At 39.6% G+C, this 135,257-nt stretch overlaps 23 protein-coding genes and 2 pseudogenes across 27 annotated transcripts in view; 16 read left to right on the forward strand and 9 right to left on the reverse strand.

Moving 5' to 3' along the window:
- The window catches only part of LOC141836220 (NADH dehydrogenase [ubiquinone] iron-sulfur protein 1, mitochondrial-like), an 8,190-nt gene extending 6,610 nt beyond the window's left edge, over window positions 1–1,580 (reverse strand). Inside the window, exons 1-3 of the mRNA XM_074723663.1 lie at window positions 1,110–1,580; window positions 783–1,029; window positions 188–482 (exon numbers count right to left, since the gene is read on the reverse strand). Coding sequence (XP_074579764.1) covers window positions 188–482; window positions 783–1,029; window positions 1,110–1,524 — 957 coding nt within the window. The 5' untranslated portion in view covers window positions 1,525–1,580. The remainder of the gene's footprint in view (window positions 1–187; window positions 483–782; window positions 1,030–1,109) is intronic.
- Window positions 1,581–5,934: 4,354 nt separating this feature from the next.
- On the forward strand, window positions 5,935–10,021 carry LOC141836200 (transmembrane 9 superfamily member 3-like). The gene is made up of 7 exons (XM_074723635.1): window positions 5,935–6,117; window positions 6,587–6,627; window positions 6,717–7,302; window positions 7,977–8,114; window positions 8,241–8,397; window positions 8,514–8,998; window positions 9,476–10,021. Exons 1-7 carry the CDS (start codon window positions 5,954–5,956, stop codon window positions 9,693–9,695), a joined length of 1,791 nt encoding a protein of 596 aa, XP_074579736.1. The 5' UTR covers window positions 5,935–5,953; the 3' UTR covers window positions 9,696–10,021.
- A 3,822-nt stretch (window positions 10,022–13,843) lies between these two features.
- LOC141836360 (purple acid phosphatase 17-like) lies at window positions 13,844–15,120 on the forward strand. Its single transcript, XM_074723829.1, has 5 exons — window positions 13,844–14,014; window positions 14,094–14,486; window positions 14,551–14,679; window positions 14,750–14,817; window positions 14,910–15,120. Exons 1-5 carry the CDS (start codon window positions 13,844–13,846, stop codon window positions 15,118–15,120), a joined length of 972 nt encoding a protein of 323 aa, XP_074579930.1.
- Window positions 15,121–15,418: 298 nt separating this feature from the next.
- Window positions 15,419–17,661, reverse strand: LOC141836557 (pentatricopeptide repeat-containing protein At4g37170). Its single transcript, XM_074724067.1, has one exon. The coding sequence runs from the start codon at window positions 17,659–17,661 to the stop codon at window positions 15,658–15,660; it is 2,004 nt and encodes a 667-aa protein (XP_074580168.1). The 3' UTR covers window positions 15,419–15,657.
- Window positions 17,662–18,406: 745 nt separating this feature from the next.
- LOC141836124 (uncharacterized) lies at window positions 18,407–20,118 on the forward strand. The gene has a single exon (XM_074723536.1). The coding sequence runs from the start codon at window positions 18,908–18,910 to the stop codon at window positions 19,913–19,915; it is 1,008 nt and encodes a 335-aa protein (XP_074579637.1). The 5' UTR covers window positions 18,407–18,907; the 3' UTR covers window positions 19,916–20,118.
- Window positions 20,119–24,547: 4,429 nt separating this feature from the next.
- Window positions 24,548–25,272, forward strand: LOC141835596 (F-box/kelch-repeat protein SKIP11-like; annotated as a pseudogene).
- A 3,747-nt stretch (window positions 25,273–29,019) lies between these two features.
- LOC141836660 (transcription factor ILI3-like) lies at window positions 29,020–29,711 on the forward strand. Its single transcript, XM_074724169.1, has 2 exons — window positions 29,020–29,190; window positions 29,286–29,711. The coding sequence occupies exons 1-2, from the start codon at window positions 29,089–29,091 to the stop codon at window positions 29,439–29,441; spliced, it is 258 nt and encodes an 85-aa protein (XP_074580270.1). The 5' UTR covers window positions 29,020–29,088; the 3' UTR covers window positions 29,442–29,711.
- A 2,015-nt stretch (window positions 29,712–31,726) lies between these two features.
- On the forward strand, window positions 31,727–35,157 carry LOC141836659 (transmembrane emp24 domain-containing protein p24delta9-like). Its single transcript, XM_074724168.1, has 4 exons — window positions 31,727–32,079; window positions 32,185–32,394; window positions 34,575–34,651; window positions 34,774–35,157. Exons 1-4 carry the CDS (start codon window positions 31,834–31,836, stop codon window positions 34,916–34,918), a joined length of 678 nt encoding a protein of 225 aa, XP_074580269.1. The 5' UTR covers window positions 31,727–31,833; the 3' UTR covers window positions 34,919–35,157.
- Window positions 35,158–35,866: 709 nt separating this feature from the next.
- LOC141836661 (uncharacterized) lies at window positions 35,867–36,892 on the forward strand. Its single transcript, XM_074724170.1, has 3 exons — window positions 35,867–36,191; window positions 36,273–36,338; window positions 36,406–36,892. The coding sequence occupies exons 1-3, from the start codon at window positions 35,891–35,893 to the stop codon at window positions 36,810–36,812; spliced, it is 774 nt and encodes a 257-aa protein (XP_074580271.1). The 5' UTR covers window positions 35,867–35,890; the 3' UTR covers window positions 36,813–36,892.
- Window positions 36,893–37,796: 904 nt separating this feature from the next.
- Window positions 37,797–44,394, forward strand: LOC141836658 (26S proteasome regulatory subunit 7A). Its single transcript, XM_074724167.1, has 10 exons — window positions 37,797–37,926; window positions 38,596–38,677; window positions 41,055–41,146; window positions 41,878–41,955; window positions 42,056–42,117; window positions 42,255–42,399; window positions 42,604–42,822; window positions 42,929–43,110; window positions 43,620–43,795; window positions 44,036–44,394. Exons 1-10 carry the CDS (start codon window positions 37,843–37,845, stop codon window positions 44,191–44,193), a joined length of 1,278 nt encoding a protein of 425 aa, XP_074580268.1. The 5' UTR covers window positions 37,797–37,842; the 3' UTR covers window positions 44,194–44,394.
- Window positions 44,395–46,906: 2,512 nt separating this feature from the next.
- LOC141836129 (uncharacterized) lies at window positions 46,907–50,714 on the reverse strand (annotated as a pseudogene).
- A 368-nt stretch (window positions 50,715–51,082) lies between these two features.
- Window positions 51,083–51,796, reverse strand: LOC141835692 (NDR1/HIN1-like protein 13). Its single transcript, XM_074723066.1, has one exon. It carries the CDS (start codon window positions 51,794–51,796, stop codon window positions 51,083–51,085), a length of 714 nt encoding a protein of 237 aa, XP_074579167.1.
- A 638-nt stretch (window positions 51,797–52,434) lies between these two features.
- LOC141836419 (copper-transporting ATPase PAA1, chloroplastic-like) lies at window positions 52,435–54,198 on the reverse strand. Its single transcript, XM_074723906.1, has 4 exons — window positions 53,768–54,198; window positions 53,630–53,683; window positions 53,284–53,437; window positions 52,435–52,691 (listed from the first exon to the last, which is right to left on the reverse strand). Exons 1-4 carry the CDS (start codon window positions 54,191–54,193, stop codon window positions 52,663–52,665), a joined length of 663 nt encoding a protein of 220 aa, XP_074580007.1. The 5' UTR covers window positions 54,194–54,198; the 3' UTR covers window positions 52,435–52,662.
- Window positions 54,199–55,110: 912 nt separating this feature from the next.
- LOC141836434 (polyadenylate-binding protein 3-like) lies at window positions 55,111–58,265 on the reverse strand. 2 transcript variants are annotated; one of them, XM_074723922.1, is made up of 6 exons: window positions 58,111–58,265; window positions 57,940–58,042; window positions 57,543–57,613; window positions 55,651–55,842; window positions 55,445–55,572; window positions 55,111–55,353 (listed from the first exon to the last, which is right to left on the reverse strand). In XM_074723922.1, exons 1-6 carry the CDS (start codon window positions 58,210–58,212, stop codon window positions 55,308–55,310), a joined length of 642 nt encoding a protein of 213 aa, XP_074580023.1. In that variant the 5' UTR covers window positions 58,213–58,265; the 3' UTR covers window positions 55,111–55,307. The 2 variants fall into 2 exon arrangements, with proteins under 2 accessions (XP_074580023.1, XP_074580024.1); XM_074723923.1 differs by lacking the exons at window positions 57,543–57,613; window positions 57,940–58,042; window positions 58,111–58,265 and adding an exon at window positions 56,201–57,093.
- A 221-nt stretch (window positions 58,266–58,486) lies between these two features.
- On the forward strand, window positions 58,487–67,843 carry LOC141835980 (lysine-specific demethylase JMJ21). The gene is made up of 16 exons (XM_074723397.1): window positions 58,487–58,664; window positions 59,102–59,209; window positions 59,351–59,403; window positions 59,506–59,648; window positions 60,462–60,659; window positions 60,739–60,938; window positions 62,716–62,815; window positions 62,895–63,485; window positions 63,636–63,758; window positions 63,978–64,058; window positions 64,143–64,450; window positions 64,546–64,779; window positions 66,016–66,100; window positions 66,195–66,417; window positions 66,891–67,071; window positions 67,563–67,843. Exons 1-16 carry the CDS (start codon window positions 58,531–58,533, stop codon window positions 67,699–67,701), a joined length of 2,901 nt encoding a protein of 966 aa, XP_074579498.1. The 5' UTR covers window positions 58,487–58,530; the 3' UTR covers window positions 67,702–67,843.
- Window positions 67,844–69,176: 1,333 nt separating this feature from the next.
- On the forward strand, window positions 69,177–71,889 carry LOC141835502 (serine/threonine-protein kinase SAPK2). The gene is made up of 10 exons (XM_074722920.1): window positions 69,177–69,261; window positions 69,341–69,465; window positions 69,673–69,747; window positions 70,030–70,131; window positions 70,225–70,278; window positions 70,363–70,455; window positions 70,533–70,625; window positions 70,709–70,813; window positions 71,183–71,281; window positions 71,400–71,889. Exons 2-10 carry the CDS (start codon window positions 69,346–69,348, stop codon window positions 71,688–71,690), a joined length of 1,032 nt encoding a protein of 343 aa, XP_074579021.1. The 5' UTR covers window positions 69,177–69,261; window positions 69,341–69,345; the 3' UTR covers window positions 71,691–71,889.
- A 1,563-nt stretch (window positions 71,890–73,452) lies between these two features.
- Window positions 73,453–76,222, forward strand: LOC141835890 (small ribosomal subunit protein eS6-like). Its single transcript, XM_074723281.1, has 6 exons — window positions 73,453–73,528; window positions 73,656–73,720; window positions 74,685–74,742; window positions 74,840–74,948; window positions 75,208–75,480; window positions 75,782–76,222. The coding sequence occupies exons 1-6, from the start codon at window positions 73,523–73,525 to the stop codon at window positions 76,018–76,020; spliced, it is 750 nt and encodes a 249-aa protein (XP_074579382.1). The 5' UTR covers window positions 73,453–73,522; the 3' UTR covers window positions 76,021–76,222.
- A 79-nt stretch (window positions 76,223–76,301) lies between these two features.
- Window positions 76,302–77,364, forward strand: LOC141835889 (uncharacterized). The gene has a single exon (XM_074723279.1). The coding sequence runs from the start codon at window positions 76,309–76,311 to the stop codon at window positions 77,224–77,226; it is 918 nt and encodes a 305-aa protein (XP_074579380.1). The 5' UTR covers window positions 76,302–76,308; the 3' UTR covers window positions 77,227–77,364.
- A 1,667-nt stretch (window positions 77,365–79,031) lies between these two features.
- On the forward strand, window positions 79,032–88,625 carry LOC141836334 (CDPK-related kinase 5-like). 2 transcript variants are annotated; one of them, XR_012602445.1, is made up of 13 exons: window positions 79,032–79,705; window positions 81,797–81,927; window positions 83,665–83,706; window positions 83,791–83,899; window positions 84,822–84,900; window positions 85,029–85,325; window positions 86,149–86,261; window positions 86,479–86,586; window positions 86,727–86,789; window positions 86,869–87,036; window positions 88,042–88,193; window positions 88,285–88,445; window positions 88,564–88,591. XR_012602445.1 is itself a non-coding variant. In XM_074723801.1 (12 exons), exons 1-11 carry the CDS (start codon window positions 79,139–79,141, stop codon window positions 88,189–88,191), a joined length of 1,827 nt encoding a protein of 608 aa, XP_074579902.1. In that variant the 5' UTR covers window positions 79,032–79,138; the 3' UTR covers window positions 88,192–88,193; window positions 88,285–88,625. The 2 variants fall into 2 exon arrangements, 1 of the variants encoding a protein (XP_074579902.1); XM_074723801.1 differs by having other exon boundaries at window positions 88,285–88,625.
- A 2,403-nt stretch (window positions 88,626–91,028) lies between these two features.
- LOC141836335 (uncharacterized) lies at window positions 91,029–93,074 on the forward strand. Its single transcript, XM_074723802.1, has 2 exons — window positions 91,029–92,157; window positions 92,231–93,074. The coding sequence occupies exons 1-2, from the start codon at window positions 91,040–91,042 to the stop codon at window positions 92,874–92,876; spliced, it is 1,764 nt and encodes a 587-aa protein (XP_074579903.1). The 5' UTR covers window positions 91,029–91,039; the 3' UTR covers window positions 92,877–93,074.
- A 2,053-nt stretch (window positions 93,075–95,127) lies between these two features.
- On the reverse strand, window positions 95,128–97,622 carry LOC141835597 (putative glutamine amidotransferase GAT1_2.1). The gene is made up of 4 exons (XM_074722986.1): window positions 97,517–97,622; window positions 96,704–97,437; window positions 95,897–96,103; window positions 95,128–95,477 (listed from the first exon to the last, which is right to left on the reverse strand). Exons 1-4 carry the CDS (start codon window positions 97,620–97,622, stop codon window positions 95,241–95,243), a joined length of 1,284 nt encoding a protein of 427 aa, XP_074579087.1. The 3' UTR covers window positions 95,128–95,240.
- Window positions 97,623–99,213: 1,591 nt separating this feature from the next.
- On the reverse strand, window positions 99,214–115,238 carry LOC141835957 (chromatin modification-related protein EAF1 B-like). 3 transcript variants are annotated; one of them, XM_074723368.1, is made up of 23 exons: window positions 114,824–115,238; window positions 111,898–112,091; window positions 111,763–111,817; window positions 111,571–111,668; window positions 110,032–111,466; window positions 109,833–109,952; window positions 109,387–109,638; window positions 108,975–109,127; window positions 107,411–107,491; window positions 107,184–107,244; window positions 106,518–107,104; window positions 106,377–106,439; window positions 106,026–106,077; window positions 105,742–105,935; window positions 105,367–105,420; window positions 105,185–105,265; window positions 104,651–104,788; window positions 104,451–104,567; window positions 104,065–104,165; window positions 103,728–103,946; window positions 103,235–103,622; window positions 100,552–102,001; window positions 99,214–99,506 (listed from the first exon to the last, which is right to left on the reverse strand). In XM_074723368.1, the coding sequence occupies exons 2-22, from the start codon at window positions 111,984–111,986 to the stop codon at window positions 100,619–100,621; spliced, it is 5,721 nt and encodes a 1,906-aa protein (XP_074579469.1). In that variant the 5' UTR covers window positions 111,987–112,091; window positions 114,824–115,238; the 3' UTR covers window positions 99,214–99,506; window positions 100,552–100,618. The 3 variants fall into 3 exon arrangements, with proteins under 3 accessions (XP_074579469.1, XP_074579470.1, XP_074579468.1); XM_074723369.1 differs by having other exon boundaries at window positions 104,065–104,153; window positions 105,185–105,277; XM_074723367.1 differs by having other exon boundaries at window positions 105,185–105,277.
- Window positions 115,239–123,744: 8,506 nt separating this feature from the next.
- Window positions 123,745–124,834, forward strand: LOC141836621 (putative GPI-anchored protein At4g28100). Its single transcript, XM_074724125.1, has 2 exons — window positions 123,745–124,408; window positions 124,506–124,834. Exons 1-2 carry the CDS (start codon window positions 123,758–123,760, stop codon window positions 124,821–124,823), a joined length of 969 nt encoding a protein of 322 aa, XP_074580226.1. The 5' UTR covers window positions 123,745–123,757; the 3' UTR covers window positions 124,824–124,834.
- A 4,768-nt stretch (window positions 124,835–129,602) lies between these two features.
- Window positions 129,603–131,426, forward strand: LOC141836435 (alpha-1,3-arabinosyltransferase XAT3-like). Its single transcript, XM_074723924.1, has 3 exons — window positions 129,603–129,755; window positions 129,872–129,958; window positions 130,039–131,426. The coding sequence occupies exons 1-3, from the start codon at window positions 129,620–129,622 to the stop codon at window positions 131,289–131,291; spliced, it is 1,476 nt and encodes a 491-aa protein (XP_074580025.1). The 5' UTR covers window positions 129,603–129,619; the 3' UTR covers window positions 131,292–131,426.
- A 3,623-nt stretch (window positions 131,427–135,049) lies between these two features.
- The window catches only part of LOC141836164 (protein Dr1 homolog), a 5,181-nt gene continuing 4,973 nt past the window's right edge, over window positions 135,050–135,257 (reverse strand). Inside the window, exon 5 of the mRNA XM_074723587.1 lies at window positions 135,050–135,257. This exon is cut by the window's right edge and continues 182 nt beyond it. The gene's annotated coding sequence lies outside the window, so the exon portion shown is untranslated.

The following is a 135,257-nucleotide window of genomic DNA, read 5'->3' on the forward strand; positions in this document are numbered from 1 at the left end:
ATCATCATCCTTACTAGATGTGAACTAATATTAGGAATAACTTTTTACAATAAAGAACTTTCTAGGTTATCAGGTTAAGAAAGTGGATATAGTTACAACATCAAAACTTAGAAAATTGTATTGTACTGCTATGTAAATAAGAGACTCAGCAGAATAAACATATGAAGTTAAGAGAGAAATAGAGAACCTCATTCAGGCGTGGAACAATTCGCATAACTTCTGGACCTCTACTATCAATTCTTATGTTTGACCCAACAGCATCAGTAACATCGATAGTCTCTGTACCCTTTAATTCCCAGTTTCTAGCTTTAAAAGCAAAAGGTTTAGAAGTCAGAGCTCCAACAGGGCAGATATCTATCACATTGCCTGAAAGCTCGCTTGTCATGAGTTTCTCGACATAAGTCCCAATTTCCTCTCCACTACCACGACCTAACATTCCCAGGTCCTGAACACCAGCCACCTCAGTAGCAAATCTCACGCATCTGTCACACTCACACAAAGCAGACATATCATACAATTTACATAGCTTACCAAAATAAATATAAAAGCAAAATGATTTAGCAACAATGTAGCTTTTCATAATTCAAATTCTTCTACGTTTATTAGGGCAAATTGAACACAAGGAAGGCATGTACTATGACAAAATACTGCATATAGAGATATTGAAGTTCTGTCCCTGGAACCCTATTAACTAAACTAAAATTAGAAAGTTATTTGGTAATTTCCACGTATTCCAGCTAAATCCATCTCAAGCAAATAAAGTTATTTTGAAAAAGAACTACCTTGTGCATTGGATGCATCGGGTCATCACTGTCTTTACAAGCGGCCCTAGATTCTTATCAACTACGGACCTCTTCATCTCTGTGAATCGTCCACGGTCCGCTCCGAAAGCCATCGATTGATCCTGCAGGTCACACTCACCTCCCTGATCGCAGATCGGGCAGTCCAGTGGGTGGTTCATCAAGAGGAATTCCATCACTCCTTCTCTAGCCTTCTTTGCCACCGGCGTGTTAGTCTTAATCTTCATCCCTACGACCCCACAAGAACATCAACAGATGAGATCAACCGATCGGCGACGAGTAAAAGGTAACTTCTGGATCCAAACCGACCTGGGAGGGCGGGCATGGCGCAAGAGGCGACGGGCTTCGGGGACTTCTCAACCTCAACGAGGCACATGCGGCAGTTGCCCGCGATGGAGAGTCGGCTGTGGTAGCAAAACCTAGGGATGTCGACGCCCGCGACCTCGCAGGCTTGGAGGACGGTCATCCCCTTGGGGATCTTGACGGGGTACCCGTCGACGAAGACTTCCATGGCGTCTTCGGGGTTGTCGAGGTGGAACCTGGCGCCGCCGACGGGGGCCCGAGGCGGCAGATCAGCCGGGTCGTAGGTGGAGACTGCGGCAGATTCCGGCTTCCGGAGGGCGGCGGAGGAGGAGATCCGTCGCAGGGCGGTAGGGTTAGGGTGAGAGAAGTGGGATCGGAGCAAAGGATGCGAGCGGCGGAGGGCGTGTAACAGGAAACCCATCTCTCCCTTCGATCGATCGATCGATTTCGAGCGGCGGCGACGAGAAGACGAAGGGGGCGAGGATGCCTCAGTCGTGTGCTCCGCGGTGGAAAAAATCTCAAATAGCATCCTATTATTTTTTATTTACAGTTTTCTCCTCAAACTTTATATTTTACCCAAATGATGCCCCAGCGACTGTAAAACCCCACAAATACCTAGGCAAGAATAAAAAGATGCCCCTAATAATCATAAAATGGCATTTTTTAAAATAAAAAAGTATACTATATTTTTTATATCAAATATAACTATGAAAAAATAATTTAATTTAGTAAAAAAATTATATAGAGAATAATTTTATATAATTTTTTAAAACTTAATTAAATTTTATCAAAATTATTTTAACATAATAAAATGTATCATAAAATTTTATAGTAATCACTCATGGACTAATATAATTATAATTATAATTAATCAATATTACAATAATTTTACGATGAATTTGATTATGTTGAAATGATTTTGATAAATTTAAATAATTTTAATGATAAATAATTTTAATTTAAAAATTTTTTATATAAAGAGATTTTTAATCAAATTAAATTTATTATGTCTAAAATGATAGAGTATTTTGATTTTTTAATAATTTAAATATTTAATTGTATAATATTTTTTGGATGATATTTGAATCGTCGGAGCTCGTTCTGATCATCACACCGTAACTCCGCGGGCGATTCTCTGATTCTCCATTGACAACAAAAAGAGAGAAAAAGAAAGAAATTGACGAATCAAAACCAAATTATTAATCGTAGGATTACACAAAACCGTTCGTTCAACACCTTAAACGAAACTGATCGATCGACTACTCCAAAGCATAGATAGGACTCAACGCCGATCGACGACTACCTCAATGAAACTGGACTCTTTTTCTGAAGTGCCCTTGTGCAGTGTGATTCCCGGCGATGCTCCGATCGTCGTCTTCCTCCTCCCTCTCGAGCTGCGGAGAACACACGAGGCAGCACAGGAGGGCCCTCGCGAGAGGCGAGCCCAGGCACAGATCATCCGCCCACCTCAGAAACTTGTCCATCATCATCATCATCACAGAAATGCTCGAAAGGTGAGCAAATTAAATTCTTTTACTTGGAAATTAATGGTTCCAGTAGAGTTGGACGCAATATATATAGAACTGATGGTGAAGCGACAAGTCAAAGAGTTGATGGCAAACTTTAGTTGACAAGGTTTACCACTATGACATAATCTTTCTTGTCATTTTGTCGAGCACAGCACATGATTCTTTTACTTGGAGCCGAAGCTTGAGTTCAACTTTTGAAAATGTTATCATTTCAGTCAAAGCTTCGTGTTCTTGACTTTTACTTACTTGGAGCCGAAGCTTGAGTTCAACTTTTGGAAATGTTATCGTTTCAGTCAAAGCTTCGTGTCCTCGTTATAACCATGCATTTTTAAGATAGTGCAGTTTGTTTGTTATAGTTGGAAATTATTTTGAGATGGAATAAAAGGGTTTTGTAAACCCTGATCCTAATTCCTCGTTCCTCATCTCTATCCTGCGCTACTCTGCAGTGTCTATCAGCAAGCTTAGAGTCGGCGGCCAAGTCTGCGCTGCTTCGGCGATGTATGGTTATTTCCTCGAGCGGGTGGACCAAAGGTTCCAACTCGAGGAGGCCATCGGGATCCTTCCTCCTTCTGAGCAAGCAATGGCGGATGACCGAAAACCGCCCGTTCAACCAGAGTCGGCGGCGGCGGTGCGGCGACGCATCCAAGGACGAGCTCATCGAGATTAGTTTTGCAGGTCAGAGGAGGTTTATCCGGCCGCGATTATTAGGAACCGTCGATCGTTGATTCACTATTCGGTTCATATTATTATTATTATTATTATTATTTAAAAATTATGAATTTATAAAAAAACCGGATATATATATATAATTAATTTTATAGATTTAAAGATAGTTTTTAATATATATATATATATATATACATTTATTATTCAATAAATTATATTTTTTATAAAAATTATTACACAAGTTAAATAACTTTTATCAAATAAGTTATTAATTTTTTATAAATTCAATATTAAATGAATAAAATAAGATATTAAATAAATAAGAGTTTTAAATAAGATTAATAAATTTAATAATTTAAATGTAAAATAATCTCAGGTTAACTAATTCAAGATGAATATATTGAATAGATTGTAAATTACAAATTTTCGAAATTTCAAAAATAAAAAATTAATTTAAATAGATAGATATAATAGTTTCATATTAAATAAATATGTTTGAAAAATAATTTAACTAGAAGAGTAGAATAAATTAATTATAAACTATATTATTAATAATATTTAAATATTACAAATATATTAAATAAAAAAATTGTTGAACTAGTTGATCTGATTACGAGTAGGAGTGATTACGATAATGCATATGGGTGAGTAAAAGTTCGTATAAATCGAATAAATTGATTGAATCAATAAAACAATTATTTTTTAATTTAATTAATTTAATTTTAAAATTTTTTATTCAATGATACCGAATAAATTAAATTAATTAAAATAAAAAATAATCAATAAATTTATAAATAAATAAATTCTTAATTAATTAATAAATCTCTTAAAATATTTAAAATTTTAATTATTTTAATTATTTCAATTTTTTATTTAATAGATCGATTCGATTTATTCAATTTTTATTTGAAAATTCGATCAATTTGATTAATTTTTAAAAAATTAATTTAATTTTATTTTAATTAATTTAGTTTGATTTATAAGTTTAATTTAATTTTAATTGAATACTCAAACTCAAACTTAGATAATTAAGTAATTGGTAATCAAGTCGGGTCCAATTCAGATCCAATCCGTGAGCAGGTCTAAGGAGGTTTCTTTCGGAGGTTGTAACGTTCTTTCCTTTGGTACGTTGAAAGTCATGTGGAGATCATTTTGTAAGTTCCTATAATATTTAATTAATGTAGATTCCAAATATCATTTTATAAGTTCCTATAATATTTAATTAATTATCCCTCCGTTACGATGCTGTAGTAAGTAAAGCTGAGTGATCAATATTTTTTTAATAAAACTATGAGTTTTAAAGTCAGATTAATTAAATTAACTGAAATAATCAAAATTTTTAATACAAAATTAAAGTTTTAAAATAATCAAATTAAATTTTTAATTTTGATTAATTAATTTCATTTAATATAACTTTTCCTTACATCTAATGGTAAGAGATAAGATTGATTCTTATGCAATGAGAGTTTAAATCTCACATTAAATATTTTTGAACGTCGATAAAGTTCAAACCACTATTGATGTTGGATTATTATTCTGGGACACACATACACTTTTCGAATTTACCGAATGATCAGTCTATCAAACCATTCGCTAATGATGATTGTATATATATAATCGATAGATGTTTATCGTCTCACTTAGAAATGTTCTTTAGATTTTAGTAAGGTTGTGTGTGTTTGGTTTTGATGTTAAACAGTGATCCGAAGATGAGGTGAGAAGTTACATCCACCCACTTGATTTCTACACATAGCATTTGAAGATTTGAAGTTTTTATCGAAATTAATCTTTCATTTGTAATCTTATTTTTTTAATACAATATTATTTTCTTCATGAATAAAATATGAGTGTAATGTCACTGTTATTTTATGGCTGTCCTTGATAATGAGTGCTATTAAATATGAAAATCAACTTTTAATCTTTTAAATATCAAACTCCTTTAAGTTTACTTTTCCAAAAACACAAATAATAACAAAATGATTGTTATTGGAAGAATTAAAGTTTTTTATTGTGATTGTTCTTTCCTTTTAAAAAATAAGAAGGATTCAAAGTTTGTCATTTATTAATTGTTGAAAAAGTTTGAAATAAGCAAATTGTCAAGGTTTCATGGTAAGATTGAATTTTTATTACTAAAAAAATAAAAAATAAACCAAATAACACATAACTAAAATGTGTAAAAGTGACGTATGTGCAATTTAAATTAAACATAAAATTACAAAATTGATTTTAAAATAAACTTTTTAGTTGTGGTATAAATTATAAATTATTTGACACAAATTGCAACAAATCAAAATACAAAAGTATTCATTAAATATCTATTTTTAAAATTTAACAGTGGATTAAATTTTAGTTTATTATGGATCTCATGCTATGTCTATTATCAAATTTTAGTTTAAAATTCTCTAAAATTATTTAGTTTTATTTTAATTTTGTTTATGAACACCTTGTTTGGTGCACTCCATGATTCGTATCGTAACGATCCACCAACCCAACTCAATTTGATCCCAACCCTCCGTTCGCTGGTCTTTCGTATTTCAAACGACTATTTTAAAATCTCCATTGGACTCGATCCGACTCCGGGATCCCCATTCCTATAAAATCGCATCGTTCGATACTCTCCGAGAGGGAGGAGATCTCAGAGATTTCGATCGATCGATGGAAATGAGGAAGCCGTCGATGGATCTCGCCGCCGGGGTGGTCGCGCTTCTTCTGTGCTTCGGCGTCGCCGGAGTCGCGTCGGACGCCTCCAATCACCGGTACAAGAAGGGCGACCACGTCCCTCTCTACGTCAACAAAGTTGGCCCTTTCCACAACCCCAGGTGAGTCCTCGCCTTCGTCTCCTCGGATCTGACACCCTCGTCTCCTGATCCGGTGCATCCGCGCGTTCGAGTTTGATTTGGAAGGTCGCAGCAATGTTGGGTTTTCTTTTCTAGATGAGATCTGTTTGAAAATTATGACCGCTCTATTTCAGTTAAAGTTTCCTATGGATTATTCCATTCCTCCAGTGAATGAACTTGTGAAAAATAATTTACTCCTTGTGATCATTTGTTGATAGATTTTCCATATTTGTGTTTGTAAATTGGAAGTCAAAAGGGCGACTCTGAAAGTAACTATGGCAAACCATATCAGGGTTTCAATTAAATTACGCGTTATATATTCGATACTGAATGGATTTCATCTTCCACTATTTTTTTGTTTTAATTTTGGTCGATTTGATTCTTTTTGCTGCAAACTTTTATCCTTGGATTACGCCTTTCTTACTCCTTTTACATGTTTACACTTGCGCAGCGAGACGTATCGCTATTTTGATCTACCATTTTGCACCCCAGGTTCGTCTGTAGTCCATGGTCTGTGTTCACCATCAATTCGTTGCTTCTCTTTTGATTAATTTGAGGATCTATTTTGGTGTTGGTATCAGAGCATGTGACTGAGAAAAAAGAAGCACTTGGAGAAGTTCTGAATGGGGACCGTTTGGTAGATGCCCCATACAAGCTTGACTTCCTTACAGATCAGGAGTCTGAATTGCTTTGCAAGAAAAATCTCTCAAAAGCAGATGTTGCCAAGTTCAGAAGTGCAGTCTCCAAGGACTACTACTTCCAGATGTACTATGATGATCTTCCTCTTTGGGGATTCATCGGAAAAGTTGACAAGGAAGGTAAAGACGTTGAGGAGTACAAGTACTTCCTCTACCAGCGCTTCCACTTTGATGTTGTGTACAACAAAGACAGGGTGATTGAGATTACTGTCCACACCGATCCCAATATGCTGTTGGATGTGACAGATGATAAGGATATTGAAGTGGAATTTGTGTATTCTGTTAAGTGGAAGGAGACCTCCACCATATCATTTGAAAAGAGGATGGAGAAGTATTCCCAGACTTCTTCACTACCTCATCATCTGGAGATCCATTGGTTCTCCATTATAAATTCTTGTGTTACAGTTCTTCTCTTGACTGGATTCCTTGCTACGATCCTCATGCGAGTGCTTAAAAATGACTTTGTCAAGTATGAACCTTGCACATTATTGTCTTTTTATTCTACCGTTCATTTATTACTCCATAATTAGTAGTTGAATTTTAATGTTCAAGAATAAATTGCAAACAGTAATAACTAAGAGTTTATTAGCTGTCATCAATTTTACTGAAGAATTATTGATGTTTACACTTAGTTGCAGCATTTTTTGTATCTGAGATCCTCATAATGCCATCATTTATTTGTTCAACTTAATTTGCATTATACAACAACAACAACCAAGCCTTTATCTTACTAAGTGGGGTCAACTAAATAGATCCTCCTACACCATTGTTAATTTGCATTATCTTTTTTAACTTGAAGCATGCCAATTGTGTGTTACTTTTAACTGTTTCCATTTTATTAAGATTATAAATATATAAATTAACCTTAACACTACTTTAGCACATATATAATATCACATATCAAGAAGAAAAAAGTCTGGGAGTGGAGATGGAAGTTTGTTCTAAATCATTAAAGTATACATTATTGTTTTGGTTTAGCCCTTCTTGACTGCATGAAGGCACTTGCCTAAACAAAGAACTGTTTTACTTGTCAGACTTGGGGCTTTGCTTCTGTATATGTGGTCCTGGGTCTCCTGGCCTATGGCCTTACCCTTTCCTCAAAAGAATCCTAGTGCTACATTTACCTCTTTACTTTTATTCTAGGTATGCACATGATGAAGAGTCTGCTGATGATGAAGAAGAGACTGGTTGGAAATATATCCATGGTGATGTCTTTAGGTTCCCAAAGTACAAGTCTCTGCTGGCTGCTTCTCTTGGTTCTGGCACACAGTTGTTTACTCTGTGAGTATCTAGTAAAAGCTTATATTTAAATCAATTTGTGAAGAGAAAAAACATCTGTTTCTCTCAATCTATAGAACTTATTTTTAATCTCAGCTAACCTTAACCCTCTTTTTGCATGCATGGCAGCACAATTTTCATTTTTATTCTTGCACTTGTTGGGGTTTTCTACCCATATAATCGCGGGGCTCTTTTTACTGCACTTGTGATCATTTATGCACTTACCTCCGGCATTGCTGGATATGCTGCTACCTCTTTTTATTGTCAGCTAGAAGGGACAAACTGGGTATGCATTTTTATCTTCGGCATCCACTGATTCTTATATTTTAACTCTTCATAAAAACTTAACATTTAATAAAACCTTTTCTAAAAGAATGTAACCTCTTTCTTATTGATTGGCAGGTGAGGAATTTGCTATTGACAGGATGCCTTTTCTGTGGGCCTCTATTTCTCACATTTTGCTTTCTTAATACTGTTGCGATCATATACAGTGCCACTGCAGCATTACCATTTGGAACTATTGTTGTTATCGTCCTCATTTGGACACTGGTGACCTCTCCGCTACTTGTCTTGGGTGGAATTGCTGGTAAAAACAGCAAAACAGAGTTTCAAGCACCTGTTCGCACAACAAAATATCCTAGAGAGATTCCAGAGTTGCCATGGTATCGGCATACTGCTCCACAAATGATAATGGCTGGCTTTCTTCCTTTCAGTGCAATCTATATCGAGCTTTACTACATATTTGCAAGTGTATGGGGGCACAGAATATATACTATATATAGCATTCTTTTCATCGTCTTCATCATCCTCATTATCGTCACCGCATTTATTACCGTTGCACTGACCTACTTCCAACTGGCTGCAGAAGATCACGAATGGTGGTGGAGGTAATGCAGATGTTTTATTCATTTAACACTTATGCATATGATATCGTTCAAATTCTTTTTTTCTAGTTGCTCATGCATGCACAGGCATGTAAATGTTAAGTTTATCGACTGTTTAGACCTTCCTAGCATTAACATTAACTCACTTCCTTGGCTACTACATGCATATCAGAAGGCATGTTTTTGTGGTTACTTGTAATTCCGCTGATAATTCGTTTACCGTTTTCCACAAGTTGGGTTTACATTGTAAAATAGTGTCTTCGAGGCTTAGATTTTGCTTCGAATGTTCTTGTTCTGTTGCAAGACTTCTGAGAGTCCAGAAACTGTATTTTTACCATTCAGTAAACTAGTTTCATCTTTTGGTTTTCTAGCATACATGTTCACATTTCAATTTGTTTCCGGTGAGGCGCACAAAATTGGCCACCAATGTACCATTCTTCTTCCAGTAGCTTTGATCTGAATCTGCTTTGTCTGATCCAGGTCTTTCCTATGCGGAGGATCGACCGGCCTCTTCGTCTACGGATACTGTTGGTACTACTACTATGCCCGGTCCGACATGTCAGGCTTCATGCAGACCTCCTTCTTCTTCGGTTACATGGCTTGCATCTGCTACGGCTTCTTCTTGATGCTCGGCACGGTTGGCTTCCGCGCTGCTCTGCTCTTCGTCCGCCACATATACCGCTCCATCAAGTGCGAGTAGATTACAGATCACTGAGTTGTATCAGCCTCGACGGTTTCCTTTCAAGGAAAGAAAGATTCATGCCATCTATTGACTGCTTGCTTCACTCATTCTACATGGGAATTGTAGTGGTAGACCATCTTCCACATGTATTTTTGTTGATGTTTGTAAGGCCCCTCCCTATATTACGTGCATTCTTCAGATTCTTAAAACAGATTTTACAATCGCACTAAGAACTCTTTTTTGTTTTTGTTTTTGTTTTTGCAATACATGTTGTACTTCATAGCATAATAGCTAATAAACAATATCATGTTCATGTAAGTGCCCCCAAGAAAATGTTATTTTGTTTACTTGTCACACAAAAAATATCAGCAATCAATCAGTATTAAACTCAAGTTGAACTTACTTTTCGTAGGAGAGGGGAGGAATAGAAAAAGGAATGTTTTAAACTATTTAAATATTTGTTTTGAATAATAAAAAATTAAACTCTGTTGATGCTCGAGCTAAATAAATACAATGTATGAGACATAATCAAAGTTCAAGCTTTTAAGCATAGTAAAAACTACATTATTGAGAAACAATGACTGCATTAGATTATGTCTAACAGAATTATCAAATCGCCAAATGAGCATTTTTTTAAAAAAAAATCAATATCCCTTAAAAAAAAATCAAAAGGGTGCTTTATTTTTTCAAGAAGCTACGAGTAGTTAAGTAATTGATATAATATTAAAATTTAATTATTTTATTTTAATTAAAATTATTATATATAAAATATTAGTCAAAATTATTTAAACTTCATTAAAATTATTTTATATCGGTCAAAATTACTTTAAACTTTATTAAAATCACTTTAGTAGCAATTACACAATTATATAGATAAATTTTAAATTCTAAACTCTAAAATTTAAATCATAAACATTATTATATCAAAATACTTTTTTTATCAACTTAATCAAAATTATTTAAACTTCATCAAAATTATTTTAAATTGATTAATAATACTTTAAAATAATTGTAGAAACTACTAAGTAGCTGCTACAATATTATAATGATATTGTATTAACTATTACATATTATAGTAGTTATCGAGTAATTGTTATATATTGAAGTAGTTATTCGTAACTGCTATAATAACACTAAAAATAAGTATATTTAAAAAAACTATACATCCTTTCAATTTTTTTTAAAAAGATAAATTGAAGGCTGTTTTAATTTGGAGTATGATTGAATTAGTTATTACAAACAGATTTACTGAAGTAAATAAGGGTCAAATTTCGATGAAACTCGACCAATGCCCGCTCCTGTAGTGACTAACTATAGTTTTTTGATTTAACTTCTTTTTCTTCTGGTAATGGAATAGATCATATGTGGTCGTTGGCAATGGCGGATCCAGGGGGGGCGAGGGGGGCTCAAGCCCCCCTGACATACCCAAATACAAGGCGAGGCTGAGGGTCGTAGTTCAGAGGGAGGGAGGAAGACGTCCTCCCAGCATCGCTGAGGCTCGTAGTCGGACTTCGGAGGGAGGACTTCTCAGGCGGACGGTCGGCGGACGATTTCTGAGGGCGGACGGTCGGCGCTAGAAGGGGTTTCTGTAGCTTCTGAGGTTTTCTCGGGACTTCTCAGGCGGACGGTCGGCGCTAGAAGGGCCTCCAGCCAAGCAAGGTGGCTACGGCGGCAAGCGGTGTGTGGCGACAGAGGAAGAAGAAGAAGAGAAGGGGAAGCGGCGTGGTGAACAGAGAGGAGAGGTGGGGTTTGGTTCGTGAGGGGAGGAGAGGAGGAAGGGTACGGCGGCGTGGCTCCTCCCGCGGCGGTCGGTGCCGGGCAGAGGGGGAAAATCGCCGGGTCGGCGACGAAGGAAGGAGGGAGAGGGGTGGCTCGAAGGGGATCGCGTGAGGAGCCAATTGAACAGGAAATACTAGTGTGCTATAGTAATAAACAGTAATAAGACGGTTTAGTGCTAATCGGCGCCAATAAATTAGGTTTACTGGACTAAACTAATTTAAAAGTTAGGATTTATTATAACGATTGAATTAGTTACTATAGCAAATCGAGTTAAATCTTGATTCGCTTGGTTTACTAACCAAACGACCTTCGATTTGACTCAAACCAATTTTGTTGGATTCGTCTTCGCAAGACGAATTTTTTTATCCATTTTATTTTATCAACATCTCTTCCAGTAAGAACCAAACCAACTTGGTTCAATCTTGGTTCGTTTGGTTCACTAACCAAACGATCTCCAATTTGGCCTAAACTAGTTTCGTTTGATTCGTCTTCGCGAGACGAATCTTTCCATCCCATTTATTTATCATAATCTTAACCTAATTCTAGGTCCAACCTAGTTAACCTAAATGATTTTTCTAATTTAGATTTCAACCCTCCTAAACACTTAACCTAATAAATCGACAATAAAATACTACTTCTGAAAACTACAACTACGCGATAAATTCAACGATAAATTCAACAGACACCGCAAAAATGGACACACATGCAACGATAAATCCAACCTAAATTCACGAATGCAACGAAAAGTCAAAAGAAATGAACCTAGGCTCGGACTCGTGGGTTATGGGTCCACCACGTTTCCGCTACGCCACTCTGATACCACTAAATTGGGATCAGATAGGCTACAATGCAACGAAAATCCGACAACTCTACATGGACCGTAATACTAAGCTCTGATACCATTTAATTGGTATCAGATAAATTTGAAAATACTTCAACCACAATAAAAGAACTAAAAGGACTTCGAGTTCAATGATAGGTAACTTCATCTGTACTCACTGATCACGATCAATTTAGAGAGAAGCCTGAAGTGTTATACTACTAAAGATTGAATTGCTGACCACTGTATATTTGATTTTTAGGTTTCAAGAGCTTGGTTTTGAGAAGGGGTGGGGTGACACAGCTAAACGTGTACTCAAAAGTTGTTTGTACGTAATTTGGTAGTAGTTTGAGTGTAAAAAAATAATTATTTATTGGTATGTACATAATTTTATATTTTTATTATTATCGTTATTAATTATATTTTTATTTTATATATATATTTATTATATATTAAAAAAATTGAGCCCTGGTTGAAAAACTATTCTGGATCCGTCATTGGCCGTTGGGGTGACGGATTCTATGTTTTTTTTATTGAAGTAGTAAAATACTCGACTTACTAATTAAGAGAATTAAAGTTTAAATATTAATAAGGATAAATATTTTAGAGGTAAAATTTATCGGGAACTAGAATGGTAGTCTATCTATGAGCTAGGGCGGTAAACTATCTATTATATATAAAAAATTACTTCTTGAAAGAGAAACGGATAGATATGCTTTATTATTATTATTTTTTAAAAAATATCTTGTACCGTTGAATCAAATAATATTTTTTAAAAAAGAGAAAATAATAGAAATATTTTTAATGCCAAATAATAGTTAGCTAGAAAAAATGAAAAGACCATCTAATATTTTCATTATCATTAGAGCACCTCATTTTGAAAGAAAAAATATATTAAAAATGACTCTCTCTATATCGAAAATTATCTCAACATTTTTATAATAGATTTGACTAAAATTATTTAAATATTGGTTAAAATATCTCTAATTTAATTAGAACTGTCCAATTTGATCAAACCTAGTCAAATATTATTGAAACATGTTTTTATCAAATTACCATTCCAACAATAGGAAATAATTTTGATTAAAATTATTTAGAACAATTTTAACCCAAACTATTTTAATTGAATTGTTTTGATCAAAATTATTATAATAATATTAAACAAAACATATATTTGAAATATAGAATGCTCTTCTATATATATATAATATCTTAAATGAGATGTTTTTGAGGATGTTTTTGAGATGTATCAGATTAGAATATAAGATCATTTTTGTAATTAATGTTTCTCTTTTCACAAATGTTCTATAAACAGAGAGGTTGACCACCATTGTTCTATTTAGTATATATATATCCTCTGTTTGACTTTTTTGTAAGGTCAAAAATTTACAAAACTTTGACTGGATATCGTTGCCTTTGACTATATATTAGAAAATGTTCCCTCTCCTTCTTCTTTCATCCTAATAAACATAATAATTCCTTTGCAAGGGAATTGTTAACCAAACATTCAATCCTTTTCTTTTATTTTCTTTTCATCCATTGCTCCTCCCTCTCTTCTTCGGGAGTCATGGCCGCCCTCGCGCATAGATTCGTGGCTCTCCTCCTCCTCCTCCTCCCTTGCTCCGGCGAACTTCCACGGTTCGAGCATCCAATCAAGCCGGACGGCTCACTCAGCCTTTTGGTCGTCGGAGATTGGGGGAGAAGAGGGGAGTTCAATCAATCTCTAGTCGCAATTCAGGTATCGTTCTCAATCCTTCAAGACTTTATTTGCTTGCTTAATTCTCATTTTTCAGATGTGTATATATAAATTAATGTAGATGGGAAGAATCGGAGAGGAGCTGGATATTGATTTCGTCATCTCCACCGGCGATAATTTCTACACCAACGGCCTCACCGGCGTCGACGACAAGAACTTCGAGGAGTCATTCTCCGACATCTACACGGCGAAGAGTCTGCAAAAGCAATGGTACAGTGTTCTGGGCAACCATGACTACAGGGGCGATGCTTTGGCACAGCTGAGTCCGGTTCTCCGATCGATCGACAGTCGATGGCTTTGCCTGAGATCCTTCATCCTCAATGCAGAGATTGTGGAGTTCTTCCTGATAGACACATCTCCGTTTGTGAAATCTTACTGGACTGATCCCGCGGGTGTTCACTACGATTGGAGGGGAGTCGCGCCGCGAGAGCTGTACACCGCGAGCCTCTTGAAGGTATGCTCGAACATCGATGTTCTTGAGTGATAGATACTTAACCAACTCTGATTGTTGCAATCAGGATTTGGATACAGCACTGAGAGAATCCACAGCAGCATGGAAGATTGTCGTTGGTCACCATACTTTGAGGAGTGTCAGCGAGCACAGGGACACAGTGGATCTTCTGAATCCACTGCTTCCAATCCTCATGGTAATCCAATCCAACTCTTTGCTGATTCTATTACCTCTCAGTTCTGATCTTGATCCTGCTAAACTGTCAGGCAAATGGTGTTGATTTATATGTCAATGGGCATGATCATTGCCTGGAGCACATCAGCAGCAATGACAGGTTTAAGTCTGCAACTCCATTAATAGTAATGCAAGCACAGATAATTGATTTGGTCTGGTTAGTGGTGATTGATATCCCTTGTTGATTGGCAGTCCAATTCAGTATTTGACGAGTGGAGGAGGGTCAAAGGCATGGAGAGGAGTCTTCTTTCCGACCTCTGACAAGCTTCAGTTCTTCCATGATGGACAAGGGTTCATGTCGCTGGAGATCAGGAGAACGGCCATTGATATAAAGTTTTATGGCGTGCATGGTCAAGTTCTTCACAAATGGAGCGTGAGCAAGGAGCTGCACCCTGCGGCATGAACTTTAATGGAGAAAGACTGAGAAACTTGTATGTATGGTAGTGGAAAATTAGCAAATTTTATCATTGATCTTTAATTTGTCCTGGTATGAATTAGCTTAAGCTTCATGTGTTTGAAGTGAAGAAGAAATACATTCTATCTATTTTTGAACTAAAAGGTTTTTTCAGGTTGTTCGATTTCATGTTTTGGTATAAAAACTTCACAAAATCCTGATGAGATTCCAAGTGTTATTACCCTCACCATGAAGCCCAAAAATGAAACAAGCTTTTATATATTTGTAGTTAGTTCTTGTTCACCCACAACCCACCTCCTTCCGTCTAGAATTGCCATCGTTGCGCCGTCGCACCGCCGGCGGCTGTAGCCACCAACGCACAGAGGTTATTGACCGCCCCACTTCCGCCTATTACAACACTGCTGTCATTTACCTGCTGATCATGTTCGTAAACAACAGAATATTTGTGGAGATTTCCAGCTAAATTGGAGAAAGTGCATTGTGCATTTGTAAGAACTGGCGAGCTTATTAAGTTAAATGGCTCAATCACCAGTAATCTCTGCAGGAACACATCCCTCCCTTGAAGTGATGAAACCTACTCGAGTCCCTTACTATGATCATTCTTCGACTAATCTGAGAGATAAACTTGATAGCAGTATGGCAATCTCCACAAATTCGCAGATTCTTAAAAACTTTGATAGGTGTATCCTGTGGAGTAGCAATGATCCCAAACACAACTGCAAGCCTTTCACTATGGTAGGCTAAGCTCTCTTCCTTCTGTTCATCTTCCACATCATGCAGAACATAATCTGTGTCCGGGACATATCCTTCCTCCTTCATTTTCTTATTGAACTTCTCCAATTGCAAATAGATATCCTCTGTCCTAGGGTGTGACTTATCTCCCACCAAGAACACATGAAATTTTCTCTTAACCTCAATCCAACTTGATGCAGGCTTCTTGATCACTCCTAACTGGTCCATTGTCTTTCTGACTTTCTCCACTTCATCCCACAGGCCAGCAGCTGCATAGATGTTAGCTAAAGTTACATAACTCGCTGCATTCTCAGGTTCTAAGTCAAACAAAGCTTCAGCAGCTCTTTTTCCCAATCTAAGATTCTTATGAAGCCTACAACCACCGAGCAACGAGGCCCAGAGGAATTTATCAGGCTTCATTGGCATCTTCTCTATAATCTCCTCAGCTTCCTCAAATTGACCAGCCCGGCTGAGAAGATCAACAACACAAGCATAATGATCTGAAGTGTGCTCCAGTGAGTGCTCATCTTTTATGGAATGAAATATTCTTAGACCTTTATCGAGGAATCCTGCATGAGCACAAGCTGAAAGTACTCCAATGAATACTACTTGGTCTGGTTTGGTACCTGATTGTAACAATGAATCAAAGAATCCAATTGCCTCCTCTGAATGGCCATTTTGAGCACATCCACAAATTATCGAAGTCCATGAGACCAAATCTGGCCGAGACATCCCTTTGAAGACGACACCGGCCTTTTCGATATTTCCACATTTTGAGTACATGTGCACAAGAGCACTCACCGAGAATGACAATGGATCATATCCAATCCTTGTCATGTACCCATGGACCTGCCTTCCTAAGCCTTCCATGGCTAAATGCGAACAAGCATCCAAAACTCCTGCAAAAGTGAACTCATTTGGCTGGACGCCTGATCTTAACATCTGCGAAAACAGAGCAAACCCCTCCATCCTCTGTCCGCTATCGAAGTACCTCCCAATCATAGCTGTCCAAGAAACAACATCCTTATCAGTAATTCGATCGAACACATGTCGTGCATCATTAATACATCCACATTTGGCGTACATATCCGAAAGTGCACTCCAGACGACAGCGTCCGAGTCGAAGCCCATTCGAACTATGTGGCAATGTATCTCCTTTCCATGCCGGAGGCAAGGGACAGCAGTGGCAGCAGCAATGGCGCTGGAAGCTGTGAATCTGTTACTAAAGATCGCGCCTTTTCCGTTACTTGCCCTCTGCATACGGCGGTAGAAGTCGAGTGCCTCCCCCGGGAGGCCACGCCTAGAGTGAGCGGAAATAATGGTGCTCCAAGAAAAGTGATCCCTCTCTGGCATTCGATCAAAAAGCCTCTTTGCCTCATCGAGGTCCCCGGCGAAGGAATACCCGGCGATAAGAGTGTTCCAGGAGCAGACGTCCCTATGGGGCAATGAGTCGAACAGGAGGCGCGCATCGGGCAGGGCGCCAGACTTGGCGAGCAGGTCGAGAAGGCTGTTGGCGAGGACGACGGGGAGGGAGACGCCGGAGGAAATAGCGGCGGAGGCGATGCGTCGGGCGGAGGAGGCGAGGTCGAGGGGACGGGGGGCGTTGGAGGGTAGGCGGCGCTGGCAGGAGAGGAGATCGATGGCTTCGGAGAAGCGGCCTCGGTCGCAGAGGAGAGTGATCCGATCCTGCGCGGGAGAGAGGGAGAAAGAGGGCGGAGGTCGGGAGCGAGAAGGCAAAGCGACGGCGGCGGCTGCGGCGGCGGAGACGGAGAAGATGCGGAGAGGAGGGGGCTTCATGCAGGGCGGTGGACGGTGGACTGTGAAAACTGGAAGGAATAAAAGATGATCTGGACCGTTAATATTGTGCGGCCCCTATTTATGGATTTTTTTAATTATTATTTTGAACAACCTCACCTTGCAAATAATGAAGCATTTAAAAAAATTTTTAAAAAAAACATATTTAAAAATAATTTTAACTATTTTTTATCGTTTTAATTTTTAATATTTTTTTTTAAAAAATAGATAAACCAATAGAACTCTTAAATTATGAGAATACAACCAAACTCGTCTCCTTTCTATGGACTATGTTTTGTCACATTACGTTGCACTAGTTTATCTATATATAAACATGCACAGCAAATATCATCCAAATAAATGCAAAATTAACGTCACAAAACCAAGATAATCTAAAAAAATAAGGAAAAATTTGCCCAATTTATCGAATCGAAACATATTTGTTCTTCATAATTCGACCAAATTAATTTTGTCCTATTTTTGGGTTCCACCGTTAATTGGGGAGAGCTTTCGTCACCCACCGTATGGGAATTCTATGGGCTCACTCCTTTGGCGTCCCTGGGGACCACAAAATCCGACGGCCCCCGCTTCCACTTGGCAGCCCACCGAATCGCAAAGCAGCAGCGCCGGGGACAAACAAGATCTTATTCTGCAGCGTACCAAATCCGTACGCCCTCGATGGCTCCAATCACCATGCTGGTAAACTGTGGGTACCAATCTGCAAAGTTTCAGAGATTCTTCAAGCGGAAAGTGTGTTCACCGGCAGATGCCGGTGGCTAGTCGTCGGAGGCGATAACGCAGGACACGTCAGCTCGGTCTGCCGGTGAACTAAACTTGGCAGCACCTATCAGCTACTGGCTAACCAGACAGCGACGCATGTCCCAGGGATTCGCGGTTCAGATGCTCTATAAATATATGCAATAAAGCCCCCTGAAAATCCAATAACCAGTTCTGACGCCACTAGTGTTATCTGCCGGGAGCGAGGCACCGTGTCTTCCCTCTCTTCTCTTCTTCTTCGTCGTCGTCGATTGTTCGCCCCAATTGTGGATCTGGTTCTCCGCGTAGTTCCTGTCCGGTGAGATTACCGAGCTGAGGAGAAACTTCGCTGCTTGTACTTCTCCTTCTTTTACCTTTTTCCCGTGATTAGGTTTGCAGTTGTTGCTTGATACAGTGTGGACAGATTAGAAGTAGGGTTTGTGGGGATGGAGGAGAGGTTGAGAGTTTGAGAGAGAGAGAGAGAGGAAGCGAGATGAGCTATATGACCGCCACAGAGGCGGAGGAGGAGGAGGAGAAGGCGTCGGCGACGGCATCGGGAGAGATCCACTTGCCGGCGGAGGTGGACTGGGAGATGCTCGACAAGTGGCGGTTCTTCGTCCTTGGCGCTGGACTGTTCTCCGGTGTGTCTGCGGCTCTGTACCCCGCGGTGGTGGTTAAGACGCGGATCCAGGTTGCGCAGCCGCCGCCGCCGTGCCTCCGCGCGATGGCCTCCATTCTCCGCCACGAGGGGGCCCGTGGGTTCTACCGTGGCTTTGCCACCTCCCTCGCGGGTACCGTGCCCGCGCGGGCGCTTTACATGGGCGCGCTTGAGGCCACAAAGAGCGCTGTTGGCACCGCCACCCTCCGCTTCGGGGTCCCGGAGCCTGCTGCTACAGCTGCCGCTTCCGCCGCTGCCGGACTCAGCGCGGCCATCGCAGCCCAGTTCGTATGGACGCCGATCGATGTGATCAGCCAACGCCTCATGGTGCAGAGCTCCGCTGCCGCTGCCAAGTACCGCGGCGGCGTAGACGCCTTCAGGAAGATCCTTTACTCCGATGGCCTCCGAGGACTCTACCGAGGGTTCGGGATGTCGATCCTCACCTACGCGCCATCGAATGCCGTTTGGTGGGCCTCGTACTACCTTTCTCAAAAGCTAATCTGGAGCGGCGTCGGCTACCGCATGACCGAAGGCGGCTGTGAGCTGAGGCCGGGATACGGCACGGTGATGGCGGTCCAAGGACTGAGCGCGGCGGTGGCAGGCGGAGCGTCGGCGGTGGTGACGATGCCGCTCGACACCATCAAGACAAGGATGCAGGTGTTGGATGGCGAAGGTGAGAGAATGACGATCGGGCGAACTGTGAGGAGCCTTCTCAGAGAAGGAGGTTGGGGAGCTTGCTACCGAGGCCTGGGTCCGAGGTGGGTTTCCATGTCATTATCTGCCACCACCATGATCACCACCTATGAGTTCTTGAAGAGGCTTTCAGCCAAAGATCCCCGTTAAGGTACTTGGAACTGAAATCACCTTTCCTGTCACCTTCCTTCTTCTTAGTTTCTTTTCCATGTATATACTTAGTAGCATAAGATTTCACAGTTGTTTTAGGTAGGAGGGGCAAGGGAGTTCTTCTTGAATCATGTTGTTACTAATGAAATACTTTGATCTAATCTAATCCAACTATGGATAGAGTTTTGCATCCAATTTAACAAGTGGATTCAGATTGAAGTGAAATGGATAGAACTGATAGATTGAAGTTTCTAAGACAACTTCTCTAGTGCTTGTGCTTCTTAATGGCTGAAAGAATCATAGTGATTTGGATATCTTATATCATTGTGGGACCTTATGTGTTCGCATCAAACTATTGCCCACTCATTCTGGATTAGGTTTATATGGGAACCTTGTCTTGAAGTTATGTTGTTGTTCCTTATCATATGGATAACTTATAATACTTCTCATCAGGCAACTGGTGATTTTTTAATCCGAATCTTTAGCTATTTTAGAGAGTGGGCGTTCATCTTGTTCTTATTGAATTCTGAACATCATAAGTGGTTCCAGATGAAATCAGATAGATGATTTTGGTGGATGTTTGGCTATCACTTATCTGTTTATCTTTTGCTTCTGCATTCCATCCATGCTCTTTGATCTGAAGGAGGAGTAGCTATTCCTTGTCAAATCTAATTGGGAAAAAAAAAATTATTCTGTGAGCTTTTCCTAATTTATTAAAGCATGAACAAGGGTTAGTTTGTGGGTGGTTGATAATGGGTAATGAAAGAGATGTGTACCAGAAAAGAACATCACCCATCTGTCTCCATTATTATCACCTTTGTCCTGTATAGCTGACGATATTCTTCCAAGAATAAAATTTGTAAATGATCAAAAAAGGATTTCCAAGAACATGTATTATCAACCTTAGCCCTAAATATGAGAAAATAATTATCAAGAAAATAAGAACAGATAAGATAAAATATTGCCTGATGAACACTATCAGCATGCTCAAATAGCAAATTCTGTGGGAAAAGTGACACACAGAAGCCCTCAGATCTCATAGCTTTTAGCAATCATCGAGGACTAGTTTTTGGCATCTCATGTTGGTCGCCTTCACATGCATTAAAAGTGAGGACGTAAGAAGTAGTTGATGGAGGAAGAAGAGGAGGAAGAGGTGGTGGTGGCGGCGGTAACGGAGGTTACGATGAGAATGGAGGCGATAGAACAGCATGGGTCGGTTAACAACATTGGATAGCCATAACTGCCTCTAAATTCATATGTTTTTTCCATCATCGGGCTTCGACGACAAATGTGTCAGATCTAAAGCATTCAAAGAAAATCGGAGCGACAATAGCTAGAACACGGCAAAGGAAACGATTAATTTCAATGAAAACCTGTTTTCATCAAGTAACGAAGATCAACAAACACAGACTTACGCTGTGTTCATAGAGAGGATGTGAGCAGAAGCAATTGTCGAGACACCCGATGAAAAATTAGGGTTTGTCCGATGTTCCATTCGCTCGAAAGATCGCTTTTGGCAGGGAATACTCTACGAAAATGCACGTACAAGAGCATGACACCGATACATGACCTCCTGCCTCGCATTGTATTAGGGAAAAACAAAGTTTGCATCAAACAATCGAAGCCGGCGAAGAAGGAAAAATGGGAAAAGAAGAAAATTTCTCGACGGATTCAACCAAATAAACAAATTCACGGGAAGAAAAAACTCATTAAACTCGACAGAGAAAGAGACGAACTTGTGAGGATGAGGAACCAGAACAGGAACACTGTGCATCGCGGCCGCCATCTCAAAACCCTACTTTTCGCCTTTCGGAACGGAACGGCTCGGACGCCGGGAATTATATAGCGAAGAGGTGCTACCCCAAAATAACGGTTCGTAGATGGAGGAATAGCGCCCGTTATATAGCATAAAACAGCCATTCAAATCTCCAGGAAGGGGCGAACGATCTCTAATGGCGTCGGAGGCTGCAATCAAGCCAACATCGGGGATGCTCGCCGACTGCTTGACGAAACGCCTCCATCAGACTTTAGAACACGCAACGGGAGAACCAGGCGCTGCACATCCGACCACGAGCAGCGTGCTTCACTGCCACTTTTCAAAAGGGTGCGTGGTGCCTGGCTGAGGCCTGACGACTCTTGCCCTCGCCGCTACCTTGATCTCTGCGGTGGCTGTAGCAGCGTTTCTTGATACAGAATCTGTTGATGTTTTCCGATCCTTACCACAAATCGGAACCCTACTTCGGAATTTGATTTCAGTTCCCCCCTCTATCCTCTTCTTTAGATCTCCCCAGGTCTCAGGATGAGCAATCTGAGGGCGATCTGACGCCCCCTACGCGGCCGCCATCACTTCGATCTACTGCTACAGGAAGAAGACCTAGAATTCTTACCCGCCTCCCGGAATCCTAATCTCCGGATCCCGTCACCTGTCATGCCTGATCAACTGAAATTCCAATTGGAAATCGGGAAAAACACCATATGAAACTCTCGGTAATTCTCTCAAATATGGTTTTTTTTTTTGTGCTCAATTGGAATTTCACTAGATTGTGCTCAATTGGAACACCATAGGTTTGTTTTCTTGAACAAATCCATAGGTTTAGTGCTGGAAAGGATGCTGATGAAATATTTTATTTGGTGATTTCCCAACATCTCTATTTGGTGATTTCCCAACATCTATTGATGAAAATCTATAGACTTTGTTAAGATTTTCTCTATTATAGTAAATCTGCCTCATAGTAACTAATTTAACTATGCCCCAGGGGCCAGCAACACTGAGGGAGCTCCAACACCTGATTAAGCACAAAATCATCTCATTAATTAGTTCCACAAAATAAATAATAATTAGTACTAATAAGTAATAACCATTTCCTTAATGGATTAAACTAAGCTAAACTAGCTTTGGAACTTGATCCTTAATTAATGTGCTCGAGAGCTCACCTAGAATAATCACAAGTGATTAAGATAATCTCTAGTGATTATCCAACTCCATTAATTGCTCTACAAGTAACCATGGATTATAGATTTGCATGTGAACTTTTTTTAATTTTTTTTTTGTGTTCCAAGAGAAACTTTTGACTAAATCAACCATAAACTACATTATCTTTCCTTTGAGTTCTACCTATGCTTTGCTTCACTTGCCCAACTCAACAACCCACCACTCATGATTTGTTTAATTAGTTCATATTAATTAACTAGATGATGGCCTTTTTCTTTTATCATGATCTTGGCATTCCCTTTAATTAACATCTCTTCTTGATATTGTGGAAGTTGTTTCGGTTGGGAAGTGGATGTGGATCCTCACAATCAACTTAATTGTAATTGAATTAATTATATTGTCATGCTTTGCGTTCATTGTATAGTTAATTAGGTCACTAACGTAATGTTGTAACATCTACCTGCTGGCTGCTATAACATATAGTAGCTAGTTCTTAACTTCTACAATAATGTTATTAGAGTGATAATATAGTTAAAATAATATTTTAATGGACAAAACAAACTAAGAGGACTCCATGACATCTGTTATATTTTAAATGAGTATTATCTTATCACGATTGATTGTAGCAGCTGTTACAACGCATAATAACTGATTGCTAATTTCTATAATACAGTTTCATTATTGTATGTTAATTTTATTTATTAAAAAATAATAACTTGATTAAAATAATATTTTAATAAATAAAATAAACTAAGGAGACTTCATGACTCCCATTATATTTCAAATAAATATGATCTAATTATGATCGACGGTGTAAATATTAACAGGTAGCTACTACAACATGTAACAATTGGTTGTTAGCTTTTATAACAATATCATTATCTTATCGAATGTTGATTTTACTTATTGGAGAGTGACAATTTTATTAAAATAATATTTTAATAAATAAAATAAATTAAAAAAAATTATAATATCTATTATATTTTAAATAAATATTATTTGATCATTGATAATATAAAAATTAGCATAAAAAAATTTGAAGTGATATGAATATGAACATGTGTACTTTTTTATGATATAAATATGAAGCAAACACCTCCGGTGGCTTCCGGTGAGCGTTAGAAGCCGGAGAGTGTAGAAGACGACGGGGCTGCTGGCTCTATCTGGCGGCGAAAGAAACGGCTGGGGCGCAAGATGGAAGACTTCTTGGCTCTCCGGTCGCGACCGATCGTACGTTTTCGTGTTGCTCTTCGTTCTGGTGTTGGGGATCCCGAGTTTTTGATCTGAAAGGAAGGGGCGAAAAGACCTAGTTTTGGGCAAGGATCTGTCGTTCATTTCCGTATACGCGACTCCTCCTTTTGCCATTCCAGTTCCTCCAACTCTGCTTTCGCCGAGTATCATCAAAGCTCGGTGAGTGCTATTATGGCCAGTGATTTTGCCTCTTCGCGATGTCTGATGGCGTACATCAAATCAATTTGATTCAGTAAGAAGGTTGCGGTTTTCTTCTTCCAGGTCAATGATTTAACGCTTCTGGTTGTGGACCATCTGGGAATTGGGATGATGCCAAAGATTCGATTTTGATCGAGTTCCACCAATTCGACACGCGTTCGGGACATGTAATCGCTGACCCTGGATCTCATTTCATTCTAATCCGTAGTATGATTTTATTGTTCCAAGAACAATTCGGGAAGATTTATTAAGAGAGGAAAGAGGAGATTAGGCAATAGCATTTGTAAAACTAGGTCTCGGAAAATATGTTGAAAGACAAATCAGAGCTGATCTCATTTGTGCTAAGCGATCCTTCGGGGCAAGGATCGCGTTGGGATTGCATCGATTTCGGTTTCCTTGAGTCCTCAAGCAGCAGGAAACGCCCACCAGATGGTGATAACAATGAGGAGGAGGAGGAGGAAGGAGGAAGGAGAACAAGCAGGAGATGATGTTCAGTGCCGAATCAGGAAGAAGCAACAGCAGCATCCTGATACTCCTGATATCCAAGATGTCCAGCACAAATTCAACCTACTCGGAAATGAAGCAGCTGCCAATGATTCAAGCATGTTCATCAGCCTTCTCGGAAAGGACATGACAATTAACTGTCTCCTTCGTCTTTCCCGATCCTATTATGCTACTGTGGCATCCCTCAATACTCTCTATAGGCTTCGCCGCCAGAGGGGTGTCATCGAGCATTGGATCTATTTCTCCTGCAGCTAGCCTCACTGATTGGGAGGCATATGATCCCTACCGAGGGTTGTGGTCTCGTCTTCCTCTGCCTCCTACCGGAAGCTTCATGTTCGGCGACATGGAGTCCCTCGCCGTGGGCACTGATCTCCTTGTCTTTGGGAAAGCCATGACTTCTCACATTGTGATTAGATACAGCATTTTAACAAACTTGGACATGTTAGTGAGAGCTCTAGAGCCAATCATATGATGATTGTTGTATGAACTCATTGTATCATATTTCTATATTTTTATAAAGGCATTTCTTTATGGTTATTATACTTACTTGTATTGGTGCTAAATAACTAAGTATAATAACGCCCTTGAGTAGATGGTTCGTATCTATATCAATCGATTGGTTGAATCGATAGTGAGATGATATAGATAACACTACTTTTAATGATTCCTAGTCAAGTATTAACATTCAGGGACAATGTTAATGCGATGAGATTAGCATGTAGATCAACTCGATGACTTGATCTCACAAGTCATGGATATGAAATATCAAGTTGACACATGAGTATGCATTGGAGAATGTATACTGAATGACCCGCCATGAGAAAGTATCATGGATCGTTATATGAGTGTCATATACTTTCTTATGTGGCTATTAAGATGACTATTAATCCTTGGACCTGAAGTCACCATGGTTCCCAACAAAAGGAGTTGCATATTTTGGCTTCGTCAAACGTCACCCGTAAATGGGTGGACTATAAAGACGATTATTGGGTTTATAACAAATTATGTGGAGAGATGTGAGTGATGTAGATGTGATCTATCCCTCCTATATAACGAGAGTGATATCATAGTTCTTGATAAAGTAAGACCACTAAGTGCATGTCATGCCCAAATGAGTCAATATGAGATATTGAGCTCATTTGATTGGAGTGAGTCTACTTGGAGTTCAAGACATAGATTGATTAGAGGATGACACGGTCTATGCCTCGGTTTGATCAATCATGATATCATGGATAGAAGGACATAGTCACATATTGTGAGAGTCACAATGGTGATGTTGGATCTCAACATTCTTGTAACTTGGGTAGCAATGATGTGTTGCTAGATACCGCTCATTGTTTATGTTTCTAAATTGGTTTAGAAGCATTGCCAATGTTACAAGAACAAATAGGGTCACACACAAAGGGCAATTAGATGGAGATTAGGTTCATTTGATGAACCAAGAGGATTAGATTCATGTGATGAATCAAATTGGATTAAGTGTAATCCAAACTAGACTTGTTGAATTGATTTGATCAACTTTGGGAGATTAGGAAATCAAGTTTGACTTGACTTGAGAAGGAAGACTTAATGGTCAAGTTTGACTTGACTTGATGGTCAAGTTTGACTTGACTTTATGCCACGTCATGGTCAAGTTTGACTTGACTTTATGTCATGTCATGGTCAAGGTTGACTTGACTTATGTCACCTCATGGTCAATGTTTGACTTGACCAAATGACTTCAAGGTGAGATGACATAAATGATGGCCAATGATGGTGCTCCACATCATCAAGCATGTCACCTCATGGGGGTTTAATTTACAAATAGGTTGTAACTCATGACATTAATGGAGTTTTTGTAACTTTCATTTCCTTGTAATGTGGCCGACCACATTAGTATGGATGAATGCAATTCATTTTGCCATTCAAGTGTGTTGAAGCCTTCTTCTTCCTCAAGCTTCCTTCTCCTCTCCCTCTCCTCATCCTTGCCGAAATTCTAAAGGGTGCTAGCACACTTAAGAATTTTGGTTCTCCACTCCTTGTGTCCGTGTGGATATCGATAGAGGAGTGTACGCTTGACACTCTAGGAGATCCGACATCTTTTGGACGAGCGAGATAAGCGAAGAGCTACGCATCAAAGGTAACGCTCTTATCATGTAGATCTAAAGTAGATCTAGGTTAGAAAATAAATATGTGAAATTTTATTCTTTTAAATTTCGCATGGATCCAGTGGCTTAGCATTTCGGGGTTTCCGCAATGCAAAATCGATTTTTGCGGTCCGAAAAAGCTAACAGGACATTGTCTCGAATAACGTTGATACTGCTGATGTTACTCCATGATCTCCAAACTTCATCGAACTCATGATTACTTGGATGATCCAATAAAATTGTTGTCAGTTCTTAAATTTGAGTTGCTGTCTCACAACATTATTGTAGTTTGTGGAAAGCAGTAAGATCAACTCATCCAAAGTATGTCGTCAGAGTTCCTTTGAGCTACCTTCTTTGTGCCAACGGACCGGGAATTGTCCTCCGACTCCGGCAAAGGTTGAAGAAAGGATGGCAATGTAGGTATCGAACTATAAAAGTAGAAGCCTCCAAGTAAAAACCTCCAAGTAAACAGGGGGAGTTCTACTGTGTTATATAATATAATTAATAGAATACAGACTGAGTAAATATTAAATAAGGTGGCATGGGCGATCACTAAGCACGGTCGCCTGTGGACTCCACGCACCAACAGCAGCAACTGTGGAACTGCTGTCGCAGACGTACTCGATCCTCGTCGATGGATCCTCTTTTGCAATCATGAACCAATGATGCCTCCTTCGTCGTCATCATCATCATCTTCTCCCATTTATTTATCACAGCGATAAAATTTCTGAAAAACTGTGCTGCGTCCATGTAATTCAAGGAAGAAGAGACAAGATTCGAGTCTCTCAAATCTCGCTCGCTGTCTAGAAGAAGACGACGACGACGACGACGACGCCGCTCGCATCTTTCACCTGAAGAAAGAGGCAGCATGCGAATTAAAAGCCCCCATGTGACTGCGGGTGAAGAAATTAAATCGTCGAAGCAGGCAAGCCACGCACCGTGTTGCAGCTCTCACTCTCCCTCTCTCCGACGTTCCCATCAGCCCACAACGCCTTGTCTCCCCTCCCGTCGGCCCCGCCACCCCCTCCCCCTGCAACTCCCACTGCACACACCTTCAATTTAATTAATTAATTCCATTTCTTTTCTTTTCTTTTCTTTTTTTTTTAATAATAATAATAATAATAATAATCCTATACCTATCGTAACTACCTTAACCACCTTACTCTTCCACTTCCCTTTCGCATTTAAACTAGTAAAAATGAATTAATTTAATTATATTAATTATGAAAACGAGATACTCATGTTCTTTGAACTTATCCAAAAGGAAATCACATGGACTCTAGGAAATGAGTAAAAGTAGGATGCTTTGTAAATTGATCGATATGGTACGACTAATACAAATGTTTGTTTTAGTCGATCGTGACTAGTTGCTCCTTCACCATTTTAAATGTCCCCCACCTTTTGGTCTGTACCTACTGTTCGAGTCTACTTCGCGGTTGGATCGATCGAGCCGACACGCCGCGCACGGGCCCGGTTAAGTTAGAGAGGCCTATCACAAGGATAGACAACCACCCGTGTCAATGCTTGAGGAAACAGATTCACATGAGCCATGCATAGTCGGGCGGCTACACTAGAAGCCCTACATCGTCTCCTTTCACGTCTCAATCCCCGCAATCCCGGTACCTTAACCTCCGCAACCAACAAATTAGGATCATGCTCGTGAGAATCTTTCTTCTAAATTTTACCTACAAAATTAATCAGATCGTAAAAGTTGAATATCTAAATTCACAGGACCTACGAAAACTCAAAGAGGAGACAGAGACTAGGAACAAGGCAAGGTGGTGTCCTATACTTTGAGCAGAAGGGACACAAGGCATCTTTCTGGTACAGAGTAAAATGGCTAAAACAATAAATGAGAATGCTAATTAAGTTTAGGGTTAAAAAGTATCTATATGATGAGAGTCAGCTGGGGCCCACTGAGGGCCCATGGGCCATGGCCATTCCTAGAGAGGGAAGACATGTGGGTCCCACTTCGAGTAGTCAGAAATTATATATGACGGTGTTCCCCTCGTGAATAAATCACTCCTCCTCCTCCTTCTTCTTCTTCTTCTTCTTCTTCTTCTTCTTCTTCTTCTTCCCACACTCACTGTCTCACTTCATCGAGAACGAGAGCACCATATATCAAACTGAAGAATCAGTTCTGCTGAGCTTCTCGTCGGATCATGTCGGGAAGAGGCAGGAGGATCACCGACGAGGAGATAAACGAGCTCATCTCGAAGCTCCAGTCGCTGCTCCCCGAGTCCCGGCGCCGGAATGCAGGCAGAGTAAGTCATCAAAACTCCGGCCACAATCTTCCATGCATCTTTCTAATTAAGCGATTAATTAATTGCCTTCCGCTGATCTTTCTCTCGACCTACAGATGTCGGCGTCCAAGTTGCTCAAGGAGACGTGCAGCTACATCAAGAGCTTGCACCGGGAGGTCGACGACCTCAGCGACCGGCTCGCCGGCCTGATGACCACCATGGACAGCAACAGCCCTCAGGCCGAGATCATCAGGGGACTGCTCAGGTCCTAATTAGTCTCTGTCATTAGGAACCACAGTAGCTAGAGCCTTAATTATGATTACTATACTCCCTACGTCATATGCATGCCCTACTAGTTTAATGATCAGGAGAGATCTGATCAGGATCTTTTATTTAATTTATGTGTATGTGTTATCGATTTCGATCTGCAGCTAGCTTTTAATTATGAGATCTGAGGGTTCTAAGTTTTTCCAGCAACAGCTGCTTGTTTGTGCGAGTGTGTGAGTTTCTTCTTCTTGCTTGTAGAACAATGCAGTAATTCATACAGAAGGTGATTACAGATTAACTGTTTTTGAGCTGAGATTGAGGGCGAAAAGAGTTTTGATATGATTTAAACATGCATGGGAGATTGTTATTATTATTATTTTGTCGATCTTAAAATGAGTTCATGCAAACTCAAACTTTGGTGTAAGTTTTCTCGTTTGTTCTGATGAACTTTTAATAGCTTAAAACTCTTACATAACCGAAAAACAAGAGAAGAACTCAGAGAAAAAAAAAAAGATTTAAAAAAATTGTAGTATATATTCTCAAAATGTCTCTTCAAGTGAGGACACTGTTTGTGTGTTAGTGAAACAATGCTGAATAATATTTGATTGATCGATAAGTTGATAATGAAAAATATTATTATTTTTTAAAATAGCTGTTCATTGTGTAAATTCTTGGTATAGATTTCTATAATTCTATTGCAGATCATACTCAATATACTGTGGAATTAATAATTAAGATTATTTTAATTATGTATGATGTTATAGTGCATTCAGACACACGGTTTGTTTAAACGAGAATTCTAGAAAGAGAAAAAAATATATATGTAATGAAATGAATTAAAGAAAGAGTAAGGGTATCATATAATTTAATGATATGGAATATGTCATAAAGTACGTATTTAATGAGGAAGTGTACGTGCATGGATGCATCCATGTCGATGCTGCTGCTGCAAACTGATTTTTATACTTCTCCAAATTTAAAACTTCATGTAAAAAATAATTAAACTTACTATTTTGGCTAGATATTACGGATGATCAAGTCATCAATAATGAATGAACAATATGTGTGTAACTTTTTGATGGAATTTGACGGAGAAAATAGAGGGTTTGAAAGATACTTTAGAATCTAAAAGATTAGAATAGTTCCGACAAATCACTCCGACACTCAAGTTAGAATTGATTCAAAGGGAGGAAATTACAGTCGAAAGAAGAAAAAACAGAGTCTATGAGATTTCAGAGAGGGAACCCTATCTGTTGAGGAGTTTATATGCTCGTTTGAAAGATATCTCTGTGTTGACCCAAAGTGGAGTCGACGGTCGAGTATGAGGAGACTGATTTGACACTTGCTAACATTAAGCGCAAATATGAGGCATCTAGGGGATCGGATCTAATAATCTTGTAATCGCACTGATTATATTGTATCACTGAATATTCTCGCTTCCTTTTAATGTTATGTGAAGATATGAGCTAGGGTGCTAGGGGATAAGGTTTAACAACCTAGTACTCGCATCTCTTTTATACATTGTTGCATATTTCGGGAGTCTATGTAGCCTCCGAATCATACAAAAATGCTAGGAGACTAAGTTGCTGAGATGTTGAAATGTTGGATTGATGTTGAGTGATCGAGAGACTTTGATGAGTGATTGAAATACTGAGATGTTGAGTGGTCGAGAGGGTTGAATGACTGAGTGATCGAGTTGTGAGTGGTTGAGACGGCTAAATGGTCGAGTGATCAAGTTGTCGAGTAGCCGAGAGGACTTAGCTGTCAAGTGGCTGAGCTATACCAAGTGGACGAGAGGACTGAATGATCCAATGATCGAGCTACCGAATGGCCGAGAGGGCTAATTAAGTGGACGAGTCTCAAAATGATAGTCTAGTTTATGTTAATTATTTAACTTTTACCTAGATACATCAATTGATCTCTTGACTACCAATGCTATGTAAGATTAGTCATAATCCGTCGCATCACTTACTTCAAATGCATAAATTCATATGTAAGGGTTTAACAAAATCGCTCTTATCTGCTCAAAGATAAAATAATATCATATAAATCGCCCTTAATTAAAAAATATAAACAGCTAGTAATAATAACCGATGTATATAAATTATGTTCTACATTTATCTAATAAATATTTAAATTATTAAAATAATAATAATAATTCATGGATGGAAATGGATTTAAATTTGTGTAGATTTTAAAAATACGATGACTTGGAGGGTCGGCATGTAATTTTCCCTCATTAATTAATTCATTAAGTAAATCGTCTGTTTCGATTAGTCGGTCCCCTTCAGCCGCCGGTGTTTCCGCATCCGTCGATCCCTGCGACCAGCCCTTGCGGTCTCCGTCGTGTTCCTCTTCGATCTCACCGGAAAAGGCGAAGAGGCAAAAAAAAGCGAGATGGGAGAGAGAGCGAGACGGGGAAGGAGATGCTCCGCCGGCCTTTGCGCTTCCGCGCTCGCCCTCGCGATAGCGTCTCTCCTCCTCGGGCGGCCCGCCTGCGCGCTGCGGTTCGAGCTCGAATCGGGCCACACCAAGTGCGTCTCCGAAGACATCAAGCTCCATGCCATGGCAGTTGGCAAGTACTCCGTCGTTAACCCCTCCGAGTCCACCCCTCTCCCCGAGTCCCACAAAATTACCGTCAGGGTAACGGCCCTCTCGACTTCAATTGATCTCTTGTTCTGGATCGGCTTGCTCTGAGGGCCTTCGGTGTGTTTAATCGATCGATCTGTTGATTGCGTGTGCTGATAGGTCACTTCGCCTTACGGCAATAGCATCCACTATCAGGATCAGGTGGAATCGGGCAATTTTGCCTTCACCGCGAACGAGGAAGGCGACTACTTGGCGTGTTTGTGGGCGCCCTATCACAAGCCGGCTGTTTCCATGGCGGTGGAGTTCGAGTGGAGGACAGGCCTCGCCGCCAAGGACTGGACCAACGTTGCCAAGAAGGGGCAGATCGAAGTAATTTACTATTTTTCTCGAACCTTGATTTTCTTTGAAAAATCCTTCTTTTTTTTTTACCTTAGATTCGCTACTGTTGATTGTTCCATAGCACGACAAAATTTTGGACAGAAAAGACCTTTGCTATCTTAAATTGATGTAGGTCTCTTTTGAAAATTCTGTTGCATACTGTTGTCAACTAATGGATGATGAACCAAGCTTCTAAAACAAGCATCTGGATGCTTCGTGCATTTAGATCATAACATAGTTTGCATGCTGTATCTGAAAATATAATCTAAGTGATTATATAACAGTAAACAATCTGTAGTTTGCATATACCACATGTTATAAAATGAAATGTTAATAAGGCCTATGTTTGTAACACTCATTGACAAAATAAAACATGTAGCACTCATGCTAAAGCGTCATATTTGATTTGTGGTAATCTTCTTTGAGATGCATAATCATTTTTAAATTTTGCTATCATCAAAATTCTCTGTCCCTTTATTTGTATCAAGTTGTGATTCACAATGTTTATCATGAGAAACAAGTGAATGTAGACCTTCCTGATTGAGACAACTCACTAGATGCTAGAATTTCTGTAGTTCAGTCATTGAATTGTTGACCTTCTATTCTAAACCATCAAATAATCCTTCCATTCTTTGTTTACACAAAGTACCATTTTAGCCAAGAGATCTCTTTGCTTATCATTTGTGTGGATGATACGTTATATAAAATCTACTGCATTAGTCATCTTCTTTGTGTCTTGTTTGTTCTTAAAGACATTAAGTTAGGTTGAACAGGTGTCAGTCCAGTGCACTAAAATGAAAGTAATATCGCTGCATAAGCTAGTGCAGTGTGGCAAAGGTTTTTTTTAGGGTGGAGACAATATTCTTTCTTCTTTTGCGTGTCTGTACAAGTACATCTTAAAAAAAAGGAAAAAAAAATCCTCCATAAACGTTGCTATATAAGAGTTCATGTTGAATATAATATTTTTTATAATGAAAAAAGATGATTGGCCCCATAGATATATCTTATATACAGCTATCTTCATTCTTAATCTCATGACAATTTCATCTTTTTATTGTTTTCCAGTACAAGGAATCGGTTCATTTGGTTGGTGCGTTTTAAATCCCTTGACATGGAAATTGGTAGAAATTTTGAAAGCCTTGTTTTGATACACCTCTTCAACGGGAATTGATGTTAGATTAATTTTGTTGTGTCGAGTCATAGTAAAACTTTTTTTTAAAAAAAAAACAATATTTTTACTGATGTAGAATTATTTATACATTTAAAAATCAATTCCTACAATTTAAGAAGTTGCAACTTTTGTTTATTTTAACATTGATTTGTTTGGCAAATGAGTCGGGCCCTGATCCTTTTTTATAATCATGAGTCTTTTGGATATTGTCTTTGTAATTTGCATTTTAGATTATCTTGTATTATAAGTTCTATTTAACATCATCAGTCCTAACTATATTCTCCAAGTGATGGAATTTATGTGTGGGAAACAAATAGCCCATGACGGCGATGGTGGGGTTGCTTATAATCTCATATCCATAGATTTATACATCATTTTTAAAAATAACGTTGCTAATTATTTGTCAAGAAATTATTATTTTGTTAATAATTATTAGAGAAGTAGTTGCAATTTTTTAATTAACTTTACACTATTCTAATGCCCATATCAACAAATAAGCTTTAGAAGGTAGCTTTGTTATGTGAAACTAGATAATTTCGGTATGACTTGCATCATGGCTTCATTAATTAGACTAATAATCAGGAAATTTTCTAGGAACATAATCATGAGCGAATCAGTGATGACACCTTCAGATTCCTTTAATCAGGCATAGGGATTCTTCTATTGATATGTCTGCATATTCTGCAGGACATTTGGAGACTATTCATGAATTTTTCATGGATGCTGATTCATGTGGGGTACATTGCCTGTCAATCTACATTCTTACTACCTTTTAACTAAGGAACTACAATCTACTTTGCCTTTTAATTGTTTGGATAAACTGTTTTTCTAGAATTATTTGTCAGTCAGGCCTAGAAATTAATTCCCCCATTTTGTACACAAACGATGATACATGTAGTTAGTTCATAAAAATTGTTCCTGCTGATGGAAGTGATTGTTCTCTTTTTGTTTGCGGGAGTTAATTCATGCTATTGATTATATTTTTTTTGGGGTTTTGCAGGGCATGGAAGTGGAATTGAAGAAACTGGAAGATACTGTGAAGTCCATCCACGATGAAATGTTTTATCTTCGAGAAAGGTACAAATTTATTCTGAGTTAAGGCTAGTGACGACCTATTTACACTTTTTCATTGTGAATGAGTAAACTAAGTAACTGTCATGCCAAGAATTATGACTCAAACTATTCGATTTGATGATCAGGGAGGAGCAAATGCAAGATATGAACAGATCCACCAACTCTAGGATGGCTTGGCTTAGCTTCCTTTCACTTGCTGTGTGTGCTTCGGTTGCAGGCTTGCAGTTATGGCATCTGAAGACATTTTTCGAGAGAAAGAAACTGCTCTAATGACTGATCTTACTACTGACGTTTATTCATACTCATATTGTATTCATGATGATTAAAAACGCAGCTACGTAGTTCTTCCTTGATCCTTAGGGAGTCGTCGATATCTTTATCGAAGTCATTTCATGTTATTGAAATTTAGATGTTGTCAAGCTTCACCATGTGCTGCATGCATCAGTCCGTTTTGAATTTATGATTTTATTTTCAAGGATATTTGCAAATCATTTTCTTTAGATATGCAATCGTCCTTGCTCAAGCATTACACTTGGAATCAGTTCTACTACGTCGAGCTGTTCAATGATCCGCCGCCGTCTGCTCCGGAGAGAGAGAGTTACCAAACAAGATCAGAACACCTACAGTCCAAAATTCTCGAAAGATTGTTATACTTTACAGAGATTGCCCCTTGCAGCTATTTTGTACGGGGATGATGATCCATTTTGGTGTCAATTCAAGATTCATAGACTATGCCGGCCGGCCAAAACTAAGTATTGTGATGGATGCTCCAGAGAACTTATGCAAGGTTTTGGATATCTACGACCAAGTTGCTCAAGTATCATCCCAGAATTCTGGAAGCAACTCTGAATGGCGACCTGTGCTAAAGAGGCTTGGCCACTCAAATACATTCGCTATTCGTCTGCAGTAAGTTTCCTGCAATTCATTATCTTATATCTTTATCCTTAACACCTCTACATAAATTGTTGAATAGATTTTCACTGAGAGGTTACGTGCTTTCATATTCAACACCTTAATGAACTATGGATTATAATTAGCAAAGGATGTTCATGGATGACTAAGCTGCTGTTCAATGCGCTGGCATCGATCTCGGACACGCGCCGCCGCTCCGAGACAATGTCGGACACATGGCGTGCGCCACCGCCCAAGTGCATGCACTTTGTCCTCCTTAAATCCGGACTCGTCTCTGTTGGATGAGCGTCCAGCAGGAAACTCGATACGACCGGCCGATTTCTCGACGACATGCATCCTCGAACCTCGTCGCTGCTTTTTCCGCTGCTCTTGCTCCTTGTGGCGGCGGAAATTCCTGCGCCGGCCGTGGCGACGGCGTCAAAAGTGACAACCGAGGATGAGACGGAGCAGGGGATTAGCGATGGGGAAAAGGACGAGTCGTGGGCCGAGTGGGCCAAGGAAAAGATCACCGGAGGACTTGGCCTCGGTAAACACCACCACGACGAAGGCCATGAGAAGGAGAAAGACGCTTCGAAGAAAGCCGAAGAGGCCGCGGAGATGGCACGGGAGGCAGCCAGAGAGACGGCCTACGGTGAGTTCATGTTCATCTACGTGCGCGTGCTCCGTCTTCCTCGATCATGTTGCTTGTGCTGACTACTGTAGGAATATGTAGAGAAGGCAAACCAAGCTGGAGAAGCGGCTAAGAAGACTTCAGACGTGATTAAAGAAGGCGTCTCAGGTTGGTAGTGTGTTAAATTCATGAGCAGAAAGTTGTTCGGATTAATGCTGCTCATGCAATCTTGCAGAAGCTGGAAGTCGCACAGTAGAGAAGGCGTCGACTGCGAAGGAAACCGCCGAAGAGCTCGCAGGTAAGGCAAAAGAGAAGGCGTCGAAGGCCGCCCAGGAAGCCACAAAGAGCGCTGCCGAGAAGGCCAAAGAGGCCACAGAGAGTGCGGCTGAGAAGGAAAAAGAGACAACGGAGGCCGCCAGGAGTAAGGCCGAGGAGAAAGCCTCGAGGGCGAAGGACGCAACCGAAGAGACCACAGAGGCGGCCGGAAAGAAGGCAGCGCCGGCGAAGGAGAAGGCGCAGGGTGGACTTGAAACCGCGAAGGAGAAGGCGAAGGAAGCGGTGGAGTCGGCGAAGGAGAAGTTGACGTCAGTGAAGGAGAACGTCGCCGGTGGATCAGGCCCACGGCGAGAGGAGGAGCTGTGACCGTTGACCTCTTACGTGTATTATATATCCTTTTCAATGTATACCAGAAGAGTACGGATACTCATTGGAAGTCAACTCCGACGTGGACCTTTTGTAGTTTAATGCCTAATGAGAATATAGAATCTGTGACACCCGCGATCCACTATCGCTGCTGCCGCCCTCGCCGCACCCGCGATTCATCATCGTTGTTGCCGCCCTCGCTGCGTTGTCCGACCACTGCCGACCGCCGCATCGGGCGCGATCGATGTGCCGCTCGCCGGTGCTTCGTTCGGCGTCGAATTCCGATCAGATAGTGGTCGGAATTCGACGGAATTCGGGCGGAAACAGGATCGGTAGTGGCAGCGCTATTTCCGGCCAAATTGCGGTCGAATTTCCACCAAATCATGTCGGTCCTTCCTCGACTATTCTCCGATCGTGATTCGGTCAGAATTCGGCTCGATCGTTGTTGACAGTGACTGCGCATTGAAGGACGGCTATTTCTGACCAAATTCGTCGGATTCCGATCACTATCCGATCGAAATCCGGGGTCTGCCAAAGTGTTGGCGAGTGGCATGTCAATCGCGGTCGAGATGACGATCGACAGTGGCTGGATGGTGAGGTGAGGGTGGCGGCAGTGGCAGCGGCGATGGGTTACGGGTGTTGCAGTGGCAGCGGCGATGGATCACGGGTGTCACACACGGATCGTGGATTCTTCATCGTGGATTCTTCATTGCAGTGTAGCAATTCTATATATATATATATACATTCCAACTAAAAAAATATATTTCTTCCAATACCGGCCGACCCGGTTGGATCCTGGGCGAGCCCGGTTCGGTCTGCATTGTGGCTCCGTTGAAGGGGAAGATACGGATGGGAATCGGAACCGTTTATTTATTATCGGACGGACCTTCTGTTCCGATACTCCGCCCTTCGGGTCTCCAACTCGGCTACGGTAGCTATATATTTAGGGTTCAGCCCGGAGCGGCGCAGTTACTTTCTCTGCAAGCCGGGGAAGCGAAAGGAAATCAAAGAGGAGCAGAGAACGATCGACATGGCTCCCGAGCCTGAGGACGAGATCAACGAGAAGAACCCTCGTCCCCTTGACGAGGACGACATCGCCCTCCTCAAGACCTACGTGAGTACCCTCTTCCTCGTTCCACTCTTCGATCTCTCATCTAACCATCGTTTCCACGTCCTCTTGTCTCTTCTTAGCTGTTGGAGTCCAAATTTTGCATTTCCCCCCCTTGGTGTTACCCAATAAGTTCTCGGCATTTGCTAGGTGTGATTTAGGTCTGTTCCTGTTGCCTTTATTTCATGATTTTGGTAATGGTGGATCCACTTCTTGTATATCATCGTTGCTCTGTTCGAGTCTAAAGTTAACTTTTTTATTTGCGATTTAGGGGTTTTTATTGGGAAGTTCCAAATAGTACCTTTGTTCGTTGCTTCCACAAAAAGGATCCTTTTTAGGGTTGGTATGGATCTGTAGTTAGTTGAGTTAGTTTTTAATTCTTATTATCTTAATTTTATTGACCGAATTATTGTCTGTAGAAAACAATATTCAATATCGACATTTTTCAGCTATCACATAGAGATTTTTTCCCTTTTCGTTGGTTTTGTAGTTTCTATATTTCTTTACATTGCATTATACTTCATGTTGGATCCCTTTGTTGATTGTTTCTTACTTTGGCTTGTTGATTCCTGATGCTGATGTTGTTTACTTTGGGTTGAGGATCCCTAGGTTTGGATCCATGTGTTTAAACATGATATTCCTGTTCTTATTCAGTTTGGTAATATTTCATGGCAGGGTTTGGGACCTTACTCCACAAACATTAAGAAGGTGGAAAAAGAAATTAAGGAATTGGCCAAGAAGGTTAATGATTTGTGCGGTATGTGTCCAAATGGGTCTATTTCTCTTTAGTTATACCTTTGTAAACATTTCTGAACTTCTAATCGTTTGTATTATATCTTTTTTGTTGGAAAATATTGTTGGTGAGAAAACAAAATTCCATATTTGATCTATTGATAGCGTTATGTATAATATAAATGAATCTAGATTGGTAGCTTGTCAGTTTTGATACTTCTTTTGCTCCCATTAGTTAAGCATTGTTGTGAGCATTTGATTTTCAATCAAATAATAAGGCAAACTTTTGGTTGACACATTAGTCAATATGGCATGATTCAATTTTTGTTTAATGGTTTTAAGCAAGTCATGCATAGTTCAAAATGGGGTCATAGCGTTATAGTTAATCCCAAATGGTTGGAGCATATGACTTGCTATTGGATCCAAACAACATTGTTTGATATGAAATGTATAACCTCCAATCAGAAAAATCTATCATGCAAAATAAAATTTTGTTATGTGATTCAAACATAGAAATAACTAGGAAATTCATACAACACCCAAAAGAGATCATTTCAATTATTGGCAATTCTTGAGTGTTTAATATTAAGTTGAAAATCCTGGCTCCCAGCTATTTGGGTTGGCAATATGAATATTTTTTTGCCATTGAACTATATGGTTACATTATATTGCTAGCTGAATTGAAGTGGAGCTTTGGTGCGATGGTAAAGTTGCTGCCATGTGACTTGGTGGTTATGGGTTCGAGTCGTGGAAACGACCTCTTGCAATGTAGGGTAACTATGTAAATAGACCATTCTTTGAGACATTACATTGGCGGGAGCTTCGTGCACTGGGCTGCCCTTTTATGCAATTATATAGTACGCATATTAATTGATTCTTGTTCGATTAGATGTCATTGAGCTTCTTATACCTGTTCTTTGCAGTGATCATTGATTCCTTACCTTAACATCTAGCTGCTTCTCTCTTAAATCTCCAAAGTGTCATTGAACTCCATTGCTAGCCAGAGTGAAAGTCACATGCAAGGCCTTGTGCAAACCATTATCTTGAGTTTTACTACCTGCTGTCTCTACTCTGGCCTCCCTGCTTGCATCATGGAGACTTGATTTTGTTCAATACTGGCCGAAACTTAAATTCGTGTTACCTGATATGGGCAATGTATTGTTGTTACCAAGTGATATAGGAGAAACAGATAATTTTCTTTGTGCTAACTTGGCTTTTGTGTCCGTTCATTGTTGAAGCAATATGTTGTGCTTGACTTGCACATTCTAATATTATGGTTTGTCATCTTCTGAACTTGGTCTGACAGAACTAGCTGAATTAGATTAGCTGAGTTTATTGTTGTTTCATAGGGTCATCAAAACTGGTTTCAAAGAGTCCAGCTTTTTTTTGTAGGGTAATCAGTATGCTCAGTTAGGTTAGGACTCCTCTAAAATTGGTTGATATTCCGAAGAATCTTCTGATGCTTTTTTGTTTCTAATATTTTATGTAAATTGTCTATCTTGGTAATTGACATTATACCAGCTATGGGAAGTAGTAAAACAACAAACTTGGGTAGGTGTTGGGATGTTAAAATTTTGATGATGTATTTCTTACTTCCATTTCTAGATTCCATCGCGCTTTGCACTTTCACATTACATAGACATTGTTCCTATTCTTGGATTTATTTAAGTTGTTTTATAATGAATATTTTTGCCATTCTTAAACCCACTAATCCAATAACAGTTCCCAGGGTTAGCTCTTAAGCCAATTGTACTTGGCTGTAAATCATTTTAGTTGCTCACCTGAACTCTTATTACAAAAATTCTTAAATGTTAATGTTTTGTAATTCTTTTAAGGTTGTTAGATGAATATTTTCTCACAGTTATGCACCTATGCTGTTTTTTACAATTGAATAGAAATATTTATTACTTGTTGGCGCATTAGAATGCTTTATATAAAACATATCGCTAAAATTATTTTTTTTTCTTATAGACACGTGGTCAGATTTTGAGAGGATTCATCACAACATCAAGATAAGAAATGAACACATTTACAGGTTTTGAGGATTCAGCATAACATCAAGATATCTAATAAACAGATTTAATTAGCAGTCCAGATGTATGCTTTTAATGTATTTTGCTTTGTTTAATTTCTCAGTAGGGTGAGTTTACTGAGGCGTTTCACTCTGTCACCTTGGATTCTTAATATAGTGCACTTTGCCAATTTCACCACTTAGCCACTTTTTATATGGAGTTTTCTCATTCAATTTACAGTCGATTTTGCAGTTTTATTTCATATGCTACTACCCTTAGTTCGGTTTCAATAAAACCAAACTTTAATTGTAAATTATGATGAGTACTACATTTTGATGAGGACCGTACTTGTTTGGTTGCCTTGATTAATTCACTCTCTTCCAACAATAGGAATCAAGGAATCTGATACTGGTCTAGCTGCACCAAGTCAATGGGATTTAGTCTCCGACAAGCAAATGATGCAGGAAGAGCAACCTCTTCAAGTAATCATATTTTGTGATTTCTCTCTCTCTCTCTCTCTCTTTCTCTCTCAAGTTGACTCCATCTTATTAAATGTTTTTTATAATTTTAGATTTTTAAATTTTTTTAAACATTTTTTCTTGTTTACTAAGAAAAGAGCGGTATAATTACTATTTAAATTCTATAATTCTTTATAACGTCAAGCAATTAATACACCAACAAATCAATACCTCGTTTTACTCTTATAAAGTCATGATCCACACGAAAAAAAAATCTTAGCTGTTTGGATTAGATCAAACAATCTGTGACAACAGATGCACACTTAATGCAATGAATCATTCTTTTTCTGCTTTTTTTAACCCAACAAAGTAATTGATGCAGACTAATTCATCAACCAATTATGCAGAGAGATACATTTGATTATTTGAAGGGAACACTTTCCTATGCTTCAGCTTCCCATTCATTTGGTTTTTGCCCCCGGCAATTAAACAAATAGGATTTTTAACAACACAATGCACGGGTTACTTTTAATAAATTAATAGGAAACTAAAAAAAATTATGATTATATTTTTTACCATTGATGAGAATGATGGGCATTCAATCTTTGATCCCTAAACCAAGATGTGTGCTGCCAAGTTATCAAAATAGAAATACTAAGAAAAATATTCTTCAGAATGCATTGGCTAGGCTGCTGCATACATATATTATTAATTTTCTTATTTTTGTTTAAATTGGTTGTTTATTTCTCTTGAAGGTTGCAAGGTGTACTAAGATTATCAGTCCAAACACAGAAGATGCTAAATATGTGATTAATGTCAAGCAGATAGCTAAGGTATATTTTATGTTTTTTGAATTTTTTAAATATAATTTCAGACTGTCTTAGCACAGATTTAACATATGGATGTATAATTTAATCTCTCTCTCTTGTGTAGTTTGTTGTTGGACTGGGAGACAAAGTCTCCCCGACTGACATTGAAGAAGGGATGCGTGTTGGGTGAGAAAAATATTTCAATATGAATTTTGTCAAGCTTTACAGTTGATTGGTGTATTATGTAGACTTGATAGAGTTACAAGAGAGGTTTGCTCTGTAATCTGCTACATGTATGTCATGTTCTTCACTTTCTAATACAGGGTTGATAGGAACAAATATCAGATTCAGATTCCTTTGCCTCCGAAGATTGATCCGAGTGTAACAATGATGACTGTTGAGGAGAAGCCCGATGTTACCTACAATGATGTAGGTGGATGCAAGGAGCAAATTGAGAAGATGCGAGAAGTGCGTTTATTTACCAATATTTTTATAGCTGTGTTTAGATTTTGTTATTTATTATGCAGTATTTTTGTTATCCAACAATAACATTTCTGACTCTTTCTAAGATTTGATTTGTAGTTGTTGCCTTTAAGTTAAGGCCATTAGATTGGATTATACCAAATTGTTATCAGCTTCCTCATTTGCACTATCTATGCCCATATTCTTCAGGTTGTAGAGCTTCCCATGCTTCATCCGGAGAAGTTTGTCAAATTAGGCATTGATCCTCCAAAGGGTGTTCTCTGTTATGGCCCCCCTGGAACTGGCAAAACACTATTAGCAAGAGCAGTAGCCAACAGAACAGATGCTTGCTTTATTCGTGTAATTGGAAGTGAGCTTGTCCAAAAATATGTTGGTGAAGGTGCACGGATGGTTCGTGAACTTTTTCAGGTAGTCAACCTTCCATGTTAATTGGTGTTGTTTCTTGTCATCTATTAGTATGTGATTTTTTTGTCGACTGTTTCTAATATGTTCTAAACACTTTTTTCCCCTCTAGATGGCACGATCAAAGAAGGCTTGCATTGTCTTTTTTGATGAAGTCGATGCAATTGGTGGTGCTCGGTTTGATGATGGGGTTGGTGGTGACAATGAAGTTCAGCGTACCATGCTTGAAATTGTTAATCAGCTTGATGGTTTCGATGCTAGAGGAAACATTAAAGTTCTCATGGCTACCAACAGGTAAGTTAATGAACTGAATTGGGCATATCATCCGGGCCACCAAATACCAATTTATATTTATAAACCTACTGTTATTGTTGCATCTGTGTCAACAGATTAGCATAGTCGTTGTAGTGCCCAGACACTTGAATTTGACTCCTTTTACTTATCTGAAGTTCCAAATCATTCATTTTCATCTGAAATTTTAAAACTGGGGTTAGCTTGTATTTAGAGTGATTTTGTGTGTGAGTGAGTGAGAGAGAGACAAGAAATTGGGTTGTCTTGATTTAGGAGCGCTAATATTTTGATAAGCTGTTTCAGAGATTGCCTTGTGGGTTCTCTGGCCGAGTTAATTCCTGAAGTGCAGCTGTTAATTGTCGTCCACACTTCCGTCGTTTGTCTAATAAATTTGTCTGCAGCACTAGATAGCGTCATAAATGCTTCAAGTGGTGGTATTAATAGTTGTCCTATATTATTAAGATGCACAATCGTTTATTAATTGATATCCCTGTCTCTTGCAAATAATGCAGGCCTGATACTCTGGATCCTGCACTGTTGCGTCCTGGGCGGTTAGATCGGAAGGTTGAATTTGGCTTACCCGATTTGGAGGGACGGACACAAATATTCAAGATTCACACCAGGACAATGAACTGCGACAGGGATATCCGGTTTGAGCTTCTTGCTCGTCTCTGCCCCAATTCCACTGGTGAGAAATACTTTTTATTAATTTCGCCAGAAAATGATACTTCATTTGTCAATGAGACAGAATTCCTGCTGTGGATCCTATGAAAATTTAAAAATCTTGCACTTGTATTCGTTGTTGGATAGATTTGTTTTAAGTATATAATCATCCAGCTCTTGCTGCTTGCAAATCTCAGACGATTGCTGTTTTAAATGTAACTTCAAATCCATGTTAAGTTTCATGCTGATGGTGTTTGTTCTTTAGGTGCCGATATAAGAAGCGTCTGCACTGAAGCTGGGATGTATGCCATCCGTGCAAGAAGGAAAACTGTTACAGAGAAAGATTTCCTTGATGCAGTGAATAAAGTCATCAAAGGCTACCAGAAGTTCAGTGCTACGCCCAAGTACATGGTGTACAACTAAGTATCCCCTTTAAGGCGATCATTTGGTTAACTGCCACCTCTATTTTTTACTAGAAGAATGTAACTTCAGATTGCAGTTGGATAAAAATGTCTTGCAATTGTACTGCCTGTCTACAGAATTTCTCAAGAGCACTATGTTTGCTGTAATTCCAATGTTTTCTGAGATTTACTTGTTATGAATTTCAAGTCAGGATGATTTTAATTCCATTTCTTTTTTTTTGTCATTTCAATTTGGATGGATGAAAGCATATTCAAAAAATAATTCACAGAGAGATTCTTAATTTTTTTTATAAAAAAAATAGAGACATTGAACCTGATCAGTATTTGCATTTTTGTTCCTAATTATCTTTAACAGTTTAAGATCTCGTGTGAAAAAGTCAGGCTCATGTAGAAGAATGATATGTCATGAGATCCAATGTGTGAAAAACAGAAGAACAAAGGACAGGAAGCATGGGAGCTAACACTGATGGTGCCCATTTTGTTGAAGCCCCAGGGAGCAGAGCAGTGATTGCAATTGCAAGCCTCCAACTCACGCTCACTGCTAGCTTTCAGGATTTTTTTATTTCTGCGTACGTAACTTTTATAATATCCAAATTATATAACAAGTCTGTTTCGGACATGGATTTAGGATAAAAGAAGTTCGAATTATTTTAAATTAAAATTAATATATTTTCGTAATTGAAAGTAATGAATTAAATTAAGAGAATATTTTTAAATTTTTACTTTACCCATTAAAAATTTATCGTTTTTAATTTATATTGTCGAATTCAGATATGAGAGCATAGATACATTAAAAAGATTTTTTTTCAAAAATATTTAATTTTAATTTGAAATGATTTATAATTTTCGTCCTATAGTGATTTGAAGGTTCTTAGGATCTACACCATTTGAAATTTTAAAAATTTGATATTTGTCAAACTAAGAGAGTCATATGAATCCGTTGATGATGTTTGATTAGTGAGTATCATTGTCCTAAATCTTATAATGAGTTTATGATAAATTTTATCAAATTTTTACAAGTTTAAAAATTTATTGTTCTTAATTTACGCTATCAAATTCACGTATAAATGCACAGATATATTAAGGAGATTTCTAAAAATACATTGATTTTAATTCAAAGTAATTTAGAGGTTCATCTAAATCAATGAAAAAAAAAAAGAGTATTTTGAAAATATGCTATATGATTTTGGATACTATATTATATACGCAAAATGAAAAATCTTGAAATTTAAGCATGCATTTAACTAAAATTATTCAAAACGGCCATCTGACAAATAAGCTCGAGTGATTATGAAATTTTACCAAACTTCAGCAAACAATTCAACTTTATTGAACTTTATTACCAAAGAATCAATCGCTTCCTTTGTTCACAGAAATCCTTGCACAATTAGCAACCGACCAGACCAGAACAAGAAGAACCACAATGTTAAATTCCTCAATTTCAATACAAAAATCTAACAAGTATTGCGATTGTATAATCGGATCAAGAACTCTCATGTTACCAGGTAAATTGGCCCAAAAGGTTTGGCTCCCAAAGCATGGTTTTGATGCTCCAAGCACTTGTAAGGCACCTCACTGTCTTCTTCTTCTTCTTCCCTTGAGGGAGCACTGAAACAAGAAGAAAGAGTCACTGAAGGAGCGATGAGCCTCACTCTTCGCTGAAGGTGAGCAAATCTGCTGCCACTTCCAAACAATCGACCAGAGCATGAAAGCTTCGACGGCTGGGTCCTTAATGGTGCTTCTTCTTCCTCTTCTCCACTCTTTTGTTTAAGCGTGAGCAGGAAGGAGAGAAGTCTTCTCCATCTCTTCTTTTTCTTCGCGTCTCTCATTTGCATGGTTTCTGGTCTCATCTAAGAACTCGCAGAGAGAGAGAGAGAGAGAGAGAGAGAGAGAGCAGTTTTGTTGCTAAAAGAAAGAAAAAGAAGAGAGAAATGATGGCTGAAACATAATTGCAGCAGATTCAGTACCTCGAAGAAGCCAAACTTAACTGCTCACGACTCAAACAAGAAAGAACTAATGCCAGTTCGACCAAAAACAGAATAAAATCAAGATGAGATTATAATATTCATTTTATGGTTTTTATTGAAAAGGAGATATAGATCATAGTAAAAAAAAAATAGAAAGAAAAGTTTGGAAAAAGAACAAGAGAAGTAACTAATAACTCTGCAGTCGTCAGTTTACTGATCATGTGAACAAACACTGCTCAGTGAGGCACATCAAGAGAAGAAAGAATGTTGAGAACAAGATCTGAATTTAGAGCATCTTGCGATCGTCCTTATTATTATGATTCTTTAGCTACCTCTATCCTTTCTCTTTGGTGTGTTCTTCCTACGAGCACCAAATTATATTGTTGTTATGGAATCTATTCAACAAATCTCGTCGTTTTATGCATTCTTCTGGTCGTGGCCATCGTTAGTAATCCAAGCAGGTAAATCTTTTACCAACTTTCTATTTTGTTTTATTTTTTCCCCTTCAATCACGCCAACTTTCTGTTTGTATACTGTGATTTTAAGCACACAGAAAGGAAATTTCTCATCAGATGGAGGAGGTGAAGCAGGAGAAAGAGCCACTTGCTGGAGTGAAGATTTCCTAGCTATAGGAAGATCTACATTTCGACCAGGAGAAAATTAATTAGATTGATTGTTATGGCTGCTTGAGGATAACAGAAATGAAATATGGAAGATCAATGAAGAAGAAGGCATTACCAGAAGCATTAGTTAGTCCTGGTGTCTTCGCCAACTCAGAATCGATTGCTACTGCTGCAAATTTGGATGAAGCTGTCACCTGGTTGCTGTTCTTCATAGTTGGGATTCCCTTGGATGCTAATTGCATCAGATCCTGGGCCTTTATCAGCTGGGAAACATTCAAAAACCAACACCTTCCCTCTGTAAATGATTGTCAACTGTGATCTTTTTGTTTCCCTATGAGAATTTCCAAAAGAAAATCAGAAGTTGTTGAAACGACCATGTTCTTGAAGATGACAAGCAGCATCAATGGCAGTTCGCGATCATGTTTTAAGAATGCTTCGAGCCAGGGGAAAAAAAGTGCTCCTTGGATCGAGTTGACAGTACTTTCTTCTTTGCCATTTCCAGTAATCCTTGTACTTCTCCATGATCTATTTGTTGAAGATCTTTCGCTCCACCAGCCATCTCCCCTCTCTGCCCCTTTCTGGGAGCACTTCCATGAGTTGACTCAAATGCTTGAAGAGAAGAAGGTGAATCAGACAAAGTTTCTCCCTTTAAAGTCAACCCTGTTCCAAAGCTCAGGCACACTCCATCCACCTCTTCGATGCTGAGATTGACAAGGTCAACGCTTTCTTTGTGGAAATGGAGGAGTTCAGTCAAATTGGAAGAGAATAAGTAGCCAACATTATAAGTTCTTGGGCATCCAGAACACTCAAAAAAGGTAGGAAGTAAAGGAGAAGAGAACCATCAATCAATAGCAATTTGCTTAATATGCTCAAGTTCATAAAGATTTCATTTTTACTGTTCTTCTGATCTGCAATTTAAATTCTATGAACACATTATGAGCAGATCATTATTCATTATGCTCAAAACAAAACAACTTAGAATGGTAGTTTTCTGATGTTACATAGTGAAAGGAAGAGAAGGATTAAGAAAAGAGAAGAGAAGTATGACTGTTTCACATTCTTCCCAGTAAAAGTTGGAACCACGTTACCATTCATCATCTACAATTGCTACTGGTTTCTGTTTAAGCCAAAATAGGAGTTGATCCATGACAAGTGACTACAACCCTTTTCGAGTTGCAGTATCGGATGTTGGGGTCTCTTTGATATCTGATGATACAGAAAAACTCCAACTGTCCTTGTAAGGGTATGGTTCTGTTTTAAACAAGGATTTGTTAGCCTCGTGATCAAAGTCCTCACTACCATCGTCCAAATAGGCATATCTGATAGAAAATGCAAAGGAAGCAATTAAGATCTTGTTACTAACAATGGCAAAGAGGATTTGAAACGGCAAAGAGGGGGGGGGGGGGGGGGGGGGGGGGGGGGGGGGGAAATGAAGGTATTATTACCTCATGGAGTTCTGAGAAGGTGCCAAGAGACCACAGATGACACACAGCACAGAGAAGGAGAGGACCTGCCAAAGAGCTGGAATCATCCATGCACTCTGCCACTTCTCACCATATGCATCTGTTGCCTTGAAATAGAACTGCATCATAATAATTTTATCTCAGTAACTAAATGATGCTGGGTTAAGTGCCAGAAGACACATAGTTCTTCATACATAATCTAACAAACCTACATACGACAACCTGTAAACGAGAATTGTAGTATAAGAAGAATGATATCTTCAGCATGCAGAATGCTGAAATTATCTATTGTAGGATAGACAGTAGGTAGGTAGGTAATTTGGGTTTTGTTTCATGGATCATCATAGTCGATTTAGGTTCAGAGAAACACGATATTACCTCAAAGATTATCCAAGTAACTGATACGATAACTGTCACGATCAAGGCATTAGTGAATTTCCGGTAGATGTCTAGCTTCCCAGCAAATCTTCTTGCCTGTAAACAATAAAAAGCCTCAGCCCAACTGATACTTCAACACTTTGAGGAATAGTGTTGCTATTAGACTAAGGTATATAATAGGAAGATAAAAATGAATACCTGAAGTCTTTTCGAGGTTTTGAACAGGGAAATGAATATCCAGATAATAAACATAGCATCTAATATCGCCACAGGCAGAGCCAAGATTAAAATTGGCTTCCAAGAAACATCACTAATGGTCGCCGACATTCTCCACTGATCCGAGAATCTCTGATGCTAGGAAGAATGTTCCACCAAGCAAGGCCACCTTAGAAGTAAGACCACCAAGAGTGGGCCTAACAATACCATATCCCATGGAAACGATTAGTATTAGCAGACGCGAAACTGTTCGTTTTGCAGAACCAAAAGTTACTGCCCAGAAGGTGATCTCCTTCATTCGGATGCCAGTTTCTTTGAATTCAGCATACTCAAAGTACCATAAGGCCATTTCAATCATTCCTAAGGCAATAACAAGTGTTATACAGTTCTGCAGTGGCATGACCTCTGTCCAGAACCTTGCATACTGGGAAAACCAATACACTGCAAGTATCAAAAAGGCAAGAGACATGAACCCATAGAATTTGATGAGAGGTTCCATCCTTCCAGGAAGATATCCAGTAGGGTTCTTCCATATAGTCTTCCCATCAACTTCAAGCCCATCAAGTGCTGGATCACAGTAAATGAAATACAGATTGTACATCCCGGTCTTCGATATATGTAATGTTTTGGATAATAATGTAGTCTCTAGATCATCTACTTTGAAGGATGCAGAAAGTACTTGTGGCCAATCAGGGTTAATATTAGAGCGGCGATAGATGATTGTTCCTTCAGTACAAGAACCTAGCTTTTCTAGATCAGCTGTGCAACATATGTCCCGTTGACCTCCATATGCTGAACCACCAATTTTCTCACGATCCTCCACCTCAAAGACAATTGCTTTGACAGATAAGGTAGTTCTAGTTCCAAAAGTTTTTGCCTTAGCAGCAGCTTCCATTGATCTTCTGAATTTGATATTTTCAAAACTGTGTTTTAGGAAGAAACGCCAAGATTAGAACTGAGAAAATGAGTTTACTGAAGTTTATACACATGAATACAATAATCACCAATCCCTTATTGGTCACAGCAATTAGATTTGCAAATCTCTTTTTATTGCTTCCTTCTTGATTTGCAGAAGAACCAAACTTGCAAGAAAAGTTCATCAGTTCAGGTCTTGAAACTTTTTTTGTTTAACTTCTTGAAACAACTTCAGTAACCAAAGAGCAGAGTTCTAACTCGGAAAAAGCAAAAAATTCTTAAAGTTTTAGGACCTACACGAACCATTCTCGATTCTCTGTTTCATGTAACTACCCCACAAATGTTAATTCATTGGAAAGATTGGTGCTATAAACCCTAAAGTTGCAGAGTTTCACTCACTCGAATCACCTGAAACTTTCATTTCAAATAATCATTTGGATTAGGCTATCAAAAAACACAAAGTTAAGGTGGCTCTGAAACTCAAAGAACCAAACTTGCGCTCAATCGAATAGTCCATGAATAAACATACTTTAGACACAAACACATCTACTAACATAAAAAAAAAAAACAAGTAAAGGCCTCATTTTTTATCCCTGAGAAGATGAAGAAGCCCATTGGATTACCAAGCGCAGAAATCGAAGAGGTGAGAGAAGAACAAATCACCGGATGAAGGAGTTCATCGGGGCGGAAGCGGAGGCGTTGGCGGAGGAAGCAGAACCATAGAGCCCCTCGCTTCCGCCGTGAAGGATAAAGGCATTGCCTTCGACCGCGAACCTCCGGCCTCCATACTCGTGGATCGACCCCTCAACTCTGCGGCAGCTGAAGAAGACGCCGACGGAGTGCAACAGCAATAGAACCAAAAGGAGACCTCCACACGCCATGGGAGAACCCAGGGGAGGCCGCATCTGCCTCCGCGACGGCCACGGAGTGGGATTCAGGTTGACCAATCGGCCGCGGGGATTGGGGGCGTGGAAGTGCGTGCGCCTGCTCAGCGATCCGCGAGGAGAAGAAACGCGCAGAGAGCGCGGGCGACGACTCCACGTCACGTGCCCAGCACGCTTTCCTCTTCCTTCTTCCTGCGACCAATATTTATAGCCGCACAATTTCAAATGCCTCTGAGATTTTTTAATAAATTCAAATTTAAGGCTCAGTTTGCCAGGGAAAATTCCAAATTGCCCATTGAAATTTCAAGGAATTGAAAGACACGTAAAATTCATTCCAAAAAAACTAATAGAATTTGAGTTCATCGAAATAGAGTCATGCATGAAACACATTAACACAAATGAAGCAATTCTTTCTTCTTCTTTTCGATCTTAATTCCTTCCTCACTAATGGAGATTGCTGTTACAATCCTGTGAGGAGACGCGTGCCTTCTTATCGATCCCTGTAACTTTCACGTCGCAGTTCACGTCCAAGCTCATGCGCCACAACTGCAACGCGCCGATCTTGGAGTTCACCGAAAATTTCGCCGTCAGCTTGATCCAAAGAGCTTTACCGGTGGCTTTCAGGTTTTTGCTGGAGCGAAGAACCAATTTGAGGTCGGTCGTGTTGCGCTGCGGTTGGAAGAACCCCGGCGTCGACCCGGTGGCGAATTCTCCGGCGCCGTGGTGGGAGGCGACGGCATGGCCGCCGGCGGCGTAGGACAAGCCGACTCTGTTGCTTGGATTGAAGACTCTCACTGAGAAGTCGTACTCTGTTGTTGATTTCGAGGTTTTCTTGACGACGGTGAGGGACTTGACGGAGAAGGTGGGGGTGGTGGGTTTGACGCAGGCGAAGAAGATGATGGCGGCGGCGGCGAGGAGGAAGAGGGGGAGGAAGACCGGGAGGAGGAGGCGTTTGAGGACGTGGAAGCAGGGGCAGCGGTTCTGGCGACGGACCTTGACCTGATTGCGGTAGTGCTCGACGAGGGCGGCGTTCTCGGGCGGGGGGACGCGGTAGATTTGGTCCTTGGGCACTTGGACGACGTAGGTTTCGTGGCGGAGGGCGGAGGGCGGGGGCGGAAGCGGCCTGCAGGGCTCGAGAGGCGCCGCCTGCTCCTCCATGGGAGGGTGGCGGAGGAATCCGGAGCGGCAAGGAGAAGGAAAAGGTGAATGGGAGAGAAAAGAGGAGGGAGAGGGCAGTGGATTGCATGGCCACGGAGGGGGAGAGAGAAGGGCAGGAAATTACCGCAAACAGGTAGAAGGACAGCTCAAATGGAGGGGAGGAGTTGGCTATTTTTAGAAGTTAATTTGAACCCTTCAATTTTTATTTTTAATTTTAATTTTTTTTTGTAGTTATGAGAAGAATTCAATTTGTCAAACCACTAAAAATTTATTATTGCCGGCTTGATTTTATTTCTTTTGGTTTTTATGATTCTTTTGTTATATTTTAGCTGAAAGTATGAATTCAAATTACGAAAATAATATGATAAAATTGAGTACAATAACTTCCTGCACCCGACTATCCTTTTGTTATATTTTTACTCTTGTGTTATATTAACTTGGATTTTCTAAGTAGGCTTACGTGAAAGCACATTAAATTATCCTTATTTCTATTTTTGTTCTTCAGCAAAAGATGTAATCCATCACTTCAATAGTTTCACACGGTCGGTCCCATGACCATTTGTGAGGAAATAAATCAGAAAATTACAATGGATCATGACAGAGGAAGGCATTGTCTTGGCTTCATCGAGATTCAATCCTTGCCCACTTTAATTTTTATTCTTGCTATTTAGGATTGGAGACAAAAATCCAACAATGTGACTTTGTAGTGAAGAAAATACTTTGCATTGAATTGTATTTTCAAGTCAAAAGATCTTCCAATTTCAGAATCTATATTGCTGAAACAAGTATCTGATGCAAGGTCGAAGGAGAAAACTCAATTCTGCAAGGATCATGGAAGAGAAGCACACTCAATTCTGCAATGGCTGTCAGGCTGCAAGACTGCCTCTGCTGAGATCTACATACAGAGAGAAAACTTGTCACTGAGATATTATTTTGTTTTTAATGTTTTGTTAGGGAAAGCCTTGTTAAATCCCTATGGATTATTTTAAGAGCTTCACCTGCCTGAAACTAAATTGGAAGAGAAGAAAGATATTGCAACTAGTTATAGATATATTTTGGAGAAGGCCTAAACATAAGACCATGAGTAACAACATGAAACAGAACTGAAGAAAATTCATAGAGAAAGGCAAACAAGTTGGAAAGTTGAAGGAGCTTTGTTCTACAATAGCACAATAATCTCAAAGGTCTATTACTCCACTAGATAAAAGTATCCTAATTTTTGAGGTGAAACAAGAATGAGCTCTATATTAAACTATGTTCAGCCCATGTCTACAGAGTCCAATTCATAATGCTCAGCCACTTAGGAGGATGCCCTCAGTTAAATGTAAATTTATCTTTCCTTCTCCAAATCATTGATATTGGAAATGCAATAAACTGGAAACAGTTCATGAAGTAAACACAGCCTTAAGCAGAGAGATCAAGTTGAATGCCAAAATTCTCTTCTTTTTCTTTTCTTTTCTATGGAGGAATGCATGATTGTAAGTTACCTTGAATGTTGGATTCAAATCCACAAGTAGTCAAGTGCTTTGCCAGTTGCTGTCCGAGCTCTTGCTGCCAATCCTCCGTAACCTTGACTTCAGGTACAGCCCAAACAAATGCCGTCTCTTTCTCAAGGTTAACTATGGCAGAATAAACCTGAGGCTGCATTAGATGAAATTTGGTTAGAGGTCCCTATTTCTCAGACAAGTTTGTGACTTTTGATTAGATAACAAGGAATAGATCAAAGCAATTTTTTTTCTTCAAAAAGTCGCAAATTTGGACGAAACTGAGCACATCTGAAGAATGTATGTTTTTGTGAAATCATTTCAAGCGAAGAATTGTATGATGTCTCACTAGGCTCTCCAAGATGCGTTTAACGCTTGCAGCGCAACCACCGCAGTTCATGCCCTGCGAGAAACCATCACAAACCCTAAAAATTCCCCCTTTTTAAAAAAACCGAGACAAAATAGTAGAAGCAAAGAGGTGAATTACTCCGACATGGAGGACAATCGCATCGGAACCGAACGCAGTGGAGTCCTCCGAATCTCCAGCTACGGGTTTCGCCTCGGTTTCCCCCGAGCTCGACCCGCCGTCGTCTCCTCCGCGGCCGCCGCCGCTGCCGCCATCAACTCCATCCACGCCACCTCCACCGGACAGGGACGCGAAAACCGAAGCGAACCTGCACCGCGGAGTATCTGATGGATATGCCGATAGGTAGATTCCGGTGGTCGGAAGTAAACCCTGGGAGGTAGCTGTGAGGTAGCGGCCCCTGCCGTGAAAGCTTAGGAAGCAACCAGCTCTGTGGGAGCTGGAACAGATGGGGAAGCGAAGTAGCAAGCCGAAACTCTGGAAAGACGAGGTGCTAGGCGACGGGGATTTGAGAAGAAGAGGAGAAGATAACGCGGACGCCATCGCCATTGGAAGAGGCGTCAAGGTTAGTTGCGTCGGAAGGTGCGCGTGCATATTTGAACCAGGGAGACAACGACACAATTGGTCAAATCCGCTACGATGAGTTTGGAGCGCCCGTTATACATATACTTCGCTTTGATGCTGATTATAACGTACCGTTATGGGGGTTTTGATGTAGAAAAATGCAAACTTTCTAATCATCTAGAAGATTCAATTTCAAATTAAACCTTCATAAAATATATAGGATGGATCGACCCTCTCATATAATTTAAATAAATTAGATTAAAATTTTATCAATCTATTTTAAGATGGATTCAAATAAATTAACTTGTTTAAACCCGCGCCCCACGTGGATTCTCATGATGGACTTGAATTGATTCATAAATTGAAAAAATTTATTTATTTATTTTAAATTTAAAAATTAAAATAGAAAACTTAATAGATGACTAATAGGCCTGATTCGTTTAAATTATAATTCAAAATTAAAAAATTCAACTTGATTAAGTTAAATTGTAATTCAAATTTAAAATTTTTAATATTATTTTATTTTTTTAATAAGTTCATAAATTGGCCCGCCTAATCCGTTTTGGATTATGTTGGATTGAAGATTTTCTAATCCACCAAATTAGTGAATCTATCCGTCCCTTTTCGCCATATGACGGACTTTTAGTAGGTTGATCGGCCTCACCATGAATTGACCCGTTTGACAATCAAAATCTTGTACAAAATTATATCATTATACCAAAGTTACTACCAGATTCAAATCCCGAAAATAATCTTTAAAATAAAACTACATACAATAAATCCAATATAGTCTAACCGTTCTTCCTTCCAACTTCAATTTACCACTAACAGTATACATCGAAATGTTGATATGATACTAAAAATTGAAACATCAACTTGATTCGAGAATTACACAAACAATGGATAATGATGAACTTGAGGCATAATTATGGTCATTAGGAAAGCAGTCATTCGGAATCCAATTAAGTCACAATTGCGAGGTTTACACAAACAGCAAATGGCGCTTGAAACTTCATGGAACTATATTAAGAAAGGATGAAGCAACAGCGAATGCATGGCAGTGGTTTTGTGACGCAAACCCTCACAAGCAAATCCACGCTCAGAAAGGCCTGTAACGCATTGGTCTTCTGAATCTGGGCACCTTCCTGGAAGATCAAGGAGAAACACTGAATACCATCTCGTCTACTTACGTACAATCATAACGTGCAACGCAGAGAGGAAGAACAATGGACTGACCCATAAGCATAAGGTGGAGGGAAATAAGGTGGCATGTAAGGCCTCCTCGTCGGATATCCCATGTAGGGGTTGAACCGCCGTGGATGGAACTGCTTCAGGCCTGGGACGTTGGTCCGCTTGGCAGCTACCTGCACATCGTTTGAACAAAGGGAAAATAGCCATTACATTTGAGTGTGTGACGTCGTAGATGAACGATGTTTGCTTACTTTAATTTGACGACCATGAAGCTCCGATTCGTTCAACGGCAGAGCTTCTTGAACAGCCTCGATCTCCAGAAATTCGACATAGGCAAAACCCTTTGGCTGGCCGAATTTGTCCGTCAGGATGGTGACCCTGTTCACTGTGCCGCATGACTGGAAATGCTGCTGCACTTCTTCAGGCGTGCAGCCATAGTCCACCTGCAGATTTAAATGGAGGCTTTCAGATGCTTGGAATAACTTAGAAGAGTGTGTTCTTTTCATCTTTGTACATGTTGATACATCTATCTAGGCATTCTAATCAATGCTGGACAAACTTTTCATATGCATGTGGAAATTAAGGATCAATGTGGAGAATTTTAACCTATCCACAAAATGGAGGTGATGATGAAACGAGAAAGAGACAATTTACAGTACTCTTGTTTTCTAAGATATAACCGTACTCTGGAAATATGGAACATACTGAGATGTTTTTCTTGCATAAAGGAGTATATAGTTTGTAGACCAAAGCAACAAAGAAGTTTAAAAGGCCATGCGCAAGAGATCAAGGACCTCTCACCATATCGCGATGCAATAAGATGCTTTGAGAAACTCCAAGAATAAGTTGGCTCCAGCATCTAAAGTTGCATATGCGCCATGATGGAATTAGGTCTTCAAACCTCCACCTGCTTCGCTTTTATGTTTACACCAGGCTGTTAGCTATCTAGCCCATAGTCTATTGGAACAGCATTCATCTAGCCCTAGCTTCGATATCGACATCAGTAGCTACTATCCTTTTTCTTTTCCAACCTTTTCTTTTTTCATTTTCAGTTCACTATACAGTGCAACCCTATAATTTTCTTTTCCTCCTTCAATATTTTGCCTTCTTTTATTTCTTTTTCATTTTATACTCTTTTTTCAATCAATCATGATATACAATCTTTCTGTTTTTTTTCCCAACTACAAGGCTATCACAAAAAATAGGATATCAGATATCTCATAAACAGAATATCGGTACCTGCAACCATTGTTAGATGTACAGTTAAAGTATTGACTGAATTTGCCAAAAAAAAACATCACAATAAATTTATTGATGATTAAAACGAAAAAAACAAACAAACGGTGTTAGTAATTCTAGCACATTTAAAGCAACTTTCGTACAAATTCATAAGAAGGAATGATACTGTTAAGGTAAGATTACAAAAACATTTATAATAATAAAACTGCAGGAGTTAGAAAGCAGTTGCTTTTGACATGCAGTTAAAGATGCTTGAGCATCTAGTTCTATGAAGTATGGAGTAATTCGAATGAATACCGTATAAGAAAGTAGAGAACATTAATATCTCAGACGAATGAATGAAAAATTAGAATTTTATAACTTTGGAAAAAGATTGTGCTATACAACTCAACTTTATGGGATAACTAGCACAGTTTGCTACAATCTAAACTGCTGGGACTTTCGGGAGACTGACCCAATGCTTTACGCTGAAGATATCATAATATGAATGAAGAACCAATCCCAATCAAATTTACCGTTCCCAAGGATAGTTACTATTGTCATCTCGAGCAAGTAGCATATCAACAAATGAACCAGTAGAGCTCAGTCACAAATTCATCCACAATATAAGTTACTCGAACAAAAAGATAAGTACATATCTACAACTGATGTATCAGAAGCATTATCTAGGCTAGCACACAATAACCATTATGTGAGAATTGTATTCAACTGATGTATCAAAAGGCTAAAAACACAAATTGTCTTATCTAGGATCGAGCGTAACAACCATTATGCGAGACTTAAAATATCTCCGGAATCTGGACATAACTATGATGTGAGAATTGTATTGTCTAGGTTAGCACATAATAACCATTATGTTTGAATTGAAAGTCTTTGGACATGGCAAAGGAACTTTGGAGCTTACATTGCCAACGTATATAGACCGAGCATCAACCTCCTCTTTACTTGCTTGACTTGTAGCTGCACCTTCAGAGTCTACAAATGAAAGAGATAGGGCAAAGACTATTATGTTTATGCATCTGAATGAGATGAGGTTAGGAAAAATCAATAATCTGCTCAAAAAATGAGTATTTTCTAAGATCATGTAGATGCACGGCCGTCCCATTATTGTAGTTCACTCGCAATCATCGATTACTTTGGTAGCAATTAACAGAAATTTTAGCAACTATCCGGGAAATCAACAGATCTTTAGCTACAAAAACTCCTCTAGCAATAAAATTTTTGGTAAGTAGGAAAAAGAATCGAACGAGATTTCTAGATTTTCCAGATTGAAGTTGGAGAAGAAAATGGAAGAAGACCACCTTGGGAGGCTCCCATCTCCTTCTCGACCTTGGTCTGCATCTCCCGCAGAGCGGCGGCCTCCTCCTCCATCTCCTTGAGCCGCTTCTTCATTTCGTCCAGCTCCTGAAACGGGATCCGCAAAAGGGCATGAGAAATCAAGGAGACGATGACCGGCGAAGAGAAAGGAGTACCTTGATGTCAGTGTCTCCAGGATTAGACATATCTACGTCGGCGTCCATATCAGCCACGTCGGGGATCTCTCCTCCGTAGACCTCGTGCTCTTCCTCCTCCATCGCCGCCGCGCCCCTTTCTTTCGCTTCTGCAGATCTATTCGGAATGAGATTCGACTGGTCCACGGAGTTTTACAGGCGCACCCATTCAATATCTCAAATTACTGAACTACCCCCGGCGGAGATTGGTCTGAACGCAAGCCTCTGTAAATATTCTGACCGCGTTGCGGGTTTCTTCGTCTGCTTCGTTTCCGCGTAGTGAGCGAAGCATTCGCGTCGAGCCAACGCGCATATATACTCTTCCATTCCCTCCGATCCGCTGCCGTTGAACCGTCGTCGCTGCTCCCCCTCTCTCTTCCCTCAACCCCGCGCGATCCGTCCATGGAGCCGCCGGCGATTAGGGATCGGCGCCACGACGCCCTCGGCGACCTACGCGTCCTCCCAGATGAGATTCTATGCGACGTCCTCGATCTCCTCACGCCTCGCGATCTCGCTCGCTTGTCTTGCGTCAGCAGGTCTTCGTTCTTCCCCCATTCCATTCGTGTTGCTTTCTCTATTTGCCGATTCTGATTGATAGTCAGAATGGAATTTTCCGTCTCGTTTTTCTACTTTTTGGATGCTTGATTAGTCGAAGTTTGTGAGATAGAATTCCAACCTGTTACAATGACAAGGATTGTAGAAAGGGTTAAAGCTTGCTTCTTTCACTGTGTTATCGATGTGTCCTTGTGTGTGTGTGTGGTTTCCCATGATTCAGCAATGTCAGTTTGTGACCTTACAAAATGTACACCATTGAATTGGAGGATTGGCTGGGATTGCCTTGCTTAATTGTGTGTCTTAATTTGGGCCATGAGGCACAATGTGAATCTAAGTTATCCATTGAGTTCATTGCCTTCTCTTTGTTTTCCATTTTTGAGCAACATGCTAAAATGACTTGCCCTCGAACCTTATTTAGTGTAATGTACATACTCTGCAACGAGGAGCCACTATGGATGAGTCAGTGCCTCAGAGACGGAGGTCAGCTTGAATTCAGAGATACTTGGAAGAAAACGACACTACACAGGTTAAGTCGTTTGGCTTTCTCAACTGTAACATTTCGTTCGTTCCTTAGTTTGAAAATTCTGGGAATGAAGAAAGTTAGTATCTCTGTATGCTGCCTAAGCACCACTGACCTAATTTGTTCTCATCATTGCTAATTCTTCAGAAAAAACCTGTGCACCAAAGTTGAAGTTTGTGAGAAACCTCTGAAGTTTGATGGTAATAGATATTTCTACTATATCTCTTGTTGTATCTGAGCACTCTCTCAGTAGACAAATACTCAACCTGACTAAATATTGAGTTACATTTCTTGTTTTTTAGGATTCCACTCTTGGTTTTTATACAAGAGGTGGTATAGGTGCTTTACGACTCTGGATGCATTTACATTGGACAGTGGAGATATGGAAAGAAAGACGAGTGTTACTCTGGAGGAGTTTCATTCTGAATATGATGGTAAAAAGCCGGTAAGTTTTGCGCTAGGCTTTCTCAATTTTAGAACTTGTGGTTCACATTGAAAATTTTCAGCTTACTTCTCATAATTGTCTTGTTGTTTCTTTTAATCATGTTCTACTAGTAACATCTCGGTAGAATGTAGACACGGCTATTCTATTTTTTCAGTTACTAAAATTGGTTGAATCATGTGCAAAAAAAAATTCAACATCATTTCACTGTTGTCTAATTGGTATAAATTGTTAGTGGATAATGCTAAATCGTTGGTATATATTGTTAAGGGTTAATTGCTAAATCAAGTCCGAATTTTTTATGTAGTAATAAATCTAGCATGAACTTTCAATTTAACATATCTATGCATATACTTTCAATTTTGTGACAAATCTTGCATCTTGTTAGTTTGACACATCATGTAAAATATTTTTACAACACATTACATAATATTTTCATGAAATTTTTAAACAATAAAAAAATAAACATTAATTAGTTGATTAAAAAAGATTTTTTAATGCTAATGATCAAAATAATCATCCAGTAATAAGTTAATTGCTGGAAAAAATTCAAAAATATTATGTTTGATAATGTTCTAAATTTATTATAAAATTAAAAATATATGTAGATTAATTAAAATTGAAAGGTCATGCTAGATTCATTGAAATAGCAAAAACTCATTCTAGATTTAACAATTATCCCTATTATTAAATCCTTGTGTCTAATATTAGGAGTAATTCTCGTCTCATGAAAGAGGGGACTAATCTCGAACAAGTTTGGATGTTTAATACATTCTACATTTATAATGAACTTTCCTATTCATACTATCTTTTCAGGTTTTACTTACAGAATTAGCTAATACTTGGCCGGCAAGAACCAAATGGACTATTAAGCAACTATCTTTAGATTATGGGGACATTTCATTTAGGATATCTCAAAAGAGCTCTCAGAAGATCAAAATGAAGCTTAGAGATTATATCTCTTACATGGAAGTCCAGCATGATGAGGATCCTCTCTACATTTTTGATGATAAGGTTATCTAATATTCCATTGGAAAGTTTGTAAATTATGCCGAGTCGAATTGCTAGTAATATTTGAATGTTTCTTTGTCAGTTTGGAGAATCTGCTTCACCTCTCTTGGATGATTATAGTGTTCCATATTTGTTCCGTGAAGATTTTTTTGAAGTCTTAGACTTAGAAAAACGACCTCCTTTTAGATGGCTAATTATTGGACCACAAAGGTCGGGTGCATCTTGGCATGTTGATCCAGCTTTGACCAGTGCTTGGAACACACTACTTGTTGGGAGGAAGAGGTCGGTTTATTCTTGGCAGTATTATATTAATCTAGCTTAATACCTGATTAACTGATCATTCAACTTTATGCTGCCTCAAGAATCAATTCATTATATCAAACAAATTGTCACATATGGAGACTTTCCTTTTCAGTTTTACTTTTTAGGAGAGCTTAGAAGGAAAAATTTGCATGCAGTTGCATATTCAAAAGAGTGTTAGCAGAAACTTCTTTTGAATTGTTTTTAAGTATTCCACTGCTCCACCTTCAGTAAAGAAAGCATATATCCTAACTATTTGGGCTTTGTTCTCTATGGTAGCTCTCCCATGCTTATTTGTTTAGTTATTTACTTTATATTGCTGAAAGGTGTTTAACAAATATAGGCAATATCAATAACTGTAACATTTATTTAAATTGATTGCTAAAATTGTCGCACTTATAGCTAGGTACAAAAAGTGTATGCAAGCTGTATGTGATCGACCTACTGTATTTGTGCATAGTGCTTATGTAGTGAGGACAATATGCAATCAACATTAAAAAATATTTTAAAATATTTATAACTAACATATATACAATAAAGGATATTAATCAACACACTTAATTTATACTTCACTTACAAATATATATATGTCAATCTTACCATGCAACACACATGTTGAATATAGGATACACATTTAAGTAACATGCATATAACTAATTTCTAAAGTGTTCATCACTTACAAAAGAAGTGTTTGAGTTAACACTCACAATTTGCAAGTTTAGAAATAGGTAATTAAGGATTTTAAGTCATTTAATCAGTCTAAATCAATTCAAAGGTGGCTCATATATATGGCCTCTATGCGATTCCCCTGCAAATTTGCCTTCGCTGCTGCATACCTAGTCTAGGCAGAAACTTTTTAAAACTATAGTCATCAACTTCTTTATCCAAAATAGTAATCCAATAAAGTATATTAATCGACAATTTATATTTCACTTAGAAAAATATATATATGCCAATCTTACCATGAAACACATGAATATGACAAATAATATTAGTCAACAATATTAAATATAGCATACGCATTTAAGTAACATGCATATAGTGAACTTCTAAAGTGTTGATCACCTGCAAAAAGAAATGTTTGAGTTAACACTAACTAGTTTTAAGCTTACAACTAGGGTAGGTAAGGATTTTAAGTCATTTAATTAGTCTAAATCGATTCAAAAGTGGCCCACATATACAATATATCGCCTCTATGTGATCCCCCTCCAAATTTGCCTAGGCGACTGCATATATAGTCTAGGTGGAAGCTTTCCAAATCCATGATCATCAATTTATTTATCCAAAATAGTTATCAGTTTGTAGATGTGGCATGTCCAAGTAGCTTTATTTCACAATCGGATGTCACATTGGTCTTCATATTTACTATTGAGAATAATTATGGATTAGTTGCACAAAATTTTAAGTCATTTTAATTGTTAATTTGTATCCCTGTGTGTTATTTGGGTCAAATTGAATCACGTGAGCGTATAACTTATACATATTATTGAGCATTTTTGATGACAAGTTAATAAATGACTGAATATTATAATTGTTAAATATTGATGTACATAATTATCACAATTGTTGATTTTGATTGATATTTGTTATGAGACTCAAATATTGAGCCATACTTAAAAATTAACTGTTCTTTTTTATAGAGGTAGATCTAGATAAGTGATAGCCATACCTAACAACACCCTTTTTATACCACTGCAGCTGTGAATGTTTTTTTGTCCTCCAGTTGAACTGATATTGGCTAATGCAACTTTCTCTTTAGATGGGCATTGTATCCGCCTGGGAGAGTACCTGCAGGTGTGACTGTACATGTGAATGAAGAAGATGGTGATGTTAACATAGAGAGCCCATCATCCTTACAAGTAAGCATAATAATTGAAATATTAAACCAATATACGATAGGCATAATTTTTTTTATAAAGTACATTTCACATTTTGTAGTGGTGGTTGGACATCTATCCTCAGCTTTCTGACCATGATAAGCCTATAGAGTGCACTCAATTACCGGGCGAGACAATCTTTGTGCCAAGTGGTTGGTGGCATTGTGTGCTAAATTTAGAGACAACTATTGCTATCACACAGAACTTTGTGAATAAATCAAATTTTGAGTTTGTATGTCTGGACATGACTCCTGGTCATTGCCATAAGGGTGTATGCCGTGCTGGATTGCTGGCTGTTGGAGAAAGTATTCCTGGAGATGCTAGAGATCATGAATTTTCTAAAATGAAGCTATTGGATGACTCAGACTTATTAAGAAAAGCGAAAAGGTTGAAAGGTTCTGATCTTTTGATCAAACCATTTCAGCCTAATGCTCAATGGCATGCTGGAAATGCTCAGGTGCAGCCTCTTAGCATGACGCAGATGGAAAATTTTTCTTATGACATAAGCTTCTTATCTAAGTTTTTGGAGGAAAATAGGGATCACTACAATTCTGCTTGGAGTCCTGACAACTCTATTGGACAAAGGGAGATGCGGGAATGGTTGCGTAAGCTCTGGATCTCGAAACCAGATATAAGAGAATTGATATGGAAGGTACTAGTTGTTATGTACTTTTGGTACTAAAGTTTAAAAATTTACACACTCAAAAAAACGACATTTTACTTGTTTGTAAATTAAGGAAGATGTTTTTATCAATTAGATTTGATTTATAATTCTTGTGTTTTTAATTCTGGTTGCTTATAGGGAGCACAACTAGCTTTAAGTATTGATAAGTGGCATGCATGTTTGGTTGAAGTTTGTGCATGCCATAATTTGCCGCCTCCTTTGGATGATGAGAAATTTCCTGTTGGCACGGGTAGCAATCCTGTAAGTGGTTTCTTCTGTATTCTCTTTAGAAGCATGTGCTAACTTAACAAACATTAAAGGAGTTTGTTTTTATTTGTTGCATGGAATTAGCTTTGTCTTGAAGTTGTGTTATTATGTTACACTTTGGCCATAGCTGATAGTCACTTTTTCATTTCTTTGTTAATTTATTGCTCTAGCAGGTTCTGCATTTAACATAGACAGTTCGATTTGCTTCTGTAGGTTTTTCTTGTTTCAGACTTTGTAATAAAAATATACGTAGAAGGGAGCCTTGATTCTTCTATCCATGGTCTTGGCACCGAGGTATCACTTGCTATGATTGCCATGTGCATTTCTTTTAACTATGTTGTAAGATTTCCTCACCTGATGTTTTATGTGTTTTTCCAGCTTGAGTTCTACCATCTTCTTCGAAGTACTACTTCACCATTGAAAGATCATATTCCTGATGTTTTAGCAAGTGGTATTCTTGCCAATGAAAATGGCTTCCTCAGAATATATCCATGGGATGGAAAAGAAATACCAAATGTGATTACCAATTGCAAACTTATGGGAGATTGCATGATGACGAATTCTTTTCCATTTGGTATATGGAGCAAGATAAAAACTGAACTTACTGATCAAGTAACCAGCAAGCCCAGAAATATATGGCCTTACATAGTGACAAAACGGTGCAGAGGGGACATTTTTGCCAATTTGTGAGTTGGATTTCTCAGTATTTATTTTCGATAGTTGATCATTCTATTTACTTGCCTGCACAATCACCTGAATAAGATTTCTTTCTCTTTTGCAGACGGGAAGTAATCTCTATGAACGATGCTTTACATCTGGCTTCATTTTTGGGAAGTCAACTACGAAACCTTCACCGCTTGCCCTTACCTGAGTTCTGCGAAAGCTACAGATTATCTGTCAAAAATGATTCTTTACAGGTGGCTCATAGTGAGAGTAATATTCCTGTAGCCTGGGAGCTAATTATCATGACTCTGAATAGAAGAAGAAGGGATGTTCGAAAACGTTTACATGTGTGGTGAGTGCTTAATGTTAAAACAGTGTGAATGGCATGCCTATTAGGTTAGGTTGATCCTTGTGATTCATTTTACCATTTGAAAGTTTAGGTGCATGTAGGATTATGTTATTTCGTACTGCTACATGAAGACTAAATCACATGGATCAGTTAGCATAATTATCAAAATGCTTAGAAATGCTTTCCCTTGAGATGCCAGCATGAACTCCTGCAGACATTGAGATTTCCCCATCTTAATCGTACATCTTAGATAGTGCTTAAAAAGATAATTCATTCTTGATTGTACTACTATTGCAGATGTTGGGATTTCCCATCTTGGCCGTACATCTTAGATAGTGTCTATAAGGATCATAGTTCATTCTTGATTGTACTACCAATTTCATGATAGTCGCTCCAATCCTTTTAAAGGATGGTAACATATATAAACCACAACAAAATCAAGCCTTATCCCACTAGGTGGGGTCGGCTACATGGATTCTTCTACACCATTGAGCTATATCCCCTACTATATCATCATCTATACTTAAATAAATTTTATCTTATTTTATTATTGTTAACTAAGCTTTTTTTTTTGTCTTCCTCTTCCTCGTTTGATGTGCGTGTTTGTCTTAGTTTCACGTCGCCTAACTGGAATATTTATTGGTCATCTAAGTATATGTTTGTATCATCTTAAACTTATTTCACGGAGTTTTCCCTCAATAAATGCAATTTTGACTTTCTCTCTGACATATATAAACAATCGGGTAAATATTAATGAGTAAAATTTATAAGATGTTTCTGAAAAAAGACAAATGAAGAATGAAAACAAGGATATTTTTATTACATTTATATATTTTTATGCCTGCATTAATTTTCCACATGGAATTAAGGGATTGATGTGGCCAATTTGAAATCTGAAGGGACACGAAAATACTGACAAAACACCAAGGGAGAAGATGTGGTTTATCAAGTATAATGTGTCTTAATTCCTTAGGGATGTTTTAGAAATTTTAGAAGTCTTCTTTACCTAATAGAAATCATCTTCTTCCCTTTGATCTAATGGAATGTTTAGCAAAATTTTCAGTTATTTTCACATTCCATATCCTAAAGTTGACTAGACATCCTTAATCCAGTCACTCAATTTGTTGTTCGTTTCCTCCACTAGACTATTCTAGCTATTACACCTTTTACAGAATGTCTAGACTAATAGAGAAAAATAGAGTTAAGAGCAATTTTGTGATTATTATATAATTTTAACAGGGGTGATCCTATTCCAAGACATCTGATAGAGAAGGCTGATGCATACCTTCCTCCTGACCTCATGATGTTGCTTGATTTCATAAAGGTGATACTTGGATTCTCCTATTTTCCAATGTTTCTTTAGAATATCTGTTTACTAGTATTCATTTTTAACTAGAATACCTTGTTGGTTAAAGCAGGACAATGATGGCTTATATACAGTCAGTACTTCTCCTACTTGGATACACTCAGATATTATGGATGATAACATTCTCATGGAATACTGTCGGCCTATTCCTAGCTTTGAGCATCCTTCATGTTCACCTTCAACGGCTAATGGGGAATTAATTGCTTTTGATGCAGAGCAAAATATATCAAAGTGGCAGGCCACTCACATTATTGATTTCAGTGATCTGTCAATAGGTAGGTAACTGCTCACATCAGTTGCACCAAAAACATTGTTATTTTTCTTGCATTTAACAAGTTTGTTAGTGATCCTTTTGAGCGTTAGAAAGTTGATATTCAACTCTTTGATTAGCATTGAAAATAGAGGTATTGGGAAATATTTAAAAAATTGTGTATTAAGGAAGTTATATCATAAATTAGAGACATTCATGTATAAGTGATCGTCAGTAGTGCTTAAAATCTGTGAAACTTTTTCACTCTGGTCAAGTGGTGGAGAATAAGTTTCCGAATCTTTATCATATTTCTTGGTGAGAAAGGATGCTTGGGGTGTTACCTGCATGTGAAGAGCATTCTCTGCTCCTAAAAATAACTATTTACTAGTAATTAAATCTAATATGATTCCTGTATTTCATTCTTCCTATGAGAAACAGTTTGTTTGGGTGTGTTTTTTATATCAGTAGAAAACTGATATTGTGCTATTTGTTGTTCAGGTGATCCCTTATATGACTTGATTCCGATATACCTCGATGTTTTCAGAGGAGAACTAGTTATGTTCAAACAATTTCTAGAAAGTTATGGACTTCCCTTATCAAAGGCGTCAATGAATGGTTGGCTCCCTTGCATGGTATCTGAGAATCTGGAGAGATATAAAAGAACATCGTATCGTGCCATGTAAGCATGTAATTTGTAGATTATGTTTCTCTACTCGCATTTTGGTCTCATTCTCACAACTGTTTATATTGTTCATCAACAAGAGGGCAGCAATTAAATTCAGAAAATGCTTCAAACTAAATTGGGTCTAACTGAAACCACCAAGTTTCAATGAGACATCTCACCATGTTGGTGAAACATAGTTGAACTAATGCATAAAGTTCAAACTAGTCAATCCTTCTTTTTCTCTCTCTTTGAAAAAATGGAATCAACTAGTTGCATAATCAGATTAGTGAATTAGATCAGCTAAGTCAGTTCGTGATACCAAGCTATTTGCTGTATATGGTTTTAATGATTCCTGATGCATGTTCTTGTTGCTTTCAACCAAGAATCTATCAAGTTATTCGGTCTGATCATTGTGTCATAAGTTTGTCTTGATAGCTCAACACAACAATGGCTAGGAGCCATATTCAGTTTTTTGAGTTTTAATTTTTTTTCCCTTTTATTTTCAGGTGCTATTGCATTTTACATGATGAGAATGTTCTAGGAGCCATATTCAGTATGTGGAAAGAATTGAGGACTGCAGAGACTTGGGAGGAAGTGGAAGAGACCGTTTGGGGTGAATTAAACAACTACCAATGCTCTCGTTGAAACAAGAACCAACACTGATGATAGATTATGAGGAGCATAATTTACCAAAAAAATAGAATTCACAGTTATCTTCTTATGTCTAGTTAAATTTCTCTCAATGGCTGCCCCATCCACGAGTCGCGGCCGGCCGCGAGCCCTGCGGCTGAGCATCAGTTAAGTGAATTCAAGTATGTGATCAGTCAAAATGGAGGGACTATATCACTAAACTCAAAGAATCTCTAGCTACGTGAAACTGGCTGCCCCATACACGAGTCGCATAGCGATACAAAACAGAGAGTGCCGTATAATTGACGAGCCTCCTCCACATTGCCGAGTGGCAGTGCCACATTGCATAGACTTTTATTCTGTAAAAAGTTTAAATAAAAACAGTACGCATATTGTACGATGTACGGCTACGTGGAGCACGGAGACATTTTGTAATTTATTTAATCAATTATTATACTGCTTTAGTTGCCTTCGCACGCTGCAATGTTGGGAAAGCATGGGCCACGGATGGCGTCGAGCATGGGCCACCCGCCCTACCCCATTTGCAAAAAAGGCCGCAAACCCTGCGTGGGGAACCATGACTAAAATTGTCTTACCACTAGTGAAACCAGAGCATCAGTTAAGTGAATTCAAGTATGTGATCAGTCAAAATGGAGGGTCAAAATCACTTTCCCGGTCCAATAAGACATTGCCGAGGGTATAGTTTGTGTTTAAATAAAAACAGTACTTACGATGTACGGCTACGTGGAGCACGGAGACATTTTGTAATTTATTTAATCAATTATTATACTGCTTTAGTTGCCTTCGCACGCTGCAATGTTGGGAAAGCATGGGCCACGGATGGCGTCGAGCATGGGCCACCCGCCCTACCCCATTTCGGGGCGTCATCCGTGACGTCAAAATCACTTTCCCGGTCCAATAAGAAGAGGGTATAGTTTTGAGTACTTCAGCGTCGTAAAAGAAGCTGTTCCATCGGAGGCGTACTGCAAACGGAATATATTAGCTTCTGTGGGCCCGACGCTGCCTTGCCAAATCCAACAAAATGACGGTAGATCAACTCAAGAAATTACCGGGACGCAGGTTTGGCGGTACCCAGTTTTGGCCGCGATAGCTTGCGAATCGGGGCGCGGGTAGGAGTTGCGTGAGCGACTTGGAGGCGAGACGGTCCTGCCGCGGACACGCGGCGGCCGTGCAGGCGTTACACGTAAGTCCATCGCTCTCGCGAAACTGAAGATAGCAAGAGTTCCCGTGTGTGTTAGCTCGCGGAGAAGATTCGTTATCCTACTCCACTGCCCTTTACAAAGGATTGTTTGTCTGTATGAAAAGGCTTATCCTGCTCCGGCATCACAACACACAGCAGGACAGCGCAGGTTAGCAAACATTTAATTCCAGTTCCTTACCTTCTACGTACGATGCTTCCACGAACTCCACTTCGAGCGCCTCGGTCCGCTGCAACCCGAAAAGCGCACTTGCCGAGTTGACGTTTACTGAGCTGGATCGATCGCTACGTTATCGGCTCTCTCTCTCCCTCTCTTGCTTTCGCCTCTGCGGCTCTGCGTTCCTTTCTCTGCCAGCGTAAGAGAGGGGAGACCTCAGAAAACGCTGTTGTTTGGTGCTGCTCTGAGCATGTCTGATTCTTGATTTCTTCTCTCAGTCGGGATGGACAAGTACGAGGAGCTGAGAGACATTGGTTCGGGTAATTTTGGCGTCGCCAAGCTGGTTCGGGATGTGCGAACCAAGGAGCTCTTCGCCGTCAAGCTCATCGAGAGAGGGCAAAAGGTCAGACCTTTCTTCCTTTGCTTAAAATTCCGACTTTGACTTCCCTATGCTGTTTATCTTGATTTGTCAAACATTCTCCTCCCACTTTCGCGGATAAAGGTTTGTTCTTTGTCGCATTTGGATGACCTCGATCACTCGTGTTTGATGGTTTCTGCTTACCATCTCCAGTTCCTTCTTACAGTTTTTTTTTTTTTTTTCTTTTTGCAGATTGATGAGCATGTTCAGAGGGAAATCATGAACCACAGATCGTTGAGGCACCCGAATATAGTTAGATTTAAGGAGGTAGCTAGTGCTTAGTTTATTTTCCTTAGTACATGGAGATATTCCCCTGTTTAATTTTGTTGTTCTTATCGACTTCAATTTCGAACTCGATCAAGCCATATTTTGTCATTTTTTTGTTTGCAAAAGAAGCAATACCTGGTTCAGTTCATAGTTGTCATTTGTGTTGCATACAAATTCAATCTGCTTGTTAACTAGGCAGATCATTGAGACTGTTTATGATCACAGTATTTGTTTCAGTGAAATATGATCTCTTTATGATATTAAACCAGAATTTAACTTCAGGTCTTGTTAACTCCAACACATCTAGCTATAGTCATGGAATATGCTGCTGGGGGAGAGCTTTTTGAGAGGATATGCAATGCTGGAAGATTTAGCGAAGACGAGGTATAAATTAACGCCGTCTTCCTTTAAAGCAAATCCTTTACTGATTCAGGCCAGGATCTAACCATTCAGTTCCCTCTTCTGCATCACAAACAGGCAAGATTCTTCTTTCAGCAATTAATATCAGGGGTCAGCTATTGCCACTGCATGGTATAAAAACTTTGTAAATGTCATTTTTTTTAGTGTTTTTCCTATCAGTTAAAAGTGCTCCTGCCTATTTCTTTCTCACTACAGCAAATTTGCCATAGAGATCTCAAGCTAGAAAACACTCTCTTGGATGGTAGCACTGCACCGCGGCTTAAAATATGCGATTTTGGTTATTCGAAGGTAATTGACATGCTGGGATTGTTATCCAGTTGTATCTGCAGTGAGCAATTAATATCTGCATTATGTTCTATTATCAGTCTTCAGTCTTACATTCTCAACCAAAGTCAACAGTTGGGACACCAGCTTACATAGCACCTGAGGTTTTGTCTAGAAAGGAGTATGATGGGAAGGTGAGTTCGGTTTCCTGTTTGATTGATTTTTTTGTTTTGGCTTATCAATCTATTACTGAGTTTTCTGGTTGTGTAACCATTAGATTGCTGATGTTTGGTCATGTGGAGTAACATTGTATGTAATGCTGGTTGGAGCTTATCCCTTTGAGGATCCAGAGGATCCAAAGAACTTTAGAAAGACACTTGCGGTGAGTAACTTATATTTTGGTTACAAACAACATTGTTCGTCTCGAACGGTTCATAGCTATCTGAGTACCATTATAACCTGGAAGTCAGATTGATCACTGATGTTGTTTTGACTTGTTACTGCTGTTTGAATTTGTTTTAGAGTTTGACAGAATTGAGTGATATAGTTTTAGCATATCACGAAAGGACACTAAAATGAATTTACAAAGCTGCTCAAGTTCCATTTATTATCAGGTTAAAATGATGATAGTTAATGGTATTTCTTTGCAACAATTAGGATTTTGATATGAAAGCCTAACATTGTTCATTTGTTGCTCAGTCGATGAATTCTATGTACTGTTTTAATGAAGAGAAAACCTTTATGTTGGCAGCGGATTCTTAGTGTTCAATACTCGATACCAGATTATGTTCGAATATCAATGGAATGCCGACATCTTTTGTCCCAGATATTTGTAGCCAATCCTGAACAGGTGCCATTCCAGATTCCCCTCATAACTCTGAAAAATGGAAAACAATACCTTTTAACTGAGCAAATGTTGTTGCTATCACCTGCAACACATTGAATTTAACCAAACTCTTATCACGCAGAGGTTCACTGTTCCAGAGATCAAAACCCACCCCTGGTTTCTGAAGAACCTGCCAATCGAGCTCTCAGACGGGTATCAAAACAGCCCCGCGAGCATTGAGACACTCGTGGATACAATCCAAAGCATTGATGAAGTCATGGCTATAGTTCAAGAAGCAAGAAAGCCCGGTGAAGCTACTAAACCCGGCCACGGGCACTTCATCGGAGACGACAGTTTGGATCTTGATGACATTGACGGAGACATGGACCTCGATGACATCGAAACGAGTGGTGATTTTGTATGTGCTCTATGAGAGGGAGTTAGTGTGATACAAAACAACTGGTTTTCTTTTTCCTCCTCTTTTCAGAGTATCTACGGCTTGTGGTGAGTTAAGTAGTGCTTGGTGTTTGTTGCTATTTATGTTTTGCATGGATCATAGAATATGGCTCCCCTACCCCTGTATATGAACTCTTTTTAATATCTTACAGACTTCATGGATGAAGCTACTGATATCGTTCTGTTCATGGAACATAATTGCCAGAACTTTGATATCAGGCAGAAGATTCTAATTAAATTGATTTTTTGCAATCAAAATTCATGGTTTAGTAATCTACAGAAGAGAATGTTTAATGGATGGTGAATTTGGATGATTATTGTTAGTTATATGGCAAAAGTGTGAATTCTTACTTGAAGAATTTATTGATCTCCATAAATTTTAAAAAGTAGTGGTTGACTAGTATTGAATTATTTTATAAAACTGATCTGATAGCTAAGAATAGAGCAAAAGATGAAGAGTGAAGAAGATTCGGCGATGTGATTCATCCACGATAAAAGATTGTTCGGAATACTTCTGGGCGTTCAGTAACAATATAATTTTTAATTTTTTTTATTTACCTTGAAGTCATTTCAGATTTTCTCTTTAGGATTTAAGAGTTGGATTATAGTATTAAATATATAAATTTTTTAAAATAAACAAATTTAATTGTTTAAAGGGTGTGTCTAATTGTTATCTTACAATTTTTTATCTAGTATACTTCGTGAGTAATTAAATTTTTTCATCTTAATATTATAATTTAACCTCTAAACCTTAAAGAAACTTTTAAATAATTTAATCGTAAATTTAAAAAATTACATTATTACTGTTTCAAGTGTCCGAAATACTTTTGGAAGTCCTGAATCTTCTATCACGGATAAATCACGTAAGATATCAGAACTTATATATATTTGATATATTACATGTCTTAATTGCACATCGCCATAGTATTTTTTTAATAATATTTAAGGTTTAGAAATATTCCGAGTTTAAAATTTAAATAAAGTATTTAAGTTAAATGGAATAAAAATTAAAAATTAAAAAAAAATCATAATAAGTATTCACATATGTATAATATATCATTCATATAAATATATATATAATTGATTTATTTTTATTAATTTTTTCTTATTAGAGTTTAGAATTTAAAGATGAAATTTTGTTCAAATTTAATTTTTTAATTCTCACGTAAAAAATAAGAAGTGAAAATTTAAAATAATAATAATAAATATTCATGAGTTGCTCATATAGACAGTGAACAGAATAACTAGACTTCTCTGTATATATTATATTTTTTATGTCAAAAACATTTCATTTCAAAGTTTTTAGAACTTATCAAAAATATAAATATTTTTATATTATTTTTTTTACCAATTTAATTTAAATTTGTCAAAATTATTTCAACATGTTTAAAATCAAAGTAAAACATTACAATATAATTTGATAGCTGTTATATGACTACTACAATAATTTTATTATAATTTAATCATCTTAAAATGATTTTGATTTAATTTAAAATTTTTAATAAGTTAATAAATATTTTTTATATAAAATTCATTGTATAATATTTTTAATTAAATTGAATCGGTTTTTTTTTTGTGATAATAACTATAGAGTTAGTATACTTTTTTAAAAGCTAAGGGCCACTTTTCATTAAAAAAAAAAACGGTTCAGGAGAGGGAAAACCGGTCTAGACCGGTGCCTACTGAACCTCCTCTTCCTTATCGCTATATATTGGGCATCCAATAGGGCCAAAAGAAAACCCTAAGTCGGCGGTTAACTCGCACTCCTCGATCTGCATTCGCCATCGCGAAGGAGTTCTTCGATTTAAGATGAAGGTAATTCGATCTTCTGTCGTTTTGACATTGTTCGTAGGTGCAATTTGTCGAAATGATCATCTTCTGGATATGTAGGATATTTTTATAATTTGTTTTTCGACCTTCTGTTTGCTTGTAATTGCTTCAGTTCAATATCGCGAATCCCACTACTGGGTGCCAGAAGAAGCTCGAGATCGATGACGACCAGAAACTGTAAGTTCTTTTTCTAGATTCTCAATGCTGTTCTCTGAGTTAAATTGTTTAGGATTTTGTTTGATGAGGATATAGTTGCTTGAGATATTTATTCAATGGAGTGAGTATTGGGCTTGTTGGTCGATAGTGGATCGTTTGAATGCTATATTCCTTGGTGAAGAAACTTCTCCTTTTTTTTCTATTTATGCAATATCACTTTCTTCATCTTTGTTTATCGTCATTACATGTCTCAACGACCCCTGTCCCTTGCTAGTTGGAAGCTTATAATATTTTAAACATGTTCTATTAATTTTAAACATTTTTCTTCACGCTGGGAAAAGAACAGAGGACTTATTGTCTAGAGGGTACAGTTGTCAGTTTGGTTCATTTAGGGGTTTTAGCTATTGGATCATTCACCGTTTGTTGCAACTATGATGAAAGAATCTTTTTTTCTTGGCAATTATTGCATGCATTTCCAATTATAAACTCCTTAACGATCACTGGGAGCTCTGCATTCAAAGGTATATATTAAAGTGATAACAGATAATAATACTATATTGCATAATTTATATTTTATTATTCTTCACAAGAAACTAAAATTAAATGATTAATAGAAATGACAAACACGAGATCATAAGTTTTATGATTGTATGTGAGATTCCTAAGTTAAAAAAAGGAACTCTTCAAATCAGTTATTGTTGTCAGTAATAAACTTTCTCAATTACTTTTATGTAGATCTTCTAAGAATGAGATGACAAGTGTTTTACATTGATATGGTTGGTTATCAAAGATTGAAAACTCGTTCTGAACTGCTTGTTGCTAAATGTGATATATGTTATATTTAATATTCTTGTGATTTGTTGTTCCTCATAACAAGGGATGGATAGTTCCATTCTTTTGTGGAGATGAGAGCACATGTATTCTTTACAATAATCTATAGCTTTGCTTGATTCATGACTAATAAGAACCACTTGTTCATTTGCAGCCGTGCATTTTTTGATAAGAGAATATCTCAGGAAGTTAGTGGAGATGCTCTTGGTGAGGTATGGTACTAAGATAGGACATTAATGATATTAAATAAGATTTTTGTATTTTGATAGTGTTAAGCTTTACTGAATCCACGACATGCATACACAATAGGAGTTTAAGGGCTATGTTTTTAAAATCATGGGAGGGTGTGACAAACAAGGGTTCCCCATGAAGCAGGGAGTCTTGACCACAGGTCGTGTCCGCTTGCTTTTGCACAGAGGTAAGAGCATCTATATTTCGGCATGTTACTTTATACATTTATCCTTTTTATTAATTTTGATTGTAATTGTATATTAGATGGCGCTATGTATCAATCATCATTTTAAGCCCTGCTCCTTAAGATTAGTATCAGAGTTGGTAGTTGGTTTTTTTTTGAATATCATACTGCCCTTGAAGTTGGTGTGTGCTAATAATGTGGATTTACTATTCCCTTTTTCATGAGGCTGACATATGTGCACGTTACGAATCTTCTGTTACAGGGACACCTTGCTTCCGGGGCTATGGTAGGCGTAACGGAGAGCGCAGGAGGAAGTCTGTTCGTGGGTGCATCGTTAGCCCTGATCTCTCAGTTTTGAACTTGGTCATTGTTAAAAAAGGAGAAAATGATCTTCCTGGGTTGACTGACATTGAGAAGCCTAGAATGAGAGGACCAAAGAGGGCCTCCAAGATTCGGAAACTTTTCAATCTATCAAAGGATGATGATGTCCGCAAGTACGTCAACACTTACCGTCGCACCTTGACAACCAAATCGGGTAAGTCATAAGCATCCACTAAACCTTTTGTCTTTCCAAGGTGTATTATATTTAGTTGTGTTCTTAAAAGGTCTCACCGACTAGCTGCTTCAGTGACCCTTGTGCTAGATACATGACTTGGATACATCGCATGATTTTGCATTAGTATATCTAGAATTGGAGGACAAATCTACCACTTTTTGTGTCAATTTCTTTAAGCTTGCTGGTTTTTTAGTCTGGTAAACAGGCCTTCAAGGATGTTACTTTGATGCTCATACAGCACAACTTTGTTATGCTTAAATATTGATCTATCATTTTAAAGGCAAGAAGCGCACCAAGGCTCCCAAGATCCAGAGGCTTGTCACTCCCCTAACACTGCAAAGAAAGCGATCCAGGATCGCAGAGAAGAAGAAGAGAATTGCCAAGGCCAAATCTGAAGCTGCCGAGTACCAAAAACTTCTTGCTTCCAGGCTCAAGGAGCAGCGCGAACGGAGAAGCGAGAGCTTGGCCAAGAGGAGATCCAAGCTTTCTGCTGCTTCCAAGCCATCCGTTGCTGCCTAAACTTTTGCTTGCTGTAGCAGAGTTCTTGGCTAAGCCTGTTTTGCACTGAGATACTCGTTGGTTTTGCTCTCTTGGCTGGTACTTTTAATGATTGAATTGGAATCGGCTGCATAATTTGTTGTAGTTGGTCTGTGAGAAGGATATTTTCTGGATTTCATCGACATTCAATCTTTGTCATTGTAGTAATATCTATTCCTAGTTAACTTAACTCTGCCAGTAGGTTATGTACAACCCTTCCGTATCCTTCGCTCCCTGCGACCGCCGACGGAGGCCTCCGGAAGGCAGCAAATGGACACGGACGAGGGCAACAGCGCGGGGCGGGAGGCGGCATTGCGGTGGCTGGAGGTCGCGGAGAGGCTCCTCGGCGATCGGGACCTCGTAGGGAGCAAGCGCTTCGCGGAGCGCGCCATGGAGGCGGATCCCCTACTCGACGGCGTCGACCAGGTCCTCGCCGTCGCCGAAGTTCTCATCGCCGGGGAGCAACGCATCAACAACCAAATCGATTGGTATGCCGTCCTCCAAATCCCGCTAACCTCGGCCGGCGAAGGAGTAGTCTTTCCCGACGCCGCCGAAGCCAAGTGCAGGTACCGTCGCCTCGCGCTTCTCCTTCACCCCGACCGCAACCGGAACCCTGGCGCCCGCGACGCGTTCGGTCTCGTGCAAAGGGCCTTTTCCATCCTCTCCGACCCCGCAAAGAAGTCCCTTTTCGACTCCGAGATCCGCATTGCCGCCTCCGCCTCCGCCGGAGAATCATTCTGGACCCTGTGCCCCTGCTGTTTCCGAATACACATGTACGCCCGCGAGTACCTCGACCGCTCCCTCCGCTGCCCCATCTGCGACCGGGCCTTCTCCGCCTCGGAGATATCCCCTCCGTCGATCGTCTCCGGCACCAACATGTACTACTGCTCTTGGGGCTTCTTCCCGCTAGGATATCCCGGAGGGCCGAGATTCTTGGACGCCGGCATCATGGCTCCCAATCTCGACCGTGATTGGAAACACTTCTACCCTACTTTTCCCTACTGGAGTAACAACACAAACTCACAGCCACGGGAAAGTAACCGCCAATTTCAGAATACTTTTCCCTTCTGTCCGGCGACACCCTCGACGAAGATGAAGACGAAGACATTGGCACAGAAGAGGAGTAAGACGAGTGGCGTCAACAGGGTCAAGACCACAGACAGGGATTGGGTAACCATCTCTGATTAAGCAGCAGAAGGCCATCGAGAGCTTTCATATTTTGGGCAATAACTGCACAACCTCCTCCTCTAATGGCTCCACTGTGGACGCCATGGCAGTGTTAGTTTGTAATTAGTGTCCTCAGTAATCTACCCCTTTTGGCTTGTACATGACTTAGATCCTCAATGGTACTGCTCTGCTTCAGAAAGCAGGCTTCCTCTAAACCTTTCTTCATTGCAGCGACAGGAATCGTATCGTCAGTGTTTTGCTGCTTGATTTCCTTTTCTGGAGCTTGTGCTCGTAACTTCATCATTCTGTTAGTATTTTGCTCGGAGTAAACACATCGAAAATAAGGTGGTGGATTACGGCATTGGATTCTTTCCTTCAGATAGGGCGGAAAAGATTTGAGTTAAAGAAAGAGATTTCTTTGCTTTTTTTGTATCTTCTTTTAGATTTCATTCAATCAATCGTAAAAAATAGATACGTGAATTCTAAAATAAAAACGTCTAACGTGTGAAAAGATAATTAAATATAACACTGTTTGTTAGTGTGATGTGATCACCTGCCAGTCTCCTCCTATCCTAATTAATTAAAACACCGTACTGTGGTTGAGTGGTGTCCGTGACGACCTTCAGAAATCAGAACAGAGTCTCCCAAGTCCCAACCACTGCCCATTTACCAAAAATATAATTTCATGCGATCATTAAGCTTCGTACCCTTGGAAAATCACATCCTACCTTGCAGTTGGCCATGGCAAATTGACAAAGAACCATGAGCATTTAACCTGGTGGAATGCCACTTCGCAGTCACACACGGCTATTGAATGCGCTCGTTTCCTTTCCTGCAAAGCTGAAGAAAGTAATAAGTGATGACGATGACTCTTCTTCCTCTCTATGCGGGTTATGCTCACCGCCTTTGTGCATACCGTTTTCATAGACGAATTAAATATATTAGATAGTATTTCAGACACTTAAATTATATATATATATATATATATATATATATATATATATACACGAAAATGATATCTCGAGCGACGGATTCGTGTGCGTCCGTGTGTGACACCGTCGACCCACCGCCACTGCCACCCCCTTCACCGCGCCGATCGCTGACTCAGGCGCGATCGATGCATCGCTCGCCGACGCTTCGTCTGGTGTCGGATTCCGATTGAATAGTGGTCGGAATCCAACGTAATTTGATCGAAAATAGTCAAATCATGCGCCCGACAGTGGCGCAATCGGATCAGATTTCGATCAAATCGCGGGCAGAGACCGACTGAGGAAGGATTGACGTGCGACGTCGGCCCATCTTCCGTCGGATTTTGGTCGTGATTCGGTCGGAATCCGGCCCGATTACGCTCGACAGTGGCATGGTGGGTGATTTGACTGTTTTCAATCAAATTATGTTGGATTTCAATCATTATCTGGTCAGAATCCGACGTCGGACGAAGCGTCAACGAGCGGCGCATCAATCGCGCCCGAGCCAATGGCCGGTGGTAGCTGAACGGCGCGGCGAGGACGGTAGCAGTGGCGATGGGTCGGCAGTGTCACGGACGCGCACGAATCCATCGTGTCGCGCAGGATATCAATTCTCTTTCTCTCTATATATATATATATATAAATACACGTGGAATTTCTTACGGAGGACTCCTTTTTAGCGGTTCGATCGCTGTGAATTCTGATCGACGATCAGAATTGATTTTTATCCGATCTAACGGCAATGATTCACTGGCGGTTACGGGACATCAATTTCTTTTCCCATTATACCCTTCGGAGAAACAATTACTGTTATCTGTAACCCCCTCGAACCTTTACTCCTGGCCTGCTGGAGAGAGAGAGAGAGAGAGAGAGAGAGAGAGGGGATGGAAATGGCGATCTAGGGTTGCGAAATCGATGTGCTGCCTTTCTCCGCCGGGATCTGCGACGTTAGGTTGAGGCGAAAGATGGGCGTCTGCTACGGGAAGCCCGCGTTGCCGGGGGCGGACGCGCCTAGCTCATCTCCGCCTGCAGAAGAGAAAGAGGAGGTCGGCACGAAGGAGAATGGCGCCGCAGCGGAAGCTGGAGAGAAGGTTGCGGAGGAGAGAGCAGCTAAGCCCTGGGCTTCGCCTTTCTTTCCCTTCTATAGTCCCAGCCCGGCGCACAGTCTCTTTTCTAAGAAATCCCCCTCCGTCGCCTCCGAAGGTGGCGGGTCGGCGACGGCTACGCCGAGGAGGCTTTTCAAGCGGCCTTTCCCGCCTCCGTCGCCGGCGAAGCACATTCGGGCTCTGCTTGCCCGGCGACATGGGTCGGTGAAACCAAACGAGGCGGTCATCCCGGAGGACGAGGGGGAGGAGGGGCGCGCTGTTGCCGGGCTTGATAAGAGCTTCGGGTTCTCGAAGGGACTTGCGAGCAAATACGAGATCGGGGAGGAGGTTGGGCGTGGGCATTTCGGGTACACTTGCACTGCCAAATCTAAGAAGGGCGATAACAAAGAGCAGCAAGTGGCGGTCAAGGTCATCCCAAAGGCTAAGGTCTAGCAAAATCTCTCATTTCTTTAAGATCTGCACTACTTTGCCTTTTTAACTCTTCTGGTAGTTGTTTAGTTTAACAAGTCCTACCATCGTTCTTTGCCTACTACAGACATGTGTTATGTCGCTGAAGAAATAGTATTGTTCTCTTATTTCATAATGCTGGATCAGCAGTTTGCGTTGTTCTTTGTTTCACAAATTGCTAGATTCTACTTTTTTCTGTCTAGAAATACTAGTGGGTGTTACAATCTTTAATCTTTAGCACATTAACATTGAATATAGTTGATTTTAAAATTTCAAATTTTTGAAGAATAGACTCCTGGGAGCTAAAGAGTTTAAATTTCCTTATTTAGGCTTTTGCTAGGGTTGATAACATTAACCTGACCATTAAATATTTGCAATGGGTTGATGCGGAGCTTGGTTGCATGAGGTTGGGATTGTTCTTATTATTGGACTAAGAAAATTATTGGATTTCCATCAAGATCCAGGAAGGCTAAGTTTTAGCATGACGGTGCACTAGAGGATAGCTGCAGAAAGTAGTTGGTATAGGTGATTGAAGCCAAATGTACCATGCTTTTTGCATTCATTGATTGGATGACTGTGTTTCATGTCAACACTTATGTTGATTCTAAATCATCATGGTCACTTGATCACCGTAACTAGGGTATTTGAACTACTCTACAACTTGATGGTGATAAACTTGTGTCTTCTTTTTAAATTATCGACACAAATACAGTCAATCATCACAATCATTTCTAAAATAACATATGCAAATACAGTCAACTTGATGGTGAGTCTATCTCTGTTTACTCTAAACCACTAACACTATTCTATCATATGCATATTGTCACCTTAAAAGTGATTGAATCATCCCATTTCTATGGTAATTTGATATTATATGAGCATCAACCTTAAATGCAGTATCTGAATCTCATTACCAACTCAGCATGATTTTTCTTGAGTTAATTATATCAAATATCACCTTGGGAAAATAAGCCTATTTTTATAAGTTCATTGTCCCATTAACTGGTCCTTCAACTCCCCTTATGTGTATTACACACTAGTAAGGTTGGGTTTTTAATGGGACATTATAGGGCAAATTGGCAACTACCAAGAAATTCATTGTATCTTTTCTCTGGTCCTTCAACTCCCTTGTATTCCACACTAGCAAGGTTGGGTTCTTAATAGGACATTGCACTGCAAAATTGGCGAATACCGCTCCCAAAATTATACATTTACTGATGCTGCACACTAGGGGACCTTAGCACATTGTTAAATGCACCTTAACTGTACAATTGGCCTTTTTTAGTTTGCTTGCTTTCTCTAGCAATGTCCAAATTTACCTTGTTATAATTAAATAGTGAATATAGGGGTGTAAACAAATCAAGCCGCTTGCGAGCTATTCGGATCTCGATTGAAAAAAAAGTTCGTTCGAGTAAGTTAACGAGCCGAGCTCGAGCCTGATTTCGAGCTCGAAAATATTATCGAACCGAGCTCAAGCATATTTGGTTCATGAGCTCGCAAATATGTTCGTTAAGAGGCTCGTATATATATATATATATATATATATATATATTACATGAATTATAAATATTATATATTAATGAGCCGAGCCATTTTGAACTATTTAATTTCATTACGAACCGAGCTCAAGTTTAAGAATTAAAGCTTGAATCGAACTTGAGCCGAGCTCGAGCTTAGGGAAAACGAACCGAGCTTGAGCTCAAGCCTCTTACTATTTGGTTCGGCTCGGTTCGATTACACCCCTGAGTGAATACTGTAATGTGGAGTCTAGGATAATTTCTAGTAACAAGATGTATCCGCCAGTGCCATTTATCCTAGTTTGGATACTGTAAAAAAAAAAAGTCTTGATATCTAATGAAATGAAAGGAAGATGTAATTACTTCATTTGTTTCATTCTGAAACACAGGACTATTATATCTGTTCTTTTTTACTGTAATCTTCTCTTTGGTGCATTCTTGCTTATAAATCTGACTCTGGCAGATTGTTCCCCTGTTTCCACACAAATAGTTTTCTTTGTCCCAATTGGTCCTTTCATGGAGAATCATTCTCTTGCCCTGACTAACTTGACAGATGACTACTGCCATAGCTATTGAAGATGTCCGAAGAGAGGTGAAGATTTTGAGAGCCTTGGCAGGACATAACAATCTTGTTCATTTTTATGATGCCTACGAAGACAATGAGAATGTTTACATAATAATGGAGTAAGCATCTTCCATGTTGATCTTTCAACTTAGTGTTGTTATTATTATGTTATTGTTTATTCTACTGGTATGTAGTTATTCCAAGATTTTTGTTATTAAATGCACTATAGATTATAATTGAACTGGTGAATTTGTGGCTTAATCTTGAAATTTCTAATATTCAAGCTCATTCAATATATGAATTCTCGAATATATGATCTCTTTCTCTCTCTGTCTCTCTGTGTGTGTGTGTGGATGTTCATGTTAGGAAAGAAATGAACTCACTAGCACATCCCTTCATTAACCTAAATTTACTACAAGTTCTTCATAATGAATTCATCTTGGCCTCTTTAAATTGTCTTGTTTTATGAAATCCTTAAAATAATGAATTGGCTTGTCACAGGCTATCCTGTAATTATTTTGTTTTTTGGTTGAAATTTATTTTTAGTTAATATTTTGTTTTCAGGAATGGCCACAAGAATTTTTAATGGGCGAAGATAATTGCACATGGAATATCTAGCAGCAAGCCTAAACTCTAACCCATTACATCTACAAGTTTTGATTAGTGCCACATACTTGTTTATACCAAAGTCATATTTCTGTCATTGGCTTAAAATGTAGTCTTACTTTTCCCTCAGTATTTTCAACCCTAACCAATTCAATTTGTTTAGCACATAATGTATGAGTGACTTGACGCTTCATCAAAAGAATATAAAGAATTTTCTGATCATGCATCAAAAGACATTTACACAAGAAATAGTGTCAAAGATTATCACCGTAGACTCCCTGAAGCATCTCGGCAGCACCTTAGTTTTTCAAACCTTTGATAAATTAAATGCACCACATTTTAGCAATTTTTATGTGTGAGTCAGATACATATATAAGGTTGCTGCCATATGACCTAGAGGTCACGGGTTCAAATCCTGGAAACAGCCTCTTGCCAAAGGCAAGGTAAGGCTGCGTACAATGGATCCTTTCCCCGGATCCCGCATGGCGGGAGCTTCGTGCACCGGGCTGCCCTTCAGATACATATATAGTGTAGCCAGAATTTTGAAACATCCATGCTTCGTTGAGTGACTTCTGGTTCCTATTCTTCATGAACTTTTGTTTAATATCAAGTTTTCAACTCATGTCAAATAAGATTAGCCGTACTTTTGTTGCAGAGATCTTTACCTTTAAAAAATAAATCGTTCTGGTAAATAATCTAAATTTCAACTTAAGAAATTTTTTTTTTTTTAAATTTACTATTTCTAGTAAACGTTGTCTATATTACACTGTCTTAGAGATCATTGTCTGAGACATCTAAACCTGTGAGAATGTCAATTGAGGTACTTGGCCTATTTATGTTTCATGAACCTTGAAGTTACAACTAGTTTATTGGTTAATATTGTACTTCATCTGTGGCTGCTATTGTGATTTCATTTTCCTTTTCTGACTTCAGTGTTATGTCTGTCATCATCAAGAGATTTTTAAGGACTTGATGTGCAAAAGACGATTTTTCCTTATTTTGCACACAAATCTATCACTTAAGTATCTCCTCTGTAACACATGGCCCTAAATGTATGATTGAAATGTGGAGGACTGTAGGGCTAACAATATACACAATGATGCTTTCTTTTGCTCTTATGCTACAATATCTTGCTTGGTAGTTACTATTATCTGCTTATCTGCAAACTTTAAAATACATCTTCAGATGTAAATGTTGTCGTTAAGCATTTCACTGATCAAGGATCTTCTGCTAAATGTTTAACCTGCCAGGTTATGTGAAGGAGGAGAACTTCTAGATAGGATCCTTTCAAGGTACTTATGACATTGCATATGTTCTTGTTTCTTGCTTCAAGGTCCTGTCTTCATTTGCTTATATATGCTTGGTTTCTTGAGTAGGGGTGGGAAATATGCTGAAGATGATGCAAAAGCGGTCATGGTGCAGATACTGAATGTAGTCGCTTTTTGTCATCTTCAAGGCGTGGTACACCGTGATCTTAAGCCAGAGGTAGTTTACAATTTATCAGGGAAATAATCTACTACGGGTGTGATTTTTGCTATTGTTTTATTATTGTTACTTGTAGATGCAGAACACTATAACTTAATCATCTTTTTATATTATGGAATAGATTTTTGCTGGTTACTAAGCACTTAGGCATAGTATTTTCTTGGAACCATGTTCTCATTTTCCTCAACTTTTCTCTCTCTGTATAATAGGAAGCTTCTGTATGTCATAGTTCATGAATTTCTTTGGTGCTTCTGAGAGTTGTAGAGTTTTAACCTATCTTAGAAACTCTCTATTCATCTTTGTTGATTTTCACGTCATGTATGATGTTCTCTGCTGCTAGATGATGAGTTATTGTATTCTCTCTTATCAACAATTTAATTTAGCTTTAGGGTCTGTTTCTTACATGATTAAATAGTTCATCAACCATTAAAAGATTTACTTATCTGGCAAGTTACATGTCAATTAGAGGAATTCCTTATAATTTATTAATTTTTCCTGTAAGGTTGTATCTTTTGTTGATCCAATTTGATTTTTATTCTTTCACATCAGCGCCATTTTTTTTTTAATGATACCCATCTATTTAGTTGGTAGCAACGTTCTTTCTATATAATTAATCAGCCAGAACTTCCCTCATAGGCTGACTTGCAGATAGGATTTCCCTCCTAATTTTTGGCTATATTCTATTAACTTGTTCTCTGTTTTTCGAGTGTGTGTTAACATCTTTGTCGTCAGTGAGGTTTACTGTATGAACAAATTACAGTTGTTTCTTCTTCCATTCTGTCTAGATCTCTTGTTACAAGTGTTTCATCCCTCTAAACTGTCCTGAATTATTTGTTTGTCTTTTAAAGTGACCCCAGCTAGTTGGGACATGTATGCTCGATTGTGGATCTTTTAATAGATTGTTTTCTTCTTCTTTTGTCAGAATTTCCTTTTTACTTCCAAGGATGAAAATTCTCAGCTGAAGGCTATAGATTTTGGCTTATCAGATTTTGTAAAGCCAGGTTAGTTAGTTTTGTTAGTGAAACATCCAATTGTTATGTACCTATCAGTTTTACATTTTTTTTCTCTATTGTCCATCTAAATTCTACATCTGAACTATTTCTGAACCTTGTCATTTTGTAATTTGCAGAAGAGAGGCTGAATGACATTGTAGGAAGTGCATATTATGTTGCACCTGAGGTTCTGCATAGATCATACAGTACAGAAGCTGATGTGTGGAGTATTGGTGTTATTGCATATATACTTCTCTGTGGCAGTCGCCCATTTTGGGCTAGAACAGAGTCTGGTATCTTTAGGGCAGTCCTAAAAGCTGATCCAAGTTTCACTGAGCCTCCTTGGCCCTCTCTGTCTCCTGAAGCAAAAGATTTTGTTAAGCGTTTGTTGAGTAAGGATCCACGAAGAAGAATGACTGCAGCACAAGCTTTATGTGGGTGTCTTTCTAGTCATCTGGTTTTGCCAATCCAATCATAGAGCTAGATATTTTTCTTAAGTTGGGGTAGTGAGTAATATAGTATTAATAATATTTACAAATTATTAAAAGCCTTGGTTGTATAAAAACATGATTAATTAGGACTTGTCTGAATCTCTTTTGATTGATTGAGATGATCAAGTCAATCCAGTTCAAATGACTGACTTGGCTTGGGTTAAAATCAATAAGATTGTTTAGTCGATTGGATCAACCTTGTCCTGCTGAATGCATCATTCTAATAATTGTTCTGTTGCACATATACTAGGATAATTTATCCCAGTTTACAAAGGAATTTCTAAATAAATTACTAAATCAGAAAATATATTTTAAGTTCTAATTGATAATTGCATTTAGAAGTTTGCAATATAATTTATATGGTATAATTTATTCATCTGCAGCACCTAAGGCATATATCTCTATTCAAGAATCAACATTTGCATTATATAACTGTTGGCTGAAATAACTGATAGTGTTTCTCACAACAGAGAATCAGAAACAAAAAAAGTGGTTAAGATGAAAGGAATGAACAATCTGTAGTGAAACTCGAAGAATAGTCCATTCTTATGTGGTGTCAACAACTTTTTGTAAAATTTCTTGAAGTCAGAAATGTTAACTTCTCTAAACTACATTTGAAATATTTCTTTGTTTAACTATTCTATAATTTTATAGTGGTATTTTGAGTTTTTATGGTGTCAATTGCCCCTACAATTGTAAATGTGATTCTGTTGTCCTTAGTTGGCTATGCTGTATCTCCAAATAATTAAGTACTTCCTTTTTGCAGGCCATCCATGGATTAGAAATTACAATGATGTCAAAGTTCCACTAGATATTCTTATATTCCAGCTGATGAAAGCTTATCTCCGTTCGTCTTCTCTACGTAAGGCTGCTTTGAAGGTAGGTTTCGAGTGTTACTGTCATGACAAACATCTTGGTTTCATTCAGGAAAAAAAATTATTGCTTGATGTTTTTATATTGATTTTATCTGATGGCCTCTTTGTAGTCAGCTAATATACAACTTTAGGCTGTAATTAGAGAAGCTTTATTGGTTCCTTTTAGTTTGATTGGCGGAAGCAAGCTGTAAATAATGGTGTACCCTTTTGAATGGTTTCAGGCTCTGTCAAAGACACTGACCGTGGATGAACTATTTTATCTAAGGGGACAATTTTCCCTATTGGAGCCTAACAAAAATGGGTGCATAACTCTTGAAAATATCAAGATGGTTAGTTATGAAATGTACTCTGATGAAAAAAAAAATGTTCCCCATACTGCTTACATCTCTAGAGAAGTAAACAAGGAAATGAGAAGATTAGAGGTTGGAGTTTCTATTAGTTTTTTAAAGCTTATTTCTATTTTCATCAGGTATTAACCAAAAATGCAACTGATGCAATGAAGGAATCACGTGTTCAAGATTTTGTCCTTGCAGTATGTTCATATCCTTTTGTTGCTCTCAGGTTTTGAATTTTCATTTTGATTATTTCATTAATTTATATTGGTATACCAGCTCAGTGCTCTACAATACAGAAGAATGGATTTTGATGAGTTCTCTGCAGCTGCATTAAGTGTACATCAGCTTGAAGGTCTAGATAGATGGGAGCAGCATGCTCGTTGTGCTTATGAACTTTTTGAGAAAGATGGTAATCGCGCTATTATGATTGAGGAACTTGCTTCGGTATGTAGTGTTGTGCTCTTTGTATATCCTAGTTTAGAGTTACAAATGATGGATTCCTAGTACAGTATTAACTGAATTAATGTTGAAAAATATCAAGTTCAAAGTTGCTCAAGTATTGTGCTGGTAGAATTTGTTCCGCATTCCTCTTCCTGTCCTGCCAGTTAACCTATGCTGCACGATCAAGCATTCCGCAGGCTGATAACATATCTGTTGGTCAGTGAGTTCTTGGATCAGCAAGCCTACTGAACAATCCACCGTGTGCTGGCTGCTCAGCAGCCCAAATGGGTTCGGCTAGGGCCCAAACCACCTATCTACTTAGTTTTAGAGTATTTTCAGTGATTTTAGATTGTACTTCAGCTGGAATTATGGCACTACTAGATTCTCTCAGATGGAATTATGACAGTTGCAGATTTTCTCACTGGTAAAGTGTTCTAGAGCACAGGAGATGTCTTAATACATTTAGAGGTGCCATATTGTTTGTAAAGAGGAGGATTTTCCTGTAGTGGACAGTATTTGGTGCCTGGGTAGTGCTGTGATGTTTTTTTACCTTTTTCACTGTTAGCGTTGCGATAGGTGTGAGGTAGATTGGAAAGATATTCTGCAAGCTGTGCAAATTGATCTGTCTGATCCTTAATATACTTTTCTATCATTTTATGCACTTGGATTATCCCTGCTGTTGTTGGATATCATAGGCACTTCCAACGATATCATGCTTTTTGCTAGCCAACAGGAATCATACCTTGATAATTAGTTAGATATAGTTGTTGGCTCCACACTCTTGGAGGGGTTTTGTAATTGTCCTGGGATGTTGATTTGCACTTGGATCCATGTAATTATGCACTTAATCCTTTTTTAGAATTGGCCATGCATTAACAATTTATATCGGTGTTTGTATCCTAAATACTGCAGTGTAGTAATTATTTATGTTTTTAAAGGTTTTACTTCCTCTGATGTTAATCTTTGCAGGATGCATGCTAATTGAAGCGTCTCTCATTTTATTTCCAGGAACTTGGTCTCAGCCCCTCCGTACCTGTTCATGCTGTTCTACATGATTGGGTAAGGCACACAGATGGGAAACTAAGCTTCCTAGGATTCGTTAAGCTCTTGCACGGTGTCTCTAGCCGATCAGCCCAATCCCTTGCGAAGGCTCGATAGATGTATGTATTCCTCATCCTCTCTCCTTTTGATTAATTGACCTGCCATTACCTGGGACTTAAAGATGGAGCATCCAAATTATGATCATTGTAGGGTTTTGTGGTTCAATGTTCAGATCGCAGACGAATGCACATTACTAAGAAAGGGTGTTATCATATAGTGTTGCTTGTTGATGTCGTCCGATTCCATAGCTTCGAAGTGATCGAACCAGTCCATTTCCGATGTGTGTTTGTTTTGTCGTCCACAATCTGGAGGTAATTTTGCTTCCTTGCTGATGTAATTTGTAATGGATTGCAGTTAGAGGGTTGATACCCAAAGATTTAGGTTGCAATTGTATGAATCTCAATTAACAGTGACCTATCCCACGTGTAGAAAGAAGAAGAAAAAAATGTGCTGCCGGTTCTTCATCTCAAATTGAAGGAAAGGTGTTTGATTGTGTGACATTCGATCAAGTTTTATTGTATTAACCATTGTATCATATCTCTTCTAGCTTTCTCTAGGGAGTTTTACGGAATGGTAAAATTGTTGCCGTGATCTAGAAGTCATGGGTTTGAGTCTCGTATAATAAATCCTTCTTCGGGATCGAATTGACATAAAGGGCATTATATCAACTTACATCATCATCAAGACTTTTGTATGCCAAATAATTGATGGCTTATGGCCCTCAACCAATCAATAAGCAAAACAACAAATCACTAGGAGATCATAATGATAATATGGGAAGAAATTTTGAACTCTACAGATTCCATATTAATCATGATTGAAACCTCGACAGTGAGTGCAAAAAGAGAGTAGGCAGCCCATGTCTGCCTTTCCAATCATCAAATATAAGAACAAGACCTAGTAGACAAGCATAAGCTGACTAGATGGAATTGGCTAGATCATGCAAACGTAAAGACAACATCTCGTGCAGAATTTAGTTTATGCATTTATTTACATCAGTGGAAAGAGAGATCTGAGAATGAAGCAGTGCGACGGAGAATTTTAGTTTAAAATATGATTCAAAACCTTTTTAAACTTTAGAAAAGAAAGTTTTAACTGATAGAAAAATAAAATTTTAATTGGATAGAATACAAATTTAGAAAAGAAAGAGAAAATTTTAAAAGCAGAGGAGAGGGATATAATGGGTGCTGCTTGATTTTGATGTTCTGGAAATTAAATATGTGGAATGAGAAATTCCGAAATGAAATGCAAAAAGTTTTGATTCATTTTTTGTTCTCCCCTTTCATGTATTGATATTGATGCACCACTCAGAAGACACACACATACACACGTAAGATCATGGCAAACGACAAGGCACTGAGTCACTGTAATTGAGATGCGATACGAACACACAGTGTCTCCTCATATCTGATCATCTGGACCCACCCCAAACAGTGACAGGGCCATCACAGAAGCAGTCCAGAGAATGCAGACAACTGGGCGATCGGGTGAGTGACTCAGCGTCCATGGCGTTGGTGGCACAGGATCCACCACCGGCCCCTAACCCTTGTTTAGGTTATCTGCCATACCCTCTCTCATTTATTTATGGAGAGGATACAAAGGAGCTAGGGTTAGCTCGCCATGCACGATGCCGCTCTCCAAACCCTAAATCCAGAACAGGAAACCACAAACCATATGCATGCATTTATTATATTATATTAATTAATTATAATTGGTATAATAATATTAAAAATTAGAATATTTTTGAAATAAAATACTCATCGTGTCATATTTTGCTTTAATGCTTCTTGTTGGGCCCATCAGCACGATCGCGCATCGCAAGCTTTTTACAACCCTCCGCATAAATCATAATGTCGACCGGACTCCGAAACCTCGTCCTCCTCTTTACAGCAAACCCCAATTGTTAATACGGGCATTTTTCATAATGCTCTTAACATTTATTAAAATTTTGAAAATATATTCAAATTTTAAATAATATTGAAACCTTAAACTTACCCTAATATATATATATATACAGTTTTGCTATCCTACGGTCCTCCTCGTACACTCCTCGTGCGCTCCCACCCGACCCAGCCCTGCTCTAGCCGCTGCCGCATCGCCGTCCGACCACCGTCGGCAGCCGCACCACACCCAATGGACGCGCAGCTCGCCGGCACACATCCCGACGCCGGATTCCGACGAATTTGAGCAGAATCGGCTGCTCAGCACTGGCAGCCGATTCCGGCCAAATCACAGCTGATTTTTGATCAAATTCCAACCGAAGACCCGCTGAGGAAGGACCGGTGGCTGCCGCCAGTCCTTCCTCGGCCGGTCTCCAGCCGGAATTTGGTTAGAAACCGATCGCGATTTGGCCGAAATCAGCTGCCAGTGCCGAGCGATCGATTTCGACCAAATCGCGGCCGTAATCCAGCCAAATTCCGATCGGAGACCGTCCGAGGAAGGACTAGAGTCGACCGTCGGTCCTTCCTCGGCCGGTCTCCGGTCGAAATTTGGACGGATTCCGATCGCGATTCGGTCGAAATCGGCCGTTCGGTACTGACAACCGATTCCGGCCCAATCGCAGTCGAATTCGTCGGATTCCGACCACTATCCGATCGGAAACCAGTGCGGAGATGTGCGCCGGCGAGTTGGGCGTTCATCGGGTGTGACGCGGCGGCCGACGGTGGCCGGACGGCGAAGCGGCAGCGGCGGCAGTGGCGAGGGGTCGGAGGAGTACGCATGGGTCGCGCGAGATACAGACCGCAGCATAGCAAATTTATATATATATAATTTGAATGCTAAATGCTAAATGCTAAATGTTAAAATTTAGGGGTGTAAAGATAAAATGAGATGAGGACGCAGAAATAGCCACTCTTCTTACCTTTCCCCTTCCGCCAACCCATTTCCACGTCTCCTCTCTGCCTTTATGGAAACGGCGGCCGCCGGTTCCGGGACCGCCGGCCTCGGCCACTCCGACTATGTCGAATCGTCCCCACGCTCCCGCGCCGGCGACTTCTGGGAGGAACCCGCGTTGCCCCCGGCCAGTTCCGCCGGCGCCCGCCTCCGCTTGATGTGCAGCTACGGCGGCCGCATCGTCCCCCGGCCGAGCGATAAGTCCCTTTGCTACGTCGGAGGAGAGACCCGCATGGTGGTCGTCGACCGCCACTCTTCTCTCGCTGATGTTTCCGCCAAGCTCTCTCGGAACCTCCTTGGCGGTCGCTCCTTCTCCCTCAAGTACCAGCTACCCAACGAGGACCTCGACTCGCTGATCTCAGTCGCTACGGACGAGGACCTCGACAACATGGCGGAGGAGTACGAGCGAATCGTGGCCGCTTCCTCCGCTGGCGTTGGGGGCGGCGCTACCGCCACCGGCTCCTCCCGCCTCCGGCTGTTCCTCTTTCCATCCAAGTCGGAGATGTCGCCCGCGTCTTCGATTGGGTCTCTCCTGGACGATTCCAAATCGGAGACTTGGTTCGTCGACGCGCTTAACAGCGCCATGGGCGGGATGGGGATCGACGGACTCCCTCGCGGCCTGTCCTCCGACTCTGCCTCCGTCAACTGCCTCCTTGGCCTCGAGGACGACTCCTCCCTGCACTCTCACAGTCACAGCGGTGCCCTAATCTCCGGCAGTGATCGGCCCGAGCCGCTCGTCGTCCCGCGCCGCCCGGAATCTTCCAGCAAGCTTGCCCGCCAAACCCAGGAGGTCCACTCCATCCCGGACACGACCATGCTCGACATGAATTCCTCCTTCGGATCTGCATCTTCCTCTCCTTCTCTCTCCAATCTCCCGCCCATCCGCACCCGCCCTGATGACTGCCCTACCGGCGGGCACGAAGACTGTAAGGAGCCAGCGTACCCTCACTATCTCCACCCCCTTCAGCCGATTCCCCTCTTCGCATCTTCCGCCGCCACCACGACCGTCTCCCCTTTCCGAAATTTCTCCTCCGATGACGAGAAGTATGATCTGGGCGTCATCCCCAATCTCTCTCAGCAATCTCCGAAGCCAAGTCTGAACGAAGCGCCCATCCCTGTTCCAGGATCGAGGTATCGTTTCTTCCTTTTTGGTTACTGATAAGCACAAAAGTTGCAATTTTGCTCGATCGATCTCCGTCTCCAGGATGCTGTTTTCGGATGCCACGACTGATCAAAAGCGTGACCTGCCTGCTGTTTCCTCGGATCCGAGCTACCACGTTCCGATTCCGGCGACTAGCGTCGCCGGTTACCAATTGCCCCAGGTGCAACCGCAGCAATTCCAGCAGCCGCAGCTCCATCCGCAGTTCCATCAACAGCACCCACAGTTCGTTTCAGTGAATCCCCACTACATGCCCCACCCCGCCGCCGGCAACGTCATCCCCGCTTCATCTTACTACCCGATCGCCTCCCACGCAATCCAGCAATCGCCGCAAACGCACTCGTACGACCCCCAAATTCCCATGTACTTCTACCCCGTTCGGCCGGCCGCCACGTACAATTTGGCGGATCCAAATTCGATGCAAGCCCCGGCGAAACCTGCCGTGCCGGCCCACTCGTTCGCCGGCGCCGGGTACCACGTGCTTCCGCCCCACAGTCTTTCTCAGCCTCCCGCGACGATGCTTAACTACGGCTATGAATTCGGGGGCGTCGATCATTCCCGCCAGCAGCTGTACTACTCTCAGGCAACCACATCCCCGGCGTTAGCTCCTCAGGGTCAGCCGGCGAGCTCTGTTGTGGCCGTTTCAGGTGCAATGGCGCCTGCCGACGCCAAGGCAAACAGAGCATCATGAATCTAACCACTTCCAGTTATGCGATTACATGTTCCATTCAGTGTTCTTAGTTATTCCGCAGATCTATCAAGCGTCGTCAGTGAGTCCATGCGTTCGCCTGTTCTTACAGGAATAAGCGTCTTTGCTCTTAGATCACGAACTTGTGTTGTTCTGGCACTCGTTTATCTTTCAATAAACTTACAGAGATTTCAATGCACACGAATCTGTCTCTGCTCAAATTCTGTGATCTAGTTCAGATTTTGAATTTACGAGAAGATCACGCTGCAAAAAGAAAGAACAGCAATGACTCGAGGCCCCATACTGTGCTGCTGTCGGGTGATTCTGGAAGAAGGTACCACCGTCTATCATTTGATCGGCGAGCGACAGTGGCGGATTCATCTTCAACAGTTGGATTCTAAGATTTTGTGATGGAGAAGCTGTAGAATAAATAATAATGTGGACTAATATTATATATTTAAGGTCAGAATTTTGAAACAGAATCCATGAAAACTTCATAATCCATAAACAGTGAGTGAAGCACGAAGGGCTGAAATTGTCGCGAGGAGGAGGAAGAAATTGCGGCGGGAGACCTTTCTGCTGTGAAGAGGAAGAAGGTGTGACGGGCGCAGAGGAGGAAGAAGTTGCGGTGGCCGCGTTCGAGGAGGAAGAAGGTGCTGCAGGCGCAGAGGAAGAAGCTGCGGCGGCGGTCACGTTTGAGGAAGAAGGTGCAGTGGGCGCAAGGAGGAAGAAGTTGCTGCGGTGGTCGCGTTCAAGGAGGAAGAAGGTGCGGCGGGATAGCTTTCTGCTGTGAGGAGGAAGAAGGTGCGATGGGCGCAGAGGAGGAAGAATCTGCAGCGTCGATCGCGTTCGAGGAGGAAGAAGGTGCGGCGAGATAGCTTTCTGCTGTGAGGAGGAAGAAGGTGCGGCGGGCACAGAAGAGGAAGAAGGTGTGATGGCGATCGCGTTCAAGGAGGAAGAAGGTGTAGGAATTGGACCGGCGACGGGAATAACACTCATTTTTTAAAAAAAACTTGGTTGCAACTGAATCGTTGAAGACAAGGCTCAATCAAAAACTTTTAGGCGGGTGCAGAGCACATAGATTTAAAGAGAAGATTACAAAAGTAACTGATGATATAACTTCTAAAACTCTAAATCTTATTTATAACCCAAAAGAATATATCTAGATCGTTGATTGTAAATTAATTGGCCGTTGATCCGTTGATGCGATCCTAACCGTTGATCGAAAATAGGCTTTGATCCTAACCGTTGATTAAATAAAGATAAACTTTATCTTTGATCAAAGATAAAGAGAATTATCTTTAATTTTAATATTTATCTTTTATATGATAAAAGATAAAAATTTAATTATCTTTTTTTTTCTCTCTCTCTTCAAAAGCCACGTCCAAAAGGTTCAAATCAGTCTTCTTCTGGTCATCAACAATCAAAGTCAACAGTCAAAAAATCAATGGTCAAAAAGTCAACGATCAAAGTTAATGATATGACCTTTTTGTAGACTCGTCGGTTGGGTGATTTCTGGCCAACCAGAGTTAGGCTACTCGAATCCGACTCCGGCCATCGAGCGTGCTTCCTCTCGGCTTATTAGAGCAATGCTCCACCAACGTACTCTTTCGTAACTTCTACGTCCCTCGGATTGCACCGAGTCCGTCGGCTCACTTACCCGTGCAACCCTTCTCGTTTGCTACGTCTTACGCTCGATTTCCTCTGTACCTAAGTTCCTACAAATTTAACAGAGGAATTAGAACAACACATGACCTAACTTAACCTGGTTGATCATATCAAAACCAACCGGGGCACCAACAGAAGGTGTGGTGGCGATCACGTTCGAGGAGGAAGAAATTACGACGGGCATAGAGGAGGGAAAAAGATTTCGACGGGTGCAGAGGAGGAACAAGGGTTTCTCTTCGTCCTAATTTTGTTCAGCTGAAAAAGCCACGTGGTATGGCATACGTGGACTGCCACATCTATCATGTTGCGTTTTATGTCAAGACTTTGTGTAGTGTATCATTTTTTATTACTGCCCCTACCATGAAATGGAATGGACTGATTGGATATGGATCCAACCCAATGACCATTATCTTTATCAGAACAAAGATGATAGAGGATCTTTGACCAATCCCTATCTCATTCATCATCTTGCTGCATAACGGATCTTGATTTTCTACAGCAACTGGTGGATCTTTGACCCAAATATTTTTTTCTCCACAAAAAGATAGATAAACAAATCAATCCCTAGCTAATATTTGAAGCTACCCTCAGCAAAAAGGGAGACGGAGATGGAGGCACAATGACAACTAACAAAGATTGGCAAAGAATGTTAAGCTAAAGTTACAATGTGACATACATTGTATAAAGGATGAGTACCTCTTATGGAGTGGAATTCAACTTCTTCTCCAACAAATCAGAACAGATTTGCCCCATCATATCATAGAAGGAGAGCAATTCAGATAGTTGTTCTATTGACATCTTTTGCATTACTTTCCTTGCCATCGCCGCCTTCTCAGCATTCATCTTCATCTTTTGCATGTAGGATGAGGAGTTTCTCACGGTTGCACCCATTTGTTTCAGCCTTTCCTCTTGCTGCAAGCTCAACGCCATGTTTGACTGATAGAAAAGAATTAACAATACGAAGAGTTAGAACTAAATTCCATTAGCTTGTCCATAGAATTAAATTTCTTTATGTCAATCCTACAAGATATACAACAAAGGGACAACAGAGGTTCAGGATTTGAATATCTCATTCTCATCATGAGCCAAGAGGGATGCAAGAAGGGATGTGCTATGTTTTACTATCCTTCTTCCGAATCTGAAAAAGGACTGGGATAGAATGAACTTTTGATGATAATGCGAAAGAAATGGTGAGATGAGATCTAAAGAGTATAAACTATTGTTCGCATTCTTCACGTGTGATATTTTGTGGATAAAGATATTTATCTCATTTTCATCTTATAGCGTGGATCAAATGAGCTATCAGAAATGTTAAATTGCCAGTCCTATTACTTAGCTTCAATATGGATAAGTACCTCAAGGAATTCAGCTCCAGCTTCAAGATCTTGCTCTTTCGATGGTGGCATATCAAGCCTAGCATCATACAAGTTTTTCGCGAGTGAGAAACTCCTCACAATGATCTTTCTTTTATTTTCCAATTCTTGATTAGCCTTGGGGGCATGGCACAGATTTGCAAAGATATTGACCTTCTTTTGATATGTGATTACTGCCTTAACAAATTCCTATATGAAGAAAAATATCATGTTAAAAAATGGATACAATTCCTTGCAATCCAACGTCTTCCAGAAAATTTCAGGATCAAATATTCTACTTATAAGCAGGAAAAATTTTCATTTCTATTTCAGATGAGTTATTTGCAGAAGCATACTAAAATGCACACTGAAACATCCTACCGATTTCTATAGCTTGTTCAATTCCTCAGAAAATGATGTCATATTCTATAATTGAAGTGACTTAGCAGGAGTATCACAAGGGAACATCTGCCTGGAAAAGAAATTCTACCCTCCAATGTCTAGAGTAGCATGAACTAAATCCAAAGAAATTGTTTCAAACGCGACAATAGATATGACCATAAATAAATTTACAACATAATAAAAGTGCATCTTTGTTTAATCTTTGTCTGTTTGCTATATTTATGTTTTCAAAGTATGGAATTGAGTTGATTGTGTTTATTTCTTAACAATGGATGCATATCAAAAACATACAGTCAGAATCCTAGAAATTGTTATCAAAACTATATGAGATTAACACCATTCTCCAAATTCCATGTAATTGTATCAAGGTAAAGTACAGCAGAATGTAAATAAATGTAATTGATGTACCTGATAAGCCTTGGGGCAGCCAGGGTAATCGAACTCTTCGGATCCGGGCCGACGCATCCGCTCCGGGTGAAACTGCAAGCCCATGATGAACTTGCCATCATCGGGATTGTAAGCATCGGGGTCATAGAAACCCTCCACCAACCCGTCAATCGCCGACGCCATCGGCACGAACCGCTCCGCCAGCCGCTTCACCCCCTGGTGGTGGTAGCTGTTCACCGCGATGGTCATCTCCTCGGGCTTCAGTGATTCCGCAAACCACTCGTGCAGCGGCGTCCCTTCCGTCACCCGCACCGTGTGCCGGTGCCCGTCGTAGTCGCCGTAGTCGATGTGCTCGACGGCGGTCCCGATGCCGCTCTTTTTGCGGAGCTCCTTCTCCACGTCCTGGTACAGGGTTCCGCCGCAGGCCACATTGAGGACCTGCGAACCTCGGCAGATGCCGAGGAAGGGGATATTGCGCTCGAGGCAGAGCTTGGCGAGGCGGAGCTCGATGGAGTCCTTCTCGCGGTCCACGGCGGCGTCGCTAGCGTGCAAGCGGCTGATCTCGTCGAGCTCCTCGGCTGAGAGATCCCCCAAGGCGTCCGCCGCGTAGTAGGAGGGATCAATGTCCTCGCCCTCGCAAAGCAACACGCCGTGGATCGGCTCGAAGCTCTCCAGAAGCGAGTGCACGCCCGCCACCCGCGGCACGATCACCGGCACCGCTCCATATCCCACGATCAAATCCAAATGGTACTCCCCTTTTCCAAGACCGATCCACATGCAATCTTGCGATAAACATCGGATCGACAAAACGATCTACAAAGAAAGAAGACTCACCGACGAAATCGACAAACTTGTTCTTGCGGACGCAACGGCGGGAGACGATGAGGACGCGCGGGAGGAGTTTGGACAGAGCGGAATCGGAGGAAGGCGCTATCGCCATCGCAATGTGCTCTGCCCGCTTCGCTTCTTCGTTGCTGCCTAATTATAATTAACCTTCCGCTATTAGGGTTGAGTATTTATAGATGGAAGATGAATACTAGATTTGGAAACGTTACTCAGTTCATGCCACGTCGAGCCGCCCCGTTACCGGATTTGGAAACGAGTGGGGAAGCTCAGACGGTGGAGGTGCGACGGAATATGCCGACTATCCAATTGCTCAAGTAATTGCAGAATGTAGCATTCAGTTCGAAGAAGAAGGTAGCCCCTTCTTAGAGGTCTAAATAGGACATGATTCGTTAAAAGCTCTATTTCTAATTTTAGATTGAAGATTTTAGTATAGTAAAAAAAAATAAAGATTTTAGCTACTATTTTCAAGTCGAACCATTTTTGTTTCATTTTGACTGGAAATCTAGTTTTCCTGATTACAAACTGTTTGTCAAAAATAAACTAATTGTTAAAATAAAATTACCCATTTTCTAGGATTTATATAAGTATATATATATAATTTTCTTTATAAGATACACTACATAAGTTGTAAATTCATACACAATCATAACATAACTGAGTAGTAGGAAAAATTTATACACAACCAAAGCAAGTTGAGTTGGTTACGACACAAAAGACTTGTAAAAGAAGATAAGAATTTGAATTTCAACAAAATCGAGACAATATTCTCTTCCGTCGTGATCAATTGTAACTTTTTAATTTACCTCTTCATAGATGATCGTGGGATCGATCATGTATGACCACTAGGATGATAAATTCCACCTTTTACAGAAAAAGAATGTTATAGTTGTAGAAGAGGCAATGAGGAAGAACATGGTGAATTACTTACTAAAGAAAAACAGAGATGAAACCTGCAGTTCTGATTGTTGCATGTACAGAAAGAATTAAATTAGTTAACTGAACTAGTGACGTACTTGGCAGATTATCGTGATTGGATCCAATATATGCTTGCTTGATAGATGACAATATTGTATGCAAGATTTCGTGTAAATTGTCATACAGATGGGAGATTCTACATTTTCAGAACAGCGTAGATAAGTGACACAACATATAGGAGAATGCAGCTCAGTTAAATCATTATCTATGTTGACTCTAGAAATTGAGTCAGAAAATGAAGTAGAAGATGATAATGTTGTAAATCTTAAAACAGAATTTTAGGAGGGGATAGAGTCTCCTTGTTTTAGGAGGTAAAATTGGTATTTGAATCAATCAGTTCACAAGCCAATCTATCACATCCAGCAACGACTTAGTAGTTCCCAAATAAGTGCAATCTACTCACAGTTATGTAAGAACAATTAAATGTATGATGGTATCAATGGAAACCAGAGTCATATGAACAAGCTAATCCTTCCTACATCCAGCGGAGAAATTTATGACCAGCATGTACCTGAAGTGCGCAGAATTAACCACCAGTGTAAATCATTGCGGCTGCTCGACATCTGTACAGTTGAAATCTGAACAATGATGAAAAAAATAGGAGATTACAGATGTTGTGAACATTCTGTCCTGAACAATTGAGAGGCGGCTTTTATTTTTATAACACCAACTTGTATTACTAGATATTTCAGCAGAAAATGGACAGGCACTTCTATACAAATTTTCATTTGCATTCAGGAAGCAAGTCCACCAACTGAGCTACATGAACAAGAATGTGATGGGCACAAAATTAATTTAAATGCCCAATTACAACTCATAACTACAAAAGAAATTTGGCTTACAATGACAGCCATACTGTCCTGCATGCTAGAGGATTTTGATCAGGTTGGTGCCTGAAGCCTAGGCAAAAAAAGGCAAATTGTACCTGTCCCTTGATCAACTGAACACTGAATAAGAATAAAAGAGCATAGGCAGCGTTCATCGTCTTTCACTACCTGCAAATCTACAAAATGGAAATAAAATAGGCAAAGCAAATAAGGAATTTTTTCACATAAGAGAACAAAATCACATCTCCTAGTCATTCTGGATCATGATAATTTCAAATATGAATTTCATTAAGAACTTCAATAATACCAGTGATTCAATTGATTCACGTAGCAGCAGCATCTAAGATAAGTCAGTTTTAGTTCAGTCAATTTATGTTAATTTGTAATTAACATGCTTATTACAGTCTGCTTAAATTAACTATATATTTTTCTTCTAAATCTTCCAAAGTAAACTTCATCAGACAATCATGACAAATCTCCAAGTTAGTCAGACAGCATTGATCAGATAATATGCTAAAGCAAGTTCTAAAAAATTTGTAGGCACCTAGCAATATGGATGGACTGGTAAAAGTATATCCTATCTCAACTGCATTCAGGTTCCCATGCAAAGGGCAAACCACTAGCAATCTTTGAACAACCATAGATCATGCTTAGATGTAGTCATGGATAACAAGGTACAGTATGCATTATACTGCAAATAATCTGACTGTTCTAGCAAAAAGTGTCACCCAAATATGGATTAAACTGTACCCAATTGTCAACCCAGGCTGGCTGTGACTTCAACAGCTAACAAGCAACAACAAAGCCCGAGGGCAATTCTAACCATAGTGAAGCGTCTTAAATCAAACAGAGGATGCATAAATTCTTAACTAAAAAAAAGTCAAATGGCCCATGGAGAACAAACAATATGGCCTCATATAAAATATCAGCCACAACCAACATAACGGGGATGTATGATTTATGATTAGCTGGATTATTTGAGTCCTTTGGCTATTAAAAAATATATATACTAGATGATCCCGTAGTATTTGGCTCAATGTTATCTTCTGGTATCAATCTGTTAGAACAACTAGTCTAAGAGGAAAGAACTGCATGTTATGAGCATAAACTTCATGAATACTTTCCGACAACCAAGCCTTGTCCCACTAGGTGTGGTCGGCTAAACTTCATGGATGCTTGAATTTACAAAAATGATTATTGAATATCTTCTACAATGTTTACCTGTACACTAGAGCTACATAAGAGTTGGGGGCTGTCTTGGAATGGATGATCCAAGTACAATACTCAATCACCCAGCTCCCAAATCTGAATGCCGAGAAACCTGTTGCTCATGCTGTTGCTGAGGTTGATGTTTTAACTGTTGCTGCTGCAGCTGCTGTTGCTGCTGCCGCTGTCCCCCGTTGGTATTACCATGCACTGACATACCTCCTGATAATTGATGTGGTAAACCCTGGCTTGAAGAAGGCACTAAATTGTCACTGACCATAACAGTTTCCTGTTTGGAGCTTGCATATCCTGTTGGATTAGGTGCAACCTTATCATATAATGGCTCTGGATTCCACCGAGTTGAAGAGGAAACCACAGCAGACACTGAATCAGTACACTGAGCACTTGATGCATTTGTAACCACCTGAACATTTGGACACTGGTCAGTTGATGATTGTGTCCTATCATCAGAGTTGATGTGACGATTTTGCTGAATTGTTATTCTCTGAATGCCAGGTTGAGATTGATTCAAATAACGATGTTGAGGTTGTTGATGTTGTTTAACTAGAGAAACAGATGGAAGAGGAGTTTGCTGAGGTGTTAACATGCTATTGCTGGGTGAATTTTGAGTTGAGCCTTGATTGCTTGTGTCAGAAATTGGTGATAGTTGCTTCGTAGATTGTGAAAGTGAATGAGGGTAGATATTTGCTTGATTTCCAAGTTGGTTTGAAGTTGAGTTCAGAGCTGAGCTAGCAGGAAAAAAGCCTTGGCTTTGTTGCAAAATGTTTTTATCAGAAAGTTGGTTCTTAGAGGCTGCTGAAAAACCACTAACTTGAGAGGAATCTGTTGATAAGTTATGATTAATTAACATGCCTCCTCTGCCTAGTCCTTTCATAAGTTTGGCCTGCTGTTGTGAGGGTTGCCTTTGTTGCTGTGGTTGCCTTGACTGATTTTGTTGAACCTGTTGCCTTTGTCTTTGGTTTATCTGATTTGTCATTCCAGATGGTGGGTTCCTTGATATGTTTTGCTGTTTCTGTTGACCTTGTGAAGAAGATACCGGAATCACAGGAGAAGATGACTGTGATTGAGATTGGACTTGTGCGTTAGTTTGAGCAGGTGGTACTGCATTTGGTCCAGAGATATGACGTTGCAGTTGAGGCATCATCCGTTGATGTAGTTGCCTTTCTTTCGCAGCTCGCATGGCATATGCCTGTTGTTGAGGGCTTGAGTGACTCGTACCTTGGATGTGAGGGTTACCAAGCATGTGAGCTTGTTGCAACATTTGATGAGACTGTTGGTGTTGTTGAACTGGAAATGTTTGAGCTGATGCAGGAACTGTTGTTGCATTAGGAAAGGAAGTACTAATGCCATTGAAAGGAGATACAGACTGCCCATTTGTCGGCGACGTTTGCATCTGCATTTCTTGCATCATAATCTGTCTGTGTTCATCTGGATTTTGACCAGGCTACACAAAAATAAATTGTAATAGCCAAGCTAATCACCATCAACAAAAAAACTGTACAAAAAAGGTTAAGGATATTTCTGGACCATATTTTATCTGTATATTGAGATGCCAAATTTGGTCATCTGTTTTGAACGTTTAAAATCATTATACAGTAAAAAAATCATTCAAGTTCAAAGTTCTAAGATGAATCGAGTTACAATGACAATTAAGTAAACTATTGTAACTCATTCTTGAGCTAACATAAAACCAAGTAATCTCTTATTCACAAGTTAATAGATTGTCCCATGAGAAGCATACTTCACATCTAAATTTTAATTTCTCTACTTCTTTAATGAGTGGTCTTGTTTTCTTAACCATATTCCTTTTATGTTTAAAGAAAGTATCAATATGCCAAGGACATTGTTTTCCTCGAATCCTTGTTTCAGTTTGCCTTTCTAGAGATTCCTCAAGAATTATCTAATTTGAAAGCTAGAATACAAATCACTGCAATTACATGAGCTAAAGTGTCTTCTCATTAGTCTTAATGTATTTCAATAGAACACAGATCATGTCGATTGTATGACAACCAATGAAAAAAATATACTGATAAATTAATTTTGTTAAAATGAAGAAAAACAGAATACACAAGTGATAATCCAATGGTGTTTAATAATATGCATGATTGAAGCATAGAAACTTAAACTTTATAACTATGATCACTAACGGAAATAATGGAACAGAAAATAACTTGTTGAATATACACACTCAAATCAATTCAGAAAAATGTTTTTCCATATTAGTGAAGAGTGAGGTCACGGATTCAAGTCGCAGAAATAGCCTCTTGCAAAATGTAAGTTAAGACTGTGTACAATAGATCCAATGTGGTCTGACCCTTCTTTGGGACCCCACATTGGCGGAAGTTTCGTGTACCGAACTGATCTTTTTTTTAATTAGTGAAGAGTAATTGTAAAGCTGGGCAGTTATTTTTCAAGTGTACAAATTATTTCCTATTTGTCTGTTCAGGATAATAAGTCATGTCCAATAAAAATATGAATTTAAAATGATGAACAGAATAGCTACGGAGTTGACACAAAGGCATTAATTTTGTCATGGTGATTGCAGCTCATATTGGAAAATGGTTGTTTTGGGCAAATTAGTTCTTTTCAAAGAGTGTATGATACACACTGTAGAAATGCAAGTTATACTAAATCTGTTTCTGAGATAAATGGTGAAAGCCATAATGGAAAATCTCACCCGTAGCATTTGTAAGGGATCCCGTGGTCGCATCGTTGAGTTTCCTTGGCTAGATACAACACTTGGATGAACATTGACTGAGTTTGGAATCCCATGTGAACTGCTTGCAACCATGTTTCCACTCGTAACCAGGTTCAGCATGCCAGGGGAACTTATTCCTTGAAATGTTGGCCTCGACATCGGAATTCCTCTCCCAGACATCAGCCCCATACCACCAGGAACAGGTAACATTCGAACACCACGGTCAACTCCCATAGGTAAAGTCCCAGGTAACACATTAGGCTGCTGATGATTCCTTCCTGGAAGCATTTGGCTATATTGCTGCATTCTTTGTGGATCATCAACAGAAACTGTGGATGGTCTTGGCACACCAAACCTCTGGGGTTCCCTATAGCAACAAGTATGAATACTATAAGCACTAGAGCTACAGATGGATGCACATGAGATTCAAAATAGTTCACCATAAGCACCAAAACAACTCAATTCCCATTACCTAGAAGAAGGATTAGACGGCCCAGACGCTAAGGGTAAGCTGCTACTTAGCACTAGGCCAGTAGATCCTTGTAAAATTGTGTTAGCATTTGATGTAGGGAGGACAGGAGAAACAGGACCTTGATGGCTTGGGGCTGTTAAGCTACCAGTGTGAGAGCCCTGATATGCAAGTGAAAAGACTTCTGGACTTGAAGAGATTGATTCATAAAAATCAAATGGCCTACACAAACAACAAAGAGATGTAGGAAATAATTAAGCAAATAAATGTCTAGATAAAAAGAATGAATAATAACTGAGCAAAAATGACAAACATAAAGGCAGATAAGAAATTATCTTACGTTAAGATCCCTCCATTCAAGTTGTTTGGGCATACTTGGGAAAGAGCAACAAGATGAGAACTATGAGCTTGAGTAATTTGTTTTGGTTCCTGATTACCAATCTTCAAACAAAAACATAATATTTAGATAGAATGCTTTTGTAAAGAAAGCAATAGTTCTAGTCAGAAAAAAAAACAAAATTGGTAAATCTGCTAGCAAGTTTTGTAAATACAAAAAAAATAAATAAATAAAACACTTTAAACGTCAGCTCATTGCAATTTTATAATCTAAGTTGCAATAACTTGAGAATACAATGGATAACTGAGAAAACCAGTTTTAAAAAGCCAACAAATATCAGAGTTACTAATGCAGAAATCAAAATGTGCAAGATGGATCAATATAACGACCTGGCGACTACAGGGAGAAAGCTTCTGTCGATGAAAAATAATCTTCTCAAAATGAGTCTTCAATATATCCTCTTCGATTGGTCCCTGAAGACGCTGAAACAATTGTCGTGCACTTCCCTGGTATACATTGTAAAAAATCAATAATGTACTAGCTGGGAGAAGCAGAAACATAGTAAAGGATAAGCAACCAGAAGCCTTGCCTTTGGAATGCCAGGCAGTGTGGATGGATAAGGTTGTGATGAGCCAGAATCTTCTGCAGAATCAGCTCCATCACCTGCACTTTTGTCCATCAAAAATTTGTGCCGTTCCTTGCATTCTTTGGGTTTACGGAATATACACTGATACATAGAAGCATGAGTACCATCAATACAGTGCATAAGGTGGGCAGACTAAATATTCACAATGAAATAAATTTCACTGAATAAAATGAATTAACCAAACAAAGATATTTCGAAATGAACCAAACATATACTACATTTACAAGAAGGGCATTAAATAACTCGAACTAACATAGTGACAGATTGGCGAAACTCATTGAAGTAGGAGAAAATCTATAGACATCATAAAAAGGTAACCATGCAAGCAATAAATAAAATAAATGGAAAGATTCAAGGGCAAAATATCATACAAAATTTTGGTTCTTAATTAGGAAAACCTGAAAGCAATAACAGCAAATAAGCATAGAAAATGGCCCCATGCAAGTTATTATGATGGGATTCAATTAAATATTCCACCTTGAACTGGAGGGTGCTGTTCATTGCATCACTGACTAGCTCCCAATTTGGACCCATATCATGGACAAGGACAACAAGTGCCTGAAACAAGCACTGACTTATAAATTGTATATATTGTTCACAAAAAAAGGGAAGAAATGCTACAAGTAGAAATGACAATTCAAAAATATACAAACAGCAACCTGATCCTCAAAATTTGACCATGGACTTCCAGGTCCAGATTGTCCAGCAGCCATCTGCCTCATGGAAACACAGTAATTTTTCAGTAACCAAAAAGCAGAGTGTCAAGATAAATATGAATATAACCATATAATTTCAAGGCATATCTCTAACGATCAGGACTAGCAGATTTCTACATTTATTGTTCCAGAAATAGCTTCGGTTTAACCAGTCAGATGCCACAGGAACTAATTTTGGCAAAGCATTGATGAAGCCAATGATAGCTAATGGAGTTCCAAAAGCTATATATGTATAATACTCAGTGTGACCCTCATCATCTAATTTTACTATACTTCAAGCAAAGCTCACCAGAATGATTAAAAAGGCAAATATTGTACCTTTAGTGCTTTACTTTTTCTGGCACGATCCCGGCTAGCAATAACTTTGATAAGCTTATTTGAGTTGGACATATTACTCATCTGGGAACCAACCGGTGAAGGCAATGACCCAGCAAAAGGCACAAGTCCATCAGGAGATGCCTCAATCATTTGCCTCAATACTTTAGGCTTCTTAGCAGCATGTTGCCCAAAACCTATTGCAATCATGAAACAGAAAATATCTTGTATGGAAACTCACATGCCAAAATTTCAATATTCAATTTAAGGAAATCAAAAGGACTTACCCGTGTTTCCGTTTGAATCAAAATTTTGAGATTCCATTCTCCTTTTAGAATTCTGAAATAAAAAATGAAGCATAGACAATTAGTGTGAAAAATGAACTACAACCGTGCAATGACTTGATGGAAATCAAGGGGCTTGGTAACAGTTTATAAACACTAGGGATAATATTGAAGCTCCCATGGACTACATATCTAGACAAAAGAATCTAGAAATTTGGTGGGGAAAAATATGAGGCTCCATAATCGAATATTATTGGAGAAGATAAAATCCATATGGATCTCATGTGATGATCCTTCCATTTTCATCAGGCAGCATTATTGTAAAGCATACTGCATAACATATTCCAAATGTACCTGTTCATGCTGAATTGAAGGATCAGTTTGCAACCTTTGTTCATATGATGATCGAATTGGACCCTGCTATAATACATACAAGTAAGAGCAATTATCTAACAAAAATACATATAAAAAGGTCAAGCACAGAAAAAGTTTTACCTTTCCAGGAAGAACCAAAAGGCCAGGCTCACCCATATTTAACGAATTCCTATACCCTAAATGCTTTGGTTTCTTCTTCTTTTTCTTCGATTTGGATGAAATTTCACCATCAAATGACAACTGCCTATCAAAGTCTACAGTAGTATCAACTCCGGTGTTTTTCCTGGCCATAGATCCACCATGTAATGAACTCTGGTCATCTAGGAAAGAACTTGTGTCTTCACTAGATGCATCAGTTTTACTAGTCATTTGCAATGGTCCAAGAGCTCCAGATGAATAAGGACTAACAAATCGCTGTCTACTAGCTGTCCTCACACGTTTTGTTGGAAATGAACCCACATTAAAAGTACTTGAATTTCTTTTTCCATTCAATATAAAAGGTTGATTTCCTGATTTGTATTCTGAGCAAGGTTCATAAGAAAAATATGTACCATCTTCATTGTGCCTTGTGGCACTGGAATTTTGCTGCATATGCTTTCTTTTCTTGTGAGCAAGTTTTGATAATAGGCCACCTTCGAAGTTTCCAGGCAGAAGATAAGTGCCAGTTTCACCTTCCTCTTCTTCATATGCATCCTCTCCAGGTCCACCTATATCCAGATACCATGACAGTATGAGCTTCAGCACAATAATATCGAATTACAACAGTTGAAAGTAAAAAATGGTCACCTGCAATTGAATTACAAAGAGAAGGCTCACACTCTTCTTGATGCACGGAATTAGCAAGTTTCTAGGAAAGATAAAGATAAACATTTGTGTTAGTCGAGTATTTTTGAAATTCGATGTAACAGTGCCAAAGAATATTGCTGGTGATTTTGTTAGATGAGCCTAACAGCATACTTAAGTTCGAACTATGCAACTTAAGAGGATTCCAACATAAAGCAACAAGGACTTACTTTGTGATGCATCAATTGGGCTTCCACAGATTCTCTGCATGCCTGCATCGCACCATGAGGAACTTTATAGAAAATATTTTCCTGCAAGGCAAACCATTGGAAGTATGAGATGAAAATCAAATGCAAGGTTCTCAAATTGAACTATATATTGTGAATCAAAGAATTTTGGAAAAGTCAATTGTAAGATTGTGTTAAAAAATCCTAAAATAAGTTTGAATATTTCTACTAGCTAGTATGTACATCCTAAAAAATATACAACAATAATATCCAATGTAGTATGCAGATCATCACACATAACAAAACAATTGAGTTTGAAATGTCACTCTGATAAAAAGTTTAGTGTCTATCACATTTGATTAAAATTTGAAATCAAATGACAGTGGCAGATTTGATCCTCAATAACTTCCAACAATAGCCTAGTTATTGTACACTTCACCTTCATCATCAACTCTGAGCCGATAGCATTGATGCAACTGAAGAGATGAAGAGGAGGAAAAAGTGACACTATACAAAGAGAGGAGAAGAAAATATTTCAATGTAGTAGTACTTCTAAGCATGGATTGAAATCTCAAGTCGTATCACGCAATACTGGCGAAAAATTTCGTTCCGCCTACAGACTGGCACTAGCACAGGCATTCCAACCGGGAGACACCATCGGAGGCGTCGCCCGGGCCCGATGACGCCATCGGAGGCGTCGCTCGGGCCCAGCGACGCCATCAGAGGCTTCGCACGGGCCCGACGACGCCAGCGGAGGCTTCACGCGGGCCCGGCGACGCCACTAGAGGCGTCGCACGAGCCCGGCGATGCCACTAGAGCCGTCGCGTGGGCCCGACAACACCTCCGCGCGCTGGTCGCGCGTGTGGCCAGTCACGATTCCTTTTATTTTTTTTTTTTTGTAAACTTAGATTTAATAAGATTTTAATAATCAATTATCAATTCCTAACTATAATTGGAGATAATTTAAATAGACTTTATTAAAGTCTGTAAATTTATCTTATTATTTTTAAAAAAATATTTTTTATTTTTAAATATTTAGATTAAATTTTTTACTTTAGTTAATATATTTTATATTTTAAAAATACCGAAACTATACCAGCACGGTATGATACGGTATCAAAACTGTATCGTTCCGGTCCGAGACCGAAATTTCGGCACGACTCGATATTTTAAATCCTACTTCTAAGCGACCATCAACTACATTCTCATTGAACCCCAAGTCTCATTGTGGTAAGACTTATTTTCCTTTTCCAACAAGTGTTAAATGCACCTCCACATCAACTTTGAGTCTCTGTACTATAAGATTTCTTTTGCAAGACTTCTACATTTGACTCTCACCTTTAATGTAATACCATGTAATAGAGGATTCATCTTTCTTTTTTATATAATGGTTTTAAGATGAATCTTACAACCCTTATGACATGTGATACAACATGAGGCAGGATGTTTGCAAGAATACTACCGCTCAACCAATCAGTACCATAGATATGAAGCAATTTCTAAGATCAAACAGCAAAATGCCAAAAGAAAAGATGCTGAATGTGATAGGAAAGATTTTAGTCCATACTTCTAAAAGTTTGTCTTCCCAAGGTATTATCAAAATGCCTGGACCATTTGGGAAGTCAGGCGTTGTAGGTGCTTCGACCAAGGTAGAGTGACATGATGCCTCACCATTATGTTTCAGGAACCTAACTGCATAATGCATGACAGAATGTGGAATCTGCCAAAAAAAGAAGAAAAAGACATATCATATATCTATAAAAATAACACCATATTGCTTTAAGCATCTACAAAGCAACAGAATGTTGCTTAACGAGAGGATAATCAGTATCATACAGCTCAAGATGTTACTTTGGCCAGACAGAATCAGTTTACTATGAGATAGCATTTTATTTCAACCAATTTACCATGGTATTTCTATAAATGAATTGAAGAAGAAGGGAAGTTGGTTAAATAGGATGTAGAACTAAAATTCAAACCTGCCCTTTCTCCACATCAGACTCGTTGACATTTGACGGCCTAACACTATCTGATTTGAACTCTCTTGCATTAGGTGACTTGTCACTACAAATAAGCTCAGCTGTACGCCAGAAATCCATAACAGCCCTAGCCAAACTTCTAGCTGTACTTCTTTGCTTGCACAGTAAGTTTTCCTGTTTGAACACAGCTCGACCACAAGAAGCAATCAACCTAGACACTTGAGAAGCAGCTGTAATTTTCCATAATCGTTCCTGTTTACAATTAATTCAAGAAACATCAAAACCAACCATAAAGACACCAAACTTATCTAAAATATCAAAACAAAACAAGTGGAAGAGTAGGAACAGGTTCAATAAATGCAGATGCAATCACCAATTTATCGGCCATAAGACTACAGGGTTGAATCCATAACAAAATGATGACAACGCAATCCCACCCTATATACCTGCATGAAATCGTTTGCCATCCATGCCATTTCTTCAAGCACAAAATCCCAATGACATTTTTGATGCTTCTCAAGATGCACACTACTAGTAGGTAGTTCTCCAGCCCTTTTAAGCCTTGCCTGTGGAATCAAATATGTTGGATGTTTCTAGTTCAATAATCTCATGAATTTGACATGCACCATAGCATCTGGATTATACCTCTATTATTTGAGCTTCTTTTAATATAGCATCTTCATGTGCCTTTTTCTGATCTGAAGTGGAAGTTTGAAGGTAAGTGGTAGACAAGGAACTTTTGTTATCAAGAATGACCTTTGGAAACCCAGCCACTGAGGAAAGTAACAACCCTGTATCTGCCCTTTTTGTAAAACTTGGTTGACTTGAAGAAATATCCATTTTTGTTGCTGACTCGCATATGATTTCATCATTCAGTTTCTCAGGTTCTGAGTTGGTAACAGGTGTGACTTCACTTACAATCTCAGTTTTACTATCAGAAGCATTATCTTTCTCCTGAACAACCAAGTCACTGAGATTTAGTTGAACTGAGCAAGATGCATTATTAGCATTAATGGGAGCATCAGAATTGAAAGCCTCGTTATCTTCTTTTAAAGATCTGGCATCTAGCAGAGACTGTTCAGAGATTGTCTGGTCTCTAACATCTCCACCTGATCTACCATTTGCTGACCTTAGCATCAAGGGTTGCTCATCATCAGGATTTTCATTGTTAACAGCACCATTTGCAATAGTATTTTCGTCCATAGAATCTGAATGTAAGTTTTTGCTAGTTGGATCTTCAACAAAATTCTTATTTCTTGTGTCATCCTCGTCAAAAATGATCTTAGTTTCATCATGAGCACCAAATCCATTGATATTTCCAACATCAAGTGTGTTCTTATTTACACTAGACTCCAATGTAGTAGAAAGTAAACCAACTGGTATAAGACCATCCTCTACAGTAAAAGCACAAGACTGACAGGAGGTATCTTTATTCTCAGGAATAGATGAATGTTGAATATAGGAGTCATCTAACTGCATATTTTCAGTTATCTTGATTTCTTTCACTTCCTCAGGCATTTCATCTACAATCATGTTATTGGTAATGTTATTATTCTGCTCCATATCTAAAGGGATATCTGCTCGATCATCTGCCACCGAAACCTTTAGAATACAATTTTGGTTTTCATCTTTTGCATTTGAAATGGATGAGAAAGAACTATCCTGAGCTTTTATATCCTTCGATGCAGGTGCATTTGACGATGCAACAGAAGCTTTGTTGCCATGTCGAGAAGCAGCATCAGTCAAACTTAAATTGGCAGAATCACGAGTTGTTCTCGATCTATTACGCCGCGCATATGCTTGGCCATTAGCCCCAGGTCGGACGATAATAGAGTCATCTACTTCTTTCATATTATGATTTACACCAACTTGAGATGATTGTTCCAATAGAGCAACACTACCTCTTTTACCTCTATGTTTGGCATATCTCTCTCCATGAACTTTGCTGTTTTCCCGTTTAAAAAGCAACAAATTGTCTCCAATATTAGTTTCACGACTCATGGAACCACCAGGTTTCCCACTGCTTTCAACTGAATCTCCATGCGGAGAAGCAGCCAATGTGAAACTACCTTTAGCTTCACTGTCAAGCAAAACCAGAAGAAACAAAAGGAAAATAGTTCGATAAAACAACTGTGTGATTATTACTATAAACACGTCTTATGCACATTGACTGAGGAACAATACCTGGTAACATATGGCTCAGCATGTTGGTTTGTACAAGAAGTAGATTGTACACTGGCAGAAGCTCCATGACCAAATTTAAAATCCAAGGGATTTCCACCCTGCAACAACAAAAAATAGTCAATTAAATAAGAAAAGCATAGAAAAGATCAGCATGACAATTGAATAAGAATTAAGACATTAATCTGGAAATACTTTCTCAAGAAATTCAAGCTCCCTTCTTCGCTCTTCCCTAATCTCAGATTCGTGCCTGTAGTTAGCACATGATGAAATTTAATCCAAGGCATTTAAAAACTAAATAAGCCCAAACAACTTTCAGTGAAAACCTACTGTAGCTCAGCCTGAGCCCTCTCAATTTCTGCATGGCCTGGTGAGAGTTTGGTGTCTACACCAAATCCACACTCTACAACACCTCCCATGGCCTTGTGCTTTAATCTACTGGAAGAGAATATCCTGGGCTATGCCCATACTTGCATTTGATGCTAATACATCATTAAACCAATATTTCATTTGCTGGTCTACTTCTGAAAAAAAAATATACAGTCAGCAATGATAATAAATATGGAAGTAAAAGAAACAAAGAGAGAGAAAACAAACAATGTGCATGTCCATTTCCACATCCACAATAACAACCAAGCCTTATCCCACTAAGTGGGGTCGGCTAATAAAAGAAAAATATAAAGTTGAGCATGAGTTTGTTTCATAGTTAACATATACTTGTGACCTTCTGTATAGGTAGAGTGAGGTTAAAGTTACACATGTGCCTATACTTTATGTCTATCGGAATCATTCCTGAAAAGGCAAGTCAGAAGTTAAAAGATACAAGGTTCATCCATGAACATAAAAAATAGCATTAGCAGAGGCATGGTAGATGGAAAAATTGAATTCCTCAAACTAAAGCCCTCCTCTGGAGATGTTGCAATGCATTTTTCTTATTAATTTACAACATTTTGATACACCAAGAAGTAGCTCTAGTATGCTATTTGGGCATAATCATGATTTTTGTACCTTTACATCAATCCTTGGCTTATCAAGCTAACATAAAAGGAATGTGAAGTTTAAGTTCTCAAGACAAACCCATGTATTTCCAACCCAATAAGAGAGCAATGAAGCTGCTTCAAAACTTACTATATTAGCCAAGCTCCAGCAGCAATTTCAATAAAGCAAACATGATGATAAATTTAAAACTTTGAACAGTTAGAAATGTACTTTGATGCACAATGAATTTTGTTTCAGATGTCATGTGAAAACTGTGCTTAAACAATTATACAATTATATATTATAGAACTAATATTCTCATTGTGAAGATGATAAAATATTAGAAATGTAATATCAATATACTCGTCTAATAATCATACTTTTAAATTACTATTTGTTTCTTCTGACACCTGCTATTTTAGTTCCAAAGTTATAATGCTATTGCAACTCAGATGGTCAAATTAAAGTGCAGCAATTGGTCAAAAAGAAAAAAAAACTGATATTTGAATAAAACAGTTAAGTCATCGACAAGAAATGAGATTGAGACAAACTGGGAGAGAGAGTTTACAGGATGAGATTTGGCTCCAAGATAAATATTGAAGGTAACATTCCCAGAACTTCTCAGAAGATCTACTACTAAACTAGGTGAAAATAGTCATTAACATTTTATCCCCACACACACTCACACAAATAGTGTTTTTTAAGTCTTCTTCAGATTTTTAAAGCAAAACCTATGGTAAATAAGGTAATCGAGAAAAATCAATATTCCCTACCTAGCCAGTGGGAATATTTTGGTCACATTTACATATTACAAAACTAAGACAAGTTGACACAAACCAGTAAGAGAAAATCACCTAGCATACTACCTGTAGGTGATAAAAATCACCTACAGGAAGTATTCTTGTTGTTGACTATTCCTTCTTCTCATATATGGTTAATGGCTGGTTATGATGATAAATTGATTATCAACAAATGCGATCACATAAACTGGATCTCATAAATGAGGTGCACATGGAGGATATTTCTGGACACGGAGATCAGAATCCAACCTCAAGTGCATCTTGGTTAGATATCTAGAAAGCAAATTATAACCACTAATCTATCTAAAGCCGTTCTCAGCAGTTTTTTGGCACAAACTAGCAAACAAGTGGTCATTAGGTAATTTGGATCCCTATCTCCTACACCATTCCTTGAGGATAAGAATTGTTTTGGTCAAATGTGTATGACTAACCAAATCGGCTATGGGGATACATCCAATTCAACTCCATGACAAACAGTCGTAAGGTTGGTCATCAGCAGCTATGTTGCCGCCTTAATTCTATTTGTAGATGGATTAAAAAGACCTCTTACATGAATTGGATGTTTATGGCCCACCTCGCGTCATGCCCATATTAGAATAATCTAAACATCAAGAGTCCTTGGAAATGCAAATTTCTCTCTTCCCCAGCTTTCTGTAAATTAGGCAATGGACTAGACACCAATAGAACCCACTCTTTATGGACACTCTTGATTGATAGGTTCATCCTCCCTAGTCTAAGACCAAAATGAGTAACTTTCCATGTTCAGAGTGTTCTCTAGAGGCTAAATCCAATGAAAAATTAACTCCAAGCATTATTGTAAAGAGACAGCCTTCTTTCAATTTCCTTCCTCGTTAACGTTGTCTTTAGTTGTTTTTATATTCTTTGAAACTTTAATCTTTCTGCAATTCCACTATAGTGGACAAAATTATGTTGAAGTCTAACTAGCTGAATCCCACTAAGTGTGTCCATAGCATACATTTGTTAAGTAAGCATAACATGTATTTACATAAACAATCATCTTGATTTGTGCACTGAAAGCAGTTATTATCAAATAAAGGAGAAAAAAAAAGGTAGTGGACAAATAGCAGAATACAAACTGAAATGATGGAGAAAGACAATCTGGGCAAATTTCCAGAAGCAACAAGGAAGTTAGCATCAATGAACTTATTCCCACCCTAGGCATCCTCTCTTGAAGCAAAACTCTGTAAATGGAATGCATATATAAACCCATGTATTATGATTAAGGACACATAAGCAACATTGATATTCCTGGGTAAATTTGCTGACAGCAAGTAGAGCACATTGAGAGCTCACCTAACAAGTGACTACACACGTGCAAAGAGTAGCAAAAACATTGAATCACACGAAAAGGAACTAACCAACTATTAAATCGATGCTAAAAAGAACAATTCAGAGCTTACAAGTACAAGACAATGTCATTTGCATCACGAAAAAACGGCAAGACTGAAAAGTAGTACCTTTGCAGGCAAATTGAAGAGCTCGAAGTCACTTTCGCGCAACGATTACAACAATTCAATTGAAAGGGAATCCCCGAACAAGCGTAGCAGGCGATGTTCGTCCCCCTATGGTGAGGGAGGAAGAAAACAGCGTTCTCTGACGTCGGTCAGAGCACGAAACTAAAATAGTAAAATCTAAAAGCATCAGAAAGAGGTAATTGGCGAAGAATGAGCTCGCCGGAGGATCAAGGAGGCAGGTAGTAGGCTAGGCTAGGGTTAGGGCTCGATGCGGGGATGAACGGAAGGAAGCACCAACAGAGGTCGAGATGAATGCTAAGATTTCGCTCGACCAAAGGAAGAATACGACGAGATCGCCGGGACGGGGACAACAGTTAGGGTTCTTGGAATCGAGGCTTATTAGGGTTCGTGATCGAAGTCGAGAGCGGAGGAGGGAGGGGAAGGTCGCGTAGGGGAAGATTGGACAAGGAGATGTAAGAGCGCAGGGGTGGTCCGGTCGAATTCAATCAGCTCGGCCCCATTGACCGAACCGGACGCCTGACTCGAATTGGACGCAAATTGACCGATCCGGATTTGGAGGATCCAATCGATGGATCTGGAATCTGCATTAGATCAAACAAAAATTCAGAACGATCGATAATTATAAGGGTGCCTATAAAGTTTAAAATTAATATCTTAAATTTTAAATTTTAAATAAGAATATTAAGGTAAAAATAAAAAATGATACTTGTGTCTATTATCATTAAAAAAAACGTATATAAAAGGATCTCCAATTTTAATTTTTTTATATCAATATTAACCAAAACTAGTCTAATACTATTACTTTAACGTAAAATAATTTCAGTTAAATTTATAGTAAAATTTAATTTTAACATTCAAAAAATAATTTATCTATTATAAAAAACTCTGATTAAATAAATAAATAATTTTAACATTCAAATTATTATTTTATTCAAAAATAAATAAATATTAAAAAACGGTGGCTAACAGCACCCACAATGTAGTTGCTCATATGTCATGAATTAGAAACCCGCACTGCACAACAGTTTCCATATGGACGCTCACATCGAGATCCCTCGGCCTCAAGATGTGGCGACACAGTCCGTGAGCACCACGAGCCACTCTTTCCTCCTCGATCACCCTCACTTCGCGGATCCCTGATTTTGAAGTTTCCCAAGTACCATGTTTCGCTTCAATTATTCACAAATTTATCCTCCTTCGTCGAGTGAAAAAGAATATCAGTTTGGTACATTGGTGCAAAAAGGTACCACCTTTCCGTCACGGGATAATGAAAACCACTACAAGCTGGTCCAGCTCCCCGGTAACCTCTTTATAGGAGTTGCCTCCTTCCCATTGATTGTGATTTGGATTCATCACTCCTTGCTCTGTTTCTTGCCCGTAGAAGAGATCAAGATCGAGGTAACGACAAGGATGAGCTACAATGGTTGTCGTGTACCACACAAGTGTTGTAACGAAGGGTGCACCATCCACCCTTGCTTGTAGTGGATCAAGAGCCTTGAGGCGCCGGCCAACGCTATCATCTTCATCGCCAAGTTCTACAACCGCATTGCCCTCATCGACCCATTAGCATCGGCCCCTAGCCGTCTCCGTCCCGATACCTTTTTACCCCCTCAATTGATCCCTTCAATCATTTTCTACTACTACAATTAGGGATCAGAGGATTCAATGTGATTTGGTCGATTTGTATGTAGCAAACTCCATGAAAGTTTAGTAGTATAGTCAACTAGGTCAACATATTAAAAATCCATCATATGGCAAGGCAAGACAAGCTAGGAAAATTTCAACCCAACCCAACTCAAAACGGATTGTGGATTAGGTGGGTTAAACCCACGAGTCCACAAAAAAATAATATATATATATATATATATATATATATATATATAAAAATTTTAAGCTTAGCTTGATTGCAGATTAGGTGGGTTAAGCCCACGAGCTCATTAAAATTTTCACTTTGTTTTAAATTTTAGAAGGAAAAAAATTCTCAATCCGCGGGCCAACCTAAGCCCATCGAGGGTCGACTCACGTGGATCGCGAGCCCAGGTGGCCTAACCCATCTGGATCCATCTTAAAATGAGTTGATAAAATATTGACTCAATCCATTTAAAAATATTTAGCGAGGCAGATCAACTCAACGGGCCTAATCCAAATTGATGGCTCTAATTTTAGTTTCACATTGAGAATTTTATAATTAAATAGTTGGCTTATAATGTTCATGTGAGTTGTGAACAAATACATGGAGAGAAACTCTCTCTCATGTGTGTGGTGCCATGAGGTGCAAATCCAAGGCTCAGATTTCACTGAACCAAATTGACTCATGTGCTAGCACGATATATGTATGTCGAATGTTGAACTAATTAAGGCAAAATTTATCCAATTGAATCAATCAATATTTTACTAATTGAACCTTCTTTTTGCTACTTGCTCAAGAGTGTAACGGAATAATTAATCAGGCGATCAATCATGAATCTGTAATCGATCGATTATTGATGGCCAACAATAGCATTTTGATTTGGACATTAACAGTCATAAATCGCCTTTACTCAATTTAACACAACCAAAGGGAGAGACACTCCTATATAAGGAGGCTAAATCTTGAGTAGGAGGAGTGAAAATTATAGCAAAAAGATCTTCATCACCTATGTTCCTCTCGCTCTAATTCTCTCTATCGTACATCTCTTGCTCGGAAGAATACCTACTTTATTCACTAAGACCATTAGTGCTTGGTGTGAATCACGGTTTTCCATTATATCTTGGAAAACAAATGACCACGACAACCTTAAAGTAAACCGAAGGTGGGGCGAATTTATTTTAAGGAGACTGTGTTAAACGCAAACCTTGGCATCTCAATTTCTGAGCACTCGGAAACTCACTTGCGAGTACTTTCCCAAGCACCTGAATTCCACGTCCGAGCACTTAGCACTCGGGCAACACTTGATAATCAAGCAACTTATCTCTTGAATCGGCGTTTGGCATTCCACTCAACAGTTGGGCATGCTTCCTCCCAATTCTGGTAGTCGAGCGACTTCACACCTGACTCGGTACTCGATGACTCGACCACTCAGCATCAACCTAAAGGCACTCGGGAGTACTCGGTGACTCAACACTTAAAGTACTCGCCCGACTCAGGCCTCACTGTACTGTTCCTGCCTTCCTACTAAGACTTGGAAGCACTTTGAGTCCTGACTTCCCACTCAGATTCGGGAGCATTCGGGTAATTGGACCTATCAGCCATTACTGTTATAACTTAGGAAGCATTCAAATAGCTCAATCAAATTAGCCTCATTGACAACTTGAGATTATCTGCTTAAGTCTTCCAATAGAAAAGTTGAAGTTGAATTCATTTTGGTTCAGTAATTTTTCTCGTAATCTTCGACAACAAGATTATCTATCAATCTTAAAATAGATTCATTTCTATTGCAATGGTCACGGAAGCAATTGAGGTGCAACAGACTCAACGTGTGACAACCCTCTCCGTCTCAATTGGAAATGTTTCAATCAACCACAGGAAAAAGCCAGAGAAGTTTATTAGGTTGATCTTCAAACCGTGGTAGCAGAAGATGCTCTTCTACCTAATCACGCTGAATCTAGCTCAGTTTTGATTGAGGAACCTCCCAAGCCGATTAAGGATGCGAGTGATGTCCAAACCATCAATGCAGTAGAGGTATGGACTCATTCTGAGTTCTATGTCGAAACTACATCTTTAACTGTCTTGCCAAATCGTTGTACATAGTGTATAGCACAAAGGGAACGACTAAGAAGTTGTGGGTGTCTCTGGAAAAAAAGTACAAGACGGAGGATGTAGAGGTCAAGAAGTTCATCGTGGACTAATTCCTTAACTACAAGATGGTGTTCAATCAAGTCTAGGAGCTTCAGGTGTTCCTGAAAGAGATTCACTCAGAAGGCATGGTTTCAAGTGAAACCTTCATGGTGATTGCTATCATTAAGAAGTTGCCACTCGACTAGAAGGACTTCAAGAACTACCTAAAGCATAAATAAAAGGAGATGAACGTGAAAGAACTTGTTGTTAGACTTCGCATTGAAGAAGACAATAGAGAGAAAGTTGTTCTCTCATGCTACTGTGAAAGCCGACATGGTAGACCACAACCAAAGTTCAAAATGAAAGAATCTCAGATCATCCAAGATGGGCCTAGAGGAGTCGTAAGCAAGAAGAATTATCTGGGAAGTGCTTCAATTATGATCTAGTTGGTCATAAATCTTCAAAGTGCAAAAACCTGAAGAAAAGGCATAAAGCAAATCTAAATGAAGACTAGAAATGGACGACCTCTGTGCATGGTCTCCGAGCTGAACCTGATGGGTTCAAACCCATGATAATGGTGAATAGATACCAGTGCCATTAGACATGTGTGCTGCAACATATGCTGCTCCACAACTTCAAAGAAGTAAATGTGGACAAGTTGTTCATAGAGAACTCAGCAACCTCGGATATCATGAGCTAAGGAAAAATTGTGTTGAAGATAACCTCAAGCAAGGAGCTCACTTTGAACAATGTGTTGTATGTTTTGGAGGTTCGTAAGAATCTAGTATCTGGATCACTTTTGAACAAGCATTGCTTCCACTATATTTTGAGTCAGACGAGATTATACTATCCAAGAATGGAAAGTTTTTAAGAAAAGGTTATGTAATTGATGAGTTGTTTAAGCTCAGTGTAATGGCTATTAGGCCCATAGTTAATAAAAATAAAAGTTCTTCTACTTATATGCTTGAGTTTTTATGTTTCTGGTATGGTAGACTATGACATGTTAATTAGGATGTGTTGCATAGATTAATTAATATGCAAAGCATATCTACATTTCACCTTTACTCGAAATAGAAATGTGAGACTTATGTTGAAGCGAAAATGACAAGGTCATCCTTTCAATAGGTTGAAAGAAGTAATGAGTCACTCAGCCTAATCCACACCAACATGTGCAATCTAAAAGGCACATCGACATGTGATGGGAATAAGTACTTCATCACTTTTGTTGATGATAATATAAAATATTATTATGTGTATCTTTTCAAAAATAAGGATGAAGCTATAGAAAAATTTATTCTTTATAAGAATGAGGTTGAAAACCAATTTAATAGAAAGATTAAGGTGGTTCAAAGTAATCGAGGTAGTGAATATGTATCACTATTCGCTGAGTTATGCGTTGAACATGCGATCAAACATGAAACAAAAGTTCTTTATACTCCACGGAAAACTAGTGTTGTTGAGCGAAAGAATTGTACTTTGAAAAAGATGATAAATGCTCTGCTATTGAGCTCTGGAATACTAGAGCACATATGGGGGGAAGCTGTGTTGATAACTAATTATTACCTTTTAAATAAGGTACCCTGCAAGAAAATAAATAAGAGCTCTTATTAGTTATAAAACGGAAGACAATTATCCTATAAATATTTACGAGTGTGGGGGTGTCTAACTAAAGTTTTGGTGCATGATTCAAAAATGATCAAGATAGGACTAAAACTATTGATTGCATATTTATTGGATATGCACATAACAACAATGTCAATAGGTTTTTTTGTATGGATCTCAAATACCGGAGATATATAAGAACTCAATTATTGAATCGAAAAATATCTCGTTCTTCGAATATGTGTTTCCGTATAAGACCCAAGAGGATGCTAGCTCCTCAAAATGAGCATATGAAACACAAGAGGAAGAAGATAATGAGGAACCAATTGAGGTTGAGCTAAGACGAAATAAAAGAGCTCTAGCGAAAAAATCCTTCGGAATAGATTTTATCACTTTTATATTGAAAAATGATCTCCAAAGTTACTCGAAACAGTAAGCTCTTCTAAGGGACATCAATAGAAAGAAACAATTACATCTGAGATTGACTCTATCTTGTAAAATCATGCTTAAGAACCTATGGATCTTCCTCAAGGAAGTAAACCACATGAATACAAGTGGATTTTCAAAAAAAGATGAAATTATATGGCATGATTGATAAGCACAAGGCTAGATTATCAATCAAAGGTTACCAACAATGAGAAAATCATGATTACTTTGATACGTATTCTTCAGTATCGAGGATAATTTCCATTAGAATGTTGTTGGTGATTACCGTTCTATAAAATCTAAAAATACATCAGATGGATGTAAAGATAGCCTTTTTAAATGAGGATTTAGAAGAGAAAATCTATATGAAACAACCTGAAGGGTTTTTTTGTGTCAGGCAGAAAAATAAGGTTTGTAAATTGGTGAAGTCGTTATATGACTTGAAATAGGCATCAAAGTAGTGACATGAGAAATTTGATAATGCCACAAAGGAAAGTGAATTTAAAATCAATGAATATAATAAATGTGTCTACATGAAAGTCACAGAAAATGATTATGTCATCTTGTGCTTATATGTAAATAACATACTTATCATTGGGAGTAATGATAAGATAATTAAATCCACTAAAAATATGTGAACACAAGATTTGATATGAAAAACATGATTCTAGTTGATGTGATTTTAGAAATTAAGATTCTTAGAACATCAGAAGGAATTATTTTGAGTCAATCTCATTATATGGACAAGATTATTAAGAAATTCACCAAAGGTGATATTGTTTAGCACAAACTCCGATAGATACAAGTTAACATCTATCAAAAAAATCGAGAAGAGAGTATCTCTTTGATAAAGTATTCTAGAGTGATTGAAAGTCTGATGCATTGATGAGTTGTACACGATCAGACTTAGCCTACGTAATGAGTAAACTAAGTAGATATATGATAATCTCGGTATTGAGCACTGGAAAGAGATAATAAAAGTATTGAGGTATTCAAGTTATATTTGTATTTATGAACTGCATTATATGAGATATCCTATTGCGATCAAAGGATACAATGATGTAAGTTGTATATCTAATATAAAATACTTTAAGTCTATGAGTGGATGTGTCTTCATTTTGGGAGGTGTAGTCATTTCGTGAAAATCTTCTAAATAAACTATAATAACTAGATTCATGATGGAATCTGAGTTTGTAAACTCTTGATAAATGTGGTGAAAAGGCTGAATGACCACGGTAGTTCTTAAAAAATATTTTTAGATGACCGAAATATGTACTGACAATTTGTATACATTGCGATAGTTAATCAACAATTGGACGAATTATATCAAAATTTTAATTAAATTTTAATTAAATTGCTAAACAAAAGATTATAATTAAACTAACGTTTACTAGAGAAACAGACAAGAACAAGAAATTGCTCATCCATCCCTGCCAACCAATAACCTATTTAACAAGTTTAAATAATCCTAAATAAATTCAATTCTCCTCCTTTTTTCCAATATTTTATGTATGAAGTACACGATCTACACGTCATCCATGACGTCGTTCAAACTAATAATTAATTACAATGTTAGTCGGAAAAATCTACCTCCTCTCCTTACGCTTCCGCGGCGCAGCGGCCAGAGCCAGCGGGATCTGTGACTCACCTTGGAAATGGGCCGATGGGGTCCAAGCTGTGTTCGGCCCAGTCTGGATTGGGGCTGAGGGACCCAATGGAATTGGGCTGAGGGACCGATGCAGTCAGTCGTCGCTAGCTGGCTCCGCATTCAGATCGAGGAGCCGCCCTGCGGTACCGTTCTCCGCAGTCGCTTCCTCCTCCTCCTCCTCGCTCTCCGCCGCTGACGCCTTCCTTGATCTCTCCCTCCTCTCGACAGCAGCTCTCCTCCCATTCCTCCGGGCCGCAGACTCTCCGGCTCCAGCCTCCTCCTCGAAGTCCTCGCGTTTGAAGGCCGGCCTCCACAGTGTCGCAGGCTCCGCCTTCGCCGCCTCCCCGGCAGCAGCGCTGGAGGCGAGTAGCCGGGTCGCCTCGCGCACCCGGTGGAGGATAGCGTAGAACTCCTCCACCTCATCGTCCGCGACGTCCTCCGTCGCTGAGCGTCTCGGCGTCGGGCGTTCCACGCCCGCCGCGTCGGGGGCCTGCTGCTTCCTCTTCCTCGTCTCCGTCGCCGCCTCCGCCGTCTCCATAATTGAACAGAGGTGGGAAGTGGTAAAAAGTAAAAAAGGGAGGAATATAAATTATTATACAATAAAGCAAGACGACACGCGATGAACAGAGAACATTACGCGGCAAGGGGAATCTCTGTGACCGAGGTAACGACGACGACGTAAGAATGGCGACATCATCGACATCATCTCCTCTACTGCTCTACTGCTTATAGTGACCATGAAAACACATGAAACCTAAACATTGAAAATCAAAATCAAACACTTCCATTAAACACGCCTTCACGTAGAGTAAAGAACCCTTTCAACTTCTTCTTTCTCAAGGGAACACTACGTAAAATTGCACGAAAGCTTGATGATGCCACCGAACCTTTTGATCTGGATTCACATAACTCTGGACCCTTCGAGTGATCCATCAAGTGTATCCAAGATACTGCAGTCACGCGCAATATTTGAGGCATCATGAAAAGGCCAACGCATGAAAAGCTCCACTTATTCACCACTCGAACGTCAAGACTGAGACACCATGAAAAATAAAGACCCAACGACAAGCCTACTTTACATTTCACGCTCTTTCATGATGCTCTCTTTTCTTTCTCTTTCTCAAAAGAATCTAAAATTAATAAGTGTTTTACGCCATGCTCAAAGGTAGACTAGTCGCATTTACGATGTGAATGATCACAGAATCACAAGAAAGTCTGGTATGGGTTGAAGAGTAAGTTAAGGCTCCGGTTGAAGTACTGACCAGGAACCTGTCGCCTTCCTTTGTCTAAGTTGCGATCGAGTTCATGCTCTTCGTGTTTACTGAGTTGGTCATAATAATTACGGCTTTATAAGTGGTCAATCTTCGCTTGGATTCTGCCAAATAACCAAGAAGCTCGTGTCTCTGCGTTCAGTGAGTCTTTTTCTCCGGAGGAGGAGGAAGAAGAAAGAAGTGATCAGTGTAGATTGTTTGATCAGAGGACAATGCCGCTGCCTTTCTCTTTAAGTTTTCACCTAATTCCTCTTCTTCTACTTCGAACCTCGCTGTCGCACGCACTACCGGAGCCCGACCCCGCGCCCATCCAGCTCCGCCCGGCTGCCTCCACCTCCTCTGTCGCCGCTGCCTCTGCCACCATTCCGGCTTTCCCCGAGCAGTCGGACGTAGCCTCCTCCGCCTGCCCCCTTGACCTGCCCGCTGATCTCCTCTCTTCCGTGACCGCGGCCTGCGCCTCCGGTAGCGGCCGCCTCCTCGTCCCCTCCCGGCCGCGCTGCTGCCCCGCGCTCGCCGCCTGGCTCTACGCTGCCTTCTCCCCCACCGCGCTCGCTGCTCGCCCCCTGCCTGACGCCGGCTACGACCTCCCCGCCCTGCCGGACGACTCCGAGGCGTGCGCCGCCGGCGCAGAGCGCGCGGTCCGCGCGCGCGGACTCGAGCTCCCTCGCAAGAACGCCACCTGCGACGCCGCCTACTGCTACTGCGGCGTCCGGCTCCGGCGCCTCGCGTGCGCTGGCGGGTTCGTGGCGGACCCCGCGGAGGGCCGGTGGGTCCCTGCCGGCGGCGGAGAGCGGAGATTGGAGGAGGACTGCGCCGGAGCGGGCCTTGCCGGATGCTCTCGCTGTCTCGGATCCCTCAACCAGGTGAACCAGCCACCTCCCTGTTCCGCTCGTCCTTAAAAATATAAATCAATCGTCCGACGGGCGACGGTGAACATCGATCATTTACTCATGCATGCAGCTGAAGGCCAACTCGTCGAGATCGTCAGGGGGTACAGGCGGCGGCGGCGGCGACCGGGAATGCCAACTCATGGGGGTGACATGGCTGCTCTACAAAAACAGGACGCTCTACTTGCCTACCGCCACGGCCGTTCTCCGAGCCCTCATGGCGGCCGACGCCGCCGGAAGCCCTGACCCCAGCTATTGCGCGCTCTCACAGGACGCTATGCCGCTCGCCGTGGGTTCTAATCAAATTGACGTCCATGAAACATCCTCTGCTGCTCTCTCGACTCTGTTTCATCTCCCGTTGCCTCTCCTCCTCTGCATCTTCCTCCTCTAGTTAATTAGACTATGCGCAGGAATATTTGAAATAAAAGGGATTTGGAAGAACCTACGTACGTACGCTCGTCGATTTCATTTCTTTGTAATTATACGTTGGTTCTATCTCGTGGTAGACTCTTCCCACTTAATCATATAAATGTCTTGGCGCATAGTCCTGTGTGGCGGATTCTGATTGCTCTAGGTGTCATTGGTAGTTAAAAGATAAATTGATATATGGAATTAAAAGTCAATAAAGAATGGAACCATTATCCTAAGACTCGTCTATTAATTCGATCATTTGATCTACCTCTCTGCCATTTGATCACTTAGCATATCGATCTCTCGGTCATTCAACCATTCACCTCTTGGTCACTCAAGCTTTCTTACTCGGTCACTTAACTTCTCGATTACTCGATCTCTCGAGCACTCGATCATTCGGTCACTCGGCCTCTTGGTCACTCGGCCTCTCAGTCTCTCGATCACTCGATCATTCAATCGCTTGGCCTCTCCCGACATTGGATACCACCTTTTAGCTTAATTCGAAGGCTGTATAAACTCCTGAAACATATAACAACTAGAAGGTATAAAAGGGGTGTGATTACGGGATTGTTAGACCTGATCTCTCCTAGACGCTCCTATATCTACACATAACGTTAAAAAGGAAGCGGGAATATTCAGTGACTGTCGAAGAACAACCAGAGCGATTACGAGATTATCAGATCTGATCCCCAGATGCCTCATGTCTACACCTAATGTCAGCAGTTGTCAGATCCAATCTCCTCGAGCCCTTCAGACGACCCCTCCTCAAGTCGATGTGGAGATATTTTCTAGATGAGTATAAAAACTCTCAAACAAATATGAATAAGGTCATGGAAAAATTTAGTGAATTCTTTTTCTTTCTTCAGAAACCTCATTTTTTTAACAAATCCTAATTTAAGTGTCGGAATAATCCGTCAGAACTCTCCGGCATCAATCTAATCTCCTTGCTCAATTTGTCTTTATGTCCTTTCATTGACGAAAGCAGAGTCTAATCTCGCGTACGTCGAAGCACTTGTTAACTGATGGCTTAACCGTCCATAACACTCGAGAGGAACAATCCGCATGAATTTCAATGTTTTAGCTTCGCAAGCACAACAAATTCATTTTTATGTTGATTCGATGATCTTACATTTCTTTGGTGCAAATGTCTTCTATTTCTTATGCCAAACTACGCCAGGGAACAGTGTAGTTCCTTCTAAGATCAAGCTGTATGCAGATTTTACAGTTAACTTTTCAGTCGAGTTCCATCTTCAGCTCAACCTGAAAGATCACTGGCCCATTTTAGAAACTGTAATTTCCAGGTTTCTGCGTATCACTCGCCCATTGCCAACCTCCATCCTAATTGAGATGAGGAATAAGTCGCTCTCGGAGTACTATTGAATTGGTTATTGTAGGACAGATTTTTCTGGCAAGAGTCTAATCTCGATAAAGTCAAGATAATGCCCTCTCCATAGTAGCCGATCATATAAAAATACTGGGACGACAGATTCCATCTTTTATTATAGAGATGAGGAATAAGTCCCAAACCTTCAACAAATCCTTCCAAATGAAAGAACACTCGTTATTAGCTTTCACTAGATTTAAGTTTCTTTAATATAAAACTGAATACATTTATTGCATCGAAGACAGAGAGAGATCTGGAAGTCAAATGCAATTTAAGGTTTGGAATTCAGTGCAGAACTCATTCAAATCCAAGGAACTATAATGTTCTGTTTGTTTTATTTTCAGTAAAACTCTTTGTTCGTCATCAATCCATCCGGATCAAACGTATTGAATCGTTCTCATCTTGAATTTTTAAGTCGACAAAAACAAACATTGATTGAATAAAGACCATACAGAAGAGACCTAGCTCAACGGTCGAATTGTAGACTTGCAATTAAATTATGTCCACTTCCATGACAACATTAATCAATTTGTATTAAAAAATTTGCATCATTAATAAACTTTTACTTTAATCCACAATTTATTACTTTCCCTTTCTGAGACTTGTTCTTGAGCTTGCCCAGCATTGAAGACACTCCTTTGACCAATTCCAAAGCGTGTAGAATGCGTACTTGAGTACATATAAATAATGCTAACGAGCCTTATTTTTAATGAAATTTCTAAAGTTTGGCGTCACTCTCAAGAACTTGGAAAATGTCAAATTTCTCTCCTTCACCTTCACCTTTTAAAAAAATGTGTCCCTTTCTAAATGTTTAATCATTATTGTTAATGTTCTTCATCTATTATTTTATTTCTTAATCAACGGCTTCCATTATGTGGTTTGGAATCATTTTGTTGATTGGTTAGTTGTTAAATCAATCACCAAATCTTTCAGGATATTGATAGACTCGTATAGATTTGTCAGGAACCTTTGTTCTTTAATTTATCAACCGAGTGTCGCGTGCTTTTGAATTTTATTACAAAATTATGTAGAGAAAAGTCTCATAATCAAATTTATGGACGCCGAGTAAGAGAAACATCATGTTATAATGACACTTTTTTCCTCCAAAAAAAAGTCAAATAGACGTGATTTTATCTAGAAAATACTCTGGGATCCAATGTTATTGTAGAAGTTATTCATGTATTATTTATCGGATAATTTTTATAATATGTAAAAACTATTAAGTACGTACTATAAAATATTTAAAGTAAATTTAAGATTTATATTAGAAATTATTTAATAGTTACTATAATGTGTAAAAATTATTCAGTAGTTGTTATAATATGTAGAATCTGCTCAATAACTGTTATAACATATTTAAAACAAATTTAAGGTTTACATCAGGTAAGAGTTATCAAGTAGAAGCTACTACAATATGTAGAAGCTACTCGATAGTTGTTACAATATATAGAAATTATTCAGTAGCTATTATAACGTATTTAATATAACTTTAAAATTTATGATTTAGAGTTTAAGATCTCTATTATATCAAAATATTATTATTAATTTGATCAATCAAAATCATTTTAAAATGGTTATAGAAATTATATATAGCTACTACAACCCTAAACATATAATTTTTACACGATGTAAATCTTAAATCATAAACTCAATTTAAATACGTTGTGGCAGTTACTGAGTAGCTCCTACACGTTGTAACACTGAATAAGTTTTACATATTATAATAACTATTTAGTAACTTCTACATGGTATAAATTTTAAATTTTAAATCATAAACTCACTATAAATACATTGTAATAGCTTTTTGGTAGCTACTATATATTATAAAAGCTATTGACAGTGTTGGGTGAAGAGTATTTTCAAGATAAAATTACGGGAGGCATGTCCATTTCAATTTTTTAAAATGAGACATCTTTTAATGATTTTTAAAATTTATGCCAAGTTTTATAATTAATATTTCTGTCAGATCTTCGTAAGGTCACTTTCACATGACAAGGCATATTATTGTAACACCTAATTGGATTATTTCATCACTTAATATTATATTAACTATCTATATAATAATAATAATACCAACTTAAAAAATTATGTAACAACTTATCAATCACGATTTTTATTTAGAATCAACCCCTCCCAATCAATCATTGAGGCAGCAGCAGTTAGTAATTTAGTTGAAACAAACCTCAAACTCTAGCGAATCGTATCGATCGATCGATCCATCAGAAAACAAGCTCTGAAAGGTCATTTAAAACATGGGCGGTGGTTGAAGTACCATTCTTGCTCCTTCACATGCCAAAGGCGTTTCTCTTTTGCAAGAAGAATTCAACTTTCCCAGAAACTTCAAGCTCTCCATTGATCTAGTCACATGAAGAAACTTGATTGATCGAAGTAGGCATTTGGGCTTACAGATGTGTTAGGATAACTATGATTTTGAATGTCGACTTTTGAATGAGAATGTTATCCTGCGCAACCCGTGCGCGACTTCCTGACCCCCCCCCCCCCCCCCTCCACCACTGCCGCCGCCCCCACCGCCCCATCCGGCTACCGCCGTCTCGGTCGCGATCGATGCGCCGTTCGTCAGCGCTCCGACCAACCTGCCGGCGATGCAGTGTCAGGCGTCGGATTCCGACCAAATCGCGGTCGGAGATCGGCCGAGGAAGGATCGGCGTGCAACACTGGTCCTTCGTCGGTCAGTCTCCGATCACGATTTTGTTGAAATTCGACGTCCGACACTGTCGGCCGTGTTTCCGAGTAAATTCGTCGGATTCCAATCTGACACCCGATACTGCCGATCGTGTTTCCGGACAAATTCGTCGGATTTCGATCACTTTCCCGTCGGAAATCCACTGCCGGATGGAGCACCAGCGAACCGCGCGTCGATCGCGCCTGAGGCGGCGGCCGACACTGGTCGGATGGTGCTAAGAGGGCGACGGTGGATCGAAAGTGTTGCGCACAAGTCGCACGGGATAAATCGCGCGGCATAGCATTTCTCGACTTTTGAATATGTATAAATTATGTTTTAAATTTATCGGAATAAACTGCAGGCGCGTAGAGCCATCACATTTGCAAATTAACCCCTGGCACAATTTCAGTAAAGCGATCTTCCTTTAGGAGGAATATTGGGAGGGAGTTGATGAGAATTATATAACAGTGAAGGGTCAAATTTTAAGGGCGAATCTAATATGGACGCTAGCTGGCGTGGTAGGAGACGTGTCCTGGTGGGTAACTCGGCACGGCACGGACTCAGCTGGTCAAACGAGGCGAGGGACGAACCAGCGAGCCAGCGAGACCGAGTCGGCGAGGGCTGAACCTTTCTTCTCCTCGCTATAAGAGCAGGCGGAGGCCACCGGAGGAACGAGTTGGTGGGAAGAAAGGAGGAGGAGGAAGAAGGCATGATGAAGTCCACCAGGGCGTTTACGAGGCCTGAGCCGAGGCGAGCCGGCAATGCCTTCGTCCTATCCTCCATGCTCCTCTCTCTCTGCGTCCTTTCTCTCGTCAGAGCTCGCTATTCCTCTTCTCCTAATTATGGTATGTATGCTTCGATCTCTCCCTCCCTGTCGTACTGCGTTTAGATTCATGTCTTCTTGCTCCGTTTCTTCTGTCGTGAAGCAGGAAAAATTGCTTCTTTTTTTGTTTTTCTGCAGCTAAGCAGCGGGCGTCGCCGGAAATCGAAGCGACCATGGAGTCTATCAAGATGGTGACCGCCCAAAGCCGCAAACTTGCTCTAAATGGTAATTCTATCAGCTCAATTTGGGGATTATTGCTTCCTAGAGCTACAATTTTGATCCCGAGTGGGTTGCATTGATTGCAGGGGATGGAGATGGGACATTGGGGAAACGCCCAGAGGAAAACCGCGCCGCCTCCTCCGCCGCCGAGCAGTTGCAGAAACCCATCTGCGTCGAAACCAGCCGCCGATCTGACTTGTGTGAGGCGGAGGGAGATGTGAGAGTACAGGGGAGCTCGCAGACCGTGTTCGTGCCCGCTTCCTTGACGTCGCAGGAGTGGAAGGTGAAACCTTACGCCCGGAAGAAGGACCAGTTCGCCCTATCCAATGTCAAGGAGTGGACGCTGAAGCCTTTCCCAGGGCACGCCCCGCCGCCCTCCTGCACGGAGAACTACACTGTTCCAGCCGTCGTCTTCTCCACCGCTGGATTCACCGGCAACCTTTTCCACGACTTCACCGACGTGCTGGTCCCGCTCTTCATCACCGCCAGCCGCTTCGACGGCGAGGTCCAGTTCGTGGTGGCGGAAGCCAAGGCCTGGTGGCTGAACAAGTTCGGCGCCATCCTGGGCCAGCTCTCCAAGTACGAGGTCATCGACGCCGACGCCGACGACGGCGCGGTGCGTTGCTTCCCGCGGGTGATCGCCGGGCTGAGCTTCCACAAGGAGCTCGACGTGGATCCCTCCAAGCCGCCCGGCGGAGCCCGGTCGATGGCGGACTTCAAGGCGATGCTCCGGCGAGCTTACGGGCTGGAGCGCGAGACCACGGAGCCGTCGGGGGACAGCGCGTGGGACGTGCGGCGGAAGCCGCGCCTGCTCATCATCTCGCGCCGGGGCTCCCGGATGCTGCTCAACGAGAGGGGGATGGCGGACATGGCGATGAGCCTGGGTTTCGACGTCCGCACGGCGGAGCCGGAGATCGCCACCGACTTGGGGAAGTTCGCGCGCCTGGTGAACTCCGCCGATGTCATGGTGGGCGTCCACGGCGCCGGCCTCACCAACCTGGTCTTCCTCCCCAAGGGCGCCGTCTTCGTCCAGGTGGTCCCCATGGGCGACCTGACTTGGCTAGCTCGCGACACCTTCGGGAATCCGGCGCCGGCGATGGAACTCCATTACTTGGAATACCTCATCCAAGCCGACGAGAGCACGCTGAGCGATCAGTACCCGAAAGACCACCCCGTCTTCACGGACCCGCAGTCGATCCACCGCAAAGGATGGAAGGAGCTCAGCAGAGTGTATCTGGAGAACCAGAACGTGAAGCCTCATCTGGGAAGACTGCGGCTGACATTGTTGCAAGCTCTCGAGCTCCTCCCTCACAGTCACACCGACAGCATGGCTCAGTGATTTCTTCATCTTCTTCAATTCCTTTCCACTTTCAGAGCTCACAATTCGTTTTCTTCTTCTTCTTCTTCTTACAGTCCTCTAGATCTTAATTAAGAAAAACACCTTGTGATTACAAATAAAAGAGTGTTCGGTGCAGCAACTTTTGTCACGGCCGACGAACTCCTTGGTGAAAAGATTGATTTGCATTAAAGTGAGCAGGGATGCGACATGCTCACATGCAGGCAATTGAGATAGAGGATAAGACTCACTGTTCTTCAAATCAACATCCCCACCCACCCCACAACACTAATGGTGCTAGTTAACTAGTCTTCATCATTAGGGTTAGCCCCAGGGTTCATCCGATCTCCACCCACAGAAAAACAGAAAAGGACAGAAAAAGGTTCGTCACCATGTTGCCGTACCTGTGGTCTCGCTGGTCTCTACTGCCTACGCAGATGGATTCATACTCGACAGCACCACGTGGATTTTGCACAAGTGCAGGAGGACGAAAGGGTTAGCCCTAATGGAGGTCCTAAACAATGTTCTACTGCAAAACTGTCTCCCTCTGCTCCCTTGGCTTTCACGTACGTCATACGACAGCGAAGACGATATCAAAATCTAGTGTTCTTGTAATTAAATTTGTACAGATCCGAAGCAGGACGTACGTACAAAGCAATCGCATTCACTGTAATGAAAAAGTCTGAGTGAGTTTTGGGTTAATTTGTTGTGGGATTTTAGGACAACTTACAAGGCACGCTATCCATCAACATCGATATGGCCGTAGTCTTCCTTCCACTTGTTTTATATGATATCGAGAGAAACAGTTCGATCGCTGGCCTGCCAACAAACATGTAGTTTTCACTGAAAGTTCAGCTTCCATCTTCACTGAAAGCATTCATTCATTCATTCATTTTCTGTGTGGATTTTGTTGTAAAGATCGATGCTTACTTTGAGTAAGCTTTGTGTGGATGAATAAGACTTCCAAACCTTTGCCAAATACTATTCGAGTAAAAAAGAGAATCAAAAGAAGAGGCAGAATGATTAAAGACGTGAGCATATCAAGAAAGTAAAGTTGGGGTCGAGTATAAACCTTTCCATCTTGATATTCTGACATCGAGTTAATTTAGCTGCTCAGAGCTTCGAAATTCCTCAAAATCAATATAACATGTGTTCAGGAATTGGGCTTAAACATTTTTCACCTCGAGCCTCAGATTCTATTCCCTCAGGAAGATCCTGGAGAATGGATTCCAGTTTGCATTCGGAGGATGGGGTACTCGGGATCCTTGAACGTTGCATGATCGACTGAGTTTCCTCTTCAAATAATTTAACCAAAGCTCTCAGACATAACATAAACAGTGGAAAAATATATATTGAATTTTTTCAAATTTTTAATCATGGTAAATAAGTAAATGGACATCCAAAATACATATCTATCTTTTTTAAAATAATTTAATCAAGTTAAAGAGTTGAGTTAAAGTATTTATTTATTTTTATTTAGCTTCGTCCGATTTAAATGAGGAAAATTATTTATTTTATTTTAATTTAAGATTGAAATGGATAGGGAGGATATTACAGAAATTAAAACCAAAAATAAAAATCATGAGAAATAAAAAAGAAAAGATATTTTACTATTTAATTATATATAATTATTCAATTAGCATTTAATATTATTATCTTATAACATAATTTTAAAAAGATAAAAATTTACATTATAAAAATTATAAACTCGTAATTGTTATAATATAATCTATTCAAAATTTAAATAAAAGATAATAATACGAAATAGTACTTATAGATATTTAAATAATTATATGCAGTTAAATAATAAATTAAAATATATTATTGATAAACAATTAAAATGTAACGTCTCTTTAAATATTTAAAAATAAAATGACAGCCTTTTAATTTTGTCCAAACAATTAAAGTATAATGTGCCTTTAACAAAATTCCAAAATTTTGAGTGCGCGATAAATATTTATGTATATAAATTATAAAATAAATGGTATATAAAATTTGTAATTAACGTATCTAGATATAATAAACGCATGTATTTAACTCAAAGATGTCGCTATTAGTAAGAAGATATTTTAAAAAGTCAATTAAAATTATTTTAAAGATAATTAAAGTTTTTTGTGATAAGTTTTATCGTGAAATTTAAATATTTGACGAGATAAATTTCATTCACTGGAAGCGGAGCATGAGCTGCACGTGAGGAGGTGGGAACCTGCCCACGCGAGGCCGAGAATAGGGCGGACTTCTTGCCGACGATTCCGACGGCCGCCCTGCTTCTTAAAATCCCCCTCGAGTTCCCCACGTCAAGCGCCCGCTCAGCTAGAAGAGCTTCAATTCGATCGGCTCTCAGACTTCGATCCTCCTCTCCTCAGTTGTCGTCGCCGCACTCTCGAGTTCGCTTGGTGCAGGTCGGGAACCGATCGGCCGTCGGCGCCGTCGCTGACGATGGATAGGGCGCTGCTCGCCTCCCCTCACGCCTTTTCAGCTCGATTCCCCACTTGCATCAAGTGAATTCGAGAATCCTTGGCGAAAAAGCAAGCTCCTTTTTTGGATTTGGCTCGTCAAATTATGATGACACTCTCTGGTACTGGTTCTTATCTTCACTTCGTTACCTTGCATCTCTTACTTTTTTTTTTTTTTTTTGATTTTGGGGCATTTCCGTGACTTCGATGTCTGCAACAAGATTTCCGTGACTGTTTTTGAGTGGAAGCTCATTCATGGTACTAAAGATTTTAACTGTGAAAATAACCTTTTTCGCTTGCCTAATGATCTGCAATTAGTTGTATGTCACAAGCCAGATTTTGGTCTATCGAACATTCACAGAATATCAACAGCAGCAACTACTAGGAAACATTCTCAAACATGTCAAGGTTTCAGCAACCTCGACTGCTATGGGTTTGGGAAAATAGCATAAGGTAGAAGGGGGAGATTTTTTTGTTTCTGATGGTCTAACATAAGTACCATAAAACATCTTATTTATTTCTAATTTAACTAACAAAAATAGTCAGTTTGGTGATTGATTGATTGATTATCTGATAAGAATTTATCTCAGTGGTTGGTTGAGGTTTGTTAGAGATCATCTTAGATGAGCTAAATGTGGCTAGCTTATGTTTTGAAGTAAACTATCAGTATATTATGTTGGCAAGTAGCATTGTATTCTGATAGTTCGACATCTACAAAAAAAATGAAGCAAGTCTTACTGAAATTTGTCCATTAGATTCAATCCTCTTTCTCTAGGTGCAATTTTGAGATTAAAACACTAGAAGACAATAAATCAGGCAGCTAAAATGTGGCAGTAATGTTCTTGTCAGCTAAGAGATGCGCTCAGAGGCATCAATGTCCTTCTCAGGCAATGACAAGCACGAGCACTGGACGGGAATCAAAGTGTTCAAAAGAAGACAGCCAAAGCATTGGAGTCTTGTGGCTTTGTGATATTCCCAAACTTTTTTAATAAAGCAACTTACTGAAGAACACTTTTAGTAGGTCTCATTCTGTTTGCGTTGCCTTAATTATATACCTCCTGATCTACATATTTTGTTCTAATTTTGGATCTTAAGGTTGCCGGATGAGGTCTGCTGTTCTGAAGAAGAAGGAAAAAAATTGGCTCGGCTTTCTGGTGGTTTGCAAAGATGGTGACTAAAGTTGAGAAAGATGAAATGCTGTATTATAGTTATTGTAGTAAAGGAGAAAAATTACATCATATTTACCGAACTCAAATGATTCTAATTATTATAACAACTCCAAGATTTAGCATATGAAGAAAATCATGAAAAGTTGTAACATATGAAGCTTTTGCAATTCTGTGATCAAACATGAACAGTCATTGGCAGACGAGAAGAACAGAGAGGAATATTCTGGCTTTTATAAACTATGGTGCTACATATCAGGCGGTTCTGTCATAGTGAATAACCAGATATACAAACTGAAGTCAGACTGCAAATACCTTGAATTGTGCCACTTTTATCGATGCTTTAC

This window comes from Curcuma longa, chromosome 10, assembly GCF_044706935.1.
Source record: "Curcuma longa cultivar G26 ecotype Majalengka, Jawa Barat chromosome 10, ITB_CL_G26_1.1, whole genome shotgun sequence".
Taxonomy (NCBI): domain Eukaryota; kingdom Viridiplantae; phylum Streptophyta; class Magnoliopsida; order Zingiberales; family Zingiberaceae; genus Curcuma; species Curcuma longa.

What these genes read in the sequence shown, in the direction of transcription:
- LOC141836200 (XM_074723635.1), top strand. Translation starts at nt 5,954, where the DNA reads ATGGAAATGAGGAAGCCGTCGATGGATCTCGCCGCCGGGGTGGTCGCG. An exon ending in GGCCCTTTCCACAACCCCAG is followed by an intron (nt 6,118 to 6,586) that starts GTGAGTCCTCGC and finishes ACACTTGCGCAG; the next exon opens with CGAGACGTATCGCTATTTTG. An exon ending in AGCTAGAAGGGACAAACTGG is followed by an intron (nt 8,398 to 8,513) that starts GTATGCATTTTT and finishes ATTGATTGGCAG; the next exon opens with GTGAGGAATTTGCTATTGAC.
- LOC141836360 (XM_074723829.1), top strand. Translation starts at nt 13,844, where the DNA reads ATGGCCGCCCTCGCGCATAGATTCGTGGCTCTCCTCCTCCTCCTCCTC. An exon ending in AATCTCTAGTCGCAATTCAG is followed by an intron (nt 14,015 to 14,093) that starts GTATCGTTCTCA and finishes AAATTAATGTAG; the next exon opens with ATGGGAAGAATCGGAGAGGA. An exon ending in CACATCAGCAGCAATGACAG is followed by an intron (nt 14,818 to 14,909) that starts GTTTAAGTCTGC and finishes GTTGATTGGCAG; the next exon opens with TCCAATTCAGTATTTGACGA.
- LOC141836557 (XM_074724067.1), bottom strand. Translation starts at nt 17,661, where the DNA reads ATGAAGCCCCCTCCTCTCCGCATCTTCTCCGTCTCCGCCGCCGCAGCC.
- LOC141836124 (XM_074723536.1), top strand. Translation starts at nt 18,908, where the DNA reads ATGAGCTATATGACCGCCACAGAGGCGGAGGAGGAGGAGGAGAAGGCG.
- LOC141836660 (XM_074724169.1), top strand. Translation starts at nt 29,089, where the DNA reads ATGTCGGGAAGAGGCAGGAGGATCACCGACGAGGAGATAAACGAGCTC. An exon ending in GGCGCCGGAATGCAGGCAGA is followed by an intron (nt 29,191 to 29,285) that starts GTAAGTCATCAA and finishes CTCGACCTACAG; the next exon opens with ATGTCGGCGTCCAAGTTGCT.
- LOC141836659 (XM_074724168.1), top strand. Translation starts at nt 31,834, where the DNA reads ATGGGAGAGAGAGCGAGACGGGGAAGGAGATGCTCCGCCGGCCTTTGC. An exon ending in CCAAGAAGGGGCAGATCGAA is followed by an intron (nt 32,395 to 34,574) that starts GTAATTTACTAT and finishes GGGGTTTTGCAG; the next exon opens with GGCATGGAAGTGGAATTGAA. An exon ending in ATGTTTTATCTTCGAGAAAG is followed by an intron (nt 34,652 to 34,773) that starts GTACAAATTTAT and finishes TTTGATGATCAG; the next exon opens with GGAGGAGCAAATGCAAGATA.
- LOC141836661 (XM_074724170.1), top strand. Translation starts at nt 35,891, where the DNA reads ATGCATCCTCGAACCTCGTCGCTGCTTTTTCCGCTGCTCTTGCTCCTT. An exon ending in AGCCAGAGAGACGGCCTACG is followed by an intron (nt 36,192 to 36,272) that starts GTGAGTTCATGT and finishes AGGAATATGTAG; the next exon opens with AGAAGGCAAACCAAGCTGGA. An exon ending in GATTAAAGAAGGCGTCTCAG is followed by an intron (nt 36,339 to 36,405) that starts GTTGGTAGTGTG and finishes GCAATCTTGCAG; the next exon opens with AAGCTGGAAGTCGCACAGTA.
- LOC141836658 (XM_074724167.1), top strand. Translation starts at nt 37,843, where the DNA reads ATGGCTCCCGAGCCTGAGGACGAGATCAACGAGAAGAACCCTCGTCCC. An exon ending in ATGTCAAGCAGATAGCTAAG is followed by an intron (nt 41,956 to 42,055) that starts GTATATTTTATG and finishes TCTCTTGTGTAG; the next exon opens with TTTGTTGTTGGACTGGGAGA. An exon ending in AAATTGAGAAGATGCGAGAA is followed by an intron (nt 42,400 to 42,603) that starts GTGCGTTTATTT and finishes CATATTCTTCAG; the next exon opens with GTTGTAGAGCTTCCCATGCT.
- LOC141835692 (XM_074723066.1), bottom strand. Translation starts at nt 51,796, where the DNA reads ATGGAGGAGCAGGCGGCGCCTCTCGAGCCCTGCAGGCCGCTTCCGCCC.
- LOC141836419 (XM_074723906.1), bottom strand. Translation starts at nt 54,193, where the DNA reads ATGGCGATGGCGTCCGCGTTATCTTCTCCTCTTCTTCTCAAATCCCCG. An exon ending in AACGCATCTTGGAGAGCCTA is followed by an intron (nt 53,438 to 53,629) that starts GTGAGACATCAT and finishes CATCTAATGCAG; the next exon opens with CCTCAGGTTTATTCTGCCAT. An exon ending in ATTTGAATCCAACATTCAAG is followed by an intron (nt 52,692 to 53,283) that starts GTAACTTACAAT and finishes CTCTGTATGTAG; the next exon opens with ATCTCAGCAGAGGCAGTCTT.
- LOC141836434 (XM_074723922.1), bottom strand. Translation starts at nt 58,212, where the DNA reads ATGGAGGAGGAAGAGCACGAGGTCTACGGAGGAGAGATCCCCGACGTG. An exon ending in GGTCTATATACGTTGGCAAT is followed by an intron (nt 55,843 to 57,542) that starts GTAAGCTCCAAA and finishes TTAAATCTGCAG; the next exon opens with GTGGACTATGGCTGCACGCC. An exon ending in CCTCCACCTTATGCTTATGG is followed by an intron (nt 55,354 to 55,444) that starts GTCAGTCCATTG and finishes TTGATCTTCCAG; the next exon opens with GAAGGTGCCCAGATTCAGAA.
- LOC141835980 (XM_074723397.1), top strand. Translation starts at nt 58,531, where the DNA reads ATGGAGCCGCCGGCGATTAGGGATCGGCGCCACGACGCCCTCGGCGAC. An exon ending in CGCTTGTCTTGCGTCAGCAG is followed by an intron (nt 58,665 to 59,101) that starts GTCTTCGTTCTT and finishes AACCTTATTTAG; the next exon opens with TGTAATGTACATACTCTGCA. An exon ending in TTTCAGTGATCTGTCAATAG is followed by an intron (nt 66,418 to 66,890) that starts GTAGGTAACTGC and finishes TTTGTTGTTCAG; the next exon opens with GTGATCCCTTATATGACTTG.
- LOC141835502 (XM_074722920.1), top strand. Translation starts at nt 69,346, where the DNA reads ATGGACAAGTACGAGGAGCTGAGAGACATTGGTTCGGGTAATTTTGGC. An exon ending in GCGATTTTGGTTATTCGAAG is followed by an intron (nt 70,456 to 70,532) that starts GTAATTGACATG and finishes TTCTATTATCAG; the next exon opens with TCTTCAGTCTTACATTCTCA. An exon ending in ACTTTAGAAAGACACTTGCG is followed by an intron (nt 70,814 to 71,182) that starts GTGAGTAACTTA and finishes TTATGTTGGCAG; the next exon opens with CGGATTCTTAGTGTTCAATA.
- LOC141835890 (XM_074723281.1), top strand. An exon ending in CCGCTTGCTTTTGCACAGAG is followed by an intron (nt 74,949 to 75,207) that starts GTAAGAGCATCT and finishes CTTCTGTTACAG; the next exon opens with GGACACCTTGCTTCCGGGGC. An exon ending in CACCTTGACAACCAAATCGG is followed by an intron (nt 75,481 to 75,781) that starts GTAAGTCATAAG and finishes ATCATTTTAAAG; the next exon opens with GCAAGAAGCGCACCAAGGCT.
- LOC141835889 (XM_074723279.1), top strand. Translation starts at nt 76,309, where the DNA reads ATGGACACGGACGAGGGCAACAGCGCGGGGCGGGAGGCGGCATTGCGG.
- LOC141836334 (XM_074723801.1), top strand. Translation starts at nt 79,139, where the DNA reads ATGGGCGTCTGCTACGGGAAGCCCGCGTTGCCGGGGGCGGACGCGCCT. An exon ending in CTCTTGAAAATATCAAGATG is followed by an intron (nt 86,587 to 86,726) that starts GTTAGTTATGAA and finishes TATTTTCATCAG; the next exon opens with GTATTAACCAAAAATGCAAC. An exon ending in TGATTGAGGAACTTGCTTCG is followed by an intron (nt 87,037 to 88,041) that starts GTATGTAGTGTT and finishes TTTTATTTCCAG; the next exon opens with GAACTTGGTCTCAGCCCCTC.
- LOC141836335 (XM_074723802.1), top strand. Translation starts at nt 91,040, where the DNA reads ATGGAAACGGCGGCCGCCGGTTCCGGGACCGCCGGCCTCGGCCACTCC. An exon ending in ATCCCTGTTCCAGGATCGAG is followed by an intron (nt 92,158 to 92,230) that starts GTATCGTTTCTT and finishes CTCCGTCTCCAG; the next exon opens with GATGCTGTTTTCGGATGCCA.
- LOC141835597 (XM_074722986.1), bottom strand. Translation starts at nt 97,622, where the DNA reads ATGGCGATAGCGCCTTCCTCCGATTCCGCTCTGTCCAAACTCCTCCCG. An exon ending in CAAGTTTGTCGATTTCGTCG is followed by an intron (nt 97,438 to 97,516) that starts GTGAGTCTTCTT and finishes GTCTTGGAAAAG; the next exon opens with GGGAGTACCATTTGGATTTG. An exon ending in CTGGAGCTGAATTCCTTGAG is followed by an intron (nt 95,478 to 95,896) that starts GTACTTATCCAT and finishes CTTTTCTATCAG; the next exon opens with TCAAACATGGCGTTGAGCTT.
- LOC141835957 (XM_074723367.1), bottom strand. Translation starts at nt 111,986, where the DNA reads ATGGGAGGTGTTGTAGAGTGTGGATTTGGTGTAGACACCAAACTCTCA. An exon ending in TGGCAAACGATTTCATGCAG is followed by an intron (nt 109,639 to 109,832) that starts GTATATAGGGTG and finishes AATTGTAAACAG; the next exon opens with GAACGATTATGGAAAATTAC. An exon ending in CTTCAATTCAGCATGAACAG is followed by an intron (nt 106,078 to 106,376) that starts GTACATTTGGAA and finishes TTTTTATTTCAG; the next exon opens with AATTCTAAAAGGAGAATGGA.
- LOC141836621 (XM_074724125.1), top strand. Translation starts at nt 123,758, where the DNA reads ATGCCGCTGCCTTTCTCTTTAAGTTTTCACCTAATTCCTCTTCTTCTA. An exon ending in GTCTCGGATCCCTCAACCAG is followed by an intron (nt 124,409 to 124,505) that starts GTGAACCAGCCA and finishes TCATGCATGCAG; the next exon opens with CTGAAGGCCAACTCGTCGAG.
- LOC141836435 (XM_074723924.1), top strand. Translation starts at nt 129,620, where the DNA reads ATGATGAAGTCCACCAGGGCGTTTACGAGGCCTGAGCCGAGGCGAGCC. An exon ending in TTCCTCTTCTCCTAATTATG is followed by an intron (nt 129,756 to 129,871) that starts GTATGTATGCTT and finishes GTTTTTCTGCAG; the next exon opens with CTAAGCAGCGGGCGTCGCCG. An exon ending in CCGCAAACTTGCTCTAAATG is followed by an intron (nt 129,959 to 130,038) that starts GTAATTCTATCA and finishes CATTGATTGCAG; the next exon opens with GGGATGGAGATGGGACATTG.